This window comes from Anomalospiza imberbis, chromosome 7 (genome assembly GCF_031753505.1).
Source record: "Anomalospiza imberbis isolate Cuckoo-Finch-1a 21T00152 chromosome 7, ASM3175350v1, whole genome shotgun sequence".
Lineage (NCBI taxonomy): Eukaryota > Metazoa > Chordata > Aves > Passeriformes > Viduidae > Anomalospiza > Anomalospiza imberbis.
In genome coordinates this window covers 30961514-31083714 of record NC_089687.1, presented here as the reverse complement: position 1 = coordinate 31083714, position 122201 = coordinate 30961514, and the positions used below count along the sequence as shown (strand labels likewise).

General features: G+C 40.6%; 6 protein-coding genes and 1 long non-coding RNA gene across 9 annotated transcripts; 3 read left to right on the top strand and 4 right to left on the bottom strand.

Annotated features, from left to right (window-relative positions):
• Positions 1 to 9871: 9871 nt before the first annotated feature.
• WDR75 (WD repeat domain 75) lies at positions 9872 to 26564 on the top strand. Its single transcript, XM_068196344.1, has 21 exons — positions 9872 to 9994; positions 10143 to 10272; positions 11022 to 11087; positions 11679 to 11772; positions 12359 to 12483; positions 12810 to 12880; positions 13417 to 13530; positions 14071 to 14159; positions 14987 to 15145; positions 15444 to 15503; positions 15590 to 15705; positions 16149 to 16321; positions 17031 to 17194; positions 19410 to 19593; positions 21015 to 21109; positions 21485 to 21580; positions 22145 to 22314; positions 22896 to 22955; positions 24029 to 24172; positions 24253 to 24344; positions 26205 to 26564. The coding sequence occupies exons 1-21, from the start codon at positions 9909 to 9911 to the stop codon at positions 26407 to 26409; spliced, it is 2493 nt and encodes an 830-aa protein (XP_068052445.1). The 5' UTR covers positions 9872 to 9908; the 3' UTR covers positions 26410 to 26564.
• LOC137477392 (uncharacterized) lies at positions 20019 to 101640 on the bottom strand. Its single transcript, XR_011000964.1, has 6 exons — positions 101573 to 101640; positions 97253 to 97621; positions 34282 to 34411; positions 30595 to 30675; positions 21336 to 26884; positions 20019 to 20108 (listed from the first exon to the last, which is right to left on the bottom strand). It is a non-coding gene; the product is annotated as an uncharacterized lncRNA (long non-coding RNA).
• SLC40A1 (solute carrier family 40 member 1) lies at positions 60726 to 86043 on the bottom strand. 2 transcript variants are annotated; one of them, XM_068196363.1, is made up of 8 exons: positions 85924 to 86043; positions 76687 to 76754; positions 72315 to 72474; positions 71326 to 71441; positions 70890 to 71016; positions 67609 to 67851; positions 65102 to 65761; positions 60726 to 64012 (listed from the first exon to the last, which is right to left on the bottom strand). In XM_068196363.1, the coding sequence occupies exons 1-8, from the start codon at positions 85937 to 85939 to the stop codon at positions 63693 to 63695; spliced, it is 1710 nt and encodes a 569-aa protein (XP_068052464.1). In that variant the 5' UTR covers positions 85940 to 86043; the 3' UTR covers positions 60726 to 63692. The 2 variants fall into 2 exon arrangements, with proteins under 2 accessions (XP_068052464.1, XP_068052462.1); XM_068196361.1 differs by lacking the exon at positions 85924 to 86043 and adding an exon at positions 76976 to 77198.
• A 507-nt stretch (positions 101641 to 102147) lies between the features above and the next one.
• ASDURF (ASNSD1 upstream open reading frame) lies at positions 102148 to 106000 on the top strand. The gene is made up of 4 exons (XM_068196372.1): positions 102148 to 102276; positions 104403 to 104456; positions 104970 to 105045; positions 105625 to 106000. The coding sequence occupies exons 1-4, from the start codon at positions 102202 to 102204 to the stop codon at positions 105693 to 105695; spliced, it is 276 nt and encodes a 91-aa protein (XP_068052473.1). The 5' UTR covers positions 102148 to 102201; the 3' UTR covers positions 105696 to 106000.
• Positions 105718 to 109367, top strand: ASNSD1 (asparagine synthetase domain containing 1). Its single transcript, XM_068196360.1, has 3 exons — positions 105718 to 107199; positions 108064 to 108245; positions 109043 to 109367. Exons 1-3 carry the CDS (start codon positions 105718 to 105720, stop codon positions 109302 to 109304), a joined length of 1926 nt encoding a protein of 641 aa, XP_068052461.1. The 3' UTR covers positions 109305 to 109367.
• Positions 106778 to 114390, bottom strand: OSGEPL1 (O-sialoglycoprotein endopeptidase like 1). Of its 2 annotated transcripts, none has more exons than XM_068196366.1 (8): positions 114226 to 114390; positions 113835 to 114073; positions 112815 to 113202; positions 111727 to 111931; positions 111498 to 111646; positions 110812 to 110942; positions 110595 to 110666; positions 106778 to 109753 (listed from the first exon to the last, which is right to left on the bottom strand). In XM_068196366.1, the coding sequence occupies exons 2-8, from the start codon at positions 114044 to 114046 to the stop codon at positions 109663 to 109665; spliced, it is 1248 nt and encodes a 415-aa protein (XP_068052467.1). In that variant the 5' UTR covers positions 114047 to 114073; positions 114226 to 114390; the 3' UTR covers positions 106778 to 109662. The 2 variants fall into 2 exon arrangements, with proteins under 2 accessions (XP_068052467.1, XP_068052466.1); XM_068196365.1 differs by having other exon boundaries at positions 113835 to 114084; positions 114226 to 114389.
• Positions 114391 to 115679: 1289 nt separating this feature from the next.
• On the bottom strand, positions 115680 to 121504 carry ORMDL1 (ORMDL sphingolipid biosynthesis regulator 1). Its single transcript, XM_068196371.1, has 5 exons — positions 121376 to 121504; positions 121086 to 121148; positions 119810 to 119990; positions 117306 to 117457; positions 115680 to 116364 (listed from the first exon to the last, which is right to left on the bottom strand). The coding sequence occupies exons 3-5, from the start codon at positions 119981 to 119983 to the stop codon at positions 116229 to 116231; spliced, it is 462 nt and encodes a 153-aa protein (XP_068052472.1). The 5' UTR covers positions 119984 to 119990; positions 121086 to 121148; positions 121376 to 121504; the 3' UTR covers positions 115680 to 116228.
• Between the last annotated feature and the right edge of the window lie 697 nt (positions 121505 to 122201).

Sequence of the window (122201 nt, the reverse complement as noted above, 5' to 3'; positions counted from 1 at the left end):
TATGAGAGTTCTTGTGCTTGTGGGCTCTTAGTAATAAATGGCAGCATACAAGTAAAAGTAAACCACATGACATTTCACTGAAACCATTTAATATGGTTTTCTCTAACACTAGTTGCATTTTTTCCATCTAAATTGAAAATTCGTAATTCACAAAGTTAAAACTGATTACCTCTCTGGGTCTGAAGGACACCCAGTCAAACAAGATGCAGAGGTAAGCAAATTCCAGCAACTGACTGAAGCCTGACTCTCTAGCATTGCACAGGAAACCTTTGTTGTATTTGGCAGCGACTCTCTTGTGGGGCTCTCAGAATTTTCTTTTTTTTTTTTTTCTTTTTTTTTTTTTTTTTTTTTTGTCTACAGACCTTATTGCTCAACAGAGGAAGAAAATTCAGGCAAAATAAGTCAGTTTCTGGTACCTTTGCTATTTTACTTTGACAGCCTAGATTATTTTGGATATTCCAAAGGCTGCCCATCCTTTATACAGGATTATTTAACCTGCAAACCATAACTTTTGATCCTGCTTCTCAGCCCTGATAAATACTGAGCAACACAGACTCCACAGAAGTCATCAGTTGGCTAACAAACAATCTGTTTTATAGAGAGACTCAGTGCTCATCAAGCTCTGCCTTGCCAGCCAAATTCTGCAGTTCCTCCTATACCATCATGTAAGAGACAAAACATTTCCAACAGCTTTCTCTCCTCCATGCAGGAGTGCCTGGAAGCACTGCAGTAAAAAAACACTCAGTCTCTGTGGGAAGGGAGGGTCTCAAATTTCTTAACAGCCAGTCTGCTGGCTGACAAAAGATTTTCATGGCTCTGGCAGGACCTCTGTCCAGCCTTTCACAGCCAGTAACCATGAGTTCTCCTAAATTATGACACCTGCAAGTTTCAGGGAAGAGTGGAGGCCAAATATTTATCCACAAATGTCAATTATAATCTTATTTATTTATCCCTGAGATGAGAAATACCTGTGGTATGTCAATCTGACTGATAGAAGTGGGCACATGGCAGGATCTTGCTGAAATTAAAGGGCATTAGCTCCCTAGACACCTGCCTATAATGGCAGCAAAACAGCAGGACATACCATACACCCGCCTGTGAACTGCGCTGGGGGCATTTTTCTTCAGAGACAGAGGAAATTTCTAGGGTGTGGCAGTTTATTTACCTCTGATACTGATCAAGAAATTACTGAAAGATTTGAAATTTGGAAGAAAGCAATTTGAAAATGAAAAAGAATAGTATGTTAAGCAGGGAAAGTATAGCAGTAGCACAACACATTTGCCTTCGCAAAAAAAAAACCCTGAAACACATTTCAGTTTTACTGCAGTTTACCAGCAGAATAGCACTGAAGACAATGAAAGGCAATTGTGTATCTAGAAGTGAAACTACACAGAACATACCACAAGAATTTATATTCATTACCTTCAAAGAGGGTAGAATAGAACTTGAAATAATAAGGCCAAACTAAAATCTGCCATAGAAACCGTAATAGCTTGAGGATGTATTAACTTACACAGAGCAAGCCACAAATTAAGTACATAGTCAAGACAGGACAAGGCATTTACATGAACAGAAAAAAGAAATGGAATCAAGACAAATAAGCAAATGATTGCAACCAAAATAACTTTGGGTAAGTATTTAGAAGAACAGGTATCTCAAAGATTCTCTCTCACAGAAATAACAAGTGTGGACACCTAGGTTAATCAGATTAAGGTTATTTTTACCATAACATACAAAGAATGTAAATTGGCATAACTTACAAAGGTGCCCTAAAACAATACAACCCAAGGTGCTTATTCATAAAAAGACTTATTAGTCCAACAGAAAGAGAACAAAACTATACTTAACCGTAATTTGGAACAGGAGACTGATTTAGTGTTCATGAGCAATACTAAAGTAATCCAAATAAATGCTTCCATTGCATAGAGCATTTTCTCTCACCTCCATTTAATTAACTACAAACTGTATCTAACACCTGGTAAACTCCACCACTTCTGTGACTTCTTAAAGTAGGAGGGTTAAACAGTGTTTGCTCCAGATGAACCAGAAGCATGCTTTGTAGCAACCTCAGGTACTTGCTACAAGCATGCACTTCAGGGATAGCATGAAACAAGCCCAGAAACGCATGGAACTGCTCATGCCGGGATCCTTCAATAAGACCTGCCATCATTTGAAGACAGCAAAGGCTTTGCTACTGCTGCCTTCAAAAACTTGGTGCCTTCCTTATTAGTCCACTGGAGCAATACCTTCCTTCTAAGCCACAAAACCAGCTGCAGTTCAATACTATGAGCTCTCACTCTGTCGGGGCCCTCCAGGTGCAGCATGAGGATCTGGAGCACACTGTGCCAGTAGAACATGCAGCCTTCAGAAAAAAAAAAAAACCACCCTAATTAAATCTACAAAACAGTAGCAACATGAATTATGTCAGCAATTGCTGAAGGCAACATGAGCCCAAATCCAAAGGCAATCCTTGCTCCAGCAGCTACCAAGTTCCAGTAAACTTTGGGAACAGGCATGTAAAGGATATAATACATGTGCAAAGCATTTTAGAATATCCTTTAGGTAGAACTGGTGCCTGTGCATTAAGAATGTTAAGAGCAGGTATGCAGCACTACAAGTAAGCAGCCATGTGTGGGTAAGGGAAGACAGTATTTGGAGGGTATAATGCCTAAACTACACTTCACACAACCTGTTACTTGCATGTAAGCTAGAAGATAGTCTCCTGCTAATTTATGCTTGTCAGTTCAATAGGCCTTACAATACAAAGCTAGTCGATGATGTCTGACTGCTGTTTCTAACAGTTACAAAGCCCCAGTTTAGAATACATCATGGTTTATGTTGGTTTTTCCTGTCAGCTAAAGCAGCAGCATTTACCCAGGCTACTAAAAACATTGTGCATTAAAAGATACCACAAAACTCTGAAATAAACAGCACATTTGGACTCACTCTCCTCTCCAATATCCTTCTTTCAGTAGAAATCATGGTAACGACCATTTGGCAACAAAACAGTTTTTCCTGCTATGAAACCCAATACAACTGTTAAAAAATTCACTCTGCAGCTGCTGCAAGAGAAAAATCCAAACCTTAACAATAGGCATCTGGACTAGGTGCTTGGAAATAATTTGGGAAATTAATTTTACCTCAGTTTGAACACACTTATAAACTAGAGTTCTGTTGGCATTGTTTATCTCAGAGGAGACATGGGAATAGTAAAGGGCACCCACCCTTTAGAATCAGCCCCTTTGTGTCAGATAGATGCCAAAAATGCCGAGGCATCAGTGCAAAATGCAGGGGAAAAGTAGAGGGTACATTTCTTGTAAGAAACAGATGTATGAGAAGAAAAAAACAAGTAGCCCTGCTAGCTGCAGTGTCAGAAAAGGGAAAGTGGATATTTACTTGACCTATTATATTACATTACTTAGGACAGGACACCCACCAGTTCTGAAGTATCACTAACTCTGATCTATGTACCCTTGAGGCTCCTCACAGAGTTCTCCGAGAGAAGATAACTGCCATTAAAGATAACCACCTCCAGTAAGGAATGTTTTAGAGTTAATTAATGAAAAAAAAGAAGAGTCTCTGCTTGCTCAATGAATTCCTTCTTGAAAAGTAGGGCCATGGTTATCCTGATGAACTAATGCATTAAAAGCACAGTTTCCATGGGTTCAAAGATTTTGCAATGAGACTTTTCTCAAAGACACTAAAAGCTGCACCAAGACCCCAGTCTCCTAGGCCAGCTTTCAGCCTGTCACTGGGTATGCAATCCCAGCTGGCATGCAATCCAGTGCTGGCCCCTGCTCTTGCTGACTTCAAGAACAAGACAGGATTTTTAAAAATAGGGTGATTATCAGTAGTAGGGAATTAACATAAGTTGAAACGAGAACAGTAAAGCTTGTATGTCCTGCTTTGTTGTTGGAAACACTTACAGCAAGAGAACACTGTTTACACACAGTAATACACAGTTACAGCTGGTTTATATCACAGGAGAGGCTGTGAACATTTGTTAGACTACAGGCATAAAGCTTTAAAAAGACTGAGAGTCTCTCCTTTTAAGCCTTTTTGTAACTATTGCAGCACTTACCTAGCAGCTTTGTTCCCTAGCTGAGCAAAGCTTTGTCTCCCCTGCTACTGGTAAGGGAAGAAAAAAAAATCTTTAAAGACATGGGACAGCGGACAATAAAGATTTCAGCAGCTGCTTTATGTAAGAAAGATTGAGACCCATTTTATGGAGCTCTGGTCCTCTTAAACTCTATTTTTGCTTACTAACAGCCACTGCTTCAAGAACAAACCCATGAAGGAAGACCTCCATATACAATAAGATAGAATATGTCTGTCTTTTTATAGCAGAGTCTTTGCACTGAACAGTTTCAGTTCAGAAGTTAGAAGTGCAGGCTCTGCTTGCTTCTCAGGTTATCTTTTGAATACTCAGCATCTGTTTCAGCTGTAATGAGTTGCTCCATTTGCATTTTCGTGGAAAAGGTGTACAGCAGTAGCCAATCCCTTATTGACAAAGTAACTTAAAATCTTTAAGTGTCACAGCTAATTAGGAAATAATTATTATCATTTATTTCAGAGCTTCTTTTCTTTACCAGAATAGAGGAGATACACCAGAATACAAAATCAGCATCACACCTCTACACCTGGCTGGTATTAATAAGCAGTTAATAGTGATGGGATTTGACTGGCATTGCCATGACAGATTTGTACAAGACATCTCTGCTTTTCAATGAGGAAAAGTGCTGTAAAATGCACGTGGATCAACACTGTCTGCACTATGTCTACTGGGGTATCTAGAAGACCCTTGGCACTTTATCTAGCAGGCACTTTTTTCTCTAGTCGAAATCCTGACTCTTCAGTGACTGCCTTGGTGTATGGCACACACAGATGCAGAAAATGCAGATGATGCACAGCTGGTACAAATCACCATCTGGGACAGCACATACACAGGACCATACAGAGTTCCCATAGCAAGGCTCTAAGATTATTCACAACCTGGATACAAAAGCACAGTTGTGCTAGTGTGGAGGCCAGTTGGTACCACATCTCCACAAAATGCCCTTTCCAAAGGGAAAGGCACAATCCAATGAATGAAGAAAAGGTCAAGTACATTCACACCAATTCAAGGTGGGTTTCTGCTGTCATATGCTACAGTTTTTTCTATTCTAACTACTAGAAGTGGTCAGAAAACAAATTCTGTTCCCTTTTTACCATTAAAAAAAAAAAGGAATGCATGAAATGGGAAGAAATTTCAGTGGAATTCATGTTGTCAAATTGTCATATGAAATATCCATTTTATTTGCTTGCAAGGCTTCTCACTGTGTTATTACCTGCTTACTAGGTAACTGATATCTCCTGACCTTAAAATGTTGTTAACAAAAACTCCTAACAGCGCTATCGTCAAACTAAGGGTAGTAATTACTGGCCAATATTTCCAAAGTACTTAAAGAACTTGTAAAATCAAACTAGTATGGGATGACATTATAATCAAGAACTCTGTAGTATTAAAGTGTTGCAATCTTCAAAAGAAAAAAGTACTTTCAAAATTAACTATTTAAATTAAATTGAAACTGTACTATTTACTCTTCCACAATTTATCAGACACCAAACACACAGATGTGAAATTATTTTAAAGACCAACTTCAGAATCACTATCAAGATTCAAATTTCCATTTATCAAGTTTGCCTCTACTCATTCTCACCATATGCTTAGCCCCTCTATTTAGAGATGTTTCAAAACAAAACTTCTTTGAAAAAGTGATTGCAGTGGTTACGTTTGTTTTGCCATCACCTTTTGAGCACTGCTAAGGAAACAGTGTCACACAGCAGTGCCTCCAAGGTGCCGGCCCTCCCTTTGACAGCAGCAGATCCAATAGGAGAACACCAATGTGCTGTTTATGGCAAGGCCGGGTCAGAACAGGGAGCTCTGAGGGGCACCACGCCTTTGGCGTACTCCCCTTTTCAGGGGTTCTGGGCTTCAAACACGGAGTCGTTCTTCCAGCACCCTCTAGTGCCGACGGCGGCTTTGACTCGTTACTATGATGGGTTACAATAAGTACCATCTCTCCGTAAGCCAAGCCTCCCCTCCCCGCAGAGCTGCTTTGCCGACTTGAACACTATTGATGTGCCCCGCTGCAGGAGCTTCCCACACCGCACGCGTTCCTGCCGCATTCCCCGTTCTCATCTCTGTCTTGGTAATTTTTCTTTCAGCAAATGAGGTGTTAATTTTTGTGTACCACAAAGAAAACAGTGCCATTTCCCTTAAAATAAATATATCCCCCAAAGTGAAGTCAACATATGAGTACATTGTCTTTGTGTGAAGTTTACTTAGGCAAATTAGTAATCAATTATTTGAGTCAGTCATATCACCTCCAAAAAAAAAGGCATTATTAAACAAGCAGCCTTTTTATCCCTGATTTCCTTACAGAAGACTTCAAGGCATGTATTTCAGAACTCCCTTTGCAGCTACTCTCAAGCTGGTTGAGAAAGGCACTAAATGGAAGACTAAGACCAGCTGTGGAGTTTACATACAGAACAGATTTTGAAATGTACCAGATCCTTTGCCCCATGCTGAAATGCTGGCCAACCAGTATCCCAGTGTGAAATCAATGTGGGGGACAGCAAGAGAGTGATTGATCACGGCTCCCAGGCTCTAGACAGGGATAGAGCTGGATATTCTATTGAGGAGCAAGGCTGAGATCAAATAGGATACAGGAAATTAAGGAACCTGCTGAAAACCAAGTCAAATATAAAATGTAATTACATTTGATATGAGATATCTGTCCTGTGTTGTACTACTGATTTAATGAACTGCAGTGGTACTGTAGTGTACCATACCCTTCCTTAAGGACAGTCATTCTGCTTCCTTGAAGTCACAGCAATGGTTTTGGTTTTTTTTTTTCTTCTCTTAATCACTCTTACACTGTATTATTTACATGGAATTTCACAAGCAATGGGACAGTTTAGAAACTTACAGACTGGGCAGAGTACATAAACCTAACCAGTAACACTTGTTTAGAAAGAACTCACCTCTTGGCCTGGAAGGATTTCCATCTAAGTTGGTAACATATTTAAAGTTATTCTATTTTTATTTACAACATTAAAAGTAGACGTGTCAGAACTACAGCTGCATTCTCTCCAACAAGTTTACATGTAATTACTTAGACAATCACACAGTGAATTCTAAATGCAAACAAATCTTTGGCCAATACTAATTGCTATGATCTATGAACTATTTACTCAATTCTTTGCAATACATTTTTTCAAACATTTGCAAAAATACACCTTGTAGTACTTACAGTTTCATTATACTGATTAATTCCTCCTAAATAAGCATCAACTGAATACACTAGCATCCTTATTGAATCAAGTCACTGCTCTGGGAAAGACAAAAGCAACTTTCTGCAGACAGACAAACCTATGAACTTTGTAAACTGGAAATGTAAATTTAAACAAACAAATTAGAAAAAGCATATAAGGCCACCACTTCAAACAAATAAAATCAAACATACAGGTTAGATTAGTTTTGCTCCTTACTCCATTGAATACCACAAATCAGATACTTTCAGTATCTTCTTCTACCTCAGCTTCCAAAAACTGGTACAGGTAAGTTTTGGTTCTGTATACACCTGTCCACCAAACTACACTTAAAATATAGGTTATGACTACAAACTGAAAGGCTGAGTGCATCTAAAAAATCTTTAAAAAACACACTCTGCGTGTGTTTATTATTTGTTAATAATTCTATATTATTATTATTATTTACAACTATTATTCATTATTTCCTAACAAATTTATGGCAACCATTTTAACTTTGAGTATGAAAACCTTTTAAATTCTGCCATAGTGACCCAATCTAATTCCCAGAAATGTTACATATTTAGCACTACTAAAAACTTTGGGCAGCATTACTTGGAACAATTACACAGAACATCTACAGTTGAAAAAACCCTGAATAGAATAACTAACAAGTGGTCTTTTGATACTGAAATCACATTAATTGTGGTGCATTACTGGGTTTTCTGCTGAAATGTGGGAAGAAAATCGAATTAATTGTGCTGCTGGAAGCAGAGAAAGGCAGTGCTGAAAGCAGTGGCTGTGCTGTGGGGGAGCAGTGATCTGCACTTCTGCTGGCAGTATATGGTTTATCACTCTGAACTCCTGCCCTACAATATATGTTTGGGGGTAGTCTTCATCTCTACGTGGTTTGCCAGCTTCAAAGCTTACGGCAGACTTCCTAAAAAGATAAAAATAAAGGTGCGTCACAAAAACACATGCATTAAGATGTACAAGGTATTTGCCTTTCTCCCTTATCAAGGAGAAGGATGAGTACGCCAAGTTCCCGTGTTTTAACAAAACTTGACTTACATTTAGCGTAAACCTGACCAAAGAGTCCCATTCACATAATAATGTGGATTAAAGGGACTGTCTTTTCCCGGAGACCTTGCTTTTTTCCCCCCTTTGACAGAACTCTGGTTGTACTCAGTGCCTATGGCTCCGGACCTGGACACGATGTACTGTTCCATACAGGAGGAGCGCTAGGTTGCATCTGCCTTTGGGTCCTAAATCATTCACCAGAATGAGAGCACAACACAGCTGTTGCACCCAACTGCAATTTAGGCAGCATTTGTACATTCTGCTCTCAGCTCCGGAGGGAGTGCACTGTTTAATTGCCCAAGCATCTGAGACTGGCAGCCAGGTTTCTGGATGCGCTGCTCTCTCTCACACCCATCCCCAGTTCCCTATGACCACAATACTCCACTGCGTGTGCCACTGTCCCTGCACAACCCTGAGTTAACCTCCGAACTAGGATTCAGTCAGCAGGGAAGAAAAGGACGGAGTTTACAGCGGGATGATCATAACTACCCGCTCATAACGCACCTGTCCCCGTTATTGTCTGTGATGGGCGACTGCTTAAAAACCAATTACAAGCATACCAGAGATACCTTCAATCGCGTAAACAGCCGCCAAAACTACACAGCTGCGCAAGAGCGGCAATTGCTATTCCGGAGCAGCAGTGAAGGGCGCAGACACCATAAATCACGGTGTACTCCAGACATCCGCATTGCTTCTGACAGCGGGTTTCCTCCAGATACGAGAACGCGATGTGCTCAGTAACTCGGCAAACCCACAGCTCGTCCAAGTCGGCAAACAAGGGGGGTTTTAGCAAAGCGTATCCATCACTTTGCTCTGTTCAGCCTTTCTACCCACTTAAACAAGGGAGTTAACGCATTTTTCTCCTCAGACAGGCGCAATTCCAGACCCAGCCAGAGGACTCTCCCTCGCAGCGCCCTGGCAGCCCGTCCCGCAGGAGGGAGCGGAGCGCTCGGGGGGTGGGAGGTGACCGCGGCACAGCCCCTCAGGGCCAGCGCAGCCCTGCCCAGCGCTCCCGCCGCCTTTCATCCTGGGAATGACCGCGGAGAGCGGCCGGGGGAGGTTTCGGACGAAAAGGCTGGTAGTGGGCACGGGCAGCAAGCTCCACAGCTCCCCGCACTCACCAGCGCTCAGAGGAGCGCTCGGCAGGGCCACTAATGAAGGGCGGAGCGCCCTGTACAAACCACCTGATGGGCGGCTGTGGCCAGGTGAGGGGCGGGCTCTGCTCCCAGGAAACCGACGGGAGGACAGTGGAGGTTCAGGTTGGACATTAAGAAGAATTTCTTCAGAGAAAGCGGCTGTAAGGAGCTGCCCGGGGAGGCAGCAGCTCCGGGAGGTGTCCAGGGAGAGTCCGGACGCGGCGCCGGGCGCCACGCTCTGGGTGACGGACGAGGCGGGTTTGGGGCCGCTCCCCTCCTGCGCCGCTCCAGCGTCTCCGTGAGGGGGCGCGCGTGCAGCCCGCCCGCAGCACGCGGCGGCGGCGGGGCCAATCAGCGCCGCGCGGGGCGGGGCCGGCACGCGGGCGGCGGCGGGACAAGATGGTGGCGCCGGGCGCGCTCCGCGTGGTGCGGTGCGGGGGCAGCGGCCTGCGCGGCGCCAGGGCCGTGTTCTCCGCCGACTCCAAGCAAGTGGGACGGCGGGTGGGGGCTGCCGCGCTGCGGGGGACTCCTGAGCTCCGAGCGGGGCTCTGCCCGCCAGTGTCCCCGCGGCCTGCGGCTGCCGCGGGGCGCCCGGGCCCCTTGGGCCGGGGTAACAGCGTTTCCCCCCTGCAGGTACCTGCTGTACGCCTCGGGGGACTTCGTGAAGGTGCTCAGCGTGAACACCGAGGAGACCCTGCGGCTGCTGTGCGGCCACGCCGACCTGGTGACCGGCATCCAGCTGAACCCACACAACCACATGCAGGTTTGCGGGGGAGGTCTGCCTGGGGGTGGCCGGGCTGTCCCTGATCCGTATGTGCCACCGCGGGGGCTGTCCCGAGTTTGGGAAGGGGCTGGGCGTGGTTAGGGCATCGTCGTGCTGATGTTCCGCTGCAGTCTGACAAGAAGAGCGGAGCTGTGTCGGTTTCCTACAAACACTAACGTGAAATGTCACGTGGATTACACTGGTTGAATGGAATGACAACAAAACTGAAATACAGCAAACTTTCCGGTTCTTTGATTGAAAAGGTAAAAGAACCGTGTGAGAAGATCAGAAATACTGTGGTTGGTGTTTGCCCTTCTGTGTCTGCCGGTACTGATGCAGATGTGACTAAATCCCTTTAACTTGTCCAGTGGCTCGATCTGCCCCCAGCCTGCCTTCCCTGCTCCTAGTTTGTTTGGGCTTTTTTGGTGTCTCAATATAAACAAGATTTAGTTACCAAGAGGGACTGATCTACATATTAGCTTTGCAAAATTAGATCTTCACATGGTGGGTATCTGTGCATTCACTCTTTGTGATAATGTACATTTCAAACTACAGTAATAGTGGTGTGTTTGCACTTTATTTGAAGGCAGCACAGAGTTGGTCACTGTCCTGTATTTTTTATTATTCAGTTATCTGGAATCATGGTTGTGATTTTATGTAGACTCTGGTTTGATACATTGCTACATATATCAATATATTTGATATATTGCTATTACTTATATAGTTGCTTTTGGTTTTTTTATCTTCAGCTCTATTCTTCCTCTCTTGATGGCACCATTAAGCTGTGGGACTTCATGGATGGCATTCCCATTAAAGTATGTTGACTTATTCCTGTTAAGAGCATGTCAAAAATGGGCACAAATCAGCCTGAGATGGGTTGTTCTACTATTAACACAACCTAAAACCTATTTAATTATGGCAGTAATAGAATATGTGATGATGATGATGATTCAGACCCTTTTGGGGAAGAAGGTGGGAGATGTACTGACATACTGACTTTGCTACCTTCTGCCGTTTCGAGTCCAGGGTAGCTCTGGGAAGTGTGCTGCAGTTTGGGATACACCAACAGGAATTGATCCAATGGTTTGATAATGTGGGCTGCTTACTCTTGCTCACATTTTCTGCTAAATACCCACCTGCAGCACTGCCCCAGCACTCTGAGTATGCCTTCTGCATTGTATTAGGGATAAGGTATCCTGAGGCTTCTCAGTAAATCTGATGTCTCATATTTTATTAGTACTGTTTTAACATTTCTGTCAGTCTTTGATAGAATAAAGATGAATTTGTCTTAGAATCAAGAATTTTAATTAACACATGAACATTTCTTTAAGACATGATTTCCTTATTTTAAAGACATACACACAAATGTAGTAATTGTTGATTTTCTTCTTTTTTTTTTTTTGCAGACTTTCACTGTAGGATCCAAACTTCTGGCACTGTACACGCTTGCTAGTGCTGAGGACTCAGTGTTTGTTGTCATTCCAAAGAAAGGTGAACGAGGTACAGTACAAGCAGCATCACCCATGTAATCTCAGTCATTCTATGTCTGTGCTACTGTCCCAGCAGTGAGCTGCAAGAATGGGCTTTAATACGTTAATTGCGAAATATTTTTAAAATCCTGTGGCAGGTGTCTAGTCCTGCACTTTGTACCTCTTCCATTCTCATTCTGTGACATCTGTCATTCCAGTATTGTCTAGAAGAGTGCTTGTCTTTGCTTTTGAGGCATGTACTGCATGGATATGGTTTCATAGATGCAGTTCATCTTTGAGCAGTGCTCACCAAGGTTCAGGTTATACTACTGAAGTTGGGTATGAGTGCTGGAGATTATTCTCCCACCTTAGGCGGTATTACCATAACCAGACTTGTCCTGTTCACAGCATGTCTAGGTATTTTTTTGTGGGATTATGTCTGCAATAAATACAGCTTGGCCTTACTATGTACTATAATATATTGCTACTTCAGAGCAAGAGCAAACACTATGCAGCTTCGCTTGGATTCTTCTGCTTACACTTGCCCTGATAGCATTGTCTGGTCCTCATTCTTCAGTACTACTGTTGGTTTCAGAGAAATTTTTTTCTTTGGTCAGATACATTCCAGCTGGTCTCAGTTAAGCTGACAAAAGGAGCAGGCCAAGATCTGGAAGGCAAGGAGCTCTCAGTGGTTCTGGATGGTGTGGGTGCATCAACAAAGCAAATTGCGTTTGGAAGAGAAGTATGTTCACCTTTGGGTTTTTTTCTTCTCTGGGTGTTGGTTGGTTGGGGTTCTTTTTCCTCTCAAATGCTGTGCTGTTTATGCCTTTATACAAAGCACAGCAGTACTGAAACAAAACTGAAAGTAAATGAATCAGTGTAAGAGCTATGCTTTCTTTAATATTACAAAAACAAAAAAGAAACTTTGACACTTATAATGGGAAAGTATTTACTCAACATCAGCTTCTATGTTGTCTCCAGAGTAAAGTATTTTGTAGTGAAATGTGCTTTACTTTTTTCTTATGTGAAAACATAATCTGTATGTCCTAAATGGCATTACTTTAACAGGGTGCATATGTGGTATCAGTGAAGGATGTGAATCTCCAAGTTTATTTTTTTGAAAAGAAACTGTTGAACAGGTAAGAATGAAAATGTCAGGTATTGATTCAGTCTGATATATCCTAAATGTTTTTTAACTCATGATGTATGCACACATGATATCATATTTGGTTTTCTGCTGGAGGGGATGTAGACACTGTTATAAGAAGCTTCCTATAGAAACGATCAGTGAGCAGATCAATGGCAGTGGTACCTTACCTTTGCAGCTGATGAATGTATTTTTTTCAGTGAAATACTTAGGTTGATGCTGACCTGAAACAAGTGACATAGTTTGGGCAGGGCCCAGGCAGCAGGAGGGAAGCAGGAGAAAAGGAGAGGGAGAGAGAGACAGAAGCAAAAACTTTCTCCTTGATTGAAGGTGAAGAATTAAGGAAATCAAGAGGAAAATAAGTCTGTCACTATTTTTTGAGAGTGCATGTAACCATAACAACTTGAATATGTTTAATTTTTCAAATCAGAATTATTTTTTATGTACACTAGCTGATCCTTTTGAAGATTTGTTTTAGAAAAACCAACCTAACTCTTAAAATTAAAGTTCCTTTCTTAACTTTTGAAGGTTTTCTTTAAGTACAGTGAAGACAAAAGGAGACAATCGCTTCAGTTGTGTTGTGTGCCATCCTACGGAGGATTGCATAGCAACTGGCCATGCTGATGGAAAGATTCGCCTCTGGTATGTGCATTTTGGTTAACTGTGTATCCCATGAACTCCTCTGACTGTAGGAATTAAGTCAGACCTGAGCAAAGCAGTCTAATTTATCCTTAGCATTGCCATTTCCAAAGTCAGAATGAGCAATGAACCTGCAGTGCTGACAGTGTATATGTCAGGTGGAAAAAATGCCTATGTTAAGTTATGCTCTGTTAAATCTAAACTTAGGAGAAAAAGGTAATGTAAGAACAGCTGAAATAACTCTTTATGGGCAAGTAGAATCCTAAGGAAAGTACAACAGTGGAATACATGATTAAAAACGTTACATGGTTAAGTTGCTTCCATGGCTGAGTTGCTTAGTACATCTAAGATGTGAGGTGTAGACCAGGAGGGTTGTGAAAACATGTAGTGTAGTTCCTTCCCTCCTTCTGCATGACTTGAGCATAGGATAAACTAGTCTAGGAGTTAGAGGACAGGATGATATAATTGATTCAATTCAATATTTCCTTTTGTTTGCTCTGTTGTTGATGTGAGTAAAGAATTGTTTTGTTCCTTTCCACACAGGAGGAATTTCCAGCACAGGAAAGCATACACATATTCTGCACTGCACTGGCATCATGATATTGTCATGGATCTGGCTTATTCTGTGGAGGGTGAGTAAAAGGAAAATAAAAACCAAAACAAAGCAATAAAAAAAAAAACTACCAAAAAACCCCAAAAATTTCCATCAAACAAAACCTTCTCAAATTTGAAGTGTTGCAGCAGACAGGAAAGAATCTGTAGAAGCTCCAAGTTTGTCCACTTACTAATAAGTTAATTTCTAGAATTTTAAGTATATCCCAGAAGGATTTGAAATAAAAACTAAAAGAGTTATTTTTTATATGCATTTTGATTGGCATTTATAATGTCAGATATCCGCCTCTTGTTGTAGAAGGAAATATCTAACCCCTTCTCTCACCTCTTCTCCCTCACCTCCACTCTTCTTCCCTTTCTGATTAATAGTACTGATGAGTTCTTGCCAGTTTTACTTGCATCCAAATAAAACAAGCCACTCTTGTCTGAGCTCAAACCTGCTGTCAAAAATACTGCACTTTTATCTGAATTGTGTGATCTGAACTATTCTTCTTAAGGTATTTCTTACTGCAAAGTACTTTTCATAGAAGGGGAACAATTCAGCCATATCCTAACACAAATATCCAGCTGATTCAGAAAGTGATGGGATCTACTACTCCCAAAGCATTGCTTAAATTTCACTGTAGACACAAGTTCCTGCTACTTAATTGAAGTTTCTCTAGCAATTTCACAGGAGATAATGAGAAGCATGTCTGTGTGTATTGCCCAGGTTTGATATAATTGTTTACTTGTGACAGTTTGAAAAGTTTTGAGAAACTCATGTCTGTTTGTCATTGTAAAGACACAGGCTGCTGATTTTATTTCTTTCTAAACAAAACCTTTTAACGGTATTTTGTTGCTGGAAAAGGAACCAGGTTGCTGAGTGGTGGAGTTGAATCTGTTCTAGTCCAGTGGCGCAATGAATCTTCATGCCAGAAGGATTTCCTGCCTCGTTTGGGGTCTCCTATCGAGTACATCTCCATGTCCTCTGACGGCGTTCTCTGCTGCACCCTGCACACAGACAACAGTAAGCCAAAACACATCCTAGTATCACTTCAATGGAAATGCAAATCTCTATGAGCTTTATTTTGTTCATTTTGGATGAATTAACTAAGAACTGCATAAAATTTTATTAGTAACCTGAAAAAACAGATTATTTTGCTCTTTGATCAGTTATGTGAATTTGCTTCGTGACTGCTGTAACTTGGCTTTCCACCTTGGTGTTATAAGCTGGGAAAAGATGGATTTACAGTACACATGGTTACAGTTCTTTCCCATCATGAGATATGTGCCTTTTGCAAGACTTGGTCTGCTTTCTCTTTCAGGAATTACAATAATCAACAGCAACCTAAGGTTTTCCAAAAGTATTCAAGGGCTAATCAAAAGTAAGTGCAGTAAATTTCTTCCGCTTAGAGGGTGGAATGTGTCACTTGGCAGCTTTGGTCATTTGTCACCTGAATTTTGTTTCCAGGTAGGGATGTCAAGACTGGCCTAGTGGTTGATCCTAGAACCAAAGCTTTGGTCCTGAATGGAGAGCCAGGCCACTTGCAGTTCTATTCCCTCCAGAGTGACCAACAGTTGTTCAGTGTAAGTTGGATGGGCTTATACCAAAATTTTAACTTACTCAGTCAAGGAACTTAATATGGCAAATGGGAAAAAACCATGCAGCTATCGCACAAGGCTGGATTCCAGGCTGAGACGTTCTTGGCTTTATCTCTGACTTCACTTGCTAAGCAAATCTAAATATTGATACTGAAAAAGTACTTTAAAACAGTGTGCTATCCTCTTAAATGTCAAAAGTTTGTAGGTAAAACACTTTCAAATTATATTTCATTTTTTCCTACACTTCTCATCATTGTGGAATGCATTGTTGTAATTCTGCTTTCCCCTCATGTTGGCGTACTTCTTCATGCCACAGCCCAGTCAGGTCTCACTGGAGCTCTCAGAACATCCTTTCTCCGTGGTTTCATGAGTGGTATCTCTTACAGCTCTACCTGAATTTTAAGTACACCTGTGGCCTTGCTTTGCAGCTGGACATTGTGCAGCGCCAGTACATCCACCAGGCGGGTCTGAAGCAGTCGGACCTGGTGAAGGTCGCGTTCAGCGCTCGGGGCACCTGGCTGGCCACGGTGGAGGAGAGTGAAGAAGTGACTGACCCCGAGCTACAGCTGAAGCTGTGGTTCTACAGTGAAGAAACACAAAGGTAATGATAACAGCTGGCCTTCCAGCTGTCAGTCACACAAATCCCTGCACAGATGTTGCCTTGCAGAGTTTTTCCAGACCTGGGGAGTCACCATGCACACTACAGGATCTGCAGCAGAGCACAGAGTTGCACTGAATACACACAGGAAATAATTGCTCTGGATCTATTTTACTTACAGTAATCCGAGACTGTTGTAACCATGGGACTTAAAATCACATATTTTCATGGTATTAAAAATCATGGACCTGACAGAATGGTTCTGTAGCTCATATGGTTTTCTCACCTCTCTGTAATCTATCATTAATTGATTAGTCCTTCTCCAGAAGGTACAGAAGATAATAATTTTATTGTTGGTCTTTGTCTTTAGCTAACATAGGCATCTGGTTAATAGCCTTTCCCTGATCTTCCTACTAAAAAAATTACATTTTGACTGCAAATTGTTATTTTCTTAAACAAACAAGGCAAAAGAAAGCTACTACACAGACCAACCACGTGACTGATTTTCTAAGTACTGGGTTCAGACTGAGTATTTGAGAGATGATTGCCTAGTGCTAATTCTTGGTGCTGGGCTACCGTAGGTAAGCATTTAGCTGTCTTAAATTCCTTTGATTGCTCTTCTCCCTGCCCATTCCAGAATCAGCTTGAACTGAAGTCTTTCCCAGGTTCCATATTAAACAGAATGGCAAGCTTTTACTTTCTTTTCCTATAGCTTTGCACTGAACACCAGAATAAACACGCCTCATGACAACCACATCACAGACATGTGTTTTCGTGACATGGATGAGCTGGGAGATGACTCTCTCATACTGGTAACAACTGGCAGAGACTGTGTGTTTAAAGTCTGGGTAATGGCAGAAGACTCTGATCCAGAAGGTAAGCGTGGCTAAAATAAAACCTACTCTTTCTTCACCTTGTAATACAGAACAATAAGAATAAGCTGAGTTGGAAAGGACCTACAATGACATTTGAAGTCATGCTGTAGAAATTAAGACCCTACTTTCATTTGCTTAGTCCCCTGTATTGATCTGCTTTGGCTGCTGCATGAAGTATTGTGTTCTCCTGAGCATCCTGTGATGGAGTTCTGCCATAGTTCCACAGTATTAGTTTGGTGTTGAGGTTCCTGATAAAGCCAAACACCTTGGCAAGCTGCTGCAGAAAGGAATGGCAGCCCATGTTTATTGGTTAAAGAACTGTTTGTGGTATTGATTTTTCTATGCTGAGAAAATTGATTTTTGTCAGTCCTCTGGGTTGGCTTTTCATTTGAGACTCCTGCTCAAAGGAGCAGGATTCAGCAATGTGTTTCTATGTTTGAGTTTAGTGTAAAATGATAGCACTTTTGCAATTTTACAGATCCACCACTTCAGAGTTCATCTTTTGAACATCCTTCCTTTCCATTAGGTACTTCAACATCATAGAATGGGCATTTAGGTATTTCTGAGACACTTTTAATAACCAAATTTAACCTCTTGAAAGACATGCTGATGTTGACTTCTTTCAAACAGACCATCTGTGTTATGTTTACTGATTGCTCTATATGCCTTTGGATGTGAAATACAAAAGATTTCCAACATATTAATATTCTTTTACTTAAATGTTATTACAGTTTCAGGCATGCTTAAGTGGCACTTTCATGCCACTTGGATGTCTTGTCATTTCATGTTCCTAAGTAGTTGTGATAGTGGTCTTGCTGAACTGCTTGCAGTTTAGTAGTCTGTCTTTTCATGGGCAGGTGAGAACATGCTCAAAAGTACTTTTGAGCTACTAGGGTTTCCATTTGGCAGACTTTGCCAGACTTTCTCTTTGCAAGCTTTGTCCCTCAACTGTGGTTGCTGATGAGAAGACAAAACCTGTTGTTTACTGTATTAGTAGTAATCTCCCCAATGGTATCTGAAAGCGTGTTTGGTTTTGCTTTTTTTCATAAATTATTCTGAGGGTAAATTATATCTTATATATTATCTGACGGTAAACTATATCTATCTTAATGAGCAGATACTTTGATCTTGAGTATAGTATCAGTTGGGGATGAAACTTAATTTTTTTTTTTTTCCTTCCACAAAATAATTTTGTATCTGCTGACTGGCCTCATTAGGGTGTTTGTATTATAAGTGACTACAGGGTTTTGTTTTGTGGCATATGTGAAGGTACCAATTAATGGTGACTGCTGTGGTGCATTTGTCCAGTGGAGCAGAGTAGGAATGCTCAAGTAGAAAAGCTTGACATGCTGCAGCTTCTCTGAGCAAACATTATTTTAGCCAAGAGCTCCTCAGTTGAGTTCACTCTGGTATGTGTCAGTCGCTGCAGGTCTCTTGCTGGGTCCCTAGGTGGTGCCATGCAGTTGGAAGTACTCAATAGTTTCTGGCTTTTTAGTTTTTGTTGATTTGGTTATTTTTTTTTTACAGGCAGGTCTTTTAATCATCAACTTGTAGCCATTATATAAAGGGTAATTTAGCAAAGGGTGATTTTCCTTTTTTCCCCATCCTACTCAAATGTTTCAAAAGCATGTAGGAATTATTTTATACTGGGAAATGTATGTTAATGTGGTAAGTACATTATTTTGCTCCAGTTTATTTTCTGGTAACTGTCAACAATGGGAAAGGTGTCCAAACAGAATGCAGTGGCAGGTGAACCAACAGAAGGAAGCATGCTGGTGGGTCACTTAGTGATACTCAAATCTTCTGCAAATTAATGAGCTTTGTTGGACGCAAATGCAACCTGTGTTCAGATTTTGAATAATGCTCCTGTGTTCTTGCTAGAGTTATGACAGAACAATTTTTCCAGAACAATAAGTGTTGAATCTGAGTATCATTTTACCTAACCTCTGCCTCTGTGAGAGCACAGTTAATGGAGTTGGCAAACTAAGCATGAATATTGTACCATGTCAATCTCAAGGTTCATTGTTCAAATGCAAAACTGAGGAGAAATGAAAACCCAGCAGCTGTTTCTCATATTAGAACAGGGCAGATTCTCTGTACTCTTCAAAAATTGTGAAAGAAAACTGCCTTGCTCTTGAGCCTATTTTGCAATAATAATTGAATTCTTCTTTCTTCATGTATGGACTTGAATTAACTGGCTTATTCATTCAACGCAGCACACCAGAGTGTGAACTGGAGCTGTGACTTTGTAGGCAGCTACCACAACTACCAAGCTACGAACTGCTGCTTCTCAGAAGATGGCTCTTTGCTTGCTGTTAGTTTTGAAGAAACTGTCACTGTATGGGATTCACTTACTTGGGATCTTAAGTGTACATTTTGCCATCCACCTGGAAATATAAGGTACATTTTTCATCTGCTCTTTTATGTCTCATTTGAACTCTCAGAAAAGAAAGAATCAATTCATAGCAGTCCAAGACCTTGTATATGTTCCTAAACACAGACACATAAACACTGAATTTATCAGTCTTAAATTTGTATATAGAAAATACTAAAATGGCTTTTAGGTGTTGGTTAAAAATAAGATCAAGCATTGTAGTTCCTTCTTGCTTACTTATGTCTCTTGTACCACCCCTCCTTAAATCTGTATCATGGAGCACACAAGTAGTGTATCGATAGCCCTTCTCTTTTTCCCCATTAATCCAGGGGTGAATCAAAGTCCTGGAAAAGTATTAATTCAAACAGTTGGTTCTTTATTTGTGTATGCATGCATGCAAATAGAAATTATATCAATAAACCATCAATAAAGGCAGGATGACCATATCTGTACTATGAAATACACATCTTGATCCTCTGTAACCTCTGTTCAAAAATCCATGTTTTCCTGGCAGACTATCCCAGCAATGCTCCATTGTATGCTGCCATGATAAAAGACATCAACGTTGTGTGGTCACAATATTTTAAAGACTCTTGACACAAAGAATCATGGCAGCATATGGAGATTTCTCCCTTCCATGTGCTGTGTGTATGTTTGTAAGCTTTTCTTTTGTGTAATGAAGTCTGTTTTATGTTGGTCCTTTAAGATTAGAAATTGAGAAACTTTATCTGAAACTGATGTGCAGGAAAATTGTGGGAGGCACATGAGCCGCCGGCTTGGTGCAGTGGCAAGCTTTTCCCAGGCCAGCTGCCTCCTCTTACAATCTCTACTATTTTTTCTATTAAAAGGAAATAAATTACTCTCATAATATAATGAATTACTGTATTACCTGCATAAATTCAAAGGGCTATGCTTTAATATACAAATTCTGTACCTTATTAGCTTTTTTGAAAATCTTGTATCATTAAAAGTCATAAGGCTGTTCTGTTATTCTCAATCAAGAGACTGAGAAATTAAATCACATGCTTTCTTCAAATGGAGCAGCTTATAATAACCCCTTTTTAACTACTTCTCTCTTTCTAGTTCCCAAACAAGAGTAGGGCTTCTTTAATTATTAAATTATTTTCTAATTCCAATGTCAATACTTAACAGTTATGTATGGGTTTGTAACTTATTGAAGAGTTTTAAATCCCTCCTTTATATTGGAATGCTGTAGAAACTTGTAATCTTTACATATTTCTGCACACTTTAAATTATCAGACTTATCTGATAGTTGTGTATGAAGTTTCATGCCACTAGCGGTGAATACAAAAAGCAAACTTTGGATTTAGATACCAACACTAAATCATAACTGAATGGTTGTTGTGAGTTTTGAGTAATTGCTACATAGAAAAACAAAGATGAACTCTGAAGGTGACTAATTTGTTTTGACTTTTTACTTCTGTAGGAACATCTGCTTTGGGAGACTAACATGTTCCAAGTACCTTATTGGTGCCACTGATTATGGCTTTCTGTGTTGCTGGAACCTGCTCACTTGTGCATGTAAGATCAGCTTGAATGTGTGCTAGAGTAATTTATTACTTGAAATTTCTCTGAAACCTTGAAAATTCTAGTTCAATTCCAGATGTAACACACTACAAAATGCCCTGTGGAAGTGGGATTATTTTCATACTTAGGACAGTATCCTGTCCACGTGCATGTGCTTTGTGTGTGAAGAATAAATCTTGGGTTAGGTGAACGATAACCAGTAATAGGTAGTGTTTCTTACACTTGCGTAGGAGCTGGTAGCATTTTTGTGTTTTTATTCACCAGAGAATGAGTGGAGCTGCCTCTTCCAGCAGCTAAGGCCCTGTGTGTTTGTTTGACCTTTTGTTCAGCTCCTTTTCACCTCTGGCTCTTGCTGTGCTTGCTTTTCAGTGGAGTGGAGTGCCCACCTCAACGTCGTAGTTCTGCAACCTGATCCCCTGTCTGAGCATATTGCTGCAGTCTCATGGCTCTCCAAAGAGTCCAGCTGTAAGTACAAAGCCTACAAAGCCTTCTTTCACAAGTCATAATCAGCAGAATTTAAAACTGGGGAAGCACAATTTCTAGAAAAGAAATTTTCTTAGAATTCAGACCATGAAAGCCGGAGAGGGACTTCAGTGTGTGCTTGCACCTGTGGAAACTGATCCATGTCTGACAGCAGCATTCAAATGAAGTGTGTTACCTTTTCTTCCAGCAGGTAGTTTCAGGTACAGGATGTATCTCAGGATTAACCACACTTTCTGGGTGAGGGTCTCAGATGTTCTTGACTCTCTTTTGTAAATGCAGAACTGTGCAGCTACATTTTAGAGCTCTGATATTAAATTAAGATAACTCTTCCTACAGAAATGTTAATTTCCAACTATATTCTCTGAACTGGAGTACTGTGAAAGGTCCCTTCTATTATTGAGTAAAGTTATCCAGTTATATTCCTGTGAACTGGTGCTTGGAGGCAATCCTATCCAGCCTTCCTGGCTGTGATACACAGGGCTTTGAGAGCTGGCCAGGAGTGTAAGAATTTCCTGATTTAAAAAGAATATATTTTTGGTTTTGCAGTGTTTGTGTTTAAACCAAGTGAGCCACGGCCAATCTACATACAGAGAAATCTTTGTAAAGAAAAGATCCTGCTTGCTGCCTTCGTTCCAAGAGATGAACCTGAAATGATAAGCTCAGAAAAATACCTTTGGCTAAGAAATTCCCAGCTTTTTTTTCTTACAGATACACAAGTAAGGAATAGTAATTGGTAGGTGGCTCCTGGGGAAAATCTGGGTTTTGTTTAAATGGATTGGAAGGAATTCAAAGTTCTGCTTATGAGCATACGAGTTCCTTTTTTGATTTCAAGTCATTGTAAGCTGTAAGCTGTGCTTTGTTGCAAGCTTTCAACTGCCAAAACAGCCTAAGATCAAAATTATTTACTGGTTTTCTACTGTGAATAGTTTATGCTGCTTCATTGATACAAGAGACTAGATAACTTGGGAACATTGCTTATTCTGCTTAATTTAAACAAGCATCTAGAAGCTGCATGTGTTATTGCTGATTATTCAAATCTTCCACATGATGGTCAGTTTCCGTGTAATTTTTGGATGGGGGTGTGGGGTTTTTTGTTTGTTTTCTGAAAAAGTCTGTGGAACGCTATAGGTGCATTCTTGCTTCTCTTCAGTTTCTTTACAAATTGAAGAGATACTTTTGCCTCTTCCACTTGACTGATAAAACTTTTGGGCCAGTTGGAAGCTTCCGTAGGCAAGCTATGTAAATATAGAAAGCAGTTTGACATACGATAACTGTGCTCCATCCTTCTGTATTTTAGGAGCTAATGACACTTAGCACAAAGTCTCTGGAAGAAAGGCTCACGCCATCAAGCAAACAGGTATCTCTCATAGAAATTCTGACTGAGGTGGACAGAGCAGTTCAAAATTCTGATGGTTAATTTGTCATATTGAAATTCCCTTTTGTCATGACAATGCACACCAGATCCTTACCTGGCGTCACAGGCACTTAGCTGAAGGGACAATAATCTGGATTTGCTTATATTTTGACAAGAAGTGCTGTTTGTAAATTATTTTTTTTTTAAGTATCAGCTGCTCTCCATTTCCCCTGGGGGGAAAATAAGAATACTTTTCTAAAAGATTCAGCTTACACAAATGAAACAAAATGTTTGAGCAAGTTCTTTCCTTATCTTGGTTTCTCTAACACTTGGAACCTTGAGTGTGGTCTGAATTGTGCTTTCTAATGGAGATGACAGTTGTCAGTCAATTGTGACTTACCAGTGAGAAGGAGGTCAGAATTGCATTCCAGTATGTATTTCTGTGGAGAAGTAGTCTGGGAAATTGGATTTTTTTTTCATTCATTTTGAAGAAGTTAAAACTGTAACAGCAGCATTTGATTGATTTGGTTGGTTAGATAAAGTAGATCAAAGTAGAAGTTAGTATCTTTCTAATACAAAATTATGTGGGACTGTGGGCATAAGCAATCAGTTTCTTTGGAGGTTGAGGAAATAATTTGGTGTTCAGATTAATGTATATTGATAAAGTAAAATGCCAGAAGTCAAGGTGCCATGTTTTTCTTCCCATTGCATAATTGAATCTCTCTGCAGATGATGCTGGAGTATAAGTGATCTTTTGGTTCTGTGGAAGCAGAAAAACCCATCCTTTGGTTTGGTTTTCTGGCACATGCACCACCTTCCATATTTGGAAGTTAATAGGTAGATCAGCAAACTAAAATGTAGTGTTCTTGGGACTAGATTCTGGAGAGTTTTGCAACCCTCTATGCAGGATTCTCTCCAGACACCTGACAGAGAATGAATACAAAGACCCACATAGGTCAGTTGAGTTAAATTTGAGCGTAGGCTTTTCTCACTTGGGTTTATTCTGAATTTTGGTAACTTAAAAGAAGATAGAACTTAGATTTGTGACACTAAAATTGTACTTACATTTTTTCAAGCTGGCAGTAGAAGAAAGTCTTCCTGTGACACCATTTAGTGTGCTGTTGGGAAAGCACAGACGTCAGCAAGCACAGGAGGATATAGACCTTGGAAAACCAGTTGTTCATAATAAGCAGGAGCAAGCTTCACCTGCTGTCAAAGAGGTAGGAGTAATTACAGTAAATGTAAAAGTGAAATCACAACAAGCAAAGCCTTTCATAAAGCTTCTGTTTTATCTTTGCAGCTTTTGCACACTCCAGCACATGTTTTGCCATCTGCTTCCTTCCTCTGCACTATATTTATTAACTCATTGCTCATCTCCAAAGAGAACAAAAGGTAAGAAAAGTTCAATGACTCTCCTTAGTTATCAAAGTTACTTTAAATTATTGAGTCTTTGTTTGAAGTGTAAAAGCAGTTTTCAAACACTCTTTATTCAGTAATTTACTAGAGTACTTCAGTGTGGTAATGGTCTGGCTTGTTTAGTGTATTGGCTCTTTTGTTGCTGTTATTTTTGCTTGGTTCTGCATAATGTGCTTATATGCAAAATGCTGCCTTTTACATTCAAATGTTCTCTATGAATTTCACTTTATTCCAGGGATTTAATGGCTTTTTAGTGCTATTTTTTGTTAAATATTAGATTCTCAACTTTATTTGAAATTACTATGATTTGCTGCATAATTTTTGATTTCAGTTTCTAGATACACCAGTAAGTTAGAAGCTTGATCTTAAGAATTTTAGAACTCAAATTTCATTTTTAATTAAGCTACAAAATATAAGTGTACAGTATGAGCACATCTGAGTTGGGCTTACAGTGCATTAATGCCCAGTTTAATAGAGTAGTTTGATAGGTACTTAAAATTGTAGCTTTCTCCTTAGGGATCAAAGGAATGCAGGCACAGGGATTACGACAGTGGTCTTGTATTAGGATTAATCTTGTTACTTACACTGAAGGCAGTTCAGTGATTGCATTTTTGTGCCATCTGTTCTTTGAAGTGCTTCGTGAAGCTCTGCCAGGCCAGGGATGAAAACCTGTCCTTGCAATCAGGTGGTGTTGTGGATTTGCCAGACGGGTTCGCAGGGCCAGAGCTCACCCGGGAACAAGCGCAGCTCCTGAGTGTGCCCTGGCTTCTGCCATAACAGCAGTGTCCTGGCTTCTGCACGTTGTGCTGGCCACTGCTGCACGATCTCCGACTGCATGGCACAACAAAACAGCCACAGAGCAGTGGCACAAATCTAATACATGAGAACTTGCATCTAGTTTCAGTCCTGAAGAATGTGAGGGTTCAGTGACCTGTGTAAATATTTGCACTTGCAGAGCTTGTACTTTGACAGTGGTGACTACTGTGGCTGTGCATTTAAAGGTACATGTAATTGTAAGCATTGGGCCCTTAAAGATTGACCACAATTTATCACTGTAGAGTGTATATATTATACAGTGGATATATTATTAACATTAAATGCTTCTATTTTCCTTGGCAATGTGATATTACTGCGTGCTTCTCCATTTTCATTTTGTGAGTAATGAATAGTTTGTGTTAGAACAGATGATTTGTAGAAGACCAGTACTGTTTTGCCATGCAGTTCACTCTTAATGGATCTGCAATATTTATACAACAGACACTTGAATTAATGCTATTAAGTAATGCATTTTAAATTACAACAGTTCCATATAATTTGTTGCAATTGTGCTTTCTACTTCAGCACAGGCTTACAACTCTTGAACTCAGAAGGGAACAGCCACTTTAAACATCTCTCTGTATTTAGAGAAAGAAAATCAAACAACCAAAGGTTTTTTTTCTTTTCTAGTAACACTCTAGGTAGTGCAGCAGTTTTTAAGACCAAGTGACCCTTGTCAGATTTGAAAGAGAAGAATGGCCTTCTTGAATACTGTCTCATTTACCAGTATATCCAACGTTTCTGATTCTGTAGGACTGCAATGTTGTAACGCTGACCTGCCTGCTCTGCAGTTACCTACTATATTTCAAGAAAGAAAACTATTTTAAGTTTACTTAGAGGAGAGCTATTTGAAAAATGGCTTGAAATTGAGATGGCAAGAGAAGTATAGTAGGTAGACTGAAATGAAAAAAAAAAAAGATAGAATCTTGTTTATTTAGTTGTTTGCATGATACTTCTACCCTACAGTACTGTAGTATGTGAGAGTACCTATTAATTGGGTTGTTTCCAACCATCTTCCAGTGCTGAAGAAGTTGCTGATGAAGTAGAAATGGAAAGTGAAAAAGCAGAGGATGATTCAGATGAGGAAGATGTCACAGCAATGGATCAAGAAGATACAAGCCATTTGGAATTATTAGGAGAGATGACATGTAAACTGTCTAAATCCCAGGAAAAAGAGCTACGAAAAATAAGAAAAATGGACTACAGTTGGATATCAGCCTTCTAAACAGACATCTTACTTTTTTTATACTGCAAGTTGAAGTTTTGTGGATTAAATATTCTTTTTAAAAAATTTCAGGTCCTCTGGCCAAAAGTTTTAGCAGCTTCTCTTTCCAAAGGAATGCAGAACAAGGGGGAGTGATTAAAGTTTTGAAAAGCTGATTCTGCTCTAAGTTTATTACTGATTCTCTGTGACCTTAGAAAATGCTTAACCTGGTGTGGGGGCTCCCCCCCTTGCAAATGTATTTAAAAGGCTAATAGCAAAACTGAGTTTATTAGCTGACTTGTGATCAGTTAGCAAAGTGACAGCTCAGCTGCTGAAAATCTTCCCCACTGAGGCTGGGTTACTGCTGCCAAAGCAGCAGCAGCAGAAAATGCCTTCAGTTGGTGACAGAGCTTAGCTCAAGGTGTGGCAGGGGAGATCGGGGTGGTTTTTGCTGCTGTATACAGGTTAGTAACAAGTCTCCTCCCCAGAAGGTCCTCTCCCAGCTGTTGAGACAGATGAGAAGTGGTTTAACATGCCTGACTAGAGAATATAGATATTAATCTTCTGTGGAGTTCACAGAGTATGGAGATTCTTGGGTGGAGGGCACTCAGTGTATCAGAGCACTCTGAAACCTTTCCAAATGTCAAGACAACTGCATCATGTAGGAGATGCATCATTTTATACAACAGCCAGTTTAACAGGCCTTTAATGCACCAGCTGCAATTCCAATATATCACTTAACTATACATAGTAGAGTTTGAAGGGGTGAATTTGAGGGCCTTAGAGTGAATACAGTCTCTGTGGTGCTGCAGTATGAAGGCAAGCAGATGCAAATGGCACAGGTCACAAAGCTCTGAAGAAACAGTATTTTGCTAAAACTATTCAGATTAAAAATGCTGGAACAAGAACAATCCAACACTCAGTGAAACTTGAGTTCTCCCTACTCTGTTTTTCCAACAAAGTGGAGGACCTTTTGCTTCCTCTCCTGTGTTAACACCGTATAGTGGAAGGCAGTTAGTGGCAGCACTTTTAACTTTTTGGGGGGAAATATATCCTACAACAGACAAAATCGGCCACTTCCACCCATGTATAGAAATACTGAATGTCATCCTTAGGCATCAAGGAAAGCAGCTCAGAATTATTTTTCTGGCAGGTTTATCTGTCCCATTTTAAGATAAAGGCCGTGTTTGCTCCCTTGGTGTGCTGGCAGGTCCATCATCAGCTGCTGTGTGGTTAAAGAGGTCCAAGCTGCAGCCAGGGAGAAATGGATGTTGTAGCAGCACCCAGAATGTGGCACAACAGTGACCTGTACATTTAGGAGTGAAGTACTTTGGATGTTGGGCCTGCCATGGTGAGGCCGTGGGGGGAAGTCTTAAACCCTGAGAGATGGAAACGCTGCCATAGAGACAGGGGCACCAAAAAGAGCTGTTAAAAACAATTCTGCCAATAGATCTGAGTGCTGGCCTCAGGAGAGAAAAAAAAAAGCCAAAAACTAGTTTAAAACCCATTATTATAAAAAAATACCTTTTATCATGGATGTCAAAACATGAATGTGAGGATATGAAGATACTTTAAAAGACAACATTGGTTTCTGTAAAAAGCTTTGGAATGTCTGCCATGCAACTTGAATTGAGTGATGATAGTCCCTTGCACACTCTTTATATTTCCTTCTAATCAGACATTAATGGGAAAAACAGTTAATGGATCCAGTTCCAGCCTAAACCAGCTAGGGCTAACTTAGTCCCATGGCAGCAAGGGGCTCCTGCATCTTCTCTTACAATCAAGTCAGGTACCACAGCTCTTCAGACTACCATTACTTACAACTGTGAGGCACATTTTCTGTCATAGATTATTTACTAGGACTAGTATTACTGAGAATTTTAAGGAAAGTTTTCAATAATTAGGCATTTTCTTTCCTCTTTAGGCCTTGTTATGCAGAAAAATAACATTTTAAGACCTGTAAAAGTTTTTCAAAGTTAGTTTGCCTTTAAGTTCATGTCTCTTACATATATCACACTTACAGGGAGAGAAGGAAAACACGCCCTATCACAATTCTGGCCAGTTTTCTGCTTTTGCACTTTTCTCCCTTTGTATAACAGCTTTTTAGATAACCTCATGGTATATGTAGCTGAAGCAAAAAACCCACAGCTCCCCAAATGTAAGCAATTTTTATTTCCATCCCTCTTACCTGCAGAGCTGAAACTGATACAGCCTTTTCATAACCTTGGACCCCGTGGATTTTTCCCTAAATGAAGAGGTTTCAACAGAACAAATAGGGAAAATTATTTAATTTGTAACTGACAAATAATAGGTTTTAAAAACTCTGAAACATTAAGAAAGTACAGGAAAATAAAAAGTATATGGATTCCCCCTTCCCCTCCAAAATATGCATCATACTAGGAAAGACACATTGAAAGGTTTTTGTATTTTTCTTTAAATAACATCAGACTTCAGCTCTGTGAAAAACAAGTATGAGGTAAGCAGGGATCTATACACATGTTGTTGCAGAAGTGCTGCTTCAAAGCCTGGTGGTGTGTTGCTGTGTCAGCAACATTTAAGTGTGCCTGTAAAGGAGGAAACCTTAATATCTGTTCATGTGGGGTTTTTTAAATTCACATGTTCTTGTGAAAGTCAAGTGCTTTCCTGGAAGCCAAGCCAGTATGAGCAAGAGACAATTCACGTGCAAGTCAGCATGTCAAGGTGCAGTTCAGTTTTGTGTTCAGGCAGTAGTGCCTTGTGTTAGAAATCTTCAGCAAGACACAGCTTTTAGACTTAAATCTTTTGTCATTACTGACTTGGTTTTGCTTTTCCCAGCAGAGTGAATGTACTGGGATATCAGAGGGCCCTCACTTTGTAGTTGTCTGTGTGTGTTTTTTTCTGCTCAAGAAGGAAATACATTTCTGGTTACAGTTTTACTACAGTTAACAGGCACATTCTTGACCAACCTTTTAGAAAATGTCAATTACAACAGTGAAGAATACAGAGGGAGGGCTGCTACTGATTTGTCTGTGGCTGCTTTGGAATGCTTTAGTTTTAAAACTGTTCTCTGCTGTTCCTTCTTTTTTTTTTTTCAATCTTGTGTATCTCAGTAGTCATATCAGTCCCTGTATTTACTGTGATGCCCTAAGTCAAATCTTCATTTGATTTTTTCAGCTTCTGCTTCTTCCTTCTAAAGGCTACTTTACAAGATGTTATTATTCTTTTATAGAAAGATGTGACACAAAAAACCATAGAGAAGAAGATTGAACTTAATCTCATTATTCCAGTTACATGATAAATACAACAATGAGAAAATACCTCTGCAGTGTGTAGAGGTCAGTGTTCAATACCTGTGCTTCACAGCAGGACAGCAGTTTCCACAGAAGCAGTCACAGCTTTATTTAGGCTGAGGGACAGAACACACAAGGATGGCAGGTGCCTAGAAGGGGTCTTGTTTACTTCCCAAATTTTCCACTCAGACAAGTAGTTGGATAAACATGAGGGCCTGAAAATCCAGCAGCTATGGCAAGCATTACAAAAAATAAAATACAGACAAGGCCTTATGGAGCATATCATGGCAATGGGCTTTGACTGAGGGGCTGCTCTCCTGAGACTGCTCAGGTGCTGCTCTAAGTGCTGAAGAGGTGGCCAGTAATTTTAGCCCATTTGTTCCAGTCAAGTGTAGTTCCACAAAGACTGAAAATCACTGCTCTTCAGTGGCATTTTGTGAGGTCCAAACCAGTTATTAGTTAACAGCAGCTCCAACATGTGCCCTGTCCTTGGTGGGCAGACTTGGCAGGAAAGCTATGAGAAAGGGGCTGATATTACTGAACAGAGGTTGCTATGGATTTTTGAGTTCAAGAACGGGGAGAAAAAAATCCCTGCAAATTGTGCCACGTGTTTTAGGATCACCTGGATCTTTGTATTTCAGCCTAGCAATCATTTGTGTGTCTGGCCTTGGGGAGGCTCTTTCAGATACCTCAATCTGCCAAATCCCAGTCTGCAGTGAGCCTTCTAAAGCACATGCTAACAGCTGGAATTAGAACCAGCAGAGAATAGGACAGAGGAAAACAATAACAGCTTCAAATATAACTCAGAAAAATCTGAACAGACCTTCTGCCCCAAATCAGAGGAACTGAGGTATATTTATTCTTGACAGATGCTAGTCTAATTTTGCAAACCTCTGATAAAAGCCATTCTATGGTATGGAATCTGTTCAGTGCTTACCTTTTCTGACAGGCACAGTTTTTCCTAATAAAAGTAATCTTCCTTTCCTGCAAAATTTCTCTGCCATTCTTCGATAAGAATCTGTAGAAAAAAAAATGAAAGCATGCTACTCTATTTCCTTTAAATAAAATAACATCCCTTTTAACTTCTATTTTTGCTTTTCCCTGAGCCTTAGCAACACCAGAACTGTCCTTCAGCCCTTCTTTGGGCTAATTGCTTACAGGTTAAATATTGTTCTGACTAATTTATGATTTCAAGGGCAAAACTTGTCAGGGTCATTTAAAGCATTTCTGGAAATTGCTAAAGCCTGTTCTTTCTGTGTTCTGGCTTGTACTCCTTGCTGATTGCCATTAGTATCTGAGTCTTTCTGGTGATGGCAGAAGCAAAGGCAGCAATTTGTATGTCAGCTAACATGCCAGTGCTTCTCAGCAAACCCCTCTCCCAATGCAGAATCCCTGCAGAGCACTGGTTTGTGTGCATATCCCAGCTCAGACTGAACAGTGCAGGTTTAGCTTTGGCCTCTGCACAGCAGTTCCTTCAGGAGTTAAGTAGTAGGCTGTAATGATGTAAACTGGAATTTAGCCAGGGCAGCAAGGTCATTCCCCTCTAAGGTTGCAAAAGACATTTAAATAATATTCTGAACAGCTCTGCATTTGAACTACTTCACTAACATAAAGGGGTGAGCTTGTCACAGTAGGGTCTCTTCACAAGATGAAATCTTTATCAGAGGGCAGAAATAATGAACAATATTTGTGTTTGTACTGTAAAGCCAACTCAGGATGAAATCCCTACTCTTCAGAAATCACTGACAAAGCACCCTTTCACTTCATAGTCCAGGGTCACAAAGTCACATTGCCAACAACAAGGTAAAGTACCAAATCTTAAAGTACTGCTATAAGCAGTGTTCTGAGTTGTATGTGTGGTTTGAAAGTGAATGTAGCCCAAGCTTCTTACAAAGAATTTCTTGTTAATATTGTTGGTAATAGAGGGAGCAAGGCCTTTAGGTAAATACCATAATGTGGCTGTAAGCAAAGTTACCACACAGCTCTGGAACCTGCGTATCAGCACTTCCTGAGGCTGTGGGTTTCTCAAATGCTTTGAACATGTAAGTGGCCACCATGGAAAGAAGCATTCCCACCTCCCAGCTAACATCTGCTGCCTGCTGCTGCATCTCCTGTGCCAACACAAGCTCTCACTGCTTTTGTGAGGAACTGGCTGGGGAAAAAATCTGCGTATAACGAAACCAGATAATACATGAATAAATAGTTTAAGATGTTCACAGAACTGCAGTTCCACTGAGAACAGGGCAAGACTTTTCTTCAAGAGGTTCTTCTATGCTCAGAACATGAAGTTTTAATGCTATACACCCAAACCTCACTCATTTGTTCCAGAGCCTGTCACTTGCGCTAGGAGAGCTGCAACCACACCTAGAACATTCCCAAGAGATGTTTGTTTGGTGTGATACCCGAGTCAGCTCAGCTCTCGTGCAGCAATTCCCGGTTTCCCCTTACACCCTCTTCCTCCTCTCCCAAAATAATAGGTAAATAAACAAATAAAGCAGTCGCCAGCAGTTCAAAGAAAATACTTTTAAACTGATGGCATTAAACTGCTGAGGGTGATTATTCTAGTAGCTTCTAAAATGAAACCTGTTAAAGGATTGTGAGCTTTTTAACATGTAAGGAAGTATCATTATTGGAGCCAAGACCTTTGTCTTCTGTTGACCTTTCCAGATGCAGCTGTGTAACTAAGAATTAGGCTTATCATTCAAGAACACACATTGCAGCCATCAACTCATCTAATTTCTTCATGAGAGCAGCAACAAAGGCGTAGGTAGAAGGTAGTGCCCAGAAAAGCAAGAGTTTTTGCCAGTTTTTCAAAATGGCTTTCTTCTACTGCTAGCTCCTTTATTTTAAACTAGATAAATTATCCCAGCCATAAAGCTGGTTATCAGTTAGTGTTGTGGATGCCTCAACTTATGTTTGCAGTTTGTTTATTTTATTTTTAGATTCAAAACTGTGATCAAAGCTTTGAATGTCTTGGCTATTTGATTTCCTTTAGTGACCAAAGGAGTTTTCATTTTGTCCTCAAACCAGTGAAACAAGACAGCAAACAAACAAACTCTCCAACATTATCTGAGATGTTATCTCTTTCATTTCTAGTCACTGACTTTACAAATAATAAAGTAACTTCTCTCTCTTGTAAAGTTTGCTAGTCAAAAGCAATATATAGTTTTCACCAAAGTCAGACTCTTCTCTAATAAAAGGTTTTGTTCAGGCTAATTTTTCTCTGACCCTTGAGCTTCCTTGCCCCTACTCTTTTCTTATTTGCAGTCCTAGCTCTTCTATGGAAGGAATGCAGGGAAAGCAGGGACATGTTTCACAGCTCTCTTCCTTTTCCACTTTGAAAATGAAGCTTAACATAGCATGAAGTTCATCGTATTCGTTAAAATTATGTTAAGATAAGTTCTCAGTATGAAAGACAACTAAACCCTGCCTCAGAAGGAGGATAGAGGGGGTTTGACACCTTGGGCTGTTGCCCTGTGACCAAGCAGGAGCACAGGAACTGTTGGGATCACAGCTGCAAAGACAGTGAAGAGCAACTCCCAGGGCACATCGCTTTGGCCTCCTGGGTTTTCTTGTGAGCTGCAGATTGCTCCATTTCCCTATCACTTCAAAGAAGGAAAAGTACCAGAAATAGAAAGAGTAAAAAACAGTGCATGAGCTCTTAGTACAAAGAGACTATTTAAACCCTGAAATAGTCCATCCTGAAAAGAGCCCTTTTTCACCTGGCATAGTGCAAATGAAAGCTGGATTTCTGAGAACTATCACATCTGTAGGAAAGGAAAATTTTCATAGTGCTTGCTGTATAGCATGTTATTTCTGGACTGCATATTCTGTGAGTAGGCTCAGGATACAGAGACAGTTTATCTTTCCTTTTCTATGAAATCTACTAGCTGATCTCAAGGATTAAGTGGAAAGAAAAACTCACATCAATTGCAAAATAAATGCCCACTTCTAAATCAACAGGTTAAATGAAGCCAGAAAACCACCCTGAATGCCTATCAGTGCAAGTCATCTGGAAGCCATAAATAATAGCTTTCCAATTAACCAGCAAAGAATGTTCCAAAATGCATTTCAACTTGAAATAATGCAATGTAAGTAGAACCAGTTACAAAATAATTAAAGATGGGCTGAGATATACAAATAGTGGACATCTCCAGCTGCTTCTCTCAGCTCAGAGGTAAATCAAGCCACTTCCACAGTTCAGATAAAACAATTCAGTCGATCCTGTAGAAACGCTGCAAAGATCTCTCTACAGATGGATAAATATAATACAACCATGGCTGAGACCTCAGCTTAGAGATGGATACCAATGCAAACACAAGCATGTCAAAAAAGGAGAGCTTCTTATTGACATTCAAAAAAATTCAGAAGTTGAGAAATAAATGTTAAGTATGCTTAGCTCTTTGTTAAGAGAGAAGGAATCTGCAGACTCACAGGAGCTGCTCAAGTTGCAAGAGTAGTGTCAGCAAGCAAAGGGACAGCAAAAGGGAACAGGAAAAAAACCCCATTCCTTACAGCTTTAGGAGAAAGAAACCCAAGAAGTTCTATGCACAGCACAATATTGCTAGTTTTTCCCATAATTTTTTGGGTTTGGGTTGATCTATGATGACTACTTTTCATCTACCTGGAGTGTTCACGTCCCTTTTCTGTATGAATCTTCTGGTGCTGAGCCACAGACTCCTCTTCACTGGGATGTTCTTGGAGACTCCTCTTAGCAACTGCTCATCTCAATTAACTCCCTGCAGTGCAACCTCCTGATCCGGCAGGGCCAAAACTGACCAAAGGGTTCAAAAGTTGTTTGGACGGGGAGCGGGGGTGAGGGAGACGCACACAGAGAAATTGTAGGAGGTTTCATTTTTCTCATGGAACCAATGTAGAAATCAATTCTCTCCTTTTGTACAACTCCCTCCTAGGCAGTCATGCCAAGTGGGAGAGGCAGCAGCTGAGCCTTTTCCCTGTACTCACACACTGGGCCACCTGCAGCACCAGGGATGGAAGAGGATCCAGATGATCACGCACAAATGCACAGGGACAAGAATCTCACATTAAGACCCTGCTGATCTATTGACTCAAAATATATGCCAAAGAATGAAATCTAACAAATTCCATCTAGGCCATTGTTCTAAATAAGAATAATTAGGAGGGAACAGTAAGAAGGCTTCCTGCAGGCACATCAAATGGATTTGAAAGATTACTAAAATTTCATAAGTGTTTTATTACAGTAATTAGTGAAAAGGTGTTCAACCAGAGATGACCCAAAAACTCTATATGTGCAACACAACAGAATACACCACAGAGAACAACAGATTAAGTTTGATTCTGGGTTTTACTCTAAGCTTTGATTTTTAATTTTTGTAGAAGATCCTTTTTTGCTTTAATTTTTATTCCTGTGATTATCAGTTGGAGCTTTATGGAACTGATACTCATTTCCTATAGATTTACTGAAGTCTTATTCTGTAAGACTTTTCTGTAGCATCTGCTGTTCTTACTTCCATCTGTTTTGATCTCTGTTTTTGTTTTAATTACCATCTTAATAGTTTGCTCCAAATTCACAGGACCTAGAGTCTTACACCAATACAATTTTTTCTTTAAAAAAAAATCAAAGTTTTAGAGAGAAGGAAAATATGGATGGCGTCTGGAAACTGTTTTGTTTCTGTTTTGATTTCCACATACAAGCAGGGTTATGTGCAGCGTTCTCATAGGTGAGGGGCAGTTTGCCCAAGCAAAGCCCTGGCAGGAATAGTGAATTTTGCTGTTTCCAATCCTGCACACTTCGCCCATTCCCAAGGAATCAAACAGAGTGCAAGAGACAGAAGGGTTCACAGCTGCTTGGTATCCAGCCTGAAATGTGGAACAAGACACTGTGCTCAGGTTAATGTGCTAAATGGTCATTACAAGAAAGCAGACCTAAGCAAGGCAAGCAGGCTGCCTTCATTAAGGAATCTAAAACATGTGGTTGTTTCTGACATCTTTTTAAAAGAGATTCAAGAGTTACAAGGAAACCACATCCAGACTAATGCAAATGTGGATCTCATCGAAATAAAGTTTAAAATGTTAACAGCTTAACAGAACTCAGAAAACTAAAACTTTAAATCAACTATTTGTTATAACGTTTTTCTCCATAGGAAAAAAAAAAATCTGTCCACTTAACAATAGGGATTAGGTTAATTTCCCTAACATTTTACTGAAATAATTACTTTAATTGTCATTTTCCTTTAAGTTTCGTAATAACTACAGGCTCAAATCTATAGAATTTAGTAAGAACTAAATCAGCAGGGTTCCAAGGAAGTTATCACGGGATCTTTAGGTGCTGCTATTTCTCAAGAAATTAGAAGAATAAGAAATTCCATAGCAAACATTCAATTCAAAATTATAAATTGAAAATCCTACCTTTTTATTAGATCCAGTCAACACTAATTATTTCTTAAGTAGAATCTGAGTGGTACAAAGCAGGTTTTTTGAGTCCTGCATTCATTTTCCAAATTCAACTTGACTATTCATTAAGGAGATCACACTGCAAAGAATGAAATTTGAACCAAGCCATTGTGCAAGTTTGCTAATCCTGTATTTACTGTTCACCCACAAAAAGGTTAGGTTTTCATGTTCATAAAGCAAAATTAGTGTAAATGAAAGAAATATCTGTTTAAGAGAAGAAAAAATAGAGTAACAAAAAACTGGAAAAATGAGCAATTCAGAAATGCTGAAGTGCCCTCTTGGAAGGCTGCTACTGAGATTCAAAATACCAGGTATATCTGGGGCTATTTTCTGTAAAACAATAGTGAAATAGGGCTACAATGTATATATTGCAGATCAGAGGGGTCGAAAGCTACTGGCAAATATTAGGCTAGTCCAAGTTTTTAGAGGGGAAAAAGGTCATAATTGCTTCTTTAGACCAGGTAAAGCCTGTCTTGTAATCCCAGGGGTGTCTGCTGTCTAAATAGAGCACAAACATCATCTGGGGCAAAGGGAGGCTGTGTGTGGTCACTGGCACCAGCAGAGGTGAGAGTCAGCATCTGGTTTGTTGGGGCTGGTAAGGCCAAATATATATTCCAGATATGGCACAGGGGGGACACTGCAAATATATTTGTCTCTTTTCTTGGGACATCGATGGAGACAAAGTCCATCTTGAAAGCCAATCCTGGAGGCTCAGGTTTATGAATTTTATGGCTTTGAGGGTTACAAACCAAAAGGCAACAACATCAGGAAAAAACCAACCAAAACCCAGGCTGATTTCCCATCCACCCTCATGGCCCCAATTCTAAGAGCAATAATATTTGTCATTTGAGATTATGGGCTTTGGAGAAATAGGGTTTGTTAACCCAAAGTGTTTCATTTGCTCAGTTTGTAAGTCCCTCATGCATGGGGCAAAAACCAAACAACCCTACAAAACAGCTTGTTTGCATTTAAACAAACATTAATTGGTTGAAGTAATGAGTAACCTCAAAAAATAATTTGGAAAGTTCACAGCATCCTTCAAATGTTTATAGACTATTAGAAATTAACTAATTTATTTTTTTATGTACTCTTTTGCTACAGCTGTATCTGGAAGCAAGGGCTGGAAGGCACACCATGCTTGTGGGTAATGGTTAGAAATAAAAGAAGTATGAGTTAATTACTCTGAAAGGTTTTCCTGACAGTAAATCTACCTTCAGCCTCCAGTTTCCGGAGGACACAGTTCTGTTACACTTCTGCTCTTTAAGGGAGGGAAAACACTGATGCAGTAGCCTGGCAAGTGGGTCTGGGCTTGTTCTGTCAGTCCACCTGCTGCAAATGTGCTGACACATCCCACACGTGTGCGAGTGGGTGTTGGGATTTACAGCACCTTCTCTTCAGAGGCACATGGCAAGTCCCAGCTGACAGCTTAGGGAAGCTCTGCAGGACTGGCTGGAGCCCCCAGAATGGCTGCGAAGGAAACACAGCACCCATCACTAATGTAATACAGTCCCAGGGCTGCCCTCAACTAGAGGAAATGAAAAGATGGAAAGGTAGAACACGTTTTAGATATGTGTAGTACTTCTTCAAAGGAATTTGACATGTCAATGGTATATTCCATAAAACAAGCCAAGAATTTCTTACCTTCTCAAGTATCACTCTTCTGATGACAGATATCACTAGAGAGATTTTTCTAACCACTTGTTCCATTCAATTCTTTCAGTGGTGTCTATTGCTGCCCTCTGAAAGCAACAGGTTACTGTGAAAGAGGAAATGCAACTTTTGGCACTATTTGTTTTTTAATTTATCCACTAAGATGTTACTAGAAAACTGTCTGCTCTTTATTCACACTAAATTTCATGCCTGTAATTAAATTATATTCCTATAATACTTGAGCCAATTACTTCTGTGTTTATTCTACAGAAATCATAATTAATGTAAAATGATCCTGTGAGCTCCCCATAAATACAATTCAGGGTGACGTTCCACAGCACAGCAGAGAATATATTTCCTTCAGTATTTTGCCCAGTATTTAGTTTAAGCAATATCAACTCCCAGCTGGGAGGTAGCCATAGAAATCAGGAACTCTCTGCAATGCATCAACATGCTCAGAAACCACTGAGCTGGTGGCAGCCAAGTCCAAAGCATGTACCTCATTAATTAATACCACATTTGTGGACTGCACACTGATTTGCTGAATATGTTCCACTGCTATTCAGAAAATAAAGTGGGTAATCAGAACCAGATGATGTACACAGAAAATTTCTTATTTCCTTAGTTTAATTTTTCTAAAACAATAGGGCAGACAGTACTACTTAAAAGGACAAAAAGGAGCAATTCTAATCAAAGCTAGCTTGCAATATTGGTAGTTCAGTGCACTAAATAAGTACTTGCCCCCAAGCCCTGACTGTACCTACATAAAGCTGCATGTGCAGGGAAGGTAGAGCAGCAGACCAAGGGACACTGTTAATTAATCAAATCCAGTCAGAGAAAATGTTCACTTTGCCAGACAAGTTGTTCCTACAGTACCAGATGCAGTTTTAGTGCATTGATTTTTACTAGTTCAAGTAAGATCTGGATTTTTCTCAGTCTATGTTCAGAACTTTAACAACACTAAAGTTACAATTAGAAGACCCAGTCCTTCCACATGAGTTCAAGCACAGAAAGTTAGTCTAATTCAATTTACTGGGACAATTCAGGTGCATTAGGAATTACATATATATACATTTGCAAAAATCAGAGACTTCTAGATCCTTTCAGAGAGTGGAAATGAAGGTAGGAGAGGAGATAGAAATTTCATGTCAACGAGGTAGGCACCACAGCTGCTCAACCAGCTTCTGGTTTTCCAACACCACCTAAGGTGAAGGGGTTCCAAAAGATGAAGCACATGCTACTGGTGTATAAAACTTGATGACATTCTTTATCTCTCCAAAGACCTGAGCTCCTAGATCTACCAAAAGAAAAGCTAATTGGACAGCAGTTCAGCTGCCTGTGCCTACAGCCACATCCAAGCCTACAAACAAACGCTGCTGAAGCCCATGAGCTCAGTCAGATAGAGAAGTTGGGCAGAGAGGACCCTTCTGCTGAGCAAAAGTCTCAGCTGAACAAACAGTGACTTGATCTTCCTTGGCTCATGACTGTAGCACATAACAGCTCAAGGTAATCAGGCATGTAATTATATTTGTACTTTGTATTTGCTAAGGTTGCATGGCACAGAAGAATTTACAGCTTTGGAATACCAGTGCATATCTACAGATGCTTTTTCACATTTTCCATGATAAATATACTTCTCTATCTCCAAGCATATGGAATGGAGCCTTTCTCAGAGTCATGGCAGGTGTAGGTTACCTCATGTCCCTGGGCTGCACTTTCTCCAAGTAACACACACATTACCTAACAAACAGGAGCTGTTATCTACTGCAGGCACTACTGACAAGGAGCTAAGGCTTGTAAAGGCAGCTGGAAGCTCAAACCTTTTAATTCTAAGGCAGAAATTATACCACACAGCCACAAACCTGAAAGTGAGGCTGCCACCAAAAGGATGAGGAATCTTGCTCCATGGCATTAAAATAATGTACTGTTTGATATAAACTTTCTGCATCCTTAGGGAAGCTGGCACAAGATGTCACTGCAATATTTCAGCAGTTAAGGAATTTATGAATCATAAATTATGAACAATTGGGAAAAAAAAAAAAACCAACTCCTTGAAAAGCCTTAGCCTGTGTCAGGGACTTACTAAAGCCTTGTTTCTTGGGATTATTTGGGTAACTATCTGCACTATCACACAATTTAAGGATTCTCTGCTGGAGAATTAAGGATCCTGTTGAGAAACTTGTTCTGTGTATCCTATAGTTGAAAAGCTTTTAGACCTACAGCCTTTTAAAAAATAAGAGAACAAAAGTTGTTCTGTATGTATGTAAAGGATTAGGAAAATCTTGTACTGGGTTACAAAGGCCTCCTACTACATATCCAGCTGGAGGCACCAGTGCTTGAATGAGCAGCAATGCCTCCAAGCACGCTGGTGGTGTTTAAATACACAGGGTTTGATTTCACTTCTGGAGAAACTAAAACAATCCCAATTATTATCAAAAGCTTACATAGTAGACAAATAGTGGTAGATTCAAATTATCATATGAAATGAGACAATTTTGAGGCCATATATCCCAAAGAATAAAGCTAAAATCATGATCCATAACTCCTTACACTACTCAGAATTCTGATCTTGCATGGGACAATAACATTGCTGTGGACAATATACCAAAGCAGTTTCCTTTAATCCTTTCTAGTTTTTAATTTCTCACACATGGTTTTTAAATTTATATTTTGCCACATGAAATATCTTGCCTTTTAGTAAATGAAAGCTGAAAAACATGCCAAACTTTGCCTTAATTCTAAGAACATGTTTTCCAGATCAAAATCATATGATTTGAGGATCATTTTTATTCCTCAACCATTACTCGTGGTCATTGAACCAGTCACAAGTGACAGCAGTTCTCTGCTGCTCACAGTACCTAAAGTGGTGAGAAAGCTGACACAGCACATAAGCTGTGGCTTGGATTGCTCAGAAAAGGGGATCTTTCGTGCTTAGCAATCCTCATTTGTGCAGGGAAAGGACAGTTTGACTAACCACAAAATCAAAACAACTATTGAGTAATGTGCAGTCTTCATTTTAGTTTTCCCCCATTCCATTTTAACATGGATTTTTTTTTCAGTTTTCCCATTAAGTTTTTTCTTACCTCACTTATTTAATTATTTTGCTAAAGAATTAATCACACAGTAGATAAATTAGGGGATGGTTCTGTTATTTCAGTGGAATATATTCCCACAAAGGCCTCTGGAGCCACAGAAAGGACCACAACAAGAAATACAGACAATCCTTAATGATTTACTTCCTACAACGCACATCTTGTGCCGTGTGGCCTCGTCCTGCAGGAGCTATCTATAAAAGCAACTTTTGTCTAGGATAAAATCTACTTTTTGAAAAAAACCCACTGTAAAATAACAGAGAAAGCATGAAGTGGACCTCTTACTGAGTGTTTTTACCTCCCATTGTGCCGTGTGGCCTCGTCCTGCAGGAGCTATCTATAAAAGCAACTTTTGTCTAGGATAAAATCTACTTTTTGAAAAAAACCCACTGTAAAATAACAGAGAAAGCATGAAGTGGACCTCTTACTGAGTGTTTTTACCTCCCATTGTGATGTGTGGTAACTGTATGACTAAGAAAAAATATACTTTTTTTAATTTAAAAAATGTACCTGTACCAAGGATTTTATACCATGTTTGAATTCCAAAGAGAAAAGACATTCAGAGGTTAACAACATATACATCTCTCAAATGGCACTTGGCTAAATTAATCACAAAAGTAGCTTTAGAGTGTCTGGGGCCAATACAAAACAGGAAGAGTTATTTCCTTCCTCCAGCTCCCCAGAGCTGGCTTCCTTCATGGGACAACATGTATTTCATAGGGCTGGGCGTGGATGCAGCTCTCCTGCCCTCAGCAACACCACGTAGCCATCCTGACCCAAAATCCATTGTGAAAGAGAAAAAAAAAGGTAAAAAAAAATTGCAGAGCATGCAAATTCACCCTGTCCACCAGTGAAGGAGAATAGGGGAGCGATGACTTCCACTGGGCTCTAGTTTCTTGCTAGAAACAATTTAAATGTTCAAGTTTTTCTGTCCCTTACTACAGAAATTAGCCATCAGATAGAGCCACCTCAGTGGCTCTGTGTAATGGGGTTAATGGAATATTTGTTATTCCCCTTGGATTTGACTCCAGCAAGTCTTTCAGTCTGAACAAACAAGTCAGTCTGAAGGCAGGCAAAGATGTCTAAGGCAATTGAAGAAAGCACACTGTTTAAACTGGACTCCTTAGAGACTCCACTTTTATTTCTGTTCCCTAAACACCTCTCCTGGCCTGGAAAGAAATTCATCTTGCTAAAGAATCAAGAGTCTGTAAGTACAAAAAGAAAACATGGAGGTTTAAAGTAAAACTATATAGTAGAAATGTTAACAGCACTGAGTTACAAAGAGGCAGATGCTAAAAAGAAATATTTATTTGTTGGTCCTGACTGGGATTTTACCTGAGATGGAGGTTTGGGGCTGAGGAGAGAGGATTCCCTGTTCTGAGAGGAGCCTTTGCCCATCTCAGTCACACAAGCAGGAAGACACAGTTATTATCTGCAAGAGCTGACAGCCCTGATCTGGCTGTTACTGGTGCAGCAGTGGCCTGGAAAACAAAGCACTTCTGCTGCCTCAGCTCCTGACCACAAGGAGTACCAAAGAAAACAATTTTTGCCTTAATTTTGTTCTTGGGCATAATCAGGACCTAATTCCATTTGAAAACCATCAAGTCTGCACAGCCCTTTATAAAGGGCTGCGAGGCAAATGTAACCCTGAAAACCAACTGCACTCACCTGTTGTCCTAGGGAGGCATACAGCTTCCTGAACGTACACACATAAGGGCTCAAATGGGGAGTTTAGGGTAAATCCATTACACAAGTGAAGCCGTTCTAACCTTTCCAGAAAACAGAAACAATCAGTTCATGCAAGTTTTGGACTAAGTATGAATTTCAAAAGCAAAATGTTCGCAACCAGCCTTCTGCAAATAATGTGCAGAAACAGCAATTTCACAGACAGAACTAAGAGTCCCACAGTACAGGAGGGCCACTGTCACCACGGTGACAAACTGAACACACTTACACCAAGGGATCCCAGACAAGGCTTCGAGCTGTTCTATGATCCAATCAGCACAAATAAAATAATATTACAGTTCCCATTTTTTTACTAGTAAACACTGACCTATTCTTTTGAGGAAGAAACAAATTGTCTAACATGGATCAAAAAAAAATGGGTTATCTATGTTATCTATGTTCAACAGCTATCTTTGTTAATAGAGTCTTACAGTAAAAATATTGATTTTTTTTTAGTATGAGTAATCCCATTTCTGCTTTTTAATTAATTTTCCAAGTAGTCTAATTGTATCAGAAGGGGGATGGCAAACAATCTGTTCAGACAGCAGTTTACTCCATTAAATAATAGAACTCAAAACTCTGACTCCTAGAAAAAACACAAGCAGCAAAAAAAGTCCTGAGAGGCAAAAATAAAAAATATAGGGTTAGGTCATCCAGACACTTCAACTGAAACACTTGGAGATACATCAGACCATAATCACACTGCAATTACACAGCAGTTTAGGTGTAGAGATGACTGCTTTTACAATTCTCTGCAAAAGAAGAAGGAATTGGCAATAATTCTTCTTCTGAAACAGCAAACCATATTTTCTTTCTGGTAAGCAGCTGAATTATTAACGTTTGTAAAGTATGTCAAGATCTATCAATAGAAAGTGTACCAGGAATGGAAAACACATCACCACCCATGTGTTACAGAGACCTAACTTAACTTCATTCCTTTGAAATCCAGTTTGAATTAAGAGCTACATAAAACTTTGATGTAAAGCAAATAATTGTTCTGCTTAAAATACAAGCTGGTTTTGTGCTTTGAAGATCTGTGGCAGTAAAGAGAGGGAAGTCACAAATTATTTCCATGGGAAACATATGACTCCACTGCACTCCTATCATTGCTCAGACATCTACTCCTGGGTCTTCTGATTACACTGTGAAAGGATGTGAAACCTCAGAAGTATTATTTCTTGTATATTTTTACATGTCATGAGCACAATGAATTTGCTTGCTCCCAGGGGCAAATCATTGAGCATGCTTATTGCTAGAATCAGAATGCACTAAACTGAAGTTTTGATCTATTAAAATAGACTATTTACAGCAAAGGTTTCCTTTTTAAAGGAACTTCCCTTCTAAAATATCAAGATTTCTTGCACTTGTAGAGTTTGATGGTACCTATATGCTTACATGATCTTGCACCTTCATTCACAATGCACTTATTGTGGTTTTGGTACTGAAGTGCAAAAGCTGATCAAGCATAACTCATTTTCCTTTGAACATGTGGGTCTTCACCAGAGAGAACCACCAGACTCAGCTGAGAAACCCACATTCCCTGTTTGCAGAGGCACAAGTATTTTTGGGAGTTATTAAAAATAATGTATTTCTGATGCTGTAGAAACAAATTGAGTGAAAAATAATTTGCATTCACCAAAAGGCAGAGAAAATGCCTAACTTTAGCAGATGACAGGTAAGGAAATTTATTCTTACAGCTCTGTAGGCAGACAGAATAGGATTTTACGTACCTCACTGGATTTTGTCCTGTTCTAGTTCATTTTACACCACTCACCTCTCAAAGTGTCTGAATATCTTTGCAGCATCTTCTTGCTCAGAGCCTCTTGGCAATACACAGTCATTCCACAGCTGCTGCCTGCCATCCCTGCCTTTCTGGCAAGTGTCTGCATCATGTAAAAATTACTTTTGGCCCGAAATGGTTTTGGTTCCTACAAAACCAATTTTTTAAATTAAAATTTCATTTGAGAACCCCTTCTTATCCTAGAATCTGAAGTTACTTGAAACTAATATTGTGCGTATATTTATGACTCATTAAATATTGACCTTCCCTTTAGGTTGGTCTGGTTTGGTTTGAATTTCTAAGCCTCTCTTAGGAAAAAAATAACTTCTCTGAAAGAGTGCAAACAAGAGGTAGAGGTTCATTCTAGACTACATGCACAGTGAAAGAGTGCATTAGATCTTTTCAAGGGCATAAATAGAGATCATGTGAGCAATGTGACAACTTTCCATAAATAGCCAATGGACAGCGATTCAAGTTCCTAATTGCATTTCTGTTTTTCCAAGGTCAGGGAAAAGAGAAGGACTTCAAGGAAATGAAACTCTCCAAGTACAAGTATCAGCATAATTATGTTTGCAGTATCTGTGCTGAAAAACATGAGCTTTTCTTTCTAAGGACAGAAAGAACATGTTCTAACAAGTGATCCTGAGGTAAAGGGCACCAGATGAATTTTCTGGTTCACACAGAATTAATGTTTTGGAGTAGAAAGATCCTCTCATAAAAGGCACAGTAGGCCCTCCTGATGCTGGATAGGCACTGGAGCAGGCTGTTCAGTGACTAATGCATCCTTGCTATTCCCAGCCTTGGAAAATGCAGATGAATCTGCTCTCCAGCACCATCTTCCTTATCAGTGGCTGCATGGAAGACACTTATTTCATGGCTGAGGTGAAGTTCATTGTGTAAATTAAGCATAGACCTGGCACACTGCAGATGGTGTTTTACCTTGCTGACCTCATAACCACATCTTTTCAATGTGCATAGAAATGTTTTACTGTACCCTGCATCTCTCCTTAAGGAAGTATTTCCACTATCTTGTCAGTAATTAGTATTCAAAGCCTAACAAAATAAAGTCAAGACTACTGATTTTCCTTCAAAATTAGCTTGATCTTTTCCAGTTGCAGATACACTAAGACAGGACTGAGCCTGTGTCACACTGTGTTTTGAGGTGAAGTGTGCCAGGAGGGATGGAGGGGAAAGTGGGGGTGGTGTGGGCCAGGAGCTCTGAGACATTTCTTAACAAACCCCTCTGAAGTGCTACCACTCCTGTGGAAGCTCAGGGGAGGAAGAAGCTCAAGCTTGGATATCAAGCTGAAGATGTCCAGCAGTTCTGAATTTCAAAGTAACTGATTTCAAAGGTGGCTGACTCCCAGTTCATAGAGAGCCTTTGTATTAACTCTGTTTGAGGGCAGGACAGCTGAAATTTCTACCCTGTTGGTAGTTTTTAGCCAGAAGTTACCAGAATCCAACGAATTTCTGTTGTTTTTCTGCAAAGGGTGATAACAACAATCTGTTCTCAAAACGTGAGAGCTTCCTTTACAGTGTTGGTTATTGCAGAAAATTTTTCTTGTGTCCACTCCTACACCTCAGCCAGTGAACAGGACCCAGACTGTTTGGAAAACTTAGATTTTTCACTTGCAGTCTCTCAACTTAAACTGTGCAGTTTTCCTGGCTTTTGTGTTACTCAGGAAACAGAGCCAATAAGGTGCACTGTTACAGGCAAAGGGAGAGCTCATTATTTGAGTTGGAGTGCCACAAAGCTTAAATCATTCTAATGATTGAAATGAAACTTCTAGAAAAGAAACTTGAACTTGCAAAAAATTTTAAAATCCTAGCAAGCAGATTATAACTATTTTACTTCAAAGCAAAAATTGCTTCCTACTTAGAGGTGATACATTATTGTGCTCTGCAAAAGCATTTTTGTGACTTGATAATCAGAATTCAGGATTGTGATATTTAATGCAATTCAAAACATATATCAGTAGTAATAAACCTGTCTGACAGTAGAAAACATACACTTCCTGACCCTGTGAGAAGAACTTGTAGTCTGCAGTCAGGAAAGTGGAATATTACTCTGTTATCAGCTGTAAGTGGTATTCTGATAAAACTTCACCAGTAAGACAAGCAAGGATTTTGGTTCTTCTCATTCCTAAAGGTAATAGCCCATGCAGGGAATCTGTGTAAAATGCTTGATGCAATAGTTTAAAATGAAAGTTTACTTGAAAAAAAATAAAGGTTTAGGCCTCAAATCAATAGACTTACCACATTTATAGTATTCAACCTTTAAGCTTATATCCTTCTCTTTCTAATAATAAACATTTTCAGAATCCAAAAATGAAGTCGATTGATAAAGGCAATATTTTTTTTAATCTTTGAAATGCTGGAAGATCCTGTACGGAATTTTCTCAATTTTCATTAAACACTGTTTAACATGTTTACAACACATCCAAGTGAAGTGATTTCAGTGCTTACACCAAAGGGTGTTTGATTTTCCAGACATCCAGAACCACTGGCACGTACAGTCTGAGTAACAGGATGTTTCACACAGAAGAATAAAGCTAAAGCAGGTAAAAGCAAGGCACATCCCCAACCAGAATCACAGTGTGTGTTGGTAAGGAACTTTCTTACAAGGAGATAAAAAGGCTGTCACCACCTAGGAATTTCATGAGCACCTTAGGTAAAAGAATCTGAAACAACTGCAAGATACTGTAAAATAATTACCAGTGTTTCTGTCTAATAGAAGGACCTGTTGGAAGTGTTTGAAGCTTCCAGCCAAATTTCAATGCTTAAAGAATTTCTCAAGGAGCAAACACAGCAGTTTTGAGTAGCTTTTCTCCATTAAAAAAAGATAAAGGTACAATGTCAAATGTCCTCCATCAGCTTCTCAGGGCCTAAAGCAGGGAGATGTTCAGCACAGCTGTGGCAGGGCTCCAGCAGTGGTAGGAGGAAAGCTTGGTCCTGCCTGCCAAGAATGTCAGCGATGGAGAGCAGCGAGCTGAACTTTGCCTTACATAGTGGCTGACAAGGCCAGAGGTCTGTGCAGCTTTCATATTTTCATTTGCCTTTACTCGCTTACAGAACTGTTAACTCTGTGGGAACCCAGGGGGAAAAAAAGCTTTCATTGTAAGTAACTACTTCATACTGTGTTAAGCCTGTAGTCAGAGGTCAGCTTTCAGTCTGGTACCCAGCTACTACAGAATTCTTTTAACAGATCTTCTAAAAAAGACTTCATAGGGTGGATTTATTCGTTTCTTAACTTAAAGAGCCCTGATTTGTCAGAAACACACAGAGAAAACCCCACATGACATGTCCCACATTTGCATTTCACTGCTGACTTTTTTAATCTTGCTCATGAACAGCTGAGGGAACATGGGAGCCCCCAAACCTTTAACAGCCATTTTCTTGTTACCTTTACCAAAGGACCACTTATGTCTTTTTGGAAGAGTTTTATTTTGTTAAAAATGTCTTGGTTTGTTGCTATTCTGGTGCCTTGATGTGACATAACACTCATTATTTCCATTTCATTTTCATAAACCTTTTACTCCTCTAAAATACAAGTGAGTGGGCTGGGGCTATTGCAGTAAGGAAGTTTTGGTGGGAATTTGGTTTAAATCACAGAACAGCTTCAAACAAAATACACAGATTTTTCCTCTTCACTGTAGTAAAGAAAAACAAGCAAGTAAGTTGTTTAGGGTCTGACATTTCATGACATTTTAATGTCCTACTTTGCAAAGTTACTCTTCTTTAGAGGTAACTTTGTATAAGGCTCAGTATTTTGTCTTTCCCAAAATATATTTTGGAGTGTGTGTTCTTTTGTTGTTAATTTTTTTCTGGCTTTGCCAAGAACATCCAAGTGCTTGAGTCTGAGTGAGACCCATGTATTTGGGATGTTTTTCACCTAGCCAAAAGTCTCTTTTCCCCCAGCTCAGTCACTGAATCAATATCTAGTTCCACTGACTAATGGACACTTCACATTAGTTCTAGATCATGGACTGAAGCTGCAAAGGCATTTTGGTGCCTGCCTCCCACATGAAGAACAGGAATCACTCCCTCCACTGAGAACTGCACTAATAATTTTTCACTTTTTTCATTGAGCACTGCACTATCAGGTCGGATTCTTTCCACCTCTTGTTCCCAGCCCCTCCCTGCAGAGGAAATACCATGAAATGTTTTTCCAGAGAAACATGTTTGATTTCACAGATACTGGAAGTTGCCCACACAAGCTTTTTTTCCTCTCAATGCAAGGAATGGGGTGAACATGCCAAGGGGCATCAGATGTGCTTTACCCTATTTTCTTTCTGAAAACTGTGAAGGAACCACAAAAGCTGAGTTATGGAACAAGCAGGCTACTGTAGCAAGGAGGCCAAAGGGTTTTCCCACAGTGCAACACCAAATCAGGATTCTTCCCAAGGACAGTCCTTCACATGCTATGAGCCAGTAAGCACTGAGATGGCAGGACAGGGGGGAGAGGGGATCTGTGCAGTGTTAAGTGTGAATAAAGAAAGGGGATTTAAACTGCTCAAGATTCTATCATGTGAGTTTTGTTTCCTTTTTAGTTCTGATCAGGATATTTGTGGCACAGGCAGCAAGAACACTGCTTGCTGCTCATGAAGCTGTGCTTCTCCTATACAGAGTGAACACAAGTGGTGCATCCCTGACTGCAGATTGAGCAAGAGCTTCTCACACACACCCTGCATTTTAAGGTAGTTGAATCCTACCTATCTCATTCTACTTATGTTCACATTTACACTGTCAGTTCAAATTTCCAGCCTTACAGCTGACCTCTGACCATTGTATCTTTTTTTGACGATGCCAAATGAGTAACTGCAACCAGAACCCCAATCCTAAAAAGACATACAAGCTGGTAATAGCAGCCTTGAGAAGATTGCTAACCCTCCTACCTGCATGCAAAGTTAGTAAAACTAATACGGTTCAGAGTTAACCCTGCCGTGGTTGTATTTCATGGGTTTCAGCAATCTTTAATTCAAATTAACTGTCTCACAAAAATTAAAGTTTGTTAAAGAGCTCCACAGACAATTCTATTCAGCAGGAACACCTTTAGAGATCACTGTATCCATTTGAGTTCTCTCACTATATTGTATAACCCAATGTTTTCCCATACTTACTAATGAGTGATGCATTAACAGAATTACTACATAACCATAGATAAAAGAAGAAAGGAAAACCATTACTAAGAAACATGTGATACCATGAGTCTTAAAATACTCTTGAGATTGGTCTGCACTACTTGCTGGCTAAGAAACTGCTGAATCATGCCCTTAGACTCATACCTAAAATAGCACTGCATTTGGAAAGCACATACAAGCGATTCATGTTCCCTATTGTTCCAACCTGCTGATTAGCTGCTGGCCACAAAGGATGAAAAAGCATTCTCTTACCTTTTCTCTCTCCTTGAGAGAAAGAGAATAGCAAATATGTTTTCTCCTACAGTAGCTCTCCCTTCCACAATATCAGCTTTTAACAGAAAGTTCCCAAAACCTTTTCAAAGCATTCTGTGAGCTCTCTGCATTTAACACACCTCAGAACAGGTGTGCCTTCTTACCTAGAACTGATGGGTAGCAGATATCACTCATCTCCCACCTGTACTCCTCCCTGGTGAGACTGATTTTCTCAGTACATGATCTGTAAGTTATTTCTTAGGACTAAGGGGAGAAAAGAACAATTCTTGGTCATTTAAAGACTGTATTAATATGAGGAAAGTGATTCTCTCTGAGATCTAGGAAGAAGTGACTGCTTAATGCCCTTAATGAGGAGAGAAAGATTTTAAAAGGTTGAGTTGAAAAGCTCCAGCTGGAGTTAATTATGTTCTCTAGGAGGCTTTGTAATTACTTTGTTTCCTGGTCTTCAGCATCACGTAGGTGAAAGGACAGACAAGAGCTGCCTTCTGAGTTTCTCTGTGTGCCTCATCACCTTCTCCCTTATTCCTTGTGGCCTGGTGTGACAGAGCCCTAGACTGAAGTCCTGGGTTTATCAGCAGCAAGGGTGCCATGCAGGCTGCTGGGCTGGACTTGGACACGTCTGTCTGAGGTGGCTGGACACCCCTCTGCCAGCAGCACAAGTGCCACCCTCTTTCCAGCCCCTGTGCCAGGGTGCAGGGCCTCTCGCTTTGGCCCCGTTGTACCACAGCTGCTGCCAGCTCACCCTGGGAGAGTTAAGGATAGGGACAGAGATAAGGGAAGGAATAAGTCAGGTAGAGCAGCCTCTCATCAGAAGTGCCAGGGGACAGGCAATGCAAAATTGGAGAGGGAAGACATATTTTCTCTGCTCAGTGTGGGGGTGTTACTTCCCACCTCTCTGGCTGACTTAACCTCTCCACAATGGCTGACTGCCATCCACATAGTATCTGACTATTTAAAACATCTTGGTGTTTTTAAGAAAAACAGAAAGTGTATTACTCTTTAACCATCTGCTCTGTTACCTTTACCCAAGAGTTTGGGTATCACATAAAGAAATGTTCTCATGCCTTTTTTAATATGAGAGGGGTAAGAAAAACATCTGTGGTGCCACAGCGACTTGAAGCTGCAGCATTTTATCTGTAACTTACCTGTCATTATGTAAACTTTCTTGCAAATAAAATCCATCTTTGAAAAGCAAAATAATCTCTAGGCAGGAATAGTGGGCGGCCCAGCTCCCCAGTCTCTGTGGAAGGCAGTTCACTCAGAAAGCAGAGGGTGGTGTTTCCAGAGATTCCTTTATGGAACTGTGATTTGTGGGAGGCTGGGCACATGGGGTCTGTTGAAGAGACAGGCTGAGTTAATTTGCTACTTTAGCAAAGCTGCTGTATTCACATGGCATAGGGGTTGTAGGTACTCTGTGCCACATATTTCTGCTATACAGAATGAACCCTCAACTCACGATAATCACAGTTAACTTTGTGCTATGTATTTCTCACAAGTTTGTGAGGAACTCATTGAACTCTTCAGCACAGCTCTAATTAGGTAATTCCATTTGGTCTCTGCTTGATAGGCTGCTCATTTTCCTGAAATCCCTAAACACGTTTTGCTTCATCATCCTAGTCTTTTAGATTTCAACAGCAAGTAACTGAGATATTCAGAATCCAGAAATGATGATTCCCTGCAGTCACTGAGCCTGAGACACAACCAACCTGTAATAATTAGCTTTCAGTGTCAGTAGGATGGTACACAGCTCTCTTAGTCCAGGTGACTTCAGAGGCAGCAGGAGGATCTAGAGGCAGTTTACTGCAGGGGACTAAGTGATGCTTCAGACTAAGGGACCAGGGAAAGATGGGAATGTGCATGGAATAAACTGAAGGTCTGAAGGGTGCAGCAATTAAAATGACTAAAAGAGAGGTAATCCCATGAAACCAGTAATCCTTAATCTGCAGCATGTCCTGCGTCACACACTCCTGCTGGGCTGCTGCACTTCCTTCTTCCTTTCATCATCCCAGTCTCTCATGCCTCTCTTTTTATAAGTCTTACTTTGCTTCTCTGTGAAACCCAGTCAGAACTGTCTTGCTCACTTCAAACTAATGCTTGTACTTCAGCCTCCAGAACCAGCTTACTTTCCCCATCCTGCCGTTCTGTGATTGTAGCCAAACTTCTGGCATAATTTATTTAGCATGATGTAACTTAAGAATCACTGAGTCATCCTCAAGCACATCTAATAATGCCTTGTATCACTTCCTCAGGATAGTCCTGAGAAACTAGTCTTTCCCTTTTTATTAACAGTGTCATTCGCAGATATAAGCAAAGTTAGCTGAATAAAAATGCACTGTAGGAATCGATACAGTACAATTGATACTGACTGAAGTGAGATACTGAAGTGAGATATTCCTCATTATTTTATTGCTTAAACTTTTATTCAGTAACAGTTTTCACAAGCAGCAATATATAATGACTAAATAATGTTTAATGTATCTAACAAGAAGCAGGTAAGCATACTAATATCCTCCTATTCTGAAGTATTAGCAAGAAGGATTCTAATTTTAATTTTTTCTTACTGATTCTGTCTTTTAATAAAGAGAATTAGAACACCAAAATGGTAATAATTATTCTCTGAATATGTAATTTTGTTAATTTTAATAATTTGCTTGTTGTACTCTCCCAGTGTGAAGGTTCTTGGAATTTATTATAGTGTATGGAGATCTCCACAGAATTACCTCAAGTAATGCTGAAGTATGATCCCAAGAAATGCTGCACACCTTAAATGAACTACAGAAATAAAAGTTACTGTTGCCTTGGCCACCATGTTTGGCACTAGGTCACAAGGGCAGTCCATGAAAACCACTGAGAACCCTGCTAGGTGCCCCCAGCTGGCTGCCCTCTTTATCCCTCTCTGCTGGTGTTAAATTTGTCAACACATACAAAGTTATCTTCAGCAAATATATGACGCACTGGAAACATATAGACTGAGAAATCAGCACCTATCCTGAACACACAGGCACAACTTCCATGGTGTGGAGCTCTGTGGATGTGGAGTGTTGAGGAGAATGCTGACCTGCGCTTCAAATCCTTTGTGACATTTGAGAGGATTTGCCAGAAAGTGCTGAGGTTACTCACACGATCTTCTTCTAGCACTTCTGTTTCCATGCTCTGATACTGATCTAACCTCTGTCCTCTGTGACCAAGTGGGAAATACCAACTAGACAGTGGAGGCAACATGAAAAAGAAGAACAAAATCAGCCTGAAGTTACAGCTTTCTGCTGAACATCCAGCTATCAGCCTTGGCCTCTTCTCTTTGCTCTGTTCCATTTAGATAAGACAACATTTAGATTTTATCACAGCTAAGCAGATAAAACAAAACTGTACATTCCTATATAGCCCTGAACTTCAACTGGTAACCTGTACTAAAAATCCAAGTAAATAAGCCATGTTACCATTTTCTTACTGAAAATTTACTCTCTGTTAGCAAAGCAGAACTGAATAAGAATTCATTATTTGTAGAGGGAGCATACCTAAGCAATCACCTTAAGAAAAGGACAATCTCTCTTCTTTTCTAATCCAGTTGCCTTTGGTGTAAAACCAAACACTAGGCCTCCTCAGGTCTGATTCTGCTGTTTACAAAGTCTGTTCCTCCTTGTGTCTACACAGTCACAAAAAAATAAAGAAAATAGAGGAAACAAACAGTGGGAGAACAGTTTCTTTTCCCTCTTTTGGCTAAGATGAAGATGAGCCTAGTGACACAGATTCAGGGGAAGGAATTAAAGGTGATGAGATGTATTTTGTTCTTTTGTAGCTACTGTGAATTTTGCATGGTGGCTGTTGGCATCTGCCAGCATCAGGCACTAATCAGGACAAAAAAAAAAAAAAAAAAAAAAAAAAAAAAAAAAAAAAAAAAAAAAAGAAAACAAAAAAGCCAAAGCAGGACTACTTCTTTGACAACTGAAAATCCCTGATAAGGCTATCCTTGGATAGCAAAGGCATTAAAATTATAGTTAAAGCTCCTTGATGGATGCAAGACAAAAATGGCTTTATAGTAAGATATAAGAGAAACATTGTCTTAAAATGAAGTAAATAGAGGCTTCCTAACACATACAAAGTTTCTTGTATTCCAGAGGGGGAAGAAACTTTTCAAAAGACATTCAGGAGATGTTCTTATACAAAACCTTTCTCCCTGGAGAAGCAATTAATTTTTTTTTTTAATTTTTTTTTTACATTCCTTTGATGGGCATATTCTACCAGTGCTGTTTTGTGCATTTCTCTCCAAGAGCTGTTTGTATTCTGAGTGCCTCACTGTGTGCAGGGGTTGTAGGAGAGTTTGATACCATCCATTCACTCCACAGATACCTTGAGATTATGCTCAAGATATCTGCGGAGTGAAAATGGTGAAATTTGCAGGGGGTTTGTGCAAAGCAGCTGTGTCTGTGCTTAGACAGCCACTAAGGAAGCTCCACAGCCTGCTTGGTGTCTGTTTGGTCCCCAGCTGTGTCACAGTCTGCTCCCATCAGGCATGGCTAAACAATGCCAAGGTCAGTACAGGATGACAGGGAATAGTATATTGCAGTCAAGCAAATAAAGCCAAAACTGTCCCAAAGAATGGATTCTTTATCTTGTTTGGTTATAAGAAGATAAATGGACTGCAGCACACTTCATACTGTAAACAGTAACTTTGACTGGCCTTACTCCAATAGCAGCTGAACAAATATTTCTAACGTGGATATCTCCTCCTCCCTCTTTCCCAGCTGGACAGACCACATATTTTTATAACTCCCTGTCTGTTCTTACATGTGATGTGGTTGGCCAGTGGAAGGAAGCTCCCAGAAATTAAGGAATTCGTACATGGTATTTACTTTTTCAGCAGCCTGAGAACCAAGTTGTGCCTTTCTAGAAGCAGGCCCAGAAAATACAGAGTCCCAGTTCCCCAAGTTAAGAGCTGCAGCTCTTACATAAATCAGCAGGGTATCAACAGTTAAAGGAGCTCAAAGAAGGAGGCTGGACAGGAGATGTACACATAAAATGCAGGCAGGCTCTGCACAGGAATATTATGTGAGCATTCTGAAATACAGTGAAGATTTGCTGTATTAGTGCTTGTGGTAATTGTGAAGTTTTGACAGTACTAAAAACATACCCTTAAATTCTTAAAAAAGCTTTCCAAGCATTTTACTAATCCTGCAGAACTACTTTTAATAGCAAATCCAGAAATTGCTTATAAACTGAAGGTGAACAGTAAGACTAGTCCACTGCCTCAGCAGGAGTACTAGAGGAAATACTGAACTGGAAGAACTGCAGAAATACGTTACATGCAATTGGAGAAAAACAGAGCTGGGAAAGAATTGTACCAGCTCTTGAAGATTCAGGATTGGAAACTCCACAACTTGCAGAGTTTCAAGTATGCTGTAATCTGACTTGGCTAATGCTTGTCTTCTCGAGCAAGATTACACATTATTTCTGTCCCCTTTTACACAGGCAGGTATGGTTAGCACATCACCTCAGTCTCTAAATGTCCTGAATTCTTTCACTCATTTCACAGAATTACAGAATGGGTAAGGTTGGAAGGGATCCCAGGAAGTCACTTAGTCCAACCTCCTTGCCCAGGCAGGGTTCCCCAGAGTGCTTTACTCAGCACTTCCTAGAGCTCTGACTGCAGCTGTTACACTGTTCTAGCTTCTCTCTGGTTATCACTGCTGTTCAAGACCGATACAAAAGAAAAATTGGATGTAAGTCTCAATTTTTTTCAATTTCAAAGAGAACAGCATGCTGTATGATTCAACTAATGAAGCATACATGCTACAGATCCCATTTCCATTTATTTTTTCACATTTACCTATATTTTCTCTTTGTTATGCTATAACCTCAAACTTACTTTCTACAACAGGGGATACGCATTTCCTACCCAGTATTTGAGGAGTCAGTTGGTTGTGCCTAAATGTAGGGCCTTGCATTGAATTTCATCTTATTTTTTTTCTGGACTACTCCATCAGTTTGTTACAGTGCGCTGTTAGCAGTAGACATACTGACATTTCAGACAGGACATATTTTTTCCCACTTTCTTCCAAGGACACAGAACTTACTCAATCACACTGCTCTCCGCCACCTCCTTCACTTCCTGACAAACAGCTTTTGAACCACTTGGTTAATTCCATCCAAGTATGATGAAAGAAAAGGGTCTCAAAGTTTGACTTCAGCAGCTGGGCAGAGGAGAAAGCCTGGGACTGTTCGGGCTCCCCAAGGTCTTCGGCAGAGCACAGGCCTGGCAGGCGCTGTTTGTCCTGTCAGCTGGTCCATCCCTCCCCCGGAGCGCTCACGGGCCCCGCGCACACGTGGCACTCCCAGGAGCGGAGCAGGGGCTCCGCTCTGCTCTGTGGCACTCCCAGAAGCGGAGCACGGGCTCTGCTCTGCTCTGTGGCACTCCCGAGAGTCAGAGCACGGGCTCTGCTCTGCTGTGTGGCACTCCCGAGAGTCAGAGCTCGGGCTCCGCTCTGCTCTGTGGCACTCCCAGGATGGGAGCTCGGGCTCTGCTCTGTGGCACTCCCAGGAGCGGAGCAGGGGCTCCGCTCTGCTCTGTGGCACTCCCAGGATCGGAGCTCGGGCTCCGCTCTGCTCTGTGGCACTCCCAGGATCGGAGCTCGGGCTCTGCTCTGTGGCACTCCCAGGAGCGGAGCACGGGCTCTGCTCTGCTCTGTGGCACTCCCAGGATCGGAGCTCGGGCTCTGCTCTGCTCTGTGGCACTCCCAGGATCGGAGCACGGGCTCTGCTCTGTGGCACTCCCGAGAGTCAGAGCTCGGGCTCCGCTCTGCTCTGTGGCACTCCCAGGATCGGAGCTCGGGCTCCGCTCTGCTCTGTGGCACTCCCGAGAGTCAGAGCACGGGCTCCGCTCTGCTGTGTGGCACTCCCGAGAGTCAGAGCTCGGGCTCCGCTCTGCTGTGTGGCACTCCCGAGAGTCAGAGCTCGGGCTCCGCTCTGCTCTGTGGCACTCCCAGGATGGGAGCTCGGGCTCTGCTCTGTGGCACTCCCAGGAGCGGAGCAGGGGCTCCGCTCTGCTCTGTGGCACTCCCAGGATCGGAGCTCGGGCTCCGCTCTGCTCTGTGGCACTCCCAGGATCGGAGCTCGGGCTCTGCTCTGTGGCACTCCCAGGAGCGGAGCACGGGCTCTGCTCTGCTCTGTGGCACTCCCAGGATCGGAGCTCGGGCTCTGCTCTGCTCTGTGGCACTCCCAGGATCGGAGCACGGGCTCTGCTCTGTGGCACTCCCGAGAGTCAGAGCTCGGGCTCCGCTCTGCTCTGTGGCACTCCCAGGATCGGAGCTCGGGCTCCGCTCTGCTCTGTGGCACTCCCGAGAGTCAGAGCACGGGCTCTGCTCTGCTCTGCGGCACTCCCGAGAGTCAGAGCACGGGCTCCGCTCTGCTGTGTGGCACTCCCGAGAGTCAGAGCTCGGGCTCCGCTCTGCTCTGTGGCACTCCCAGGATCGGAGCTCGGGCTCCGCTCTGCTCTGTGGCACTCCCGAGAGTCAGAGCACGGGCTCCGCTCTGCTGTGTGGCACTCCCGAGAGTCAGAGCTCGGGCTCCGCTCTGCTCTGTGGCACTCCCAGGATCGGAGCTCGGGCTCCGCTCTGCTCTGTGGCACTCCCGAGAGTCAGAGCACGGGCTCCGCTCTGCTCTGTGGCACTCCCAGGAGCGGAGCTCGGGCTCTGCTCTGCTCTGTGGCACTCCCGAGAGTCAGAGCTCGGGCTCCGCTCTGCTCTGTGGCACTCCCGAGAGTCAGAGCACGGGCTCCGCTCTGCTCTGTGGCACTCCCAGGAGCGGAGCACGGGGTCCGCTCTGCTCTGTGGCACTCCCGAGAGTCAGAGCTCGGGCTCTGCTCTGCTCTGTGGCACTCCCAGGATCGGAGCACGGGCTCTGCTCTGTGGCACTCCCAGGATCGGAGCACGGGCTCTGCTCTGCTCTGTGGCACTCCCGAGAGTCAGAGCACGGGCTCCGCTCTGCTCTGTGGCACTCCCAGGAGCGGAGCACGGGCTCTGCTCTGCTCTGTGGCACTCCCAGGATCGGAGCTCGGGCTCTGCTCTGCTCTGTGGCACTCCCGAGAGTCAGAGCACGGGCTCTGCTCTGCTCTGTGGCACTCCCAGGATCGGAGCTCGGGCTCTGCTCTGCTCTGTGGCACTCCCAGGATCGGAGCTCGGGCTCTGCTCTGTGGCACTCCCAGGAGCGGAGCACGGGCTCTGCTCTGCTCTGTGGCACTCCCAGGATCGGAGCTCGGGCTCTGCTCTGCTCTGTGGCACTCCCAGGATCGGAGCTCGGGCTCTGCTCTGCTGTGTGGCACTCCCAGGATCGGAGCTCGGGCTCTGCTCTGCTCTGTGGCACTCCCAGGAGCGGAGCTCGGGCTCTGCTCTGTGGCACTCCCAGGAGCGGAGCACGGGCTCTGCTCTGTGGCACTCCCAGGAGCGGAGCAGGGGCTCTGCTCTGTGGCACTCCCAGGATCGGAGCTCGGGCTCCGCTCTGCTCTGTGGCACTCCCAGGATCGGAGCTCGGGCTCCGGTCTGCTCTGTGGCACTCCCAGGATCGGAGCTCGGGCTCTGCTCTGCTCTGTGGCACTCCCAGGATCGGAGCTCGGGCTCCGCTCGGCTCTGCCCATACACCAGGGGAGGGGCAGCGTTGCGGCAGCACCTCGCGGAAGGGACAGGGGTAGGTGCTGCAGCTGCTGCAGCTGGGACGGGCCAAGGACACGGACAGAGAGAAAAAGCCCACGTTTCGCTGGTGGTGCTGCTCAAGGCAGGACTCGCCTTCAGACTCGAGTCCGGTGGCACTGGGATGAGGATATCCTGTTATATTGTCTCCCTCCCTCCTGACATGAACAATGACCTACCATGAAAAAGTTGGGATGTTTTCTGAGCCACTCTTTATCATGTGTTTTGTTGTTGTGGGTGGTTTTTTTTGATCTTAATGGGTTATGCTTAGATATCTATCTACTGTGCCTTCTCTTTCCCTTTTCTGCCAAAGGAAGGGACTCAGATTTTCTAAATGTAAGTAACTTACTTCCCTTATATTTTACAAAGGATTAAGAACTCTTAACTCTGCATGTGTGAAAACAGATTGCTCCATCACCCTATACTAAGAGTAAAAAGCACACAATTGCATGCTTCCCTTGTGACCACAAGGGAAATAAAGTTTAACTAGAAAGAAATATTGACCCACAAAAGGGCAAGCTGAAGTATTTAAAAAAGCATGATTGAGCAGCATGCACTTTGTCCATACTCCCTGCAAGCCTTTAAGCAAATCTCCTCGTTCAGTTTTTTCTGCCTTTCAGAGGGGCAAAATAGTGTCTTTTTAAAAGCAGAAGCTAAGGCATAATCTTATTCCAGGAGTACTTTTTATTACACCATGCAGTTAAAGCACCCACAAGCAGGAAAGAGAATGTGAAACTACAGAGGGAAAGACAAGAAAAGACTTATTACTCTAACGCTTACTACTAACTTCTCTAATACTAAATTCGAGAATGCAGAGTACAGCAAAATATATTCCTGGAGAGCCTGAACGTAGGCCAGCCTTCAGGCAGATGGAAAGGCATTACCGCTTCCAGAGTGCTAGATTCAGAAAAGCTACACCCACTAGTTGCACTCTTCCCTAGCAGAAACAGTCTTTACTCTGATTCCTAGGACATCCGCCATGTACTTCATAGAAACAAATACAGCAGTGACTGTAGTATTTTAAAATTACTAGATATGAACCTACTTACTCCTTTGGAATTTCTGAGTTAAGATTTCTCACCAAAGAAACAAAACAGTTTAAAGTAAAGGGTCTGAGTTCACTGTTTTTCCTTTAAGCAGATTCAACTTTCATACCCCATTACCAGTGCTCACTTTATGAAAATGCTTTTGAAAACAAAAGCAGTTAAATATTTCAGAGGAAAAGAACACAATACAGAATACACAACATACCTTGCACTCCACAGGCAGGGCTGGTATCTCAACTACCTGGTAAACCAAGTAGTGCAACAAGCAAACAAACAGGGGTAGGTATCTCCAATCATTTTACCTTTGGTTGCTGAGCAGTGAATTCCTCAGGGAATTAACTAAAAAACTCAGAACTTTGCAAAATGTTCACAACTGAGTAAAAAAAACCAAAAAAAAAAAAAAAAAAAAAACAGTGAAACCATCAAACAGTAAACTGTGAAGGGACTTCTCCAATTTAAAGAAGTATATTCTTTACCTATTAAATACACAATACCATTCACAAATCTTTTCTCTGTACTTTTCTATTTACAGGGGTGGATATGTGTACCTACATTTTCAAGTCAGTATTCTAACACTTCTCTTTATTTGTAAGTGGCAGTGAAGAAGGTAAACATTAACAACTGGGGACAAACCATAAAGGTCTGTTTCTAGGAAACTCTTAGTTCAAAGAGGAATCAGTTCAGAGAGCTTCTAGTGAACCAATGCAACATCCTTATAAAGGTCGATCCTTTGTACAAACATATCCTAAATGCACTAAGCCAGAAGCAGTCCTGTATGAAACATTCTGGGTTTAGTATTGAAGAGTACTTGACTACTAAACCTTGACCACTCCTATCCCCAGAGCTCTCACCTACAGGTTGCTGCTTCAGAAGGCCATCACCTCCAATTCAGTATGGTAAAGATACATGGCAAAGTAAAATAATTTGCTTGCTGTTGCTCAGCAGGCCAAGACACAAAACTCTTCTATTGCCGATGCAAGATCCAGGCTGAGGTTGCAAGACCTTCATCTATTGTGTCTTAACTTCATTTACCATCCACTTAACTGTGGATGGTAAATAAAAAAATCAATTCACCAAAGAGTAACAAGATCATTGAAAGATCTTGACATTTGTTATTTGCTTCCTCCTCAATGCTCTTTCTTTGTGTTTCATGGCAGTTCAACACATCATACAAAAAAGCTTTCTGCACAGGATCCATGCTAAGTGTAGCATACCCAGATACCCACAAATTGAAAAATACAGGACAAATAAGTTTTTATGCAAATTTATTAATTAGCTTTAACAATAGCAATACATAAATCAATACTATGTCCAGCATAAGGTTGTATAATAAAATATTCTGGTAAGATTGATTTCTAGTACATACATTTTTAAGGGCAGTTTTCATCCAATTTGGACATTTTTTTAAAAAATAAATAAATACAGGGCCAAAAATGCTTACTTAATGAAAGTCCTGCTAAGTAAGACTTCAGGCTCCACACTGCTTCAAAGCACTACTGAGTACAGGTGTCTGCACACATCTTGCACTCACACACAAATGGGCTGTGCTCAAGCAGCATACATTTTTTGACATCTAATGCAGACCAATACACACAAGTTTAAACATCCTTGTTCCTCTTCAAACTAGCATTCACTTTTCTATTTTAGGATTGTCTTGCCTTCCAGCTGTGATGTGCGCATATGAATCCTAACCACATCATGTTTACCAAACACAAAGCTCCAGTCCTCTCCTAATAGTACTGCACTATCTAGTGGAACTATTTATGAAACAAATTGCTACTCAAATTAAACAAGACTAAATTGTTCTTGGAGAAAGGGGGAAAAAAAAAGCCTTTGGGAACAGGCAGGAACATGGCATGCTCCCAGCTCTATTTATCACGTTTTTGGAGCTCTCTAGACTTCAGAAATACATCCTCTCTGGGATGTCTGGTGCTTAGTGCTACAGCATTAAATTTTAGGCACCCTGGGTTCTGTGCACTGTAGACAGAGCAAAAAAAAAGCTGCATTTTCAGCTTTGTTTCCCTGATGGCCAGTGAGTCCAAGATATACAGTGGCATTCAAATGTTTTTCAAAGTGCAGTACAGAGGCATTCACTGACATTTGGACTACCTTTATTTATATTTAACAATATTAAAATCTGGTCCCAATTTAAATTAGATACACATGAGAAAATATATTTGGCAAATCAGAGCTACTTTATTTACTGGTGTACTTATCATATACCACAAAGCTATCCTTTGGACATATTTACTCTACAAATCTAGATAAGCTTGTTTTATTTGTCTTCTGACAAATGTTGCTGATGGCAAAATTCCCTTTTCCTTAAGTTACACTCTGGATTGAGTCACAAATTTTAAACCTACTCTAAATTACATATTTTACTTTATTATATCAAAATAAAACCCAAATGCTCGGTCAAAGTATAAACACTTATAAACTTAGTGAAAACATCCCTGAGAAGCTTTCAGCAACATAGAGTAATTATTAGGTTTGGTCCATTAGAGGAGAAAAATCGTTACATCCAGTTATTGAAAACTATGGGCTACAAGCCATTGGTTGTACCTTGGATTCCCATTCATTCCATTTCACACCTCTTACAAAACATTGTATCTGAGACAAAAGCCACTAGAGGTTCTTTACATACTTTGATGGATAATGTAATTGTTACAAAATTTGGGATGTGACTGGCCTAGATTCAGCCCTGGTGTAATGCCTTTAAATTCAATGGAGTTCACACACTTACATTCCAGGGTTGAGTCTGGCAGCATATATGACTGTGAAGGACAGTATTTAAAATTAAAAAACCCTTAAAAGTTACAGAGGATATTTCTCACAAGTTGCTGACATTATGTTTTCACATACTATTTATTCTGCAAACAAACATTTTACCAATATTTAAATTTAGAACTCAGACTGCCAAGCCAGAAGAAAACTCAGAACACCACCAGGTTCAACTCTACTGAGAAAGCAAAGTGCGTAGCTTCCACAAAAGTGCACATAGGCTAAATGATTATGGAAGTACTGTGTTAGTACACATGCAGGGTAAAAAAACCAAAACTAACAAAAAAAAAGGCAAGAACTTATTGAACAGAGGGGATGTATCATTTTCATTGCTCTGAAGTTGCTTTAGAGGGCCTCTCAGTCCACTACCTCATTGGCTTAGCAGTATTTTAGAACAAAGTCAAAATTCACATACACATCAAATAAATGCAAGTAATCCACCTTTTGCATGAAATACTAACTATTTTCAAATGCAATTGTTTTCAGAAACCCTATTAAAGCCTGATATATTGTAAAATTAACTGAAGCTGCTTGTACTCTGAGGCAAAAACTAAGTTAGCACTAGAATTTATCTTTCTGTTCCAGTACTCCTGACCTTAGCACTTTCTGCTACATCAAACCCGAGCAAACCTGCCATTTGTAATTTAAAAGCCATGCTTTGTAATATTACATCAATAGCTTCTGCTAAATGAGGCTGTTTTACTCTAAGAAGTGCAACAGAAGTGTAATACAATATCTTGTACCTAACAGTATTCTAATTTGTAAGGAAACATGCAAAAAACCTGCAAAGGTGTTTCCATAAAGTTAAACCAAAACATAAAATCCTATAAAGGTTTTGGGAAAAAAAAATCTGTTCATTAGAAGAATTCAAGAAGGCTCATAAATTATTGTGAATTAGAAGGGACACACAAGGAACAAAGTCCAGTGTTTAGAGAGGATGTTTATACCAGTTTAAGAATAAAGGTGAGCAGAACTGTTCATGGTAAAGGAATATTGGAGAAAAACTCCAACCAACCAAATACTGTATAAGAAGTTATTCTGAAGTAACTAAAAAGGACAAGACCTCATTTTTCTCAATGAACACAAGAATTATACAGAATTCATGGTAAACTGAGTTATGTATAACCACTTAACCACAGTATCACTGTGGGGGTCAGCCATGGAACTTGAACAGTATTTTTGTGATCAAACACCAGACTTGTGGGGAACCTTTGATACTGCAGCTGTCAAGATCAAACCAGGCTGTCCTCTGCCAAACATGAAACATTTACAGGGTCACTGTAAAATGAATTTTGTCTCTTGGGACAGCTTCCCCAAAGAGCTAAGTTATGCATTCAACTCTAGAGAAACACCTCAAACAGGGTCATAAAAGGAAGTATATGTGCTTAACCATGGTATTTGTGAAGCAAAGTTAGTAAAGAGAAGTGGATCCTTTCAGACAGTAGATGTGTTACCAGGTGGTGAACTGTCAGGGGCTGTTTTGGGATCAGGAGTGTGACAAACAAAAAGTTGTTTTCCCAAGCTTTTTTGGGCAAATCTGAAGTACATTATGTGGCCCATTGCAACAAAAGACACAGAAATAAGCACCAATAAGCCAAAAGCTTCAGGGTTTGGGGCCAAGATGACCATGATGAAGTGCAGCAAGTCAAGAAGATAATTCATGGAGTTTTGGACACCGTTTATGATGCCTCTTTCAGATTCTATGACGTTTTCTTGGAGTAACTGTGTGACAGTCAAATCAAAGGACCAAAGGCCTATGGAGAGAGAAAACAATTATCCATACTGCTGGGCTTCCCATGGCAAACTCATCACTGGCACAATTCAACTCATCCTTCCAAGCACTCACTTCTGCCAAAAATGCACAGGATAAGATATCCTCTTGTTGACTAGAACTGATTTCACCACACTCACAGTCAAGAGCAATTTACTTTCCTTTTACAAAAATTTCCTGAAATACATAAACTTAACACATTAAGTTGCCTGTCACATCCTGTTTCATCATGACTATCAAGCCAATGTTTTACTCATGCTTTCCTTATTTAAATAGCTGGCTTACAGCTATTTTATCTTACATGCTAGGTGCAATCACTAACATTCTGCATAAAAAAACCCCAAACATCTCTTAAACTATGCAGAATACACAATTTCAAATGGTTGACCATTAGCTTCTATACTGCTTTAGTCTGTTCATGACTCAGCTTTTATCTTGTAAAAAAACCTAATACATGTTAATCAAGTATTTTATTCCTCCAGAATTCAGCAAAAACTGCAGAAACTGTGGATAATGATTTTACAGATGACCATTACTGTTCATTACCTATATATGTGACTGCCTATTCTGTTGACAGATACTAATATTATGCTGACCAGAAATACCTCAGAAATTTAGGCTGTCATCCAAATCAAAGTCTCCCTTCTAAATGCAAAGGCAATTTAAAGAAATGGATTAATTTAGTAAACTCTGAAATTTGAAGGTCTTCATAGCAGATGTGTTTGGTGCTGTTTCCTAGTAACAAGTGGTTTCATTTCGTTGGGAATAAAAATCATTTAGAGATAAGCTTTCAAAAAAATACGTTACAATCATCTCCAAATGTGGTAACTTTTCTCCTATTAGTGACATAAAATATACATAGAGTTAGTACTGCAGTCTTCACTCTAGTGATAATATTGCAGGATCATTTCATTTTTATGTGAAGTATAATCAACTAGCCCCAGAAACAAGATTTAACATTCCAATTATTGCCTTTAATTCTAAAATCAGTTGTATTTAGTTGACAGGCACTGTAACTTTTAGAATTAAAAGCAGATAATAAACTAAATTGTAATAGAGACATAATACTTACCAACTCTAGCAGCAATGACTCCTGCAAACAGGAGACTAACAGAGATTAAAGGCACGGGCTCAGGACTTATCTCTGGGTCACTGTTAGCAGGAGCAATAGACCCGTTTAACAAGTTGGGCATTCCAGTTGCAAAAATCATTTCAGCTTCTGGAGATGCTATAGTAGGCAATGGTTCATTTTCAAACAGCCTGGCACTGATGTCAGCAAATGGAGAAACAGTCAGATCCATAGGACTTCCAGGCATAAATACAGAGATGGCACATAGGATCAGACAAGCAAACTGAGCAACTCCAGATATAAGGCCCGTGCGAATGAGGCCACATTTGCGCCGAAGCCAAGTGAAAGCTACTGTTCCCATGATTCCAGTGACTGCTGAGGCACCCATGAGGAGGCTTAGCACAGAGCCACTCAGCCCCTGAGTGTATGCATAGCCTGTAGTGATACAATCGAATCCCAGAACAGTCATATAGAGAAATGCAAGGCCCATGCCTGCGAGGAACACCGGCTGGTTGTAGTACGCAACCCATCCGTCCCGGAACGTTATGAAAGGTTCGGCAATCCGGGCAGCGCAGCCAACTTCCTTCTCCTGCTGGGGCTCAAAGCCAGTTACATCTTTCTCAATAATTAACTGCACTCCTTCAGCGGGTTTCATGTCACTCTCTGTAAACAGAAATGGAGCTGTCAGATACACTCCTGCCTGCAAAATGCACAGTGTAAAGCAACAGACAATTGTTTGCCATAAGCTCACTACTGCAGAGGTGCATCAGTCAAACTCCACTGCCAAGCTTTCTCTTAATTACCTAAATTAAAATCATTTAAAGCATTCTTAAATTCTGCCTGGGGAGTAAGATCAAGTTTATCCCTATCAATTTAATTAGACAGTGACAGGAGAAAGCACTGCCTGCTTCTAGACTTGTGACCAGTGCCCCAGCTCCACAGAGAAATTATTTGCCTAATGAACACCAGCATCAGTTGGCATTTTAACACAGCTTTGTATGCTTAAAAGCACTGACTGAAAAAAGAAGGGCATAATTAAACATCTCTCAGTACCTAATGTCATGGCAGAAGAACCAAGGCTGAAGCCTGTCCAGAGTCAAAAGTTGTCAAAAGCTTGACTTAAAAAAAAAGAAACAAACCAAAAATCTATGCATTTCTACAACTCCATTCTTGCTGTAATAAAGGGAAAAGGTACTTCCACCGATCACAAACAAAAATCTAAAAACTATTTACACTAGTAAGGAGGATAGAAATTCCACAAATGTCTGGATTCCTGAGCAGTGCTTTTACACCATTAAATTCAAAATTAACTCCACATAGAACAAGTGAGATGCATGAAGTACTTCAGTAACTTTTAAAAACACAAGTCTTCTAATGAAATCAGAATACTGTTTAACAGCAAAGATTAATAAGTGTTTCATACATATTTCCATTTGCTAAATGCTTCATTCCCCAGAAGTATGTAAGAGCCAGCTCCAAAGCTGTGGAGCCTTCTACACTCTAATACTTGACTGCCATCAGCCTGGTCCAATAGCTTGCTAGACCAGCTGTTACCACCATGGATCTGATGGCTGGGAAGACACATGTCTTCAGTACTTTTAGTAGCAGCTTTCTAATTCACAATATACTGAGACAAAATTGTTAGTTAGCATTTAAACAAAACCCAGGAATCCTTCATATTTCAAAAAAACCCCTAAAAAATCCAATAACAAAACAAACAAAAATCCACCATCTATGTTACAGCTGGGGGGCCGTAACATGAGCTTTCATTAGTATTCATATACTGCTACCTTAAAAATGGGGAAACACTTAAGTTTAGTATTTCAGCATCTGCTACTACTTCACAATAAAAGGTCTGCTTCTGAATTCAAATTTCTGATATTGAGTCTATCTAAAGTAATGTTAGTATCAATTTCAGTGTTACTTATAGTAATAGCCATAGTCATCTACACTGTAAATCCCACTTGTACTACTTGGCCAAGGAAGCAGAGCTGAAGGCCAAAAGAGTTGATTTTTTTCCTCCATCATTTCCTGAAGCATGTAAAAATCATTCAGTCATGCCAAAATAGAAATATGACCATCTATTCTAGAACCTCCTGTCAGTACTAGGTGTAAGCAGAGATGAGTTAGCAAGGAATAGTCTTAGAGAAGCTGCAGACACTACAGAGCCAAGGGCCTGGTCCAGCTTATCAGCTATAGTATAGATGGGTAGGAGTATTCCTTAGGATCTCACTGAAGTTACAAGGCAGACTTACTCTAAGGGGTTCACAAAGAGAAGACAATTCATTCTTTGGCTGCATTTTATGAAATTCCTCAAAATGCTGCACAAAGTGGTGTGACTTAGATTAGTCTCTGGTATCTATATCCCAAACCTGAAATCTCCAAGCTAGGAGTAGAAAGCTATTTAGCCTCAAAGCAGTGCCTGTAGAAGACAGAAGTCAACACTTGGCCTGACTGATGCAATGACTATAGAGTGAATTTGAGTAGTTACATTTCTGTGTTTTCAATACCTTTCTTTACATTCAGCTGTTTCAGTTCCGATGCTTCAACTTTTGCAGATTTGTGAGCCAGAGTAGGGGTTTTCTGATAAACCTTCCAGAGCAGCAGATATTCCACACACATCGACATCAGGTTCCAGCCAGAAATGAATCCGCAACCAATCATCGGGGAGCCAAATGTCATTATCTGACCAACAGCCATTGGGGCCAAGATATTGGTCAGCTGATCAATTCTTCTTATTGTGGCATTCATATCTGTCAGAAGTTATTTGATGATGAAATGACTGGTGAACACTTATAGTGAAATATTCATTGATATAATTGTGAATTGCACATGTATAAAGGTAAAGCTACAAGTCTTGTTCCAACTGTAACTGGTTCCGGAAGTAACCAGAGGCACCTTCAGACTGTTTCAATATTAAAGCTCACTGCAATCAACCAAGGTGTTTGTAAGCCAAATCCCTACTCCTGCCAGTTTTGCCTGCATGAGGTCTTCCAGGTTTAGCATGCTGGGTTTACTGTGGCAACATAGAGGTTCATGGTTCATCATGAGATACGGTAAAACTCACCATGAGATGAGACCACTTTTACACAGCACTGATACTGTGGAGCTCTATCCCTGTAACACTCAAACTTAGCATGCACAGCTCCAGGAATCTCATAAGGTGGAATTATTTCTTGGAAGATAGTAACCCATTTCCCAATATTGGAACACGTATTTCTTAGCCTCCTCCATTCATTTCTAATAACTGGTGGCCAAAGAACCACCATGATAGCAGCAGAACTTTGAAATGGCTTTTACATTTCCTTGTTGAGTCACATTGGTTGATGGTAGCTCTAGGCATCCTTAGATCTTACTGAGCAAAGTCCTCACTCCTTTCTGGTCCTTTGATGTTTACAGTCAAAACAAGCAACCCATTCTCAGCACAAATGCAGCTTTCATTTGCTACTAGGGAATGCCTCACCCTCAATCTTATCTACTTTACTGTCATTAAACCGTCTGGGTACCAGTAAGTTTCCAATTAACAGTGCCATTCTTCCACTCCTGCAAGTTGCTCGACAGGGGTTTCACACATGAAGCCCCTTTTAGAGTCCTACTGTAAAACTAGAGCTTGTGAAGGCCAAGTGAAATTCTACATCAGTATGAAGCTGCTTTATTGAATCTGTAGAGAATTAGTCCTTGCCATTCAAAGAAGTATTCAGGTTACTCTAAGTCAAGTCAATGTTAATTTAGTTAACCCTCAGTTAAATAGTTAAGTGAGATACTTACATAATATTTGGCTTTAAAATTTCCAACCAACTAACCTTTGTTTTTTGAGTGGAGTTATAATTCCACTCAAAAAGGTACAAAGAGTGAGTAGGAAAACTAATCAAGGGCAACAAAGGAGAAGTTAAGGTAATTTTCTATTTCCCTATTCCACTAACTTGTATAACTAAGATTTCTTTTTGAGGAGAGGTAACAAGGCAGAGGTGGACAACAGTATTTGCTGCAAAGTCAGCATCAGCACATAGTTGTTGTTCTGTTTTGTTTTTTTTTTTTTTTTGTTGTGTTTTTTTTTTAATTAAGTAGTTTCAATTAGTCTCCAGATTACATCATGGTTAAACAGAAAACAAGTCTGTTCAGCCAGAAAGGGATGTTTCAGATAAATCTGTTGAACTAAGGTGCTTAATCCAGTGGTTGTTTTCACTCTCAATCAAGTCATAAGAGAATTTACAGTAATCTCCGGCCTGATTTCTCAGTACAAAATGTAAGTGGTCATACAATTGCACCCAAGCTCATGAAGCAGTAAAGAGGCAGGACTGACTCCCAGGCAGCAGTTCTCTGCAGGTGTGGTCTGTACTTTATCTCATGTGTCTATGTGGGACAGGGATGGGGGAGATGATCTGCTGAATAAGATCTGACACAACAAGCAAGTTTTAATAGTTCTCATTAACCTAAGACTTTCACAGATAGCTGCTATTTTTCTACTTGTGATTCACACACATGTGAAGAAAGTTCACCTGTATTACTGCTCTACAAAAGGCATGACCTAGAAAGGCACAGCAAGGTCAACATAAAAGATTGAGGATAATTTGTAGACTGGGAAATAAAAGTATGACACTTTATATGCATCTAAGAATCAGCTTTTCCTGGATGAAATAGGTAAATAACATTCCTTCATTGGAGATAAACATCAAGTAAAAATCTGGAATACAGGATTGAAATTTCCAAAAGGACCCTGAACATTATGGGCAACTCAGGCAGCTTTATACAAAATTATAGTCCAGAAGCTGAAATGCTGTCTAAGCCTGAAGGCATCTAAACTACAGAGGTGAGCTATAGAGGTCTGGGTAATGTTAAATTGCTCTGTGCCTTGTTTGCACTTCAGTATCAGTTCCTCTATCTGAGAAGGCTTAAGTCCCCTTATGGCGTTGATTCAGAGCCCATACAGCCTGACCAAAGTCATCACAAAAAATGCTGCTTCCCACACTGTGTTACAAGCAGAGGAGCAGCACAGCCAAAGATTGTTATACATCCTTTGGTGTATAATTCACCTCATGCAGCCTTGGTGAGAGTCCCAGTCTCTCACATCCAAGAAGTGTCATGACTACCAAGCTGCAATAGGATATGAATGGGAATTAATTCTCTCTCCTAGTAGTATCAACATCACTGTGCAAGGCACAGGGGGAGAAGCAAACATAAATAATCTTGCCTAGGAAGTATTTTGTCTGTAGTCTACGCTCAAAAGTACCCGATGTCAAAGGAAAGCAGAGCTTCCAATTCCAACTGAAGGAAAGTTCACAGCTCTGAATTAGACATCTAATGCTAGAGAAATGCAAGGTTTCAAATGCACCTGCATGCACAGTATTCCATACTGGCAATTTCCCAATATACCCACTTAACTGTTCTGGACTTCATTCTCTTCATGCATCTTTCTTTGATCCCTATGAGAGGAGCCCAGTTACACAAGAGTTCTGTTTCATTCCAGGATCTAAAAATAAAGTATTGCAACACTTGGCTTGTTCAGCAAGACTAGTTTTCCTAACAGAGCTGCAGCAGGACTACGAGGAGGGCAAAACAAGTTTGGGAATGCCTAATTGAATTGTAATCACAACAGTAATTTGTGATCTCAGTAGCTGTAGTCCAGAGTGGGGAAGAGCAAAAAAATGACTGCCCTTTTACTTGATGTTTTCTCATAATATCTGGAACTCAAAGATGCACTGATCTCTGTAAAACTCTAGTCTTAAAACAAAAATAAAATCAAGCTTGGAAAGTAAGACATGCAAGGCATTATAAAGGCAATATATTTCACCTGCCAGTTTGCTTCTGTCTTCCCCTGCAACCACAACAATCCAGTCCCTCTGAATTGTGATCGCTGTGGCAGTGCTGGCCAAATTAGCAATATTTGCTATCGTGATAACCAGGATATAGCACAAGGTCTAGAGAGATGAGGGGAAAGAGTTATGTGAGAAAACTGATGGACATCTCCACTTTCTACACAAGCAGAAAAGACTTGTATTTGATTCCATACATTTCAGCATTATTCTTCTCACAAAACAAGATCAAGTCTACAATTCATGGCAGAAACCAATCATGATCAGTTTACCTAAAAAGTGCAGTTTCATTTGCCAGTTTTGGCTCCCAAAAACATCTATACAGATTAGAGAAAAAGAAAAATTCATCCATCTCCCATGCTTCCCAAAGTTTCTTCAGATATTAATTTCTTATTAACAAGCTGAAGCACTCACAAGAAGCCATCCATGGTATAATGTCAAGAGCTGTGTCTTAAACAAGAAGATAATCATCAGGATAACACCACACAGGATGACAGATGAATTCTGCACAACCAAGGATGTCTGGGCCACTGTTTTAAACCAAACAGAGCAACAGTTATGAACATAAGAATGAGCCAACTATAGCCTTAAGGTGGACATAATTACAGAACACACACAGACTTATTAAATAGCCTTGTTTTCCTAGTCTTCCCCAAAACATAAGTGGCAAAAGTATACTTTGTAGTAGATTCTGAATCCTCCATTGTCTTCGAGAAACACTAATGTCTAATGTAACTTTGTAGCTCTTGATTTACACTCAAAGTAGGTCTTCTCTCAATCTAAGTCCCTGTTTAAATGCTGACAGTATGTTTCAAGTAGTAAAAACCTAGCTCAAGCCTCTAAAATTCATCTTAAACCTACCTTGGAAGGGATATTATTTTTAAAATTTCTGGAAAGTAAAAAATCATTTGAAGAATTTGATCCCATTTTATTTGTAAAACAGAGTACATCATATATACAATATGCATAATGCAATTGCAGTGTGTTTACATTTAAGTGAAAGATGTTTGTATCCAGACAAAAGACAACAAAAATTTAAGTGTATGTTAGTGTTTTAATGTAAATAGAATTTGGCCTGTAGTTATTTACCTTAGTAACTTTGACCTTAAAGTTATTTACCTTAAAGTTATTATATTTCTTACCTTTTGTGTTTCCATACATCTCTACACATCACATGGGTTTGGCCCGAGTAACAGACATATCATGACTTAAAACTGCTTTCCTCCTGTCTTTAAGAGTATCTCTGCATAACCATCACCACTCGGAAACCACTCTGCCCTTCTTCAGAGAGAACAGCAAGCCCCATTCTCATATTTGACTTGAGGAATTAACTCCGTCAGCTTCACCTTTTGAACATGAATTTGATCCATCCTTAAGTAAATAACCTGCTCTAGGCATCTAACCTTTGAGCCTGGCGTTCTTGTCCACCCAGTCTCCAATAAGGGCTCCCAGGAGAAGAACTGATCCCGCCACAACCAGGCCATAGACCGCAGTCAGGAGTAAGCTGTTTCCATAAAGTTCAACCAGGAATACAGACACAGCAAAATGCCACATACGATCTCCCTTTAAGAGTAAGAGAACACACACAACATTACTGCTTGCTCTTTAGAGGTACACAGGTTCACTATTTTACTAAAGCTCTGTCAAAAGTCAGGACTAAAATAGAGGTTTGTTACATGTACAGAGGCGGTACGGGGATTTTTGTGGTTGTTGGTTTCTTAGGAGGTTTTTTGATTGCTACATCCTATCACTACTGATTTTATGCCAGTGTCACTAAGATCATCTGTCCTAATCAAGTGGATCATTATAGCCTGTAATACCACAAATCCAAAAATCCCAGATATTTTTTATTAGTACATTACTGGACAAAGTCTGTCACCAGCCACATCTAACAAGCTTCAAAAAGCTTACACAAATTCTTCGGCACAGATCAAATATTAACAACAGCTTTGCCATCACTATTTAAATAACTTTTCAAGGCAGCAGTTTGCTCTCAGATGATCAAAGCTTAACTGCTGCTTCATAACACAAGAGTGAGTCAAGTGGAAACAAGTCATCATACAATTCAGGATAGATATGGGTAAATGTTAACTGAAGTTTCTAAAATCAATGGACTTGAGCTGGTTTTAGTGTTCAGCACTGGCACATTACTCAGAGGAGGTAAAATAGCATAGCTTATTTAACCTGTTGTAAACTCATTGCTAGTTCAGCCTATTGCTAATTTAACCTAGAGCTTAAAATAAAACACATTCATGTCCTGATAACCACTTGCTACAGGTACAAAAGGGACGCCCAAATTGTTAAACACATCCAAGTGAAGTCATTTTCATTCTATTCAAAACATTCTTATGTTTGCTAATAAATATATGGAGTTTTTTTTGGTCACATCTCACTTTACTTTTGAATATATTGCAGCAATACATGACAGAAAATCCTTTCTGTAATCAGTAAAAAACCAGATGAATAGAAATCCTTCATACCATTCTAGGGTACACAGGTTGTTTAATAAGGGTCCCTAACATTAGTCTCCAACAAATCAAACATGAAACTGTTTTCCTCTGTTGCTTTATCTTAAACAAATAGTTGCTATGTGATACAGCAAAGAGTACAAATTTCTAAGGCCCTCAAATATTCAGAAGGGCTGGGGGACGTGTAACATAACAGAACTTTTAAAAATCAAAGCCAGCCAAATCTAACTTACCATGTAACACAGCAACCAAAAGTTACATAAAAAGCATACTATTAGGAGGGTCAAAATAAATGCAAAGTGTGATTAGCCCTCAGTATAGTACAGACACAAAAAGCACTTGCCTTTTAATGTTATTTGAGTTCACTGACTGAGTTTTCTGTAAACATTGTAACATGAAAATTTTGATACTTGTTTCCTTAAGCACAGTCTGGAAAAAAATTATACTCCAATCATGGAAAGAAAAAGTCCATCTTTTCAAATAAAAACCCCAGGGTATTTTGTATGCTTTTTCTAATTATATCATGCTACTATAAGCATGATCTGCTTGTGTCTCCTCTCATATATTATAAATCATTTTTCACTCAAGAGACACCTAAAGCCTTCTGTAAATATGTTCCACTTACATTCCATGGTTAGTTAGTAGAAATATACAGAAAATATCCCAGCAGTGAATCCACAGGCATATAATTTCCCAATTCCAGCTTTCACTTAATATGACCTGAGGTGGTACTTTATAAAATTTCACTTAAAATACATGCAGGTGAATTAATCTGGATAACTGTTTATTAAGCTAGAAAAATAATCCAAAAAGTATTTTCATATTAAGTTTGAGACATCGTATAGATGTTTCAGTTACTGCATTCTGACAAAAATGAAAAAGGGATTTCAAAAAAATTCCTGAGCATGTGCAAGTCAGTGCCAGTCACTCCTGTCTGAGTGAAAAACTGAATCTCACTTCAAACTCATGGAAAGGACCCTTTGACTCCAGAGACATCATGATTTTCTCTACACTTACCTGAGAGCCTGTGAACACTGCTCAACTTTACCCAACACATTTACCCAGAGTATTTTGATCACGTCAACCCACAGAGAAGATTTTTGGGGAAACCACAGCTGTTACAAGCAGAAAGTATGATTTTCTTTCAAGAATTAAAAACCATAAAGAATAGGCAAAGATCAAGGAGAAGAACAATATTAGTGAATTGTAGAGCTTTGTAGCAGGTATGTCACTTCAAGCTAAGAGCTATTGAAATTTGAACAGCAAATACTGTTTTCAGAAACAGGCAGATCCTTGATTACATACACTTAGTCCCACCTTAAAATGTCACAAAATGTGGCTATTTCAAAACTTTTAAACAGCTACAGCTGTTCAGCATCACTATCCTTTTAAAGACAGCTCTTCCCCTTCTGTAATTATAATTACCCTTATAATGACCTTATACTGAATGTATACAATCCCACATCAGAACTGAAGCCACCAAGTTGAGGAATAGCCAGGCTACGACCTACTGACAGCCTCCTGAGGCCTGAGGTGCACAGATAAGGCTGGGAAGTTGGAATCAGCTGATCTTCTGGGAAACATTAGGCTGACACCAACAAGGTGAACCCAGTTCCATGCTATTCCTTCTTTATTGCTGAGGGATAGACAGCAACAGCATAAGGTCTGAGACTTCAGTGCAGCATTGCTGTCCAGCCTATTAAGATCCCTGAGGCCAGGCACACATTGAAATACATGACTGAGCAAGGGCCCAACAGAGTCTCCACTTTGTTCAAGTCTGAACATTTCTGGAGATATGACATGTTTAATCATTTACAGCTTCTCTTGGCATTTGGGAATGGCATAGTAACACAGAAACCTAATCAGCTCTCTCAATTACACCAAAACCCCATTTCTCTCAGGTTTTATATTGTGGAAAGAGCCATTCTAAAAACACAGATTATCTATTACTTAGTGTTCTGAAGATTCAGACATTTGTTTACTGTTTCTGGTAGCAAAAACATTCACATTACAGGAACACCAAAGCTTAGGAGATACAAAAGGTGAAGTCCCGCATCCAGTTCTGTCAAAATAAGCTATTGCAGAATAACTTCTGTTGTTTGAGCAGATTTGGTTGGGGGTTTTTTGAGTCAAGATTTTCAGCACAAAACTCACCAGGACCTGATCAGGAGTATCCCATTAGTATTGCTAAACAGATAACTTGTAGTCTATCATTTGTTACTGTGTGCAAGATTGTTTTCTAACTCTGCTTTGTCACCTTTAGTCAGGGACTCAGAGCAAGTCCACCATAGAGCTGTGAAGCACTGGCCAGAGAGGAGTAAGCAGGGTTGTCAAATTGCCAGTGAGGCACTTTGTGGGCATGACTGACAAAATCTGTGGCAAGCAGTAAGCCCTGATCTCTGAGGAGCTGTTTGGCTCGCTGCTTTTTAATATTAACAATTGCCAAAATATTGCACTTGTTTAAACGAACATTTGATACCACTCAAAGACTTCTTTCATTATGAGAAACATCAGTACAGCCTTTCAGGTTAGCGAAAGCAAGAAACTCCAGAGGTAGGCATGCGCTGTTGTAACTGTAGATCAGCCATTTGTTCAACACATACATCAAACCAATCCAAATGTTCCAACACAGGACCAAAATACAGAACAAAGAAAATGGGGGAAAACCTTCTATTTATTTTTGAACCAAGCCATTGTATGGAGACTGAAGATTGCGTTAAAATACACACATATTCTTAATTTTATTCAGTGGAGCAGAACCAGATTGTCTATTTTTAGTGCATATCCTAAGGTAGGTTTTTTTTAGTATTCTTCAAGTGAGTAAAAGCTGGTATAGTAAGTTATATTGGCACAGAAGGAAATTATTTCAGGAGGCAAGCGATTTTACAGAGGACAACTTCTGATGCTGTCAACAAGTTAGCTAGTGAGCGGCAGCATTGAGTCCACTGTAAACACTGTGGATTTCCCAATAGTAAATATGAGTCCTTCAGATAGAATGCTGCAATGGGCTGTCTCTCATTCTGCTCCTCTATAAGGAGTCTCACTGGCTCTCTAGTTATTTAAAAACATTAAAAGGTACAGAACCAGTCCCTCCAAAAATTGACTACTGTACTACTCTGCACTAAAAGTAAACTTACTGCAATATATCTTGTAAAGATTATGAAGACTTAACAGCAAGTTGTTGTAACAAGACCTCTACGGTGGTGTGCTAATTTTGTGAAGATTTCTGGAAAGCACCAATAAAACTCAGGTAGATCACAGCCAGATTAATAAAATCCTACTTCTACCAGGCCAGTATTTTACTTACCCAAGTGGACAGTGCATGTCCAAGATAAAGAAGAAACTTTGCAGACGTAAAATAGGCAATCACAGATCCTAAACGAGAAATAAGAAACAGATGCTAAAGCAAATGCGGGCACATCCACCGCATTTCGGTACAGCAGGCACAGCTCGCTGCCGTGGACACCGTTCTGAGAGCGAGGCGCCACCGGGCCACGGCGCGATTTGGTGCCCCCCACCCGCGGGCAGCCCCGCCCGGTCACCCGCGCCCGCTCCGCGCCCGGGAGCCGCTCAGGAGGCGGCCCGTCCGCACTGACCGCCGCGCCGCCGGCCCTCCGCCTCCGCTGCCCGCGCCATGCCGGCCCGCTCCGCCGCTGCCCGGGGCCGAGAGAAGGGGGGGGACGCGCGGCTTCGCTCCGTGTTGCCTTCCCCGACTTAGCTAGCACTGTAGCTGAAGTCGGAAAGCCTTGGCCTTATGCGCCGCGGGCGGCGGGGACGCTCCGCCGCGGAGGGGCCGAGCGCCGCTCGACGCCCGGCTCGGTACTCTGGGCTGCCGAAAGCGTCGGGCTGGAAGCGCCGGCGCGGCGCCTTTTGTAGGCGGCGGCGGCACCGCCCCCGCCCGGCCTGCCCCGGGGGCGGCCCCGGCCCCGCAGCGCCAGCGCCGGGCGGAGCAGGGAGGGCGCCCCGCGCGGCTCCGGGTGGGCAGCGCCTGGTGCCGCAGCCTCGGCCCCCGGGTGGCACCTCGGCAACCGTGAGCCCGGCTTGCCGTGCCGCGGGCCCCTAGTGCTGCCTCTGGCTCGGCTCTCTGCTGTTGCCTTTTTGTTTTCTGGCATCTTGAAAAACGTGACGTCCTTGAACATGCCGATTCAAGAAGCTGGGGTTGTTAGAGAAGCGCCAAGTACCTCAAGCCTATGGTTGAAACATTGCCAAGGACAGTGCTCTCAATTCTAAGCTTCCAAGAAAAAAAAAGCCTAAACAGAGTACCAAAATTTAGGCTATTTAATTGAAATAGCTTTTCTATTCTAATGAAGGTGGTGTATAACTGAACCAGTTGCTGCTGGCTCAGGCTGTCTGCTTCAGATGAAGCATCCCAGTTCCTGCCATAAATACTTTTTTTGCACACTATGTGACCTACTTTTGGTATTGACCACCACAAAAAACTGCATGTTTATAAAACTTAAGAAACGGTCAAAATGTACAATAAGCCAGATCTTTTTCAGGATACTATAAAATATTTAAGAATTATCTGTCCTTCTGCAGTTGAAATCATAATTTCTTGGCTGCCAGAGCTGAGAATATATTTTCATTGTGTAACACTGTGACGTTCCCTCCTCTGTGTGTAAAATTGCTTTGGGTTTGGGTTGTGGATTTTTTTGTTTGATTTTTTTTTGGGTTGGTTGGTTTTTTTCCCCCCAAGTATATAGGCCATCCCAGAAGCAAATGCCTGACATAACAGACCAATAACCTGTCCTGGTGTTGCCACTCCTGTGATCTTGTTCAAAGTATTCTTACATTAATTAGATGACTTTCTATGCATGAATCATGGATTATACTTTGCATAATGGGAACTATACCTTGGGAAAAAATAATCCAGAAATAAAATTCAATATAAACACAGGAAGCCTAAAATTGCTATTTAAATGGGATTGGTTATCCTAGGTGAGTTAAGTGTTTCTTCTTATGGTATATTCCTTAAAATTTTGCAGAAAATCTTTTCTCAGATTGGCATCAAAAGCAGAGTAAATTTTCTTGATGGCTTTTCTTATACAGCCTTACTGCTTAAACTGTACTCTTCTTTACTAACAGCTAAAAAGATAATTACTTTTCCTAAACCTTAACCATTTTAATATTATTAGCCCATGTTAAATAAAAACCCTACAGCATATCAAAACTGATATTTTGTGGTTTTAAGTGTCATAACTGTCAGTTCTTGCACTTCTACTGACAAGGGCAGTGTATTCCACAGGTAGACACACAGGTGAACTCGGGTCTAAGCCTGGCTCTTACTAGTATCTCAGCAGGAAGGCAGCACAATCTGGAGGAGCTCTGTGTGACAGATGCCTGCCCTGCTCCATTGCAGACTATCCCATTGGACTCACGTCTTTTCCAGCCCTGTCCCTGGTGGCACTTGTGGCCACTGTTATGGCTTGGTTACTGGATTGATGGGGTCTGAGCTGGTCTGTCAGGTACATAATGCATACATACATATATGTGATACAGCAGCAGTTCATCCAGGAACACCAGGAACACTTACCAGCACAGTACTGCTGGTTAGACCTTTTTTTGTTATTAGAGAATGATGTTTTCTCTAGTTTCTAACTCTCTAGAATTAGAGTTTAAATAATCATTTCTGACTGAGTGTTCACTGAACTTTATACAGGTGCATTGGATTATATAGGTGAAATCATCATCTCGGCAATTTTTTCTACTGATAATGAATTGGGTTTGGGTGATATTTAAGCTATGAAAAGAGGCAAAGAAAGCGTGGAAAACCATCTTTTGAAATTTGAAAAGCAATGGTTGCTGTATTTCTTTGGGATTTCTCACATGGAAGAATGTGTGCTCTGTCCAGTATGACACAGAGTGAACGCAGAGTGAGTCTGGAAAGCTGCTGTAGGGGATGCCAGCGGAGGCTGTATCGTGTGTGCAGTGAGGTCACCTGTCCTCAGTGCACAGTGTGTGATGTACAGGACTGCACAGTGCAGATAAACCCTGCAGTTTGTCCACTGCAGGTCACACGTGTCCCAGCCACACCAGAGTCACTGCACACCATGACACAGGGTACTTGCAGCCAGCAGGCACTGGCCAGAATTTCTTACATCCCCAGGCATGTACGTTATATCCTTTTCTAGCAATTTCCCTGCCGAATCTCCAGAGGAGTTAGACATAGAGCTAGAAGGCCATAGCTGATTTGTGAGACGATTCCAAAAGCAGGGGAGTTGGCAGGTAGGGGAAATTGATTGTTTTTCTCCTAAATTTGCCACCACTTTGCTGATGATCTTCTCAACATGCTTATTAAAGTCTATGCTCAGGTTTTCTTCCCTTACAATACTGATGTCCAACATAATATACTAGCTTGAGCACTTTGATTTTTACATCTAAGATGCTGCTAAAAAAAGCCTCAAATATTTTGATAAATACTCCACTAAATCCAAATTTTATTAGATTGCTTTGTGAAGCCCTTGTAAATATATTTTTATAGATGCAGGTCTTTTTTCAGGTTGTCTGGCTCACCAGAGTCTTTTCAGAACATTTACAGATTTCTGAGGTATTTAGGATGTTTAATAGCTGGAAGCTGTATGAGAGGAGTTCCCAGTTTTACTTGGTACACCCCCGACTCAGCAGTCTTGCAGCAACAATTTACACAATGTCAAAGCACACCAGCCATGGATTTGAGACCAGCCCTGACTAATGGTCACTGGAAGAATGAACATGGACATTTGAATTAACAAGACATATTTATGTTATAGTCTTCCTGGCTAAAGTTTTTTTCAGTGGATAAATTCCATGTGCTTTCTTAAAAGTATATTACTAACATATTTCTCTAGCTATTATTTGAATGAACAAATATAAATACTAAACTAGTTTTTAGATTTTTTTAAGTTTCTGATTTAAATATAAAAATAATTTCATTCAAAAGACATTCTTCAAAGTATTTCTAATAAGACAGCTGTCTAGAACAAAAAAAATCTTATATTTAATTTTTCTGGCAACAAGGGCAACAATTAAACTATAAGATGTAAACAACTGAAAATATTTTCGTTATTGGTCAGGGCATAACTATGATGTCAGTAATAGTCAAAGATACACTTCCAAGAAAGACACAGAGAGGATACATTTTGGCTTTAAACAACTGCCCACATCAGTGGCAGCTTCTTTAAGCACTGTCCTTGTAATAGAGCTGCTGAATGTAGAACAATAGCAATTTTACCAAGTAATACTTGCAATTGTCATCATGGTTTAACCAAAGAGGCATGAATCATAGTGAGAGACCTCATGCACACTCGGATCTTACACTCAACTGAGAAGTTTCATGAAATTTAATTATCATGCTGTTGCCATTCTTCATTAAGGCACACCTCTTGGTGTGCAAAGTGGTTTTTTATTCATTCAGCTCACACAAAGCCAAGCAAAACTGGAAAGAATATATATAATCTGTGTCTTTTGAAGGGTGAAGCTCAGAAGCCTTTACTGCACTGCCCCCTGCTATGACTTGGGCATGGGAAGCTGTGGCTCTGCTGCTCATAACCCCACACATTCAACTCCCAGAACTGCCATCTCTGTATCAGCTGACACTCCGAGTTTGCAATGCGCTTGCACAGGCAATCAGACAGAAGTGGGATAGAAAAGTCTCCCAGGTTTTACTCCAGACCTGTTCATGTCACTTACATGTTAGCAATTTGAACATCTGTACCTGGATGGTATCATGGTCATTAACTAAACATCTACTCCCTCCCACTTTCTCTAAGATCCGCAGTGGGATGCTCTTATGGGATTTGTTTCATTCAGACTTCAAAGTGACAGCTCCTGTCTCTCAGGGCTAGATGACAGATCAGTTGTTTTAACGTGAAACAATTATTATTTTCAGGACCAGAGCTAGGCTCTTGTGACAAACTCTTGTGAGAAAACCATCCAGAACCTCCAGCAAATTCAGAATTAAGAGGGCTGTTTGGAGAGGCTAGAATTATCTAGCTTATACACAACTCCAGCTCAGAGAGCTGAACCAGCTCACATAAGCAAGCAAAACGTTTCTAACTGATAAGTGATAGCCTGACTAGTGACCAAAACAACTTAAAATCATACATCATATGTTATGCAATATGTTATAGGACAACTGGTTTCAAGAAGAGACTCCTTTTGTCCAATCTTTCTCAGTCATAAGAAAACACTGTACCCTAAACTCAAATTAAAAAAACATCTTGTACCAAATGAGAAAAAAGTAATTAAAAGAAGTCACCACATCTACTTAGGGACAAGTGGATGTTTTGCACCCAAATGTCAAGAGTAACATTTCTGCAGACTGCCTATATTATACTGCACATTCATTCTCAAGAGAGGGAATTATTTACTTAAACTGGAACATAGTGTTAAGGAAGAGACTGAAATGAGTCTGGAGGGTAAGATAACAGCCTATCTGCAATTTAAGCTCATTTGGTTTGTTTTCTTCATTAGAACTTACTGCAGTTTGTCTCCTATCGGGTGTCATTGTTCTGTTACTAAAGAATAAAAGAATGCTTAACAAACACTATTTTTTTTCCTGTGTGTATTTTAGTATGTAATATTAAAAAACTAGGATTTTTTATTTTTCCCACAGCTTTCTAATACCTATGAATTTTGCCTTTATTCCTTATGTTAAGGAATTTTATACATACAATAAAATCAAATATGAAATCAAGTCAGACATTATTTGTATCCCTTAAAAAAAAACCCCAACTGTTAGAAGTAAAAGGTATCCTTCTCTTGAATTACTCCTGTTGGAGGTTATGGTTGACCTCTTTAAGACAGACAGATTTTGATATTCCTGTTTACCTTTCTGCAATGTTTTATTCTGATTCTATGCCAAGAAAATACTAAAACCCACATTTTTAACTTCAGGCACATGTTTAGTTTCCATTGATTTCAATGAAAAAAAGACCAAACAAAAACATTTCTAGATTTAAGACAATGTAGAAAAACTTCTTGGAATAGAAGTGAATCAGGGAATACAAGTTTCTTTTGACCTGCCACTAACTTGAACTGAACAACCTGTAGTATCAGTGATCCCACAGCAGACAAAGGGAAGAGCTTCAGTTGCACTATCAATTTCTGTTTCTGGGTGTCTCCAGAACAGTCTTTACAAAAACATGTTTGTCTATGGAGACCAAGATACAGTTATGTTCAAACCAGCCACAACTTGAAAGCAATTTTTTGGAAGGCAAAGCATAAAGTACAAGATGTACTTCGAATGACGTGGTGAAGTAAGCATATGCCAGCAAATAAAATCATTTATTTGAACTGTTCAGGAGTTATGCAAATAACATGCACTTCAACAGCCATCAATTGGGTAGCCATCAATCTTGCAGGTAGAGCCCTTCACCCATATACAGCACCCTGTGTGAACAGGGCTCTGCACTGGGGCATGACACTGAGCCAAATACGTCCTTAGCAAAACCTGCAGAGATGAGTCTGACACACAGTTCTGAGTACCAGAAAAACCTCATACTATCACTTGCCTGTATTTGATGTTAGACAGTGATTAACTAAGTTGCCATATCTTACTAAGAATAATAAGCCAGTCTTTTCCCCCTTTCAATGTCATTACCATAACCCTTTGATGTTAGTGCTACATTGATTATTTACAATAATAATGAAAACATAATAATCTAGTAATTAGTCATCATTCTACAATTACTTGGCCTTCAATTCTCCTAAATCCTAACCTTACCTTTCAAAGAACAGTTTACCCATCAGACTCAATCAGATACCTTCTTGTCACTGATGGTATATGCCTTCACTAACACAGCAAACTTCAACTAATAGCCAGGGAAAGCTGTTCCCATAGAAAGCTTTGTCCATCTTCAGGCTATTTTCTTAAAGGGCGGCAAGCATAATAATCAATTTAAAAATTTAAAAAAAACCCAAAACCTGAAAAATTCAGTTTGTTCTGAGATGTCTTTTATAAGGGCTCTAGTAAGAACATTCATATTAATATTGTTTTGTTAATTTTCTAACTAATCTGAAGTGAAAGTTAAGATAATACCACAGAAAGCACTCTCTCTGTTTCATTAATGACACCCAGGGCCCGAATCATATTCCAGAGATACCGCCAGGGAGACCCTGCAATGTCCAAAATGGAACGTGGAATCTGCTAGCAGAAATATATTTAAGTAGTGTGCTCAGTGACAGGACGCAAACTCCTCTGCCTCAGAAAGTTTTTCAAAGCCTTTGGCCCCAGCGGAGGTTTTAGCCCTCAGTTTCAGCTCTGTGCAAACACTGTTCTATCAGAGCTGGAAACGTGGCTTACCTCTTTCTGCAGAGCTCTTAGTTTTTTAAATATCTGAAGCTCAAATCTACTCAGTACCCTTAATCAGCTAACAAGAAAACACACATATGACTGATAGCTGGCTGTTATCTAATACTTCTCCACCCTATTATTATGGCCAGCACTCCCAAATGGATGAAATGATCATTAATAAATTGAGGGAACTGATATGCAAAGTTAGCAACATCATGGGGTCCTGGTCATATGAAGCCTGGCACATGAGTCTTGAGGTAACAAGAATCTTTTCCTGACATATTATTGTCCGGAAAAAGGGAAAATATTTTCAAACAACTTAAAACAACTAGGAGAAGGAAAAAAATCTGAAGAAGTTTGTATATTACTGGTACTGCCAAGAACAAATGTATAATAGCTAAATTCTTAAACTATACCACATGGGTTCACACACAGAAAACATAAAACAGTGGCAAGATCAAAGGATTCCAAATTGTCTCAATACAGTACATTGATTTTTTTTCCTGACCTCAGCTGGGGCTGAGGAAGGGCTCTTGCTTCACTGCAGAGGGGGTTGACTTAAGTTGCTTTTTAATGTGAATTTCAAGTAGTCTTTTAAATCTATGGGCTGCTCACTAATTATGTCTTCAGTCCTTTAAAACACATAACTGCCTATTACTGTATTCAGTAGAAATACTCAAACATTAATTATGCACGTGCTTCCAAGTGTTTTCGGGATGAGAATCCATGCCAAAGTCAATTAAGTATAGGGCTCCAGAGTGGTTGGGAAATTATAAGGGATAAACAGGCAGAGGATGTTTCTTAAGTGAAGGTGCAATTCTGGATGTCAGACATGGTCAGAAGCATTGTTGTGATGTGTTTAACCTTGCGAACAAACATAAGAGTTGTTGTAACCTGTAATTATGAGAGACAACGTTGTCACAATTAAACCTCTAACTAATGTCTATTTACACAATATTCACATCCATCCTGAGGAGCACAGGTTTTTCATTTGTGAATTCCTTTCTTCTGTAGTCTTTCTGTTTTGACCACATTCTTATTGCCAGGAATCGATTTCATACCTCCCCTTGCAAAACAAGTGTTTTGTTTATGCTTTGTCCATAACAAGTTTCAAGAAGACAGTGATTAATTTATATGAGAAACTTCACAGTGACTGCATGTTATCTAGGGTCAAAATAAGTTGCCAAATATAGGCATCTAGCTCAAAAGACCCTGTGAAAGTAAAACACCCAAATTGCAACTACAACATAGGTCCTGTAAGATACCTGAGCTCTACAGGTGTATTAATTGAGTGGCAGACAGGATAGCCTCTGTCATCTCAGATGTTAATAGATTTCTAAATTTAGAAAAACAGATCAAATTCCTACTCTATAATAACCTTACTGAGGCTTTTGTATCTTTAGAACAGCATGTGTTTATTATTAGTACGGCAACTTTTTGTCTTTTCTCAGAGTACTTTGCCAATCATTCTACACTGAGACTCAGCAGCATTTCTGCACTAGGTTTTACAGCAGCTACAGGGAAGAACATAGGTCCAGTGAGATTGAGAGCCATCTTCAGTTTTCCCAAATCTACTTCAGTCTTTGTGTCCAGCATTTTCCACTGGAAACCACTACACACAACCAACTGAAACGCTATCACTTAGTAGCAATTTATATGGTCTGAGTTTGGCCAGCATTCTCCGGGATGATCCCTTAGATCCAAGAGAACCTTTGGATGGAGTCTTAGTAGGGAACTTGACTGCTTTTTAGGAGGTAGTCTGAAAGGAGAAAATGAGGCCTCTACAATATATGAGCTTCTGCTTTGGTAGTGAATTGTAGTTGTAATTGGATAAAGCACTGACTAAGATGGTAAGAATCATCCCAAATTGTCCAAGGGAACATGCCTGTCTTCACAATCAATACTCCTTAGATAGTTAAACACATGGCTATAGGCTATGGGAATCGCTGGAATAAAATAGGTGAGATCCTTAACATTTTGTACAGGAACATATACTTGGAGATTTATAGGAAGCCATCAAAAGAAGTATTTCATTAATTGATTCAAGTCATGAGATCCATTCTTGTGATTTTTTAGGTACAGCCATTTAATTAGAAAAATTGCATCATTATGCTCTGATATGTCAAATTAATGAATGTAAGATTCAGTCAATTTAAGATTTATTACTTTCTCTAAAATGCACAGTCCAAGGATAGGGTATAAGGGGACAAGAAGTTTGGGCATTTACTTAAATAGGAAGGATGAGGGAAGAAAGAAAAATGAAAACTGTACCTGCCAATTTGCACATGATCTGATCTCCAGTGAGGCCTGCAGGAAGCAGAAGGCAAATGGGAAGAAAGCCAGCAAAACAAAAAAATCAAGTCTTTGGCACACAGGAAGACAAGACCACGAAAGAGACTAAATGCAGCGACTGACCAAGAGAGAGGGTGCCAGGCCCTTCTGGATTTTGATCTTAGATTCCGTGCTGACTCACCATGCGGCCGCCAACCAATGGCTCCACCTTCATGTTTCAGTTTCTCATAAGAAGGCTGGCATTTATCTATTAGCCTTACGGACTGTTGTAAAGATAATTAATAAACGTTTGGAAAGTACTTTGAAGATGAAAGGCCAAATTCACAGCAGGAGGGCATTGAGCTGATTTGTTCATTCCTTTGCATCAAAAACAGTTTATGCTTAGAGAAAGCAAGCAAGAAATTGCCATTTGTTATTGCCATCTACTCCCTTCTTTACCTATTTTCACCTATTATTATACTCCGTGTTTAGTTAATGTTTGATTCAAGTAAATCATATGTGTACAACTATTTATCGGCTAATCATGTGCCCAACTGATTGTCAGATTAGATTCCAAGTGTAAATTATATACAGAGGACTGTCAATTATCATATATATGACAAATATATTTAGCATTGGTCATCAGCTCTCTGAAATTGGGACCATTTTTAAGGGTTTTTTCCTACCTTAGCATCAAAGTAAACTGTTGGTGACAGGTGTTTGTTAAAATTTTGTATTATTAAATATATTCATAAAAATCACCACAAACTGACCTTCCCTAACAATTCCTCTGCTCAAGACTAAGTTTTTCAGGTAGGCAAAACAGTCTTATCTGTTAGGCCATTAGTGTTATATGGGTGCCATAAATCAGCTGCAATTTCTATCCAACTTAATATGGCTGTCTTTTCAAAGAGTCTACTTAAAAGTTTTGTGTGTCAGGTTTTATAGATTCAACTATCTATGAAATCACAACTTGACCTAATTTGGTAGTGTTGCGTAAGAGAAGAAAGCTCACTTGAGAAAAGTCATTAGCCATCCTGAAATAAAGTTTATTTCTAAACTATTCAAACAAATTATTTTGTAAATATTTTGAACTATATTTTCACTTTGTTGAAAATTAAGATTTGCTGAGTTTGGCCAGGTACTGCCACTGATGTAAGTATATTATCATGATCTAATACAGGAATAGAAAGGTCAGTTATTCACTGTGAATTAGTACATGAAATACCAGATATGACACGCTAATCCACTAGTCCACTTCTGTTTCTACTCTACATAATCAGTGCATAAGCCATACTTTTAATTCTAAGGAGAACTAGAAAACCTGATGAAAGGCCAAAATATTATTAAATTCTGAGATAAAATTTACTTATATATACATTTCTAGTTCAAGGCAACCCAGTGAAAAATAATTTGCCATCTCTGCAAGATGTTCGAATGGGAACACAACCAAGCACACATATAGGTTTGCAAATAAGGACAGCAAGTTGTTCTTATTTAACAAAAAAAAAATAACAGCCAGTTAAGAAAATACAGGCTGCATGTCCAAACTATAGAATACAATTGCTACTTTTCAAGAACACCATATATAACATGACTTGAGAAGTTGCAGAAAGTGACATTGCATCTAAATCTTCACATGTGAATATAAAAGAAAAACAAGGATATTTTTGTGGCTTAACTGAAAGCTGGATGGAAGCACTGATAATTCACTGCTTGCTTTCTCTCTACTGATATAAAAATGAAATTATATAGCAGTGTGCTAAACAGTAATCCCAGTAATCTTGGATTCCTCCTTCCTGGGGGGTCTTGTCACTGATACAGGGGGTGTCTATAATGCTGTTTCTCTCTCCAGTCTCGTTCTGGCACCATGGAGTTGAGCAGCAGGTACAGGGCTTGGCTAGGGAAAAGGGTACATGCTCAGAAATCTCATGGTAAGATTTAGGCTGCCAAACCTACTAGTACCAATGCGGAACTCATGATGCACAAGCTCCCAACTCCAGGAAAAGCATATCAATAGCTTGTCATATTTTCTTTTATCAGCAGCTCAGTGTCTGCAGAGTGACAATCCACTGGTCAGCCTACTTTTTGTTGTATCACAGGGGTTTTTTGTGTCTTTCCAAACAAGTGCATTTTTGTCTTAATTTCCTGTGCTATAAAAAGGGAGAGATTTTCTAAAGTCTTCTAAAATTCATGGATGAATAGTGTCCTGCACAGTAAATTCAGAGCACTGTCATATGCAGGCATGTCTAGTTTTATGTCCTCCAATTTTCTCATTTATAGAATGAGGCTTATTCTATGTATCACTAAGACATTGAATTAATGAGTGTCAGTCAAGTATTCTGAAAACTTGAAAATGGAGACAGCATTCAATTAGTTTCCTAATTAGTTCCACCACATGCATACTTCATGAAGTTTAACTCTGCAGAGGGAGCAGGAGACAGGGAACAGTGATGTTATGGTAAGCAGGGTGATATTAAATTAATGACCATTATAAGCAGATGATACTTTATCAACTGACTAATGTTTTTGGCTATTTATTTGGAATTGGTTTTATAGAAAATATGTAATTCAGTTTACAGATCTACTATACTAAAAACGAGCTCCTCCCCCAGTGGTACCAGTCAAGTTCCTTTGTGGCAGGATGCTGAGCCCTTCTTAAAATCCAAGCAAGAAAAAAAAAAAAGTTTGCAGGCAGCTTGGGAAGTTTGCAGGATTGACATGTCATGATTTGTCACACTGTTAACACCTAAAATATGTTTGCACACTGTTCACAGTACTGGGTGCTCCTCAGGACACAGAGCACATGGACAAAGTATTGGGGCTACCACTGTATTTTTCCTGACCTGCTTGGTTAGTATATATATATATATATATATATATATATATATATATATATAGTAACCAAAAAACTACTGACCAGCTAATATCCAGTGTGTCTGACCTTACCGTAGTTCCCCCAGGAAAGAAGATCCTTGTGTAATGAGTAAAGTAAGTTTAGTCAGACATCACTTTCCCTGAAGGTTCTTCAGAGCCCTCTCCCTACTGCATGCCTTGCAGGCATTTGCTGTGTGCTTTCTGATATGCAACAGCTTTTTGGTGGGCAATCTGCACCGGAATTGTGGGATGAAGTGCAGCTGTTAGAGCAGTGACTGTGCAGCCATACAGCAAAGCTCATACCTGCAGGATCAGAGGGGACAATAGGGAATGTGGAGTGAGTAACAGTAACCTCTGAAATGCAAGATGCAAGCCATTTATTTTAGGTATTAGAAAAACATGGAAATTAAAGAATGGCCAGAGTAGAACAATGGAAGTGGCTTCATTGGCCAGGTTGAAGCAAACAGTGCAATAAAAGCATGAAAGGAAGAAAAACAGATTAATTGATCTCAGTAGTATTGTCAGCATGGAAGAAGTAAGGAATTAAATTTCAGTAGTTAAGCATGCAGAAGAAAATAAGGTATACTGCAAATAAAAAGAATATGGTACACACTTATTCTCTGTCTCCACTTGTCCTTGTTCTCTATCTCCACTATAACTTCACAGAAGTTAAACAGAATTTTTGTTGCAGCCTTGGGGCCAACTGATAAGAATAATCTTTGTATTGGAGTCTGTGGCAGATCAGTAAATACGGGAAATGGGGTTTAACTAGCATTCCACTCAGGTCATCTCACACAAGCAGGAGATGTGAGCAGGCTCATTGGAAAGAGTGGTCACGGATTAAAGGAAGATCTTGCTGGTAAACATTAGGCCACACTGTGGCAGGTTTTATGGACCTTGTGAGACGCTAGACACTTTCAAACTTTTCTTGATCTCAGAAAAATTTCAACACAAAGACAATTTATATTGGAAAAGAGCTCAGAAGGTATCTTTCCTATTCTCCTGCTCCAAGCAAAGCCAGCTATGGGATCAGGTTACTCAAAGCTTTATCCAGTTCCAAGGCTGAAGATTGTAAAATCTCCCTGAACAACCTGTTCTGCTTCTCTGTCATCATCTGCATCTTCTTTTATCTCATCTGAGAAATTAATTAATGCTTCCAGTTGCCAAATATCACCAATATCTGTTCCCGGTTCATTCGATAGTGGCACCTTAGAATTTTTCATGCTGCTAAGGAGGCATAACTAGTTGATTTTTTTTTTTTACACTGTTCGTTCAGTATGGGCTGTGGCATTGTGAGAAGAATAACAGCCAAGGAAGAGGATGCTATGCTATAAACTTAACCCCTCACCTTTGTTCAGGGAATCATAAAGTATTAGAGGATGGCCATGTTATGAACAGTCTCAAAGCTGGTGAATTTAAATTCGGTAGGCTAAAAAGCTCTAGTGTAGTGCTTTTAGGAGAACCACCTGACTTCTGTACAAGCTGAAAATATTCTCACTGTCATCAGAACAAAGATTTCAGTCCCCAGGGATGTTTTATGAAAGAAAAGAAGCATCTGTACAAGCATTTCTGCCAAAATAATCAACAAAACATAACTATCAGTAATTGGAGTACATGGCTGTGTATTTTGCACTCTGAGAACTGCAGGGAGTCAACATGAGAGTAACAGCTGTGGAAGAAGCCATTAAATCATGTGGGAAATAGAAAAGGACAGCAAGATACTCCATGATAAAAATTTTTATTCATTTTGAGGTATGCCTTTGTGCCCTCTGAGACAGAGGTCAGGCTGCTCATCACCTCAGCAAATTAAAAATCGGCAACGTCATTAGGGTACCAAACCAAACAATGATAAATGTTCTTCCCACACCTAGGCACAGGGTGTGGCACTCTGATCTTTCATCAAATCTCTGTTTGCAGGAAAACAGCTTGCTAGATAAAGCTACTGCTTAGCAAGAGCCTTTCATAATGACCACTCTACATCTGGCCAAGTTACCTAGGAAATTTCCTCCAATGAATAATCCTTCCTGTCTGAAGTTGGCGTGTTTTGTATAATTCTGTAGATACTGCAGGGTGCTCAAGGACAGAATATTGGCCTGATTACACCACACTCCCTCGTCGGACATAATGCAGAATTTTCAGTCAGGATGTTGCAGCTGTTCCACCGCTGAGCTTTGCAGTATTATGCAACAATTAAGGTCAGGAAATGGAGATTACTTCATACTAGTGCAGAGTGGGTAATGACTTTTAAATATCCTCAGAAGTCTTATTTTACCATTAAACAATAAGCAAATAAACATATGAATCAACGGCACTGAAGTCAAGCAGGAAGTATCTTAATGACTTTCAAATATGAAGAACTGAAAGTACAATCTAATATCAAATCATAGTAACATATGGAACATGAATTAACCAGAGCTAACTGATTTTACCAGAAATATTTCACCTATTGGGTTATACAGAAGATGCTTCACAGGCAGTGAGAGCTACTTGATCCAAACACACAGTACACTGATGAGAAACAAACAATAAAGAATTAAACAATAAAATGCTGCTAAATAATTTTGCTAGGCATGAGCTCTGTTCTGAAAATCAGAAATTGACAGATATATATATATAATAAATAAACCCTTGCAAAAGGACCTATTCACTAACTACAGATATATTGCAAAATCTTACTTTTGAAGATGAACTAGTTAGAAAAACCATGAAAAATTGTGTCAATGTCTAAGCAGAATTCCCTGCAGTTGTATCACAGTAAAAACTCTAGTAAATGATTCTGTAGAAAAACAATGTCCCGATTCTAAAAAGCAAATGCAACAAACCTCAGGGAATCCAGTTATTTTTAATTAGTCGTGCTAATTAGCGCAGTGAAAGCCTCAAAAGTGAAGATGATAACAAAGCTTAGCTTTGCCAATTGCCCATCTTCTGATACAAGACAACTGAGACTACACTTGTATTAGTGCAATTGCTAGAATACTGAACAGCCAGCAGTAGTGAGTACAGTGCAAGATACTGTGCCTTTTTATTGTTTCTGTTCACTTCTTAACAGGAACGTTTGACCCTTCAGTATAAGATCTATCAAATTCACGTTCTGGCCTGCCCTGCAACGGACAGTACTACAGAGCAGATTTCAGTAGCTGTGCAACTCACTGTTTCTTTTGCACACACAACTACAGGAGACTTAAAGGCTTAAATTAATTCCCTTCCAACAATTATTGAAGCATGAGATTTCATTCTCCTTATTTATCTGTAGTCTATGGCAAAAAATACCATTAGTGCTCAGAAAATTAGTGTATTAAAAGATCAGCATTTCAAAACTAGGAATTTCTGTGGCATTACATTTCACCAACCATGAGGAACATAAATATTTTCAGTTCTAAATACATTAAAACCCCACCACTCAGTGCTTTTTGTGTTATAAAATTAAATTTAAAAGAAGCAACAATCTCTACTATTTGGATGTCTCTTTCAACCATTTTTCCAGTTCTCATAAAGTTGTAAATAATTCTCCCACATGTCAAACACACAGTATCAGTGAAGTGTCAGATCAGAAAGATAACTACTGTCAACACTGCTAGCAAACATCTTGCCAATCATCTAGCAAGTATTTCCTCATTTTTGTTCTGCATAGGGTTAGATATGCAGGCAGAATAGATGGTGCAACCTGTCATTAGAAGCTCTGCTGGGAAGAGGCTGAATACGACAAACCTCCTCTTCCTCCACTTCCCTATCTACGTGTTGGAACACAAAACCTTTACCCTCAGTCTCCTCAGCTTTGTCCTCAGCATCAGAAGATGAGACACACTCAAACTCTGCCATGGCTAGAAACTGAGTTGTTCAGTAAATAGAGTCAAATGTTCAGCTTTCTTCATCAGCTATATGCATGATGCAGCCTGGTCAAAGAAAAATACCTTGAGATTGAAAATCTGAAAGCAGCTTGAACACTGACTATACTGTCAAGATAATATATTGAGGTATACATTTAATACTGAATATGCTTGCCAAGATAAATACTAAGATATCCTGCATGGTTTTGGAGTGGAGTAGTGCCTGAAAGAAAATAGCAAACTGCAGTGGTATCAGATGCCTATTTAGCTCTGATTCATTACATGTGAAATTTCCTCTTTTGCTGTTCTGTTTGTACAAATTTTAATTTTGTCCAAGTGTTAACTCACCTGAGTTTAGGTTTTAATGACTTCGGTAAACTTGAAAAAATATTATTTGAGTTATCCATGATGACTTAAAAATCTTTTTCAAAACAGCATCTGGCAATCTCAGAGGTCATCAAGCCCAAGACAAAATTGTGTATCAGCAGGCAAGACAGATGAGATGTGGAGCAAGAACAGCATCTCTTAAGGTATAAAGCTATTTAAAATTCTTTGTGTTTTTTATTGTTTGTTTGCAGGAGTTTTTAAGTGCTTTATATCATCTAACTTCCATATTTATCCCTATTTGACAACATAAATATATATGAAACATATGAATTCTACAATATAAAGAAATGCTACTAACAATAAATAGAATACCTAGGATTATTACCTAATACAGTAGGCTTATGTGCATATATATAAACTTGTATTTCTGTATTCACAAACTTCCACACAGTTAAATTTATACAGATGAGACCTGAAATTTGACTGCTTCTAATGAAAATCCTCCAGCAGCAAGATGTTCAAAACTGTGCTGCTTAAATTCCCTGCAAGAAGAATGCAATAACCCAAATAGTTCTTTACCACATAAACCTTGCTCATCTTGCTTTGGAATCAAGTCATTTGATTCCAATTATCTGCAAGAGAAAAGCAGCAGAATTTAGCTTTGCAGAGTACTATTCATTTAAGCAAGCAAGATGCAGATCACATATCCAAGTTCTTCTATAATAAGATGATAATGACTTTGTTACAGTTTAAAATATTAAATATGAGAGTAAACAAAAAATAAACAATTTTTATTGTTCTTACTCGGAACAAGAAATGCATTTCATTTCCCAGTGTCATCTGTGAAGAAAATGTTCCAATTTTTCAGTCATTCAAATAATATATTTTATTCTCCAAGGTGTTAGCTGTTTTATTAAAAAAATAAAGGCAGAGCACTGATGGAGGAAGCATACAGTCTGCTGGAGTCTAGTTTAGTGCATGATTGAAAATAAGCCTGGCAAAGTCTCCTGGCAACACTTTGTGGAAAACACAGTAAACAAATAAGTGTAAGTTACATGAACAGTAACTGAATGCTAAAGGCTTCAAATCTTAGCCAAATACTTCCAATGCCTGTATGTGCAGCTGAGGAGCTGTTGCATCCCTTTCAGTAGCAAACAATATATGTTAGGCTGTATTCAGTGGACATACTTAACAGAGGATTAAAAGTCAATTAAATATTTCAGATAAAAAGTAAAATTAAGAAAAAGAGCAATTATGGTCTTCCTCTGATTTTAAAGAGATCATGACGTCCTCCTAGTTAATACCATTTTTAATCAGATACCTTAATGTAATCTCTGCAGTAGCTGTGTAAGTAATAGGGTAAATCTGATAGCTGCAAGGACTATGAGGCCTCTTCAGCAAGTGTTGGCCAAACCTGCTCTTCTTTAATTGTGCTGATTACTGTATAAATTCTAGAACAGTTGTAACAGATTTATCACTTTAACTCTGCTTACCCCATTAAGCCTAGCACAGCCTGTGACACCATTGTTCAGGGGCTCAGATGTAGGGGTTTTTTCCTACTGGGACAGAGAACTCAAGAACCCCTGCAGTCAAATCTTAACCATACTCTGTGTCTAAGAGTTGCTTTAAATTTTGAATTGCCTTTTGAGCTCTGAACACTGTGCATAAGAGGACTGTGACCAATTCATTATCTCCTGGATAATCATTTTTCAAGATTTCATTGAAGGTGGAAACAGCAGAGAAGGCTAAAAAGATACAAAGAAAGTAAAAAAACACGTTGCCCATTTTCCCTTCTTTAGGGAGTACTTTCATCCTTTTGGACTGGACTAATTCCAGAAATGTATGTTCCTTCATAACAATTTATTGTCATGCCTCTCTGTTTGTTCTGGTCCGGAGAGAATCAAATGTAGTCACAGCTCATCCATGTTGCTTCCAATTTTACCATTTTACTAATGGGCACACTAAATTTTCCTCCTTTATGCCATGTAAACTGATGCTGACAGGACTGTCACTTCAACCTATTGAGACCTATAAGCAACCTATAAGCAAAATTTGGCAAAGCTTGTTTATTCTAAATTCAGTATTTTTATTTCTGACTTTCACGGCTAACCAAGGTCACTACTTCTCAGTAAGTCTGTCAAGTTACACTGATAATGTCATATTTATAACCTCGTAAAAAGGTTTTAAAAGTTTGCTTTAACAGTATTAACTGAGCTTAGATTGTGTGTAGGCTGAGATATTAATTTACAAGTATCTAGTGCTAATTTGGGGTTTTGTTTTCCAGACAGCTACTGTACTGATGACAGCTACTGTACTGATTTCTGAAGTGCTAAATACCAGTAACCTTCTTAAAAGAAAGGTCAGAATATTAATAACAAGAATGTTACTCAAATGCTCAATGTTACAAAATTGTATGATTTATCTAGGCTATCTCTCTCACATGTGATAATGTGTGTCAGTGGCAGAAAGACCTTAATTCTATTACCTAAATTACTGTTAAATTCAGAGCCATGGGCAAAGTTTTGCTAAACATTCAACAATTAAAATACATTCCAGGAATTATGCAATGATACCTCTCCCTCCCTTGTGGTTATTCTTGCTCTAAATGATAAATTAACATTTTAAAAATCAGCACTGAAAATACCAGCAATGCAGGCAGCATTACTGCATTTTAAGTAAGAATACCAGATACAGATAAGGCAAACATTCAAAGCCTATGAGCATTTCCCTTGCTGGTTTCTCTGTTCTAGTGGCTCCTCCTTGAAAGAGAAGGAAATCTTTTGAGGACTACTACACTACCTAAAACATGAGATTCTTACACCTCACAGTAGTTACAGCCTGCCCTTTTGTGCTGCCATAGGCCTTTCTTTCTTAATTGCACCAGCTGTACTTATTCCAAAAACCATGTTAAAGTGGGAAAGGGTATAGGATCAGTGATGGTGTTTCACAGGAGAGTATTTGGGGAAAACAGTTACATCTCAGTGATGTTTAGACTTTAAATAAGATGACAATCATTGTAAAGCTTAAGGCACAGCAACTTGCAACCAGGGAATTTTGCCTTTTTAAATTTTATGTCAACATGACAAATAGAAATGTTTTGTTCTGTGATAACCCAAAATAAATGCTTCAAGAACTCTTTTCTGTGAGCTTTTCTGTCAGAGGTCACATAGCTGTGGAATGTTTAGTCTGCTGGTCCATGAGAACTTGATCAGAATATTTTCTTTCCAGCTACTGAGATGAAGGGTCTAGGATCCCAAGCAAGCATGAAGGTTTGAAACAGTCAGCATAAAAACTGTGATAAAATTAAAATATATACACATTTGCCATTCAGTTCAATGAATATTTCTGCAATAAGTAGTTTTCTGACTGTGACTTCATAAAGCAAAAAAAGCCCAGTTTTAATTATGGAAATAGTAATTTAAACATGGAAATACTAATGCTCAAAGGTGGATTGTGAATAAAAGCCAGGACCTTCAAGTTCTATTCCTCACCCTGGCAACTCACTCAGCTTTGGCTTAGAGTTCCCCTCTGTATTCATCAATCTCAGTTGTGCATTTTGAGTTCTATGGACCTGAAAGCACTAAGTATCCCATTCCCCATAAAAGGATGGTGAACAGTCTCAAGACTGAAAGTTCTACTAAGGGTTCTGTTTCTTTGGGTCTCAGGTTGTTTTGCCATGTGTGCAGCCTAAGACAGAAAGAAAGAAGTTTAAATATAAATGAAGCCCAACAAGCTGTTTGATAACATGGCACACAAGAATTTGAAAACCTTAGTGTTTCCTTTCAAATAACTCCCATCTCCAAACCTGGAAAAACAATCTCTTTAGTGGCTCTATTTGCCCAGTAGCAGGAGCTAAGTGCAAATGTATGTGACAGTGAGAACAAAGGCACAAAAAGCACATGAGAGTTACACATTTAATAAAACAACCTAGACAAGATCCTAATCCAACTGGGCATCTTAGAGCCAACATCCTTACCTTCACTCTTGCCTCAGAGAGCCTTACAAAGGTATTATGCATTTCCTCCTTTCTCCAGCCTGCTCAGACATGTTCTGTTCTGCCCAAGCTCTCACTCAGATATCTGTTGTGTGCCTATGGAACGTGCTTTATGAGGCTGTAACCTATCTCAGCCGAAATTACCAAGTCCCTGATTCCAGGAGACCCATATCATGGGAGCAAAAGCAGGTTGCCTCTTCTATACTTTCAGCCCATCCTGCTCAGGCCTGCCTACTCCTCCAAAACAATCTAATCTCTGGGTTTTATCTTCCAGAAAATATCAGTTGTACATAGTATTAAACACAGTACTTACTGTCATGGAGGCACTCCCAACAGGAAAGAGAAGCAAGCCCATAATTATCACTCCAGTCTTCTCCAGACTTCCTAACTCAGCTTCACTCACTTCACTCACTGGGCAGTAAGTCTTCACTTGACTGACTTCTTGACTCTTCACTCAAAGTGTTTTTGCTGCAGTTCTCTTTTCCTTTTCTCATTAGGCAGAAATATTAGCACTAATCTGATTTTATATCAAGATGCCCAATCCAAGACAATCCAAATGAGGCATCTGTCTATCCAAAGTTCCTGAGCAGTTCTAAGCCTCTCATACACCTGCTCTTTGGTGGCACCAACAGAAGAGCTTCCAGCATCCAGGCACCAGGCTTCCATCTTCATACTGCAAACAAAATGTTTGTTTTGTAAGACACAGCACTTGATTTTTTAAGATCCCTGAATATTCCACTGCTCAAAATGTGTATCTGGAACTCTGATCCCGTATTCAAAGTAGTTACTGCAGTAAACCTGCGCATTGGGTATTCAGAGCATGTGAGGGACTGCCCTGCCACAGACAAAGCCAAATCTCACAGTTCTGCATTTCTAAGTGAAACTAGCACTAACATGAACTTAACTCTCTTTTAAAGTCTAACAAAGTGCACAACAAATTGTTCTGCACTAAGGAAGGAAAAATTATGAAAATTAAAGGTCAAACTGTCTTCTCAACTACAGCAACATAAGACCTTGAGAAAGGCTCTCATTAGAGCTACTTCAGTTTTACATTGAAGAACAGAGTGAACTTGGAAAAGTCTATTGTTAAATCCTCTCTTACTTAAATCATCAGATGAAAGACTGCTGGGAGTATTTTACAAATAAGCTGTTTGGTTCAGCACTTTTAGAAGCTTTGAGGTATGCAATCAGATTGTAAAAACTAATGGGAGGCTGATGATAGTTCTCAGCTATTTTGACAACAGCCTTAAAATCTTCCATGTCAAAGTGATGAAATTCTGCTTTTAATTAGAAAATTAAAAATTTAATACTTGTGAACTACACAGAATTTTTGTGCAAACGAGTTCTGAGATTGCTTTGACAGTGTATCAGAAGTAAAGTGCTGAAAAAACTGACTTCAAGACTGTAAAAGTGCTCAGACTTCTTGTTTTACTTGTAGTGACAGGACTTTTAAAGTAGAATGATTATAGGTTTTGCAAGGTTCCTTGTGTCATTGACAATCTAGGTACTTAACCTAAGGAAACAAACTACAACTTTGCCTAGATTCCAGATCTCTGGCTGTGTAAGTTAACCTAATTCCCTTCAAATCCTGATGACTCAGAAGAATTAGCAAAAGGATTACCATAAAGCAAACCCAACTAATTTCAACTATTTTAGTTTTCTTAGACTGGTATAAATTAGCAAATTATTAAAATATAGGTTCAACTGTGAAATTAACACAGACTGATGTTACAAATCAGAATCTACTTATTTGGATTATGATGATAAAGTATCTGAATACAAAATAACCAACTATCAGAACTGAGGATGCTCCAAAACAGACAAAAACCTACATACATGCAATATCCTCTGACTGTGCTGCTCATTCCTTTTAAGAGACCTCATCCACCTGTCTTACATGGCTGGCCCCACTCTTTCCTTGACTGTCTGAGCAGCCAGCACAGTTTCAGCTTGCTCTCTTGTGGCCAACATTAGAGCTACAATTATCCTGGCGCTATTCCCCTCCAAGCACCTCTGTGACTGGTTCTTCTAAAGCATGACAAGTTTCCTCAGAGTACAGTCACTTACACTGAACCTCATAAACCACTCAGACTTGAACCCACAACTGATTATGGTGGCTTCACATGTTCCCAAGCGTCAGCTGAGAGATACAGAATCGAGTGCATGTGGATTTCCAGCCCACAGCAAAAACCAGGGAAACTTGGAGGCTGCTAAGCCTCCAAGGCAGTATCAGTCCTGTCCTGTGCCTCTCACAGCTGTAAAATCCTCTGACACAAATGTACTGTCAACATCATGAACAGAGGTCTTCAAGACTTGACAGTGTCGTCACAAGGATGGCCTCACCTCTTCAGCGTGGTTTTAACAGCAGCCTTTTGGAGCTTGAGCTTGGTTATTTAAAGGTTACTGTTTTGGCCATGCATTTGCTAACAGGTCATGGCAACTTCAAAGATTTTCTGTCATCATAACTACTTCTGGCTTTTAGCTGTTTACGTGACTTGTTGGGTAATTTCTGTTATTTTTTATGTTTGTAAAGATGCCAGATACTGAAAAGCTGAGGGCTTTAAAAGACTGAAATATTCTTTGATACTTTATAAACATTGTGTCAGGCATTATTAACCTCCAGAAATAGTTTTATGCTAGTAAAAGAGTTTAGAGCAGCAGAGGTGGCACAAGTGCCCAGACACAAGCAGAATGACCAGAGATATGTCACGGAATGACATTTCCCGCTTAGCTGTCAGCCAGATGGGCCCTAAGTGCCCTCCCCAGCTCTCAGGAATAACAGTGCAGGCACATTGCAACACCAGAACTGCAGCAGCCCTGAAACAAGCTTGAATGGAGATGACACTGCTCTGCACAGGGAGTGAAAAGGTGCCAACTTTTCCCTTTGCTGACGTGCAAACACAGCGGCTCTTATTGTGGGTTTGACTGCAACTTCAGGCGTGACCTTGTGACAGGAATTCATTCATTTTAAAAGGAACTGTCAAAAGCCCTCTCCATATCAGTAGAATAATCATGAATTTGTGGTAAGACCAGAAGTTAAAACCATTCCACATTTGCTATTATGCCTCAAAACCATTATCATCACTCTTCTGAAACAGTCGATAACACTGACTGATCAGGTTTTGATTAATAAACATTAACTGCATTTATTACTGAACATAAAAAGGATAATCAGTACAGAAATTATACTTTGACTACTGGGTTACTTGATCATCAACCTTTGTAACACATGAACAACAAATAAAACTTGGGCAGCAGAGGGTTGGGAGTTCCTCAGATTAAAGACATTACTCACCAGAACAACAGTGACAAACTATAAAGCACACTGAGCAGTAGCACCAAAACTGATCTATGCAACCCAGATATGTGAATTTCTTCTAGAAGTCAAAGGACAAGCCCCAGAACCACTCCATCCCCTGGGCAACAACTCCCCAGCAGCTTCAGCTGCTCTGCTTTGGGACTGCCAGAATCACAGCAGCACTGTGCACTGCTGAGGAAAACAGATCAGCTCCCTCACCTGTCCCATCACACAGCCCCACACCCAGCCATGTGAGGCAAGGCTGGAGGCACAAGTGTGTGCTCAAAGGCGGAGGGAAGAGCAAGACTGACCTTTCAGGCAAGTGTAACCTCAGTTTCTCTTTCTGTTAAAAGCAAATAAGCCAAACTTTTGCAAGTAAGTGTATTACCAAATATTCTTATAACCAAATTGTCTTTCTTCATCCTTCTACTAGGAGCCAAACCTCTTGTTCTTCCTATACTGCTGCCAAAATTTTTGATCAACATCACAGACCTTCCAACCAAGCTCATGGATACAACCAAGGAGCAATCTTGCTCACAAACTCTAAGTATTATCAAAATATATAATGATTATGTGAGATTAAAGCAAACAAAGTCAACACTCCTACCTCTCTTACTAAAGCTGCAAATATTTCAAATGGTTCATGAAGATTTGAACTATCTTTGCACTGCAATCAGCATAAGAACCACAAGTGGGACAGAAATCTCATAAAATCCTACAACGGAGCAATCAGTAGCAGTCTGTAAGTTTGGATTACTCTTGAATGTTTAGAATAATTATACAATGTTTAAAAAGAAGAAAAGGGATAAAAACGAGATGATCTATTTATTAAGACAGGTAGACATATGCATCACTGTGACATATCTATAGTAGAATAGAAGAGACAAAGAAATGTTAAGATCATCTTAGGTGGATGGTCTTAAACCTCCGTCTTGTATAATAATAAAATCATAGAATCCTAGAATGGTTTGGGTTGGAAGGGATCTTAAAGATTATCTCATTTCAATCCCCTGCAACGGGCAGGGACTAGACCAGGTGTCTCAGGGCCCTGTGCACCCTGGCCTTGAACATTTGCAAGGATGGAGCTGCCACAGGCTCTCTGGGCAACCCGTGCGAGTGTCTCACATCCTCCGTGTAAGCAATTTCCATCAAGTATCTAATCTAAACCTGCCCTCTCTCAGGTTGAGTCCATTCCCCCTTGTCCTGTCACTACATGGCCCTCTAAAAAGTCCCTCTCTATCTTTCTTGTGGAAACATGTTCTAATAATGAACATAATGATCCTAATGTCTCTAAACAGTGTGTGATCCATATCTCTTCTGGAATACCTTTAAGCAAACCGCTTAAAGGGGTTTGAGAGCCCGCTGCCCGACAGCAGCCCGGGGTCACACCACACCTAGCCGACACACTCCACAAGGAGCACAGTTGCCAAGCCTCATTCCAAACATCTTCTCCACCTCGGGTCTGTCGCGATGCCCTCCCGGACACGGCTCCCAGGAGCCCCGTGCGCCCGGGACAAGGCGGCGCAGTCCCGGCTTCCCCCGGCCGGGGGCGCGAGCCCCCTCACGATTCGCGCCGTCCGGCGCGTGCTCTGCCGCGCCTGCTGATTGGTGTTCCGTCCGGCGCGTGCTCTGCCGCGCCTGCTGATTGGTGTTCCGTCCGGCCCGTGCTCTGCCGCGCCTGCTGATTGGTGTTCCGTCCGGCGCGTGCTCTGCCGCGCCTGCTGATTGGTGTTCCGTCAGGCGCGTGCTCTGCCGCGCCTGCTGATTGGTGTTCCGTCCGGCGCGTGCTCTGCCGCGCCTGCTGATTGGTGTCCCGTCCGGCGCGTGCTCTGCCGCGCCTGCTGATTGGTGTCCCGTCAGGCGCGCGTGCGCTCTGCTGGTCAGGCTTCGGTGGCTGCGTCGGGTGCGGGGCTGCGGCCGCGGTCGGGTGCGAGCGCCCGGTGCCCGCCGGGGCGATGTCGGGCCGCCCGCCGCGGCAGGAGGATGGGGAGAGCGCGGCGCTGCGCCACAAGGAGGAGCTGAGCCGGCGGGTGAGCGGAGGCGGCCCCGCGGGGCCCTGTGCCGGGGTCCGGGCCGAGGCGCGGGTGGCTCCCGGAGCCTGCTGCCTCGGGTGCGAGCAGCGTGAGGAAGAGGAGGGCGGCTGCTGTCGGGGACCGGGGCTCCTGTGCCCGGGGTTGCGCCCTCGGGCCCCGAGAGCGGCCTACATTTAGCGAGCCCGTGTTGCTTCGCTAATAGCTCGCTTGTCAGATTGGTATTTTGAGTCCTAGTGCTTCAAGTTGAGCTTGAAATGTCAAGTGAGGCGCAGTGAGGTTTTTCTCACAGAATCACAGAATATCGTGAGTTTCAAGAGACGTCCAGTGGTCGAGTCTAACTCCTGCGCTGCACAGGACGCCCCAAGAATCACACCGTGTGCCTGAGCACGTTATCCAAAGCTGTTTGAACTCTGTCAGGCTGGTGCTGGGGCCACTTTCTCTGGGGAGTTCAATGCCTAATCACCCTCTGGGTGAAGAAGCTTTTCCTGGCATCCAATCTAAACATCGCTCACCCAGCTCCAGGCCGTTCCCTGTGGTACTGTCACTGGTCACCAGGGAGAAGAGATCAGTGTCTTCCCCTCCACTTCCCCTTCCCCTCCTAAGGAACTTGTAGACTGCTGTGAGGTCTCCCCTCAGTCTCCTCCAGGCTGGACAAACCAAGTACCCTCACCTGCTTCTCTGTGGCTTCATCTTTGTCCTTGTTCATCTTTATCTGCCCAAAATGTCCCAAGAGATTTCAGCCATAGAGGCTGATGCTCCCTCCTCCCTGGTGCCCACAGCTTTGTTCAGTATGCAATCTGCCAAGCCCTGTGGAACTTTCACTCCAAAAAACCTCATATCAACCTGCTAGTATTCCAATAGGGCCTACAGGGAAGCCAGAGAAGGGGCTTTTTGTCAGGAACTGTAGTGATAAGACAAGGAGTAATGTGTACAAATTGAAAGAGGGTAAATTTGGGTTAGATACTAGGCAGGAATTGTTTGCTGTGAGAATGGTGAGGCACTCACACATTTTGCCCTGAGAAGCTGTGGATGCCCCAACCCTGGAAGTGTGCAAGGCCAGGTTGGATAAGGCCTGGAGCAGCCAGCTGTAGTGGGGTGTGTCCCTGCCCGTGGCAGGGGGCAGGTTGGGTCTAGATGATCTTTAAAGTCCTTTGCATCCCCTTATGGGATTATATAAAAAAAAATACTTCTGCATGACCATGTATAGAGACAGTGATGTGTTTAATTGGTTGGAAGCTGCAAAGCTGGTACATCACAGAGCTACAGGTTGTCACTTCTGCTGTGCCTAAGTGGCTGGTTTAGTCCATAGCAGAGGATGGCTCTGCTGCTTTGCCTTGTTGGTGTTGTAGATACAAGAGATTGTGTAGCTGCTGGAAAAGTTGTAACTTTCAGTGTGCCATATCCAGTTTGGCTGACCTTACTCAGTGGCAGCTTCCTACTGTTGCACCAGTTCCAGGAGACACAAAGGAAGAGCAGAGAAGGCCGTGTTTGCTTCTAACAAAAAGCATTGTGCCCTCTGAACAGATTTCGTTTCAGTTTTTGGCTTTTGCAACTTTTTCTCATTACTCTTTAGCATTCACAGCTGTCATTGTAAAAGAAAATGGGACTATCTGCCACATCTGTCAGTGCAGAACAGAGTGGTAAATGCCACTAAGGAAGTTAATGTAAAAATCCAGAGCAATAGAAAGGCTCCCATTGCTCTTAATGGGAGCTACTCTACAGTTGTAGAGTATTTGGATTTTCATTACTGGAGCATACCAGTAATTATGAAGTGTATTCTTGATATTATGCTAGTTTTTTTTAAGTTATTTCATGTTGTATTAGTTGTGTACATGTTCTCTTCCGAGGGGGAAAAATGTGCTCTCTGATATAGCTATAGCTACTCTGGCTTCCCAGAGGCTTTTGAGGGGAGGAGAAATACCAATGCATGCAAAATAGCCTGTTTCTAGAGAAATTAAGTATGTAATTTTTACACTTACTTTCTCTTCAGTGATTCATTTAGAGAACAGCAGCTATACATGCATGTTGCTGTCTTAAAATATCAGAAGACATGGTCATCACTAGGATAATAGTATGATGTCTTGTTTTTATCATTAAATTCAAATGCATCTTTTGCCTTTCAGATTAAAGAGCAGAAGGTTGTAGTTGATGAGCTTTCTAATTTGAAGAAGAACCGGGTAAGGTTTTACAAATATGCTTTTAACTATTTAATTTTAGCAGAGAAATAAACAAAGAGACAAGAAGGGCAACAAAATCAGAGCACACTGTCTTTAGTTTGTTGTAATCTGGATTCTAATAAACATGTGGTCTGCTGAGCTCAGAATAAGTTGTCCTGCAAATTATTTGACTATGTATACTTGGGCAGTGTTGGGTTTTTTTTTGCTTTTTTATGTTTTATTTAGTTCATTAAAATTTTTGAGTTGATTACAAGGAGTCATGAGGTATTCTTACTTTTTCTGTGCATTGGTTTAAAATAGAATGTGATCCCTTGTGGATGAGGAAAAGAGAAATTCAGAATTGTCTTAGGTTGAGCTTTTGATGGTACAGCAGTATGCTGGTGTTCACAGGGCAGAACTTACCCCTTCACTTTTATACCAGGAGAGTCTCTTTGGACCCACAGCAGCTTCTGCTGCAGTGTGGTTCCAAAATCTGCTGCTTTGACTTAATACAGTGTGGGTTTTGTTTTACAGAAAGTTTATAAGCAGCAACCCAATAGCAACATATTCTTCCTTGCAGACCGGACAGAAATGCTGTCTCAGTGCAAAAGTAAGTTTGCAGTGTAAAAGTATCTCAAATAATTAAATGATTAAAAGCTGTATTTGTAGCTGATTTGAAAGGTATATGAAAATGAGAAAATTGCAGCTGTGTATCAAATACAAAGTAATAGGAGAATGGATAATAGAGGTGATGATGGAACATTAGAAGAGTATAAATTTAGACGTATAAATTTAATTTTCTGGACTGAACAATTGCTGCTTCTCTTTGCTTTGATTTGGGTTAATAGCATTGCCACTTTTATTGTCAGTTCCTTTTTCTTACTACAAACGTTGAAGTCATACTGATTATATAGAAGTTGGCCGTTCCCTTATTGCACTGTGGCTTTGGAAAAAAAAATCATCATCTTTCTATAATTAAAGAGGAATATGCTACAGCAAACTTATATAGCTTGTGTTAGTAATGATGAAATACAATCATAGCATTTTGCTTCATTAGTGTTTTATGTTTATCACTTTAATTGAACAAGTGGTGGGAATTACCAATTTTGTAGATATACACTTAAACTTATCCATGCATAAAATTTCCTGTTTATGAAACTGATTATTTGTGTCATTTTCTCCTACACAGATACATTAGATGAATTAAAGAAGGCACATCAGGAGCTGGAAAATTCAGAAAAGGCTAAAATCAAGAAGTAGTTGATGTGAATTCCCTGTTGCAATGTGTGGTATTTGCTGTGTTGTTACTTTGTGCAGCCAGCATGCAATTCATGATTTTCTCAGTGAAGACATCCTCTGCCATCTAAGAAGAAGAGGACCAGACAGTAGTCAACAGCTGATAAAAACTGTGTCTGATCTCTCCTATGAATGTCTGTTTTCAGGTCACGTACTTCACTTGAGGGGACTGGTGACTCCTCAGCCTCTGGAAGATGCCAATAACAATGTTTTTCTTTGGAATGGAGAAATTTTCAGTGGAGTGCATGTAGGAGATCTTGAAAATGACACTAAAGTAATGTTTCATCATCTGGCTTTATGCAGCAGTGAAAAGGACATTCTGTCACTCTTCTCATCACTTCAGGGTCCCTGGTCTTTTATTTATTATGAAGCACCCAGACACAGTTTATGGTTTGGCAGAGATTACTTTGGTCGTCGTAGTCTGCTTTGGCAATTCCATAATGAGGTTGACAGCGCTTTCTGTCTCACATCTGTAAGTGGTTGTTCTGAATCAGGCAACCAATGGCAAGAAGTCCCAGCATCTGGAATTTTTAAAATTGATCTCAAAGCTTGTGCAGCAACTAAATCTTTGTCTTTAACATTGTTTCCATGGAAGTACAGCTGCAAAGAAAAAGCAGTAGAAGAAACATACATTAATATTCTTGACCAAGTGTCAAAAGAGTTGCCAAACCACATACGTCTCATGGTGAATGAATCAAAGCTGTGTCTTAGAGCACCAGTTATCCCCTTAAATAAAACAGTTTCTAAAGCTTCAGGTGCACATCCATGCTCTAATTTTAGCAACATGAACTGTGTGGTTTCTGTAGAAACCCTTCAAAAATTTCTTGCAGAGGAACACAAGAAAAAATTAGCTTGTCAATTTATTGATGTTTTAAATGAAGCAGTCAAGAGACGAGTCCTGTGTCTCTTTAGAGATCCAGATCCGATAACAAGAGAAGTTCCAAGCACGTCTCATAAGAAAGCACATATTGCAGTGCTCTTTTCTGGTGGCATTGATTCTATGGTTATTGCAGCCCTGGCTGATAAACATGTGCCTCTGGAAGAGCCAATTGATCTTCTTAATGTAGCTTTCATGATGAAAGAGCAAGCTAAGCACAGGGGTACCACTAAAAGACATACTAGCCATGAAGTAAAGCTTGATTTGCTTTGTCCTCAAGAAAGTTGTCAAGATCTTGATGCTGACACTGGTACTCATTTATCTTGCTTTGATGTTCCTGACAGAATCACTGGTAGGGCAGGACTGAAGGAATTAGAAACCATTAACCCTTCAAGAACCTGGAACTTTGTGGAAATTAATGTTACACTAGAGGAATTGAAAAAAATGAGAAAACAGCATATTAATTATCTAATCTATCCACTGGATACGGTCTTGGATGACAGTATTGGCTGTGCAATTTGGTTTGCTTCCAGAGGAGAGGGTTTCATTAGAAACCAAGGAGAATTGAAACCATATAAAAGTCCTGCAAAGGTACTATTTTGTTTTGTTTTGTTTTCTGCCTTATTTTTGACTTCTGAATATAAAAACAGATTTATTGATTCAGAAATCAGCTGCGATCTTTGCTATTCATAAGGCTTCTGAAATTCAGTGTCAGAATGTAAAATACTCTACAATTACACTATATGTGTAGTACTAGAGTTAAAAATCATGTTCAGTTCTTTTGTCATGTAATGTGCATGGCTTTTCAGTGAACTTGGATATGCAATAAAATGTGCAGAAAAAAAATAACCACTATCTATAATTTTTGATTCCTCACTTATTTTTTTCTGATGGTTTGTGTAGGGAAGAAGGAACTGTTTCATTTCAGCTGTTGAAGGCACAGTGTTTTTTCTCTTGATAAAACATTTTACTGTACTTACAGAGTAGTGTAAGCCATTTTTACTTTGTGCAATGTAGTTGTTACTAACCCAGTAGCTGGTAAATGAATAGTACTCTGGGTGTACATTCATGTAACTACAACATATGTCATATTCTTTGGCAGTAATTTTTAAAGGCTTGTGTTTAACAAATGCTGTTTATTATCATAGAAGCTAAGACATTCTTCAAATATACTGGTGTGTTTGTGATACAGATGGCATTATTTTGAAGTTTTTTCCTTGCTCCATTAGCAATATTTGTGTGTACTTTTAAGTCATTAACCTAATTCGAGTTACCAGTGACTTTACTGGGAATTGTTTCAGGCTTTGTAAATGTGTAAGGCACAGCCCATTCTGATAGGTAATATCTTTAGAAGATGTGTATTAAAATTTTTCTCCTTAAGACATAGTTAAACATTTCAAGTCTGTTACATATTAACTTGCACAGACACTAAGATTTCTTATATTGTTTCCTCAGGTTGTGCTTACGGGAATTGGAGCAGATGAGCAGCTTGCTGGCTATTCTCGACATCGTGTTTGCTTCAGAAAAGATGGCTTAGAGGGTCTTAATAAAGAACTTGAAATGGAGTTAGGTCGCATTTCTTCTCGAAATCTTGGTAGAGATGACAGGATCATCGGTGATCACGGAAAAGAAGCCAGGTATTACTGTTTTAACATGGAGCAAAACTGGTTTTGCTGGTTAGATGCAGTTTTTAACACCTCTAGCAAAATCTGAATTGAAACTGCTGTGTGTTTTATTGTCTCTAGTTCAGCTGCAGTTTTCTTAATGTGTACTGTGTTGTGCAGTTTTTGGTTTTGTTTTTTAAAAAAAGCGGTCTGTAGTGTATTGTGGAAGAGTTTACTTAAGGAAATTTAGCAACTTGATTTCCATCTAGATGTTTTAAGAAGAAGCAACAGAGGTTGAAATAGGCAAATTCTAGCTGGTTTTATCATTTTAAGCTGAACAGTCTTTTGCACAACTTTGAAGTGTTCTGGTGTGGACCTCTGAAGGTCCTATGATTCTCTGGAGAATGATAGTGTAACAAGAGCTGTGTATTCCTATTCATGCAGTAAAGGCATAGTCAATACACTTCCTGGCTGTTAAGTCTGAAGAGTTGAAGAGAATCATTTTAGTTGTGTCTACTTCCTCCATACTACCATCAACTTGAAAAAAATTCCTTAGGTGCTGTCCAGGAGCAGTACACAGTTCTTCCAAATCTGTTCTTAGTTGCACATTTTCAGTTCAGCACAAGAACAGTTGCAGTGCTCTTAACCATGCACATGATTAGGTACGAATGCCTGAAATTCACAATGTTACCAGCGTTTGTTGTGTAAATCTTTTTGCTTCAAAGTTACAGTGTAGTTTCACATGGTCTTTGCATGTGGGAAAGGGGAAAACCAAGATTATTCCTATGGAATTTTTAAAGGGTGTTTCCCCACGTAAATCTCTCTTCCAGGTTCCCTTTTCTTGATGAAGATGTTGTCTCATTCCTCAATTCTCTGCCTGTCTCAGAAAAAGCTGATTTGACTTTACCTCGAGGAATTGGCGAGAAACTGATTCTGCGCCTTGCAGCCAAGGAGCTGGGCCTGACAGCCTCAACTGTTTTGCCAAAAAGGGCAGTACAGTTTGGATCTCGGATTGCAAAACTAGAGAGCAACAGTGAAAAAGCATCTGACACATGCAGCAGGCTGAAGTTACTTTCAGTAGATGAATTATAGAGCTGTATCTGGAGATATTGCATTTATTCTATATGCAATGTCAGTAAATCAAGTTTTCTTAGAGTGCTTGGTCTGGGTTTTTTTACACACTTGGGCATAATTATTAATAATCAGAGTTGTACACGTTCAAGGAACTTGCTATGAATGCAACCTGCACTTTTAAGTTTTTTGTTTTAATACTGAGAATGCTTAATATGGAATAGTAACTGGAATTACTTTGGTGATAGCAACACAGCATTTGTTTCTCTGACAGATGATTTTCAACACTTGTAATCCAATTATTGTCCCTAAACGTAACAGCATTGAAACAGTTTTCATTGAACTATTTATAGTTGCATTTATTTTATTAAGTTACTTTTTAAGATGCTAACCATCGTATCTCTTTTAATTTTGGCACCTTGATGGAATCTTCTTCAACTCTTTTTGAAATATCAATTCCCAGGGGAGCTCTAGAAAACAAAATTATGTATTTGTTAAAAATTAATATTCACACAGATGTACAGCTTCACAGACCTTTTTTACAATTAGCACAAGAGTCAAAGTATTTTGGTACATTCCCTGCACTTCCAAGACTGTGACCATTAAAATAGCCTATCTAAAACTGTAGCTGGAAACATCTTTACAATGAGGAAATACTTGCATTTTTAGCCATTCCAAACTCTAGAAACAGTTGTGATTTCAAAGCCATCTTCTGGGGCTGTTTTATTTAGATTCTGATTTTAGTTGATAATTCATTTTATGTCTTGCTGATGAATGCCAAACACTAGAGATTCACAGGTATCTCCTGTGATAATCTTACATAATGCATTGTGTACAGCAAGTAAAACTTAGTTTTTTTATTCACTGAAATATATAGAAATTATTTTTGAATTAAGAGTATTTTATAACTCTTCATGGGAAAACTGTAATACTTTTTTTTGTAGCAAGACCATCCAAGTCTGTTTTTCTGAAAAAGGAAAGGGGAAAAAATTGAAAAAATCTAAAGTTTAAGACCAGCAGGTACTTTTGAGATATCCACATTTTGTTTGGCCTTAAGACTAACACCTACACAATCATAGTAGGAAAACACATAGAACTGTTATGATGTATGATGAATTAAGTTTCTGAGCCAAAACGAACATAAATACCAACCACAATCATTTGTATTTAAAACTGCCTTGGAAAGTAACTTTTAAAATTTATGTGTGCTGCAGAGAGACTCCTCAGCTGCTCTTTTTCATGTGACCTCTTCCCCTTTCACTGCCCGCAGTGAGCAGTGAGGACAGAGACTGGGAATGACCAGCCACTTACCTTGGCTCGTAGCGGATGCCAGCAGTACTGTGTAGGACCCCCAGCCCTGCACGTAACCTTTCAATGCCATTCCTGAGCAACAAAGCAATTACATAAAAACGTTCATCACAACTCTGCGTACAAGTACACGTTCAGTCAGCACAAAAAGAGCTTCTTGACTCACATGTCAACTTTGCATGTACTCCTGTAATGTTGTTTAAAGAGAAACAACTCTTACCATGCAATCATAACACCATTATCAGTGCAGAGTCTTGGAGGAGGACACAGTAAAGCAAAATCATTTGCATCTGCCAGATTCTGAAGAACTTTTCGGATATACTGATTACTTGCAACTCCTCCTGATACAACCTGACAGCATTTCAAAAAGAAAAAAAGGCATTAACTCAAAAGTACTTATGGGTCATACACAACCAGCATCATGTTTAGAAACAAGTTATCCGTTGAAGTTTTAAAGACAACAATAAATGCTGCATTTAAGATTAAAACACACTAGAAAAGCGTATGCTAAGTGAGTTTATTATGCAAAAAGACATTCCTGAAGCATGTCAGTCCAATTGAAAGTTGCCCCTGCCCACGGCAGGAGGGTTGGAACTGGATGATCTTTAAGGTCCTTTCCAAGCTAAACCAGCCTGTGGTTCTACTGCAACTAGAACAGCCATCAAGTATTGGGCAGCACAATGTCAGGTTGTTATGGGAGGTTAGATTAGATGGTAAGAAAACCTCTCTCTAGTTTAAAACCCAGCTAAACATTTATATGACCGTTACTTCAATATTGTTGGTATTTTAACAATATAATACATACTGAGATCTTCCTCATATGTCAAAGGTAGAAAGTACAAGGCATCTGCATCTTCAAATGATGTTATAGAGTCAGATATGAAAAGGAAAAAAAAGTATACCCACCAAAGTGGCATTTTTTGATGGTAATATGCTGTTTTTGATGCAGAAGAGCATGGCTCGATACGTCCTCTGGATAATATGAACAGCCACTGTGTGCTGTACGGCAGCAGCAACATCCTTAACACAGGACAAGATCTCACCTTCCTGAATACCTATAACAGTATATCATCAAAGGGGGTTCCTGAGTGTAGGTCATCAAAAGCTCAGTTTGCATCTGACTGCCTAAAAATACCTTCTTCTTTTTCTTTCTGTTCAATGGCGTTATTGACAAGGTTTTGAAGTCCGGAGAAAGAGAAGTCGCAGTTCCGATACTGCTGCATGGGCAGTCGGAAGGTGAGCAGTTCCTGGTTCCCAGTCTGAGCCAAGTGCTCTATGGCCTTCCCCCCAGCCATGCTGTGGCACTCTGGGTGCTTTCTTAGAGACAGTCTTCGTGCCACCTAAGGAGATGACAAACAACAGACTTGGAATCAGTTCCTCCTGGAACGGCATCACTGTACTGTAGTAAAATGTGGCACCAAAACATCCAATCCAATGTGAAATTACAAACAGGGCATGGTAAGGGTTAGACGTAACATCAGCCCAGCAGGATACTTTTTTTTTCTTGGAGTATTTACAAATGCAATTCTAGGACAATCTGGGCAAACAAGGATCAACAGATTTTGCAGGAAATATTAATTATTCCATTTTTAAGCTATAGGAAACAGACACCGTCTGCCATACTGTATTACCAGATACACAGGAACAAAACTGGTTTCAACTTTTGAAAATCCCCTTTATGATTCCATGCATTCCCCCAATTTTTAATTAATATGCACAAATACTGTTTAAAAACAGTGCTGAGAACAAAGCCATAAGTGACCAATTTTACAGACTGTACTCAGGGACCCAGAAAACTTAAGATTCTGAAGGCCAAACCATGCTTTTCAAACTCTAAAAAACTAAAATTAGTAAGAAATGTTTTAACATGCATTGTTTTAAACCTGGCAGCATAATAATACCTCTATAAAATACCTCTATAAATAATCTTCGCTAATTAATACAACTTCTTTGTATAATCAGTGTCAATGAAATATCCAACAGCAGTTTTGGTTATGTTGCCTATTTGCTAAAATATGATTAATGTACATACATTACAATTGATGTTTCGTGTACATTTTTAACAGTCTTTCATATCTTAAATCTATGGCATTTCAAAACAGAAAAAAAGTTACATAAACTTATATTGAGTTGAATTGCTGTCCTCAGGCTGTTGCTATTACTACCATTATGTAGTATAAATGCAATAAAAAGAAGAGGACAACTAAGGAAAGGAGATGTTACCTTATCCAGCATGTCACCCGGTGCGATGTCAATGGACTGTCCAAGCAGGAGGAAATCTGAAACTCCTTGTGCTACTGCCAAGAGACAGTGGCCTCCAGAGATTAGGAGAACTAAGAAGGGAAATTCCAGGTGATGTGTGAGCCTGATGGTCAGTGCGTGAGCCTCCATGTGATGGATGGGAATGAAGGGCTTCTGGTGCCTGCTGACCAAGCTCCGGCTGTACTGCAGCCCCACGCCCAGGCTCAGAGCGAGCCCGGGTTTCACTGTGGTTGCCACAGCCGCAAGCTCGGCCACAGAAACGCCGCTGGCACAAAGGGCCTCTTGAACCACTTGGTCGATGTTTTCTCTGTGAAGCTGCTGTGCCACCACAGGAATTATTCCTCCTGATCTAGTAAAACCAAGGAATTGCAACGCATTGGTAGTTTATAACAGATAGAATGCCATAAAAATAGTTTTCAGGCACCTCTTAATCTTGTCGTGCCCTGTCTGTTTCCTTAGTGCATTCTCAAATGCCTTGTTTAGTGTCAAGGGCACTGAAGGGAGCATAATTATCAGTGGAAGGCCAGAAAAGGATGTAACTTTTTCGGTACAAATGCTTTTAAAATGTATCTGAACATCGTTCCAAAATAATGTAACTTAATATTCACAACCCCTCACTTGTCAGCTCATGTTCTTAACGACCAATGCTTATATTTGACTAATTTTTCCTTTAAAAGTCAAGACATTTGGTGGTTTTAACAGTAGCAATGATTTCATATTTTATTCAAGCTAGAGGAGTAATTTGTGTCTCTTTGAAAGAAAACACGGGAGGAAACTTGTTAAATTCATGGCACTTATTTCCTGCCCCTTAGTACTATCTCAGGCACTATGTGTTGAGGCCAAAGTGATACATCTTCACACCTACCCACCACGTACTGAGTTTTATGGGGCAGGGAAGACTTTTATATGGATGATATTATAGGTAACAATAACAGGAAAATCGTTATTAAGGCAGAAGCCTTGAGAGAAGTCTGTTCTTACTGTAAATGAACTTCCTTCTGACAGTGCAGTGCTTCTCCCAGAACACAGCCAGCTTCATCCACCACAGCAGCGCCGGTGTCGTCACAGCTCGTCTCTATTCCCAAAACCAGCCTTCGAAAACGCTGCTTTCCAGAGGGAGCACAGCTGTTCCTCAGCCACGCAGCTCGGCCGTGCTTCACTGACTGCAAAACGCTTTTGGCAATGCTGTTCATTGTTTCTAATCTACCTGGTGGTTATGTCTACAAGAGAACTGTATAGTTTATTATTAGTGGAGGGTTTTCAAGCACATGTTCTGTTCTGATTTTCTGAAGAGCTTTTAAAGTCATGAATGGCCACACACGACGTTTAAGACCCTAAGAAAAAACAGCTGAGAGGTAACGTCTTATTTTACCTGAATTACGTGTGAAGAGAGTTCCTCAGTACGCTTGCTGGCGGTGCCTCTGGCAGCCCTAAGGGAGGTCACTGCCTGTGGCCCGCAGCAGGCGCCCGCGGGTGAGCGCTGCCGTGCGGGCAGGGCAGGGCAGGGCAGGGCAGGGCCAGTCTGGCCGCTGCGCCGCTTCAAGGGCTCGGCCCCACCTCCGCGGATCCTCCGGCCCCGGCGCGGGGGAGCGGCGGCCGCAAGCCCCCGGCCCGGCCCCGCCCGAGTCGCGGCGCACTCGCGTCGTCTCCGCGTCGCGATCCATCACCAGCACCGCCCCTCGCCCGCCCCGCCCCGGGCCCGGCTCCGGCTCCGGCTCCGCCCCGCCCCGGGCCCGGCTCCGGCTCCGCCCCGCCCCGGCGGGGACGCGGGCGGTGCTCCGTGCCGGCGCAGCCGCCGTGCGGAGAGCGGCGAGAGCGGGGACTCCTCCGCAAGCCAAGGGCTTTGTGCAGCCACCCCCAGGCAACCCGGTCCCCGGACACCACAGCCTTGTGATGGCCATTATTTAAAAATCAGCCCGTTACCGCTTGCTGTGCAAGCAACAGACAGAACTAATTATTTCCAATAATTTGCTAAAGAAAATTCGTAACTCATTGCCCTTTTTTTAACAGCATCTTTATCGATAAAGTAAATAGCCAGAAAATTGCTGTAGAAAAAAAATAAGTACATCACTGTAGGCTTGTCTTTTGATTTTTAATTTTTTTTCCAGCTCACTGGCTGCCACTGCAACCAAAATGTAAATTAAGTCTTAAATGGAGTCATCCATTAAATCTGAGCTGGTATGGGCTGGCAGACACACAGCAGACTTCAGAATTCATCCTTTTTCCATGACAGAGAAATAAGTGCTCAGAGCAGTAGATGTACCTCCTTCACTCTAATTCCAGAGCTGATAATATAAAAGATTACCCCATACTACACAGTACCCCTAAAACACAGCATTCCTCCACACTTCCAAGACATGCAAGTTATTTATACCTTTTTCTGCAAAAGCATAGTTAGTCCATGTGATTTGCCTACTCACCTACTTCTAGTTCAGCTTCTATTCTAGCTTACAACCTACACAGCTTCCCTTACGTGTTCAGACACTTGCTCTGTAACAAAGCACCTTCTCCTACAACAGCAGCAAGCCTTTCCCCACCACCTCACAGGCCTCTCAGCTACTGAAAAATAATCCATCAGTGAGTATCAGAGAAAATAGTCAAAAATTCACACCTAAAATGAAATTGCAATTTTTCAGGATGTCTCTCTTACACATAGAAAAGTCAGTATCCTGGTAAGCAAAATGAAATGAACACAACAGTGGCAACTTGTAAAAGCGTACATAAACTGAGCTCTTGAGTTGATGTGGAACTCCCCTGAGCTGGCAGTTAAGGACTTTGTTCAGTTATTGTGACAAAAAAAAAATTAAAAATCCCAAGAACAGAGAAGGCAGGAATTATACCATCAATTTATGCCTGCTGTCACAGTACTTACTGTGGGACAGACTTTTACAATGCAAAAACAAGCACAACCACTTACAATCCATTACAGCAGAAACTACCTAATTTCTCTTAATCTAAGAATGTGGCCCCACCAGTCCTTTGCATCGAGGATTCTGGATTTATATGTAAAGTTACCACCTGATTATGAAACTCTGCTCTCCATTTCAGCTGTTACTTGAACCTTCCTTACAAGCCACTTGCATCAGCCACATGTACAGTCTTAGTGGGGATTAGGCTTTAGAGCTGGGCCTGCCCAGTTCTTCATGAAAATCTTTCTTCTACACATTTCCAATCCACATTGCAGTATCTGAAGGCATCTTCTTACAAAGTCGATTTTCATCCCAGACAATGCTGCAGGAAGCAGGAATTGTATCTCAGACGTAAAAGCATCTCTCCCCAGCTACGATGAGATACTCAGCACAGCAGACCACTCGTTTCCTTCACCCGGGCAGCAGCAGTAGCCATGTCAGGGGCAGCCAGTGTTGAACTTTCTGCTTAGTATTTATTGATGCCAAAGATTCGAACCCCATGCAACTGTGGCAGCTTGGGGATAAGCACGGTCAGGAGAGAGGCTGTGTTGAGGATAAAGTGTGTGGGATCATACTTTGTATAGAAACTCGTCAGGAAGTACCTGCAGGAGAAAAGGATGCAAGCTTAGCTGATTGCAGCCTTGTCTAAAACACATACAAAGCATGGTTGAAAAAAGTGCTTTAGTGATTAACAAGATTTTACTGGTTAACATCTGTATCTGTATTAAGTATCTCACCTAAGGTTCTAGAGTATCTACAGCAAAATTATGGTCTCTTCTTCCCATACCTCTCAAGGTGCTAAAAAGCAACTTAGTCTACTGTTTTCTTCCAGCACTTCTCCCCACCTTGAGGAGTTATACATATTTTCCCAGTTTCTGTCCTTTATGAGTCAACTTTCTAAATATCATGCAGGATCTTCCCTCCCCTCTCACTCTGCCGTATAAGTGGATGCGTAAATTTTCTTCAGGGACAAACAGAAAGACTTTCAGAGTCGAATATTAAGTATCTATCTGATTTTTCTTAGTTACACAACCACACTTTTGTCAACAGAGACAGGTGTATAGAATTCCTATGCCATTTGCATAGTGTAAATAGAAAACAATATGTACAAAGCAAAACTAACACCAGATCCCATTCACTGATGACTGACTCATTTCTAGCTCACAAGTTGCAAAATGGTTAATAAATGCTGCCACAAAAGCAATTAGTTTAGATTTTCAATATTTATGACTTCACAATCTCTTAAAGAAATTCAAGAGTTAACAGTAAGTTTTCCTCCCAACATTTCTATTCTTTAAAACCTGCCCCATTAATAACTGTTTACAAACTTTGACTTCAGTATGTGGAGTGTCAAAAGCAGAAGAAAGACTGTTGATTACATAGCCTGTAAATAAATACTCCCTACAGCTGAGATGTAGAAATAAACAAACAAGAAAAAAAGACAGAAAATGCTTTTAGACTGTAAATTGCAACCCATTATGTTGCAGCTTTTGAAATCATGGCTTTATGTGTCAATTGATCTATAAAACAGTTTTGAACTCACAGAATTATAGGAGAGATTGTGAAGAACTTCCTTGAAGATGTGAATTGTACTCCATAATCCAGTTGTTCCCAGTGTGTTAGTAGCCTAGCTTTGCCCTGATCAGGTGTTTCAAAAGGAGTTCCCTTTACTGCATGCAAAAACACATACATTCCCTGGGGAAAATAAAAAGTGAACACAGAGGCACTTTTAGTAATATTTTAAAATAATTGTTACATTGTTCAATGCATTATAAAATTAAAAATGAAAAAAAAAAAAAAAAAAGCGTGAGTAAATTCTCACCCAGAAGAGCTGCTAGCCTGTAATAACAAATTATTGAAGAGGAAGGAAGAGACAAGAAGTGATTTGCCTGAGACTGTGCAGAGTCAGAATTAAAGCCCAAGTCTGTGTGACATCCAATCCACTGCCTTGCCTTCTACACTGGTAGGCAAAAGTTCCTTGAATTCAACAAAATTTTAATAAGCACTGTAACAAGTGCTGATTTGTATCAGCACTCTCCTAGTGTTAACAGAGTGATGAGTAGCAGAGTGTGCATAAAGCAAAAATCTACCTACAAACACTTACAATATCACACCAACTCCTGAAATCCTTCTCGGACCCTTACCAGCTTCAAATCCTTAGAAACTGACTAAACATTCTGCTGAATACCATCTGTCCACCTTTTTGCTGCTTCTCCTTAAACATGCTGGACTTTCCTTGTGACTGTTCCTGTTTGATGGGAACATGCCAAGTATGGCTTGTTCTGAAAGCCCAATTTGGGCCTCTTGGTTTCAGACAAGGGAGTACACCCTCTTCCAGTTTTAAAAAACTCTTGTTTTCTACCAAAGAGAGCACACCATCTCCAAGGAAATCTCCGTAAGACAATATCAAAGTTTTCCTTCTCTTTCTTATGCACATACAAAAATTTTTATAGAAAGATTTATATAGGAAAAAAAAAATCACATTTCTTCCAAATTCTTATAATAAGAGGTGAAATCTCAGCAAATCACTTCATTTCTCCTTCCACCTTTTTTTGGAACAGCCTCCAGACCAGAGCCCTGTGAACCTAGGACAATTGATTTGTTTAATTAATTTTTTTGATTCATGATGTTCGCAGTATCTATTTTAATAACCATAAAGACACTTTTAGGACAGATCCAAATGCTTACTTCACATTTTATTTCCCAGTGGTACTTGCAGAAAGAACCATCAAAAGTGCTTTCAAGGTTAGCTAAGAGTTTTCCATTAGTGGAAATCCATGATTTTTTTTTTGGTCAAACCATTTGAGGATTTGTTTCCAAAAGAAGTGCCATTTAAATTCTGAAATATCCAACAGTGCAATTTATACTCATCTTCTAGTGTTCTACTACAAAACTACTTGCCAGTGCATGCTCTCATCCCTGTTGTCATCACAGCTACTTGCAATGAGTTCAGTAAGGCATGTGGGAAATATTTAGTAATACTTGTCTCTGCCAACATCTTCTGAAGTCAGACATGTCTGATGCTGTCAGAGATAACACACAAAAGGCTCTAACAACAGTTACAATTCCACCAGTAGTTTTAAATCTATCTACAAAACCAAAAAGCTCAAATAAGAATTAAAACTTTACATTCAAGAGGATATTACCCATCCTCAGTGAACTATCATTTTCCTAAATAAGGAAGGAGCTATCTTTTTGTCAAGTCTTCTTTGCTGGTAATGTTAGAAAGGTGAGCTAACAAACCTCAAGTATGATCTAAATTGCTGGGATATGGCCCTCCTTTCTCCAAGCATGGCAGGACCAATATAGACAGCTGCACTACTTTAAGTGGTCACAGGAAAATGATAGCATCCTGGGGAGAGGAGCAGAAAGTAGCTCACAAAATCTTTTGCATACAAAAGTCAACATGCAAGTCGCAACCCTCTGAATAACAAATGGTTTCAGGGCTGGGGTCAAAGTAGTTCAGTTTTTCCCACTGCTTTCAATCAAGATTTCTCTAATTTCTTGTATGGTGACAACATCGTATGCTGAAGTCATTCTGAGTTATGTAGCTTGGCCAGAAATCAAAACTAGAAGAAATACAATACAAGCATCTCTCTTAAAGAAAATAGGTAGGCTGCTAAAATTACACATTTTAGGATACTAACAGATTTATGTGGAAAAATTAGTAGATATGTCCAAGAACTAAAAATGTGATAGTTTATGGATTCAGCAAAGCTCTCTAATAATATACAGAACACTGTGAAAGTTAGTTGGTGTGATGATTTTATGTCTGCAACCTTCCAGCCCAATTAAATGCTGGAATAAGCATACATAACTATGTGAAGAATATTTCATGTCTTTCATGCTTAAACTGAAAGTGGCCATGTATCACTCCTCCTCCCCAAAACAGCCAATCCTTTGTGGATAGGCCAAGGAGAGGTGGTGTTTTGGACAGCAGGATTTCATTGTCCATACAGACTGGCTACTTTCCTCTTCCCTTGCTACTGAAAAGAAATATTTATGAACAACCACTATTCAAATTCTGTTCCAAGAGAGGGCACTCACCAGGTTGTGAATGACGTTTGTTAAAGTCCAGGCGACAGGGACACTAAAGAAGGGAATGCTGAGCAGGACAATGTGCAGCATGCCGACTCCCAGCGCGTATGTCAGCCACATTCCACGGCTGTTCATCACTCGAGTGTTTGGATTTACCTCGCTGTGGGCAACTCCTACGTTCATTTTTACCCTATAAAACAGATCTGTTTGAAGACTGAGACTGCTGTTATAGAGGAGTACTTAACATATGCAATTTTCAAATGTGGGAAAAAGCTCCTTTAAAGAAGCAGGTTTGGAGAGAACACAGTGCATAAAGCAGGATGTACCTCAAGATCTTCAAGCTATGCTTTAGAGAGAAATCAGTACAAAGGAACAGTTGGGTGCTGCTTGTTTAAAACAAGTCCAAACAAATAAAACTCACAAGCCTGCTACAGAAAGGACATTTAAAAAAAAAATAGCAAGCTGTGATGTCAGAAGCTACAGCTGCAAAGCTGTAAGAAACTAAGCTAGTAGCTTTAATGCTCTGAATTAAGTTTCTCCATCCATGACAATATCCAGAGCTCTTTTCCACTTCCCACATCAGACAATCTTCCTCCTCTTTCTTGTTCATGTAATTGTTAGTGAAGAATTCTGCATATACTAACTGCCCAGCCACCTACTTCTAGAAAGAATAATGAAGGAGTAATCTGCACCTCTTTTTCTTGAAGCAAACTGCAGATTTTCTCCCCTACCCATCTACTAGTTTCCAGACAGACATTTCCATCTTCTAAATCTGGCTGAAATTAGAGAACAGGTTCAAAAGTTTTCGAAGCAACAGACACATGCAGAGATACACAGGATAATTTAATACACTGATATATCCAGGAATTTGACAGAACTTACCTATGGTGCCACTCTCGTCCTATTGCAGTAAAATTTGTAATGATAATTTAAAAAAACCCTAAACTATTGCTTATTTCAAACTCACATGATCTCTGGGACTATGGATATTCATTTATGGGAGCGGGATGAAGTGGTTTTTTTAGCAATCATCTGAATCAGAATACAAAAGCACTGTTTAACCACCAAAAGCAAGCTTGCTTTCAGTAGGAAGTTTGTTTCTGACACTTACTTAGTGATGTATAGAGTACAAAATAAATATAAAATACCCGAGTATTCTGCAATATGAACAGCAGTAGACTAAAAATAGATACGCTGAACCTGAACCCGAACCGGGGCACTGCCGACCTTACCCAGTACCTGTCGCAAAGCACTGCAAGCCGCGCACTTGCAGGGAACACATTACCTGGGATGGGCGACGCGAGGCTATTCCTCTCTCCCTGGGATGCAGCCCCCGCGGAGCCAGTACCTAGACAGACATCTTGCCGTGAGCCACCATCCCTTCCCATTCCACCCCACGATCGCAGCCCGATCCGAGGGGCAGCTCGCTGCACCGCCGCGTTTCCCCTGCCATCCCTCCCCTGCCGGCGCCGCTCCGCCGCCGCCCCAGGCCGGCCGTGCCCGTGGCCTTCTCCCCGGCCCCGGCGCGCAGGCGGCCCCGGCCGCCCGTCCCTCCGCCCCCCGCCGCGGCCCCACCTTTCCGCAGCCCCGCGGCCGCCGAGGAGCCGGAGCGGAGCGTGGGGCGCCGGCCGCAGGTAGAGCCCGCGGTGCCCGTGGGCAGGGCCGGTCGGGAGGGGAGCGGAGGGGCTGGGCCGGGCCGTCCGCACCGCCCACGGGTAGCGCAGGTAGCGCAGCCGCGGGGCGGCAGCGGGGAGGGAAGCGCCGCCGCCTCGCTGAGGCCGCGCCGGGGCCGGGGCGCCGCTTCCCGCGGGCGGCTGGGCCGGGGCGGCCCCGGGCAGAGGCCGGGCAGGCCCCGGGGAGCAGCGAGCGCCTCGCAGAGCGGGAGCGGCGCCCCGCCTCTCTCAACGAGAACCGGGAACTGCGGACGGCTCTGTGGTTTGGGGTAAACTGGCGGGCCCGCCGGGTTTATCTGCAGCTTTTCGCCCGTTTTTTCGTCTCGCAAACCGAAGAAACGCCTCAGTGCGTGCTGAGGGAGGGCCCCGAGAAAGGCGGTGCTCGGAGGAGGGGGGCGGGGTTCTTGGTGTGGCTCCAGACGGCTGTGGGGCCGGAACGGTGAAATTTAGGGGAGATTTTATTCCCGGTTTAGCTGAGGATGTGTAGAACCGCAGTTGTTGGCATGTCGGACATGTCTGTAGAGGGATCCAAGAATTAGATCAGCAGTGGGGCTGCCACGCAGAAAACGCTGTGCTTTCCCACTGAGTACAGCTGTAACTCCGAGAAGAGTTACAGTAGTAAGGTGGCTTGAGCTGAGATACGTGTCTTTTAGCTAAAAGGCATCATAGGTTGGGTGCTTTGCCATGGGTAGGACGTCCCAGAGGTCCCTCTCTATCTCCCAAGAGGT

Bases quoted from the DNA above. Each gene is read 5' to 3' on its own strand.
- ORMDL1 (XM_068196371.1), bottom strand. From the start codon at position 119,983: ATGAACGTAGGAGTTGCCCACAGCGAGGTAAATCCAAACACTCGAGTG. The intron at 117,458-119,809 runs GTGAGTGCCCTC...TATTTTCCCCAG, and splicing joins CAAACGTCATTCACAACCTG to GGAATGTATGTGTTTTTGCA. The intron at 116,365-117,305 runs GTGAGTTCAAAA...TTTCTCCTGCAG, and splicing joins ACAATCTCTCCTATAATTCT to GTACTTCCTGACGAGTTTCT.
- OSGEPL1 (XM_068196366.1), bottom strand. From the start codon at position 114,046: ATGAACAGCATTGCCAAAAGCGTTTTGCAGTCAGTGAAGCACGGCCGA. The intron at 113,203-113,834 runs GTAAGAACAGAC...TGGTTTTACTAG, and splicing joins CAGAAGGAAGTTCATTTACA to ATCAGGAGGAATAATTCCTG. The intron at 111,647-111,726 runs GTATTTTTAGGC...ATACTGTTATAG, and splicing joins ACAGAAAGAAAAAGAAGAAG to GTATTCAGGAAGGTGAGATC.
- SLC40A1 (XM_068196361.1), bottom strand. From the start codon at position 77,015: ATGGCGCGGGCAGCGGAGGCGGAGGGCCGGCGGCGCGGCG. The intron at 72,475-76,686 runs GTAAGTAAAATA...TTACTCTTAAAG, and splicing joins GACATGCACTGTCCACTTGG to GGAGATCGTATGTGGCATTT. The intron at 67,852-70,889 runs GTGAAATATATT...AACTTCTGACAG, and splicing joins AGACAGAAGCAAACTGGCAG to ATATGAATGCCACAATAAGA.
- WDR75 (XM_068196344.1), top strand. From the start codon at position 9,909: ATGGTGGCGCCGGGCGCGCTCCGCGTGGTGCGGTGCGGGGGCAGCGGC. The intron at 17,195-19,409 runs GTAAGCGTGGCT...CATTCAACGCAG, and splicing joins AGAAGACTCTGATCCAGAAG to CACACCAGAGTGTGAACTGG. The intron at 22,315-22,895 runs GTAAGGAATAGT...TCTGTATTTTAG, and splicing joins TTTTTCTTACAGATACACAA to GAGCTAATGACACTTAGCAC.
- ASNSD1 (XM_068196360.1), top strand. From the start codon at position 105,718: ATGTGTGGTATTTGCTGTGTTGTTACTTTGTGCAGCCAGCATGCAATT. The intron at 107,200-108,063 runs GTACTATTTTGT...TTGTTTCCTCAG, and splicing joins CATATAAAAGTCCTGCAAAG to GTTGTGCTTACGGGAATTGG. The intron at 108,246-109,042 runs GTATTACTGTTT...TCTCTCTTCCAG, and splicing joins GATCACGGAAAAGAAGCCAG to GTTCCCTTTTCTTGATGAAG.
- ASDURF (XM_068196372.1), top strand. From the start codon at position 102,202: ATGTCGGGCCGCCCGCCGCGGCAGGAGGATGGGGAGAGCGCGGCGCTG. The intron at 104,457-104,969 runs GTAAGGTTTTAC...TTTGTTTTACAG, and splicing joins CTAATTTGAAGAAGAACCGG to AAAGTTTATAAGCAGCAACC. The intron at 105,046-105,624 runs GTAAGTTTGCAG...TCTCCTACACAG, and splicing joins AATGCTGTCTCAGTGCAAAA to ATACATTAGATGAATTAAAG.